The following is a 121,896-nucleotide window of genomic DNA, read 5'->3' on the forward strand; positions in this document are numbered from 1 at the left end:
CTACTTCTTGAGATATTGTGTGAACGCTTCTTTTCAGACATTGACCCATGCTGACCTCAAATGACCATTGACCAATACCAACAACAATTCCAAGCCAGTTCTACCTAAGGGGAACCTACATATATATATATATATGAAATGTACCCCGTTTTCCTTGAGGTTTGAGCGTTTACGAGCAAGTGTCACACACACACGATAGACCATCGCATAGTTTCCTTCTGCCTTTGGCAAGGAATCAAAAGGAATACATGAGATAAGTACAAAGACACAAACATTTCGTCAAATTTGTTTCACTTTCTTTTTCTGGAGAATACGTCTGCTTACTTGAATAAACATGAAATGGTATAAAATTCTTCTTGTTTGTAATAATACTTGTAAATATCAAAGAAACTGTAACTAAATTTAACAATATAAATGTAAAGGCATCTTATATGTTTACTAGGCAAGTTACATGTATGCCCTGACAGCTCTTACCATGCGGAAGGGGAAGGGTTAGGGGAGTAAAGAGGTGGAAGTAAAATATACATATTGTACATACTGGCATCGAGAGCCCTTTTCTTCCATTTTCCCTTTAGTTCATGAAAATGAAACTACCCCTATTCTTTATCCCATATTGCCCAGCCCCCCCCCCCCAGGTCCTATGGTTGTATTTTCTGACGCCCTCCTTTCAGGCCCAGGCTTCAACTAATTGGGGGTCCTGACATTTGAAAAATTAATCAGGGGAGTCAGAAGGGGGAGTTGATCATACAGGTTCCTCTTTACTCCTCAAGTACAATATAGTCATACACAACAGCTCAACATACAGACGTTACAACCCATTTCATTGGTTCATGAAAGGGTCAAAGGTTATATTTCATACCTGGATGTTTTTTTCAGATAACTTAAATGCGAGGAGAGTTTAAATAACAACATCTAAAGTCTAACTGCATGTAACATTTCTAAATGCTTCGTCATGTGTTAACATTAAACTCCTACCAAAATCAAACTCCAGAATAAATGAGCATTGCTCTTGTAAATGCAATCAAATTAACCCAACTATATGTTTCTCACAGCCTGCAAATATGCACCTGACATCGAAAACAGCATGTGGATTACCGTTCTGGCGACTTGCAAACTTTCTAAATTCTGTTTGGTCCAACAAACATTCTTTGGTGGATCCTGAGACTACACAACGTTACCTGTTTCTTGTTTGTTAATATGAGAGTAATCAGCAACGAATACATACTTGTAATAACTTATGAAACTGTAATTCAACAGCAATGGTCGTTTACATAAATCCTTACTTGATAACTTTTTGCAAAAGTTTCAAGAAACTCAGTAGAATATGTAACTTTATAACCCCATTTTCACTAAACTTCAGTCTTAAAATAAAACAAAGTGAAAGAGATCATGACCTTTTCAAGTGCAACAACCCCATGTTCATTCTTGCCCATATATAGTGCTTTATTTAAGATATTCGTTTTTGGTTTCCTCAAAAGAAACTGGAAATATAAAGGGTACCACGTAACATGATCAAAATAAAGTATACAGGTTACAGAGTACAGAGCATGCAAAACCAAATGTGCCTGCTGACTATTTCTACCTTGTAAATTACAACTTGAGTTGGATCTCTTTACAAGAATCTTGCTAACTAGAACACAAAAGCAGTAAAGACAAAATAAAAGCGTTGGTAGTTCATTTTTCTCTCTTTTTTTTGACACAAGTCCAAGCCTTGATCGCTGACTCTCATAGAATCCTCTGGCCGTCAAGGTTCTTGATTCATTTTTTTCTCTTATATCACTTCACAGTTTCTTATCGGTTGCTTAAAGAGAAGAAAATACAGACAATTAGAGTAAGACAACAGTACACCATATATCTATACAGAATAAAAGTAAATCTTTGGGAGGAGAGTGGGTGGTGGAGGAGAGTGGGTGGGAAAGGAGTGGTAGGGAGAGGTGAGTGGGTGGGAGTGGACATTAGGTGGTGGAGGAGATTGGGTGGGAGAGGAGATTGGGTGGGAGAGGAGAGTGGGTGGGAGAGTAGGTGGGGGAGGAGAATGGGTGAGAGGAGAGTGGAGGGGGGATGTGAGTGGTAGGGAGAGGTGAGTGGGTGGGAGTGGACATTGGGTTGGGGAGATTGGGTGGGAGAGGAGAGGGAGAGTGGGTGGGAGAGTAGGTAGGGTAGGAGAATGGTGAGAGGAGAATGGGAGAGAGGAGGGAGAGGGAATGGGAGAGGAGAGTGGATGGGAGAGGAGAATGGGAGAGGAAATTGAGTGGGAGAGTGTGTGGAGGAGAGTGGAGTTGGTGGGGGAGAAGAGAGGGTGGTAGAGGAGAGGAGGTGAGAGTGGGGAGTGAGTGGTAGAGTAGTTTGGAGACTAAAGTGGCTGAAAGAGGAGAATGGGGAGGGGGAGTGGGTGGGAGAGCAGGTGGGAGTGGAGAGCGGGAGGGAGTGGAGAGCGGATGAGTGAGGAGAGCAGTTAGGAGAGGAGAGTGGCGGGAGAGGAGAGCAGGTGGGAGGGAGTGGATAGTGGGTGGATGAGAGAGGAAAGTGGGTGGGTGTAAAGAGCTACAGACTAATAAATCAGCAACATCAATATTTCTTAGGATAATTTTGTCTCCTTTGTAGCTATCATTTCAAGTGATAGTAACAAATCAATCTTGGGTAAACTGGTACAAATTTAATGAAAGTGGAAATACAAAATTATCAAAAATTTTACTTGATCAAGAAGTGAAATATTATTATATCTCTTTGAAAATTACAAAGTTAGACACTTCAAAAGAGTAACAAATGTTCATGCCAAAACTGCCAAAAAATAATGTAATAACCGAAAGTAACGATCCAGATAACAATATGCCGAGGTGTCAATATGACAAATTTTGTGAGATTTTCCACTGAAGTACAGTACAGACATGATATCTGACCTTGAAAAGAAACTCCTCCAATGATTCCAATCTAATGATATAACAAATCGATAACGGATCATAAATGAACTTCATATATGCTTGGCTGAAAATTACCTCCCTCAGGGGTAGACTTCAGATCATGTTTGCACTATGCTGAATGCAGCTACTTGATATAAGTGACAATTTGATAGCGACCTGACAGTTTTGGGCAAAGATTTGACAAAGTGTGAGGCCCTCCCTCGGGGCAAGAGTAATAAAACAGACATTTTCTAGTTGACAACAGGGAATCAAAAGGGAAAGAATAATGTGGGTTGGGGGGAGGCAAATATTTTGTTTAACCACAAAATACACTTTAATATACTTTAAAGAAAAGTGCAAAGCCTCAGATTTATTCAGGTAACATATATATCTAACCTACTTTGGTTTCCATTTTTGAAGAGTCTATAGAACATAAATATTCGTCAACTGAGCTACAAAATGAACAAGACAAACTTATCAAGTCAGGGCCTCAGAAAGAAATTAAATATGCAAATTTGCAATAAACTGTAAGGAACGCATCAAAATATGATTTTATCAAGAGCAACTATCACTAGACAACAACAAATTGTATCCATTTACTAATTTTTACACAGACTAGAGGTTGCAAACAAGAAGTTAACACATATATGCAAATGAGGCCTGAATGCAGGAGCCAACACCATTTTTATGGTTTAGGAGTTTTCTGACATTATTTGGAAAAAAAAAAGTTTAAATAATAAATCCCAATAAGGATGACGGAATACTGGAAGGTTTGAAATGTATGGAATGGCTCGTAACCATAGGAGTGTTAACCTAATAAACATACATGTTAATTTCCTGTGAGAGTTTGCAAACAAGAAATTAACATATACATTCATATCAGGCCTGAATGTAGGAGAGAGCATCATTTTTTATGGTTTAGGAGTTTTCCAATGTTATTTTGGAAGAAAATTAAATTTCAAATAATTCCCTATAAAGATGACAAACTGCCGAATGGTTTGAAATATGGAAAGGCCGACCATTGCTATGTAAGCAGAGAAACAAGAATGTAAATAAAGCTTAAATCCACTTTTTTAACAATAAATAGTTTCATTATTAAAAGTTTAATAAAGGCAGGATAAAAAATACCAATTTATGATGTTATTGATGTACTAAACTTGTAACTATAGGCAACAACAATAATAACAATAATATTAATAACTAGTCTTATATACTCCAACAAAAGTTGTTCGATGCGCTTTACGGGTGCTGAATGTGCAAACACTAATAAAGTTGAGAGAAAAGAAAAGTTTTAAGACAGCGCTTGAATTGAATAATAGAATCTAAAGACCTAATTTCAACCGGGAGGGAGATCCATAAATGCGGTGCAGCATTCAGAAAACTACGGTCACCAAAAGATCTTGTACGTGACATTGGAACCTGAAGTTGAAATTGATAATGCCAACGTACTGGTCTACATTTAGCTTGCTGATAAAAGAGAACATTAAGGTAGGTTGGGGTACATTAAGGTAGGTTTTAATGCCACGAATAGCTAGAATAAGGATTTTGTAGTCAATGCAGTCTTATTGGTAACCAGTGTAGTTCTTCCAGTATAGGAGTGATGGGAGTTAAACCTGTTTTCCCTATGGAAGATTCAAGCAGCCGTGTTTTGGGTCCTTTGCAATCTCGATAGTTGGGATATAGCTACACCAAATAGAAGAGAATTGCCATAATCAAGCCTACTCGAGATTACAGCATGAATAAGTTTCTCAGTCGCAGGCTTATCGAGATGTATAAAAGTTTGAATAGCAAGTTTGACATGAAACAGTGCAGGTTTAAGTTTCAAAATTTGACACTTGATTACCTGGAGTAGTCTGAGAAACCGACGCCGACATCAGCGAGCCCTGTCTCTATGAGGCTGAGGAACATGGGAACCCCTCTCTGAATTCCACCGTTAACGAACTGACATGAATAGAGGCTGATTATGGGGACCAGTCCATCCTCCTGGAAATGGAACATGAAGCTATGTATGTATGTATATTAGATCCTCCTGCAAGCAGATTCTCCCCCTGCAAGCAGGCCTCTCGCGAAGAAGCCTCATTGGCTTATCAAAGCCGCAAGCTGACCGATGTCAGTCTCTTACATTCATATCTAATGTCCATGACTATTAATTGTCAACAACTCTGTAACTGGACAACATACATTAATCTGGGAGTGACTCGAACCGGGGACCTTATGATTAAAAGGCACCATAGTTAACCACTGAGCTAACACTCCTACTTTAGTTTCAATAGGTATCAATAAGGGTCAGCATGACAAATGGGGAGGGGGAAGGGGAGGTAAGATTGTTGGCCAAACTATTCTCAATCCCTTTCGTCTTTAACATCAATAAAATTCATGACATTTTTTAAGATTGCTTTTTTTGTGTGTGTTAGCTGGATTTTTTCTTGTACTGTATATATTTCAATGATCATAGGTTGGGTCCCCTGTCCCTACCCTCTCCATCAAACCCAGTATTTCATATATCATACATATATACATATATGCAGTACGAACTTCATAGCATCACTATGATGAAATTATTAGCTTAAAAAAAATTGTATGCGGGACTACTAGCACAACATCGTTACAACGATACAAGAATTCTTATCATTGCTATTTATCTCACTGGGTATTATGTCAATATATATATGGGGATTATTAACAACAACATAATGACAAAACAAGATGCTACAGTCTACGACATGCATCCACTACATAGACCTAACTGGAGTTATGATCCCTGTCTTACTGTTGATGTTTAAGCCCATAGAGGGGGTGCTTCCACTATCTAAAAGTAGCAAGATACAGACTGCAAGGCAATAATGGTTTCCTTATTATGTATGCTTCTCTGTATAACTTCATCGCTAAAATCACCGCTAAGAAGCAGTTAAGATAAGATTGGTTTGGAAGAACACATTACGAGTAATATAAATGAGGCAGGACAAGTTTGACAAAGGTTGTTGAGAAGTGATACAGCCTCATCAAATATTTGATGTACTTTATGTGAACTCCCAAATACTCTAAAATTGAAATGTTTTTATGTCATCACACAATGACAGGAGTGACTTGTAAATACACAGTTTTCATTTTATGCAATAGCAGAATACATTTTGGGTCTCCAAGCAACCAGTTGGGCTTTTAGAGTTTTTCATTATGTTTAAAGTTAGGTTAAATCTAGGACTGTTACTATGAGGTGTTTTTTAAGTGTAAAATGGAAATTGAATTGGTGGAAGGAAGAGAAAAGTGACAAGGGAGGTAAAAATATACAGAGAGTATCACAAGATAGAATCAAAGAATGAATGGACTACAATATTAAACAAATCATTTAAAACTCACCAGAATAGTAGCCAGGAATATTTTATTTTTGATCAGCTGAACCATGGCATTTGACGAGGCTACGGGCCAATTGGAATTCTCAGAGATGGGAAAATTGGGAGGTATCTGAGAGGGCGCTTTCAATCCTTCGATCTTACAGAGTCTGCACTGTGTCGGTAACTCTAGATACTTCTCGGGGAGTTGACATAATCTGAACAGGAAATACAAACGTACAGGTAACTGTGTTGTCTGAGATGTAACATTCCAAAATTGTTTTGAGTACAAACTATGATTGTTATTTGCTTGTAAACACCTTTCAAGAAGAAACTATGAAACTGACCTTGAAAATGGTGGCAAAAATAAGAATCAAACTCACTTATTTAACGGCACATTCTCAACTGTACCGTAGTCCACAAAACGAACTGTACAGAGAATATTGGTGCTCTCTTGAACCGAAAGAATCTCTCCGCGGTACCACTGTTTGTCCGTGTTGTAGTAAGTGAGGCAAGGCATACCTGTTGGAACAAAATTGGATATTTCGTAATCCAAGGCGACGGACGTCATCAAGTGTGCATTGTTTTCAAACAGCTCCAGTATCAGCTTACAGACTGAATACCAAACAACATTTATGAAAATCATTTCCAATTTAACAAATCCTCTGCATGGTGTTTCTACGTTTGATTCGTGCTTTCAAATGATAAAGTGAAACCAGACACATGTTATAGCATAAGGATGTGTAAAATTAAAGTTACTGCTTTAAAGGCAACTGGACTTATAGATTAACTGTGGTCTTCAGGCACCTGGTGTGAAATGTTCAAAACTTACCTGGGCTCTAGGGTGAGGGAGATATGCATACACCTGATAAGAGGTGCACTTATGGAAGATTGACTTACTACTGCTGTCAAGCTAACAGGGGTATTGGACCGAGTGGGGTCTTCATGCTCCTGGTGTGAGGTGCAATAGGGGTGTCTATAGGGGTGATAATAGGGGTGATAGAGCCATTAGATTGAGACATACCTGGTTTTGGATGTGAAACCTCTGGTAGAGATAAAGCTAATTTATTCAATTCTGCATGGAGCTTCACAAACTGATCGTAGAGAAGCATCAAGTCATGGTCTTGGTAAGGTCCATCTCTGAAGGTGGTTGAATACTGGAGATAGACCTATAAACAGACGGACAGACTGACATCAACACAGAAGCACACATGAGGCTTTTAGGTATATACTAGGTCTCACAGACACACACAAGTATGAAATATTGGCTATTGAACAAATCAACAATTCCAGACCTTATGCCAAAGACCAAAATACATTGTATGGTTTACTATATATGAAGCCTACACACTAATCAGGATCAATGCTGTAGCTGTTAGGCTAGCTATAGTAAGCCTATGCAGTTGTAACACTTGCAAAATGTATGATTACCTCTTTTGCTAATTTTGTGGTGAGGCCATGAACTCAAATGTGGCATGCTGATACATGATTTCACAGTAGTATCACAGCATGACGTTCTACCTTGCCATCACTGTTACACACAAACTTAAACGTACTGATAAGACAACCGTCCCAAACGTACCAAATATGACGTGCTGTAACATGATTTGACAGCTAAGTATCACAGCATGACGTTCTACCTTGCCATCACTGTTACACACAAACTTAAACGTACTGATAAGCCAATCGTCCCAAACGTACCAAATATGACGTGCTGTAACATGATTTGACAGTAGTACCACAGCATGACGTTCTACCTTGCCATCACTGTTACACACAAACTTAAACGTACTGATAAGACAATCGTCCCAAACGTACCAAATATGACGTGCTGTAACATGATTTGACAGCTAAGTATCACAGCATGACATTCTACCTTGCCATCACTGTTTCAGACAAAACCACACATACTGATAACCCATTGTCTCAACGTACCAAATAGGACATACTGTTACAGGATTTAATAGTAGTATCACAGCATGACATTCTACCTTGCCATCACTGTTACAGACAAAACTAAACGTACTGATAAGCCAATCGTCTCAAACATATCAAATAGGACATACTGTTACATGATTTTACAGTAGTATCACAGCATGATGTTCAACCTGGCCATCACTGTTACAGATAAAACCAAACGTACCAAATCTGGTGTCTCAATACAGGGAACCTCAGCAAGGAACTCCTTCCAGTTGAGGGGAAACTGTAACTGCTGGAACTTTGACGGTAAGGACACTCCATCTTCTGGTGGAGATGTTTTCAAACCAGGAGGGCACTGCGGGCTCAAAGAAATCCTATTACACTCGGCTGCATCCATGAAATCCAAATCATCCTCGTCGAAGATTTCTGCCTCTGGAAGGGTATTCTCTTTCTTTTGCTGTGGTTGAGGATGGGTGGACGAAACGAGGCCTTCCAGGACGAGCAACTGTGGGACATTCTCACCGGTAGGGAGGCACATGTCAACATCCATGGGCTCACCCACAGCTGGTGAATTCTAGAAAATGAAGGAAAATTTGCAAAATACTGACGGACGCTGATATTACAAATTTGTTACTACACTGGTAACTTCTTGTTGGACCCTATAGAACAAATTATTAATATAAATCACAACAAATAGACCCCTGAAATAAGATGAAAATACAGGGAAAAAACTCCATATCATTGAAAAATTGGGAAATCCGGCCCTTAAAATTCTCCAAATCCTGAAATAAAATAATATTGTCAGTGAGCATCTTGACCAAAGAAGAGGCTCGTTGATATCACTCTTCATGCAATATGAAAAAGCATTCAATTGCAAAAATGTGTATTTTATGAAATTTTCAATTTTAATGAATGAATTTAGAAAGGAAAACCTTTAAAATCTTTCTTTGTCCCCGATTGATTCTTTTTACCCCTTCTGCTTCTTTTATAACTGAAATTGTGACAAATATGATAAGTTAATCTAGTTATACCACTGAGAAGGTAACCATGACAACCTAGGTGTGGAATGTAAGGTACTTTCAACGATGCTATGATTACCAAACTATTATATTATACGTTCCAATTTGACTATGACTTTCGTGTCCCTAACATCTACCTTTTGGTCTTATGCTTATCATCACTAACTATAGTTGGTTGTTGTTCTCTACTTTTCTCCACCCATTCTCTCACCATTACCCCCCTCCCCCTCCCCCCTCCCACTTTCAGAGCAATGTGAATGGCCCACTAGGCATCGTTCTATGTGCTGGATAATAGCTTGGAGAATAGCAATTTTATATTGTTGAAATGTGGTTTGGATTCCATTCCAGCAGAAAAGAAGTTCTCTTTCAATATTCTGCTTTTACACGTGTAAATAGTTAATACAGCTGCTGCCACTCAATGCCAAAAGCAAGACTAAATACTTCCATGGCTTATATTTTTCAGGCCACTGACACGAATCTTCCAGAATTTTTAAAAATCAACATTCTTGCAAGAAAACATAATCATTAAATTTAGGGACGAGGGTGATTAACGCGACTTAAAACAATGTAATTAAATATTCGATGCGTTTATACCTTGATAATGATTGAACAGGTTTGCTCTGTCACCATTTGAGCCAAGATGAACATCTTCTCCGAGGATAACTGCAGAAAAATAAGATTTGGTTGCATGAAGAACATTAATGATGAACATTAACATTAAAGATGTATTCAGAGGCACAAGTCATCAGGCTCGCTCAAGGCTATTGATCTCTAGTCTCTGGAGTCTCATAGTTATATTCTTCGTATTGGTGTGGAAAGCTGTGATTTTAAAACCAGTTATTAGCCAAATGGAAAAAAGCTGTGGATTTGTGATGGTTGCAACAACCGTCTTACTTTGGACGGACAAGTCACACCGATGTTTCTTCAGTGTTTCTGATGTTACAGTGTTTCTGATGCCACCTCCATTATCCATTATTTGACTAGAGCAATGGTTTGAACTATATTTATGTTACTTGCCTGGGTACTTGGCATGAATATGTCACTCACCCCAAAGATACATTTATTTTTAGTAAGGGTATCAACATATGCTAAGCACATTCTATTGGGGTTATTTTCCGAAGGGAGCAAATTTTTATATGGGACATGATATGACATCAAATACATCTATTTTTGAAATAAGTAGAATATTCATAGCTATTTCATTTTGTGGGCAAACAATTTATTACTCCTTTAAGCTAACTGTTTAACAGGAAACAGCATACTGACACAGAAAACTCTTTAATTCAAACCACTGAAATTGATTTTCTTTCTGCTGGGGTACCCCAGGGCTTCTTTGAGTACCCCTGTGTTATGTCACTATGGGGAATACTCCAATTCTAGTGAAATACTTTTCCTTTTAAACATAAATATTGGTTTTAATCTAAGAACTGCATTCATATAGGATAAACTAGAAAGAAAGAAGGTATTTTTCACTCACTGTGGTTATGCCATGTAATTTGCAACACAGACTCTGCTGTGGTAAGTTCACTCTAAACGGACGGAAATCAATATCTTTTAAAGGAACTACCTCGCTATTCCCAAAGTCAATGTAGACAACCTGAATAAGAGGAACAGATAAATATAAACAAAAATATATAAACTTTATGACTTGAGAAAGAGGAATCATACGAGAGTAACAATAAAAAGGTAACAAAATTAAATTAAATTGACTTAACTAAGAACAAAATGAAATTAAGTTGACTTAACCAAGAACAAAATAAAATAAAATTGATTTAGCCAAGAACAAAATGAAGTTACATTGACCTAACCACAAACCAATGAGGTAATGCACTGATATGAAATTAAACATGCATGCAATCATACAAAGTTCCTGGTAAAAATTTTAATAAAGTAACTTCTGCTTTTCTGTAGCGGAAAGCTAGAGAAATAATTCACAAAAGAGGCAATACTTTTATGAAAGACTGCTTAGGTCCCAAAATATGCAAACAAAATTACATTCCATGAACTTTTTAGGAGGTATTGAAGTTTCTGGGGATATGGGTTTACTGATTCAGACACCTCTGGGATTCACCCTGTCCCTCTCCCCTCCCCTCCCATTCTCTCCATCTCACCTTCAAGATATTCAGTGATGCAGGGAATCTAAGGTTACCTACCTCTGCGCTCTCTCCATAGACTTGACTCACACTCGCACGATACCATTTGTTGTCTAGGTTGAATTTGGCACAAACCGCTTGATTTAACCTGAGAGGTGAAGGATGGTGCGATCCAGATCCCTTCTGACAAAACACCTGAAGTTCATCCATCATTTCCTGCAAAATATTCACTGATATGTGAGAGAGAGAAAACAAAGGACAGGTTAACTGAGATCATGGTTATCAATACAGGTTTCTGTTTTTTTGTTTTTTTTGTGGCCAGTTTATGAGAAATCTATAAGTACTGTTTCATGATAAAGATCAAATTTAATTTCAGGTTACATTAATAACACAGATAAAGCAAATGCCAACAAATCTTGTTTCTTTCAATACTGAAAGTTGGTCATGAGCAACCATGTTTTCTTCTTTCCCCTAAATTTTGGCTTTTCTGTCTCAAAACGTGAAAATTTATACACAAAAGGAATATAATGAAGAAACAGGTATTGGAATTTGAATATTATCCTCAGGATCATTGTCATGATCTTAACCTTTGTGACTTTAAAACATGGATTAATTGTGGCGGAGGCATCCTTCACACAAAAGTGCAACCGTCATTTCAACCAATTGCAGCAAGTCCACACAGTTGAGCAGGTAGTTTGGACGTTTGCCCTTCTAGAGTTTTTTTAATTTTTTTTATGCAGCACTTTTCTGTTTTTTAAGTCCCAAAAATAATCTATTTAAATGTTTATTTTAATGACCAATCTTTGTCCTTTATGCTTTATCCCTTGATTAACATTGTTCTGGTTTATTTCTCGTTTATTGTTTGGTATTTTTTTATTTATAAACCTTTTCATTTTTACCCTGTAAAGTGCTTTAACATGTATCGACGGTGTTGATATTTGTCAGATAAAAGGTCTCAATGAGAATGAAGCTATGTTTCTTTATACAACTGTATACCTCAGAAGAGACTGTGTAGGTCAGAGTGGGCATTAATGCTCCTGACTGCATGCTACTGACCATATATGCCAAAATCAATATTTACAAATAAATCAAATTGAAATTGAATATTAGGTCAAAGATTCCTCTGCAGTTTCCTCTTCTGATACTCACATTTCTCAACTTCAAGACCATAAATGAGTCCTTCCTGGCTGACAAAAGACACAGCGATGATGGACTCTTTCTGGTCCGGTAAGATGGGAGGGAGGTATTCCACAAGCTTAGTCTCAGTAATCCCAGATGGTCCTTCTTTTTGATCCATGAACTGAGCACCACCAGACTTGTCTACTGAGTTATTTATAGGTGTTCCATGCACCTTGTGTTCACTGTCTGTGTTCACTCCATCTTCAGACTTCTGTGAAGTCAAAGTTTCAAACTGCTTCTGGCTTTCAGCGGAGACTTCTTCCTGATTATCTTCTTCGAGATTATCTCCTGTTATTATTGCATTGTACGGCGACTCTCTCGTACCACCTGTCAAGTCACGACTGTGTAGTCCCTGATCATCACTGGCTGTTTTATTCACCTCAGAGTCCTTTACCATCATCGGCAGCCTATCCACGCTACTACCCTGCACCCTATCCACGCTTCTACCTAGCACCCTATCCAAGCTACTACCTGGCACCCTGTCCACACTACTACCCTGCTCAGGGGATGACTCGGGACCGTGGTCTGGGTTGACTATACCGCTATCTCCACTGTCATTGATGACAGAATGATGGTTCTGGCTTAACGGACTACCTTGAATGCTATTGTCCTTCTTTGGGGAGGGGGTCTTCTTCTGATCTCTATGGGTGCTTTTATCTCCCTGAGGGGAGGTCTTTTTCAAATCTGTTTGAATGCTGTTATCTCCCTTAGGGGAGGTCTTCTTCAAATCTGTATAGATGCTTTTATCTCCCTTTGAGGCAGACTTGTTCTGATCTGTGTAGATATTATCCTCCCTCATCGGTGACGAGACCTTCCTCTGGTGGGTTAGAGATACTTCATCTCTTGAAGGACTAATCGTGCTAACCTTCTCCAACGAATGGTCAATAGTCTTTAAACCTGATGGAGTCACAAATGGAGTCACACCGTCATTCTTGGAACTGCTCTTTTTTGACATGGATGTGTTTTTCCTCCTGCAGAAATCAAGAATATTACACAATTTCAAAACTGTCATTTCTATATCCATATCAAACTGTTATCTCTATATCCATATCATTGATCAAGTACGTGTGTCTTGCAAAAAGGAAAAGAAAAAGAGAGTCAGGCTTGGAAGTGGTAGCCTACGTAACAAATTCATGTTTGATCGGATGCTTCGCATTTTTACCCCAATTGTTCTTCGCGCTATTCCCATCGTGCGAAACTACGGAGTGGCCTCTTATCATAGTTTAATCAGTGTGAGAGTATTTAAATCAGTGTGAGAGTGTAACTACTTTCTGCAATAAAATATTAAAAGAACCATTGTTATATTTTCTTTTCTTTTCCCTTTGTCAATTTTTCCTTCCTTTCATATGGTGAACTATTTCTTTCTTATTTATTCCTCTGGTTGTATAAATTGCTGTTCTTTATCTTTGTCTACCGATTCCGTGGAATAAAGAGGGAGCTGCCTGTACAAGCATCTGGCTTCTTCCACTCTCCTCACGTTCTTTCTTCCATCCTTGTTGCTACACAAGTGAAAGTAAACTGAACCGTACTTAAATTCAGCATTCCTCAATAAACCTTGGCAAAGTACAGTCTCGATATGACCATGAATTGTTACTGTAACAGGAAACTGAGGCATTCTAATCATTGTGAGGGACTAAAATACCACACAGTTTATAATAATGATGAGGAAATCTTAATTATCTCTCTGTCTGCAGGTTTTCATTTATATAGCCTCTCTTAAACTCAGGGGATGGACTGGTAAAAAACCACATAGTTTTCATATCATACAAACATCTCCACCTGGTCAATCACACCGCCAAGATAAAATGTTGGCTTTTGCTTATCTAGTTTGGATCATGAAAAAAAAAAAAAGTTTCATTAACGAAGGTGCTATCACCAGTGTCAAATGTCATATCACACATCGTTAGGTACAACAGTGTAATTATGAAAGAGCCATCCTCTGAAGATTTGAGTCTTCAATTTCCCATCTCTTGTTTCTCTTTTTCAACATGCTCCCACTACCCCTCCTACCCCCCCTTCCCCTCCCTCCACCCCCACAATACAACTTCCTGCCGAGCTGCTTCCATGTTCATGTCTACACAAAACGATTCATTCGTATATCTATTGTATCAGAAACAGCAAAACCAAACAAACCAAAAAAAACCAAAAAAAAGGAAAACAAATTCACACCCACAACTAAACTTCCCATAAAAATTTGACGGCACAGTTCCTCCGAGACGCTTGCGGCCAAAGAGTTAACATTTAAGAATTCATTGCCAGGCAATTTCTGCTTTAATTACTTTGATGGAACTTTATTCTCAACTTATTGTGGTTCAAAAAAAATGTGGATAAATGTTTCTGGAGGCCTACCTGTCTCTCAGGGCAAGGCCCTCTTTGATGAGAAGCTCTGAGATGCTGTCTAGTTCATCAGGCGTGTTTCTGTCGATCATCTCTTGGCCTGTTAATTCATAGAGGAGGTCCACGGGTAAGGAACCATCCAGTTTATCTCCCTGAGGATGGATGCCACAGATTAACAGATAATGTCACTTAATGAATGACATAATCGGCTTTTATTTGTTTTAAACTTGATCAAGTGGGTGTTTTCCGCCTCATTTTATTGGGATACTGAAGGTTAACAGCATGCTGATACAAATTAAGGTAAAATTTCCTCAAAAGGGATGAAATAGGTATACTTCAAATTTTTGTTAAAAGCTTTTAATCTCGTTTTGTCCACCTCAAGTTGGCAATACACCACAGGGAGTAATCATTTATAATTACCAACCCACACTGTGGTCTAAACCAAACAGGACAGTTTTTGTTGTTGAAACAGCATTTCAGCATAGAATTGACAGCTCATATGTACGTCCTACTACTCGCAAGAAAATCTCTCCCAAAATTCCAATCTACGGAGTCAGAAAATAAGGAATGACCTTTTCACCCAACCTTATTTCACTGCCGCCATTTTGTTTGCCTTCTCAGACATTTATCACTTCATATACTAACCAAATGGTGAGCTGTGGAATTAGCATATTCACAGAATATTCATAATCTGTGCATATTCATGTTAGTTTGTCATCCTTACTGTCATGTAATAGAATGAAATATACTTAATCTACTCTGTAAGCTTCTTAAATTCCCTCATAACTACCCTAGAGAAATTCCCCAGTACTGTAAGGCATTACTGGACAGTGCCAACTCCACATTTTCTCACCCTCCATTATAAAGAAAAATTCACAAAATTTTATTCAACATGATCTAAACCCTTCCAAAGTTCCTAATCAATAGATTTCAGACAACAGATGTTCAATTTCTTCAAGGCAAGCATATATACCTTCTTGGCAACTTTTTCTGTTCACTTTGGAGTGATGTCCTAATTGTAACATTTTTAAAAGGTGTGTTTTACTTCTACAAATCATCAGTTGGTAAACAACATCCCAAATTAGTTTTTCTAGCTCAACTTTCTGGGGCAACTTTTCGTCATCGTCCTGAAACTGTACTCTAATCAGAAGTTACTTGGTATGATTTATCATGAATAATGGTCAAATACAATTTAACTGATTAATGCGATTGAATTTTTCGACCTTTGGCCAGTGTTTCACTTTAATTTGAGTGAAGAAGATGAGAATCAATCAACGACAAATCATCTTGAACTTTGTAATCGTTTCCTTTTGGTGATATTTCCATCCGTGATGTTTATACTTTATAGCCAAACATTCTACTCTCACGGCAAGATTCATATTCCGTACCCTCTACCCAACACTACCGGGAGTCTCATGCCATCAAAATTTCATTACGAACCTTTTGGCATATGTAACAGTCCAAGTCATTTAGTTTGTCCTTCAGAAACTGTACAGATGTCTGTGTCCACTCTTGACCTCCGGCAGGGAGCACTCCGGTCAGATGACAACAGATAGCAAACGGCTGCTCCTCTCCGAACTTCTCCTCCAGCACACGAATATTCTTCAAGGTGAGGATCTCGCTGTTGCCATAATCTGTGAAGAGCACCTGTGAGGGGAATGTAGAACCATTGCGTGATGCGCCCTGTTAACAGATCTCCAAAGATTTTGTAAAGCGCCGTAAACATATCTCAATCTATGTGCTAGTTGTGAAAAGAGGTTTCGAAAGATCTCATCTTCAATAATTATGAGAAGAATCCCAGGTATATGTCCAGTATATTCCATTTGGGAGACTTTTTGCTGACACTTACAGCTTACACTCAGTTTAGTGGACGTGATGGAAAATACCTCAAAATATTTACACTGTGTGAATTAGGAGTTTACAGGCAGTTTGCCCAGAAGTATCCATTTGAGATTCCTCAAAGGAAATCTCAGTGATTTCTGAGAGTGTATATGGGTCCAGATCTAGACATTACAGTTAAACATGGACTATCTGTGAAAATCAGGATTGGGGATGGTCCAGATGTTGGATAATCCAGTTTTAATCTACTTTATTTTCAAATTGAGAAGGAGATGTGTCTGCATAAGAGTGGCAGATAACAAATAAATATTGATTCACAAAAAAATTACGTAGAACTGAGGGAGCAATGCTAATGGTCAGTACACACACAGTACAATTGTCTACCTACCACCAGATTGTTCTCGGGTAAGAAGGAAACTATCTGTCCACGACACCATACTCCCTCTCGGACCAGCAGGGCTGCACAGGGGTCCTCCGGACTCCATTCATGGTCCATGACAGCCTCTGTGTCCTTGTAATGTAATGTCATGGCTTCCAGGAGACTGACAAAATGAAATAAAAAAAATAATAATAAAAAAAAAGACAATCAAAATCAAAAATCAAAATCAAATCAAACTCAAATAAAAAACAAACAAAATCAAAATGACAATCAAACACTATAACACTGTAAGTATGACAGGTTATTAGATTCAACCTCAAAGAAAAGATATGGATAAATCAATCCACATGGAAAGATGCTGAAAAGTAACTGACCTCATTAGTATTTTAAACAAATTGTAGAATGACAAATTTCCTTCATCTTTTATTAACCAGAAGGCTCTAATGGTTTAGTGATTCTTTTACCACATTTAAATATGAGAGTATGTTATGTAACACTGTAGACAAGATTTCACGTTCTGACCATTTCTGAATTCATATGGTCAGCAAACTTCAGCCACTGATGTGGACCTGTTTAAATTATGTCTTTCATACTTGCCCTTGACCTCAAATGAACTTTGACCTCCACATAATACCATAGGGATCTTGCACTTACTAACATCAATATACACACCAAGTGTGGGTGGGATTGATTGAAGCCTTTACGTTTCGAGTGATTGCTTTAAAAATGTCTACAGACTTTGACCTCTACACACCATTGACCTCTGCAGACCTTTGACCTCCATGACCTTTTTGAGACTGTTCTTGTACTCACCAAGCTGGATGTACACTCTTAATGTATCGTTTAGCAAAGCTGAATCTTTTATAGTTGTCATATGCTTACAAGTGGTATCACATGACTATGACATCATGTCCTCAAAGATTCCTTCTGCCTTTGGTGAGGAAACAAACAGGATAAAGACCCAATTAGTTAATCTACCTACTGACAGTGACTATTAAATCTGAGATTATTATATTGATACCTGTCCAAACCGTCTTTACTAGCCGTAGCTAGCTGCAGGTAGATACAAGATGGTGATTCCACATTGCTGACGTGGACAGCAGTGTACATTGTTTTCTTTCTGGTGCTGGTTGGCACACTTTGTCTGGACGGAGACAGAGATGACTGGACTATTGATGAAGGTGAAGCAGAGATGGACGGACGTAGCATGTCAGGAGCAAATGACCTGCAGCGAAGCAAGAAAGGGAAACATCACAGTTCAATAGAGTACTTTCTTATCTTCACATGAACAAAAATAGACCTATAATACACATTCACAGCAGTAGAATTACATGTGGAGAGCAGAGTGGTACAAACTGAGTCACGTAGGTCCAGGGTTTGATTCCTACCTTTGCCTGATGAGTCCCATACAGGACAAAACTTTGCTGGTGTGTTAACCTTAAATAATTATACATGTACATAAATAGACCTAAAATACGCATTCACAGCAGTAGAATTACATGTGGTGAGCAGAGTGATATGGACTGAGACACCAAGGTCCAGGGTTTGATTCTTACCGTTGCTTGATGAGTCCCATACAGGACAAAACTTTGCTGGTGTGTTAACCTTCAATAATTATACATGTACATAAATAGACCTAAAATACGCATTCACAGCAGTAGAATTACATATGGTGAGCAGAGTGGTACGGACTGAGACACGAAGGTCCAGAGTTTGATTTCTACCTTTGCTTGATGAGTCCCATACAGGACAAAACTTTGCTGGTGTGTTAACCTTAAATAATTATACATGTACATTTAGGTTTATATATTCAAATGCATCCAAATTGTAAACAAGTTTTTCTTGTGTGGTAAATATATGATTCACAAATGAAGAAAAAGATAAAATATCCTTAATATAAGTTAAATATAATAAATCAACATATATACATATGCATATACTCATGGAACAAATATCTGCTAATACATATGCATACACATATCAGCTAATACATGTGCATACACAAATCAGCTAATAGATATGTACACACATATCAGTAAATACACATGCATACACATGTCAGCTAATAGATACGGATACAAATATCAGTTAATACACATGCATACCAACATCAGCTAATACATATGCATACACATTTCAGCTAATACATATGCATACACATTTCAGATGTTACATATGCATACCAATATCAGCTAATACATATGCATGGCATATCAGCTAATAAATATGCATACACATTTCAGAGATTACATATGCATAAACATTTCAGCTAATACATATGCATACACATTTCAGATGTTACATATGCATACCAATATCAGCTAATCCATATGCATACACATTTCAGAGATTACATATGCATACCAATATCAGCTAATACATATGCATATACAAATCAGCTAATACACATATCAGCTAATACATATGCATCCACATACATATATCAATTAATACATACGCAGGTCCAGAGCTTTTAACATGGCCAGATTGTACCAGTAGAGCATTGAGGTTGATTCTCTCCTCATTCTTGATTTCAAATGCAACCACTGATATAAAGTCATCTTGGTCATCTAGGAGAGAGACAAAAAAAAACATTAAAATACATGGGTTACTTCATACAATTGTAACCAGAATTAGAACAGTATGAGAACGAGTACATGTAGGATTCCATAATACTCAGAGTAGCAGTACAAGGCTCTAAGAATGAGTACCAGTACTTCATGTTATACTAGTACCTAAGCTAGATTTCCAAAATGCTCAGAGTATCAGTACAAGGCTCTCAGAATGAGTACCAGTGCTTCATGTTATACTAGTACCTAAGCTAGATTTCAACAATACTCAGAGTATCAGTACCAGGCTCTAAGAATGAGTACCAGTACTTCATGTTATACTAGTACCTAAGCTAGATTTAAAAAATACTCAGAGTATCAGTACCAGGCTCTAAGAATGAGTACCAGTACTTCATGTTATACTAGTACCTAAGCTAGATTTAAAAAATACTCAGAGTATCAGTACCAGGCTCTAAGAATGAGTACCAGTACTTCATGTTATACTAGTACCTAAGTTAGATTTAGAAAACACTCAGAGTATCAGTACAAGGCTCTCAGAATGAGTACCAGTACTTCAAGTTATACTAGTTCCTAAGCTAGATTTCAAAAATACCCAGAGTATCAGTACAAGGCTCTCAGAATGAGTACCAGTACTTCAAGTTATACTAGTACCTCAACTAGATATAAAAAATACTCAGAATATCAGTACAAGGCTCTCAGAATGAGTACCAGTACTTCAAGTTATACTAGTACCTAAGCTAGATTTCTAAAATACTCAGAGTATTAGTACAAGGCTCTAAGAATGAGTACCAGTACTTCATGTTATACTAGTACCTAAGCAAGATTTCTAAAATACTCAGAGTATCAGTACAAGGCTCTCAGAATGAGTACCAGTGCTTCACAGACTTCCACAAGTCTGACTGTATTAAACAAATAAGTCTGTAAAGAGTTTAACTTCCTGATCATACTTTTAGAACGTCAATGATGAATATAAAATTTACAATGCTTGGCAAACACAATATATTGAAAATTAATAATCATGCAGTAATTTTACACAAATTCACTCAATTTTCAGATGTAAAACTATTTAGTTTTAATACTTACTGTAGACATGAAGTTCCACAGGTTTGAAGCTTATGATTTCTGAGAAGCAGGTGGCAGCCTCAGCTGACCAGCCTTCCTCCGGAACTTTAGGAGCAACGTCCGTCAACTTGCAAGGTATGGCCTGAACCACGTTAAGAGAAGAATGAAAGGTCAATACAGAAAATTGTGATACACCTTATCTATGTGGACACCAACATATCTCCCAACTTTATTTTACATTGAACGGGAACTCAGCTGACCTCAGCTGACCGGCCTTCCTCCGGGACTTTAGGAGCAATGTCCGTCAACTTACAAGGTATGGCCTGAACCACGTTAAGAGAAGAGTGAAAGGTCAATACAGAATATTGTGATACACCTTATCCATGTGGACACGAACGTGTCTCCCAACTTTATTTTACATTGAACGGGAACTTTGCATCTGTTCTAGCGAGTCATGGAATTTTCTCCCCTGTTATATACCTCATTCTAACCAGCAGATCAACATAGCTTCAACAATTTGACTACACAAATATGTGCTAGTTTTAAGCTTTTAGGTAGTCCAGGGGTAAAGAAATAATTACAGGCTGATAAAATTTGAACATATTCTCATTATTCTGGGTAAAATCTGCATCCAATTCTAATGTATCGTTTTTGAGTTAACGACATCTGAAGTTGACATGTTTTGTATCAAAAGTGAACTTGAAGCAAACAGGTGTGATGTCATAGATACTTACACCAACAAATGTGTTTTATGATGTTCTTTCTACATAATTGAGAGTAATTTACTTGAATACACTCAGTTATTGGGCTATTGATGACTTTACACATCGGTGAAAGCAAAGGTTGACCATAACAAGGTCCAAACATTAATGTGAACCAAGAGGAAAAACAAAACATTCTGCAGTCACACGTGCAAGTATGACATCATGCCTGTTTGCTTCAAGTTCACTTAATATTGTACAATCTCTGGTATATACAACTATAAAAACCACAAAAACGGGAATGGCGGAATCGATTGCAATATTTCACCAGGATGTTTAGTATTGTGTTCTTTATTTGTTGGTCATAACTATATATTTCCTCTGGACTACCCTCTTTAGTTTCATAAAAAATAGGAATATCAATGATGCAAAAGACAACATCAAGTGTCCCATAAAGCTAATGTCATGAACTCTGTTGAGTTGCATTCCTCCCCAAAATGCAGATTACACCTTCTTCTGTGGGGAGGGGGGGGCGGTGAGGTGAAGGGGAGGTGATGAAATGGGTGTAATATGCTACATGTCACTCACCATTACAGGCAGTTTCAGGAATTTTTCTGTTATCTTTCGAATCTGACTGTATGGAACAGTTGCTGTATTGCCGTAATCTATGTACAACACTTCAATCTGCTGTTTCCCTGGCAACCCTGCAAAAACAAACAAAAATATTATTCTTCATAAATACAGACAAAAATAGAAAAAAAGAAAAAATAGTTTATAAGATGGACAATCTGATTTTGAACTATCCCACTAAACAGGTACAACAAATTATGTTAAGTGGCTATTTTTAAATAAAAACAACTTGTTTGATAGTAGTGTTAATTTGCAAAACGAACATCTAGGCCTTGAAATACAAAACTTACTAACTTTCACCGTATACAACTACGATAGTCTACTTTGCATGTAAGACAAACGGCAGAAGATGTAAACGTTATTAACTTAGTTTAATTACCAGTTATCTGTACCTGTAAATGGTGCAAAAACTACTTGAAGCATTTATACAAAACACTGTAGTAGCTTTGCTGTTGTGAAATGAAATATTGCCAGACACTGGGGAAGGGGGGGGGCTACATGAGACTCTGCAGTTTCCCCCAATAGGCACTGTTGGGGGAGGGGGGCAGAGGTATACTCTATTGTTTGATATTCATTCAGCCTTGCTGCAGCAAGATTTTGCTGTCTCTGTTGCTGTGCAGCTTTCTTCTTTGACAAAGACTCATATAACTTAAGTAATGAAGTATAACCAACTGCTTCAGCTAGTTAAAACAGAAGACTTGTATCTCTTCTCATTTGCATAAAAGGAAGTCACATCGCAACGCCAAAGTTCTTACCGATGACTTGAGCCCTGTACCACTTTTTATCGCTGGCGTACTTTGCGACGCAGATCATATCCAGCTGTGGACACATGATGGTCCATTCGATAGTCGTCCTCTTACGGTACGCTTGTTGTAGTTCCTCCATTAGCCTATATAGGGACACTTCCATAACACCCGTCTATGTTACAACAACGAGAGAGAACAAGGAAAACAAACAAGATTTAGTCATTCAATCGGCAAGGAAGGGACTTTCTGACAGCATTGTGTAATATTGTAAAAGTTTCACTGTTTGTAGTTTAGCATATCCAAGCATTTGGTAGGACACACAGTGGCATATTTGACATCCTATCTGTGCGACAATCCCCAGACAAACACTGGCTTATATTAAGTCTTCCCTTTACCGAAAGCCTTCTGAAAATAAATTTAAATTCTATCAATGCTTCTGGTATTCTAGGAGACAGTGTCATTCTAGAGGCATGTGAGAGTAGTAACTAACAAGTTTACTATTCCCTGATAAAACAGAAACAACAGACAAGTATGCATACTACATCCGCAGGGCCTAATTAGGCCCTGCGGTAACATAGCAAAATGTCATGCAAAAACTTGGCTAATTGCTACACAAATTCAGCTATATAAAGCAGTTCTTGTGCACAGGATCATATCAGGATCATATTCAATATTTTCATGTCAATAGAAATTCTTAAACCTCAAAACTCCTATACAAAGGCATTAAATTATTCCCCCCTGTATGCATTTGTTAGGAAAGTATGCCAGTGATATAACAGCACAAATATTCAATCAAGTAGATACAGATGAAGTGTACATTGATATAGGAGATGGGCCTAAATATTAAATCTTCACCAAAGGTTAGTACTTGTTGTTAGAAACAGATGGCATAATTTCATAAGACCTTTTTTATTGTTACTGTATGATACTTTATTTCAAAATACATTACATTATGTTATAAAACGTTAACAAATTTTGATGATACATCTACATGATATTGATCAGCAATACCATGTCCACTTGTTCCATCCACTAATTATTTCCTTTGTTTTAAGCTTTAATGAATTGTTTAATAACACCGTGGAGGCCCTACCTCTTGCACCCAGAAGTGATGAGGATCATAGATATTACAGATGGTTGCAACGATGGATTCACCCTCACAGGGAAGCTCTGGAGGCAGGTACTTTCTTGGAGGAACAGGACTCTTAGCTGTTGTTATAAATAATATCACCAAAATATTTTAATAACAATACATCTCATTTATGTTTGTAATAAGTGATCAGAAATCAAATTAACACACATTACCAATGTTAAATATTAATTGAGCCTTATTGTTTTCCAACCCGTCCCTTCAAAATGTAACAATATTTTAAGAAAAATTAAGAAAAAAACTTTTGTCACCTTTTGAAAAAGGAAACTGAGCTAAAGGCCTTGCAAATCAGTTTTTGTTTTGCACCTTTACCACTTTGTTCCACATCATATCAGACCTTTACTATAACACCATTAACACTTATTATGAGCAACAAAACCAACAAATCAAGTTCATACTGTGACTTATACAGGTTTAAAGAAAGAGCAGCTACTATACGAACATGTAGGAAAAAGTTGAACTCTTCACTCCATATGATACGAACAGAACTAACTGCTTCCATACAGTTTCAATTCTCTTTGTCATAGTTTCTGACAGTATGATTGCTTTTGATTCCATCTAAAACAAAATGATTAACTACCAGTCTCTTGATCCTTTCATTAGTTCAATCTTACATTTGAAAGTTTGAGCAAAAAGAGTTCTTATGACATTTTTCAAGGCGCATGAACTTAAAGACGTATAACTACTGGCGTACTTACGAGTCAAAGGACTGGGTGTGTCGTTGATGAAGCTGGCTAACTCTAGGAAGATCAAGGCATCTCTTATGGAGACTGGTGCATCATCTACCGCTGACGAGTTGGGAGAATTGTGGAGATCAACTTGTAGGATGTCGTCGACTTCTCCGTGGTACTAAACAGGATTGAAGGTAAAGCAACCGTCAAGGTTAAATCCTGTATCACGCAATCCAAGTTAGAGGCAAAAGAAAACATTAATTTCTGAAGCTGCCAAAAGTTGTTTCTAAAAACATTTAGGTTATTTAGGACTGTACTTAACAGGTGAAACAATGTAACAAGGTGCAGTAAAGGGAGTGGTCCACTTTGTCTATAAAATTATAACATTATGAATATTTATAGGATTGACAGACATACTCTACATGTACAAGAAGTAACACACCTTAGTAAGTTAAAGGCTATAACAGACAAAAACACTATGAATATTCATAGCATTGACAAACATACTCTACATTTACAAGAAGTAACACACCTTAGGAAGTTAAAAGCTATAACAGACAAAAACATTATAAATATTCATAGCATTGACAAACATACTCTACATTTACAAGAAGTAACAAACCTGAGGAAGATAAAGGCTATATAAGATTAAAACATTATGACTATTCATAGCATTGACAACATCCACCTTATCAGAAGGAACACACCCTGGGAAATAAGACTTTAACAGAAAAAATCTATGAATATTCATAGCACTGACAAACTTCAAGTTACACATATAAGAAGGAACATACTTTGGGAAGTGAGACTTGAACAGAAAAAAAATCTATGAATATTCATAGCAGTGATAGAGTTAACACCATATTTTTAGATTAAGGCATACATAATAGGGTATATCTGAAAGGAAATGCATTTCCATGAACAAAAGAATGCATTTCTTTGGAATAACACCTTTCCAAAAAAGGACATTTTCTTTGGATATTTGCATGTAATGATATTGGTAATTGGGAGGACTTACACTCATCTTGAGTGTAACATCTTGGGCAGCAACCATCGTAGCAAAGGCTTCCGCTGATTCCCTTGGCCACTTTGGCTTCTGAGGAAAGATAAATGAATTCCTGTAACATACTTTGACCAACAAAACAAAACATCAAATTCACATTTCACCAGCTTGCTGATTGGGGAGGGAGGGTCATCCTCATTAACCAATATTGAAATAATGTTCCAAATTTCATCCTGGATTTTGCTAAAGATTTGTGTTTTAACTTGTTTCTTTGTTTGTATTCCTAGCTTTTTGAGAGAAATAAAGAATTTTGGAAACTTTGGTGTTCAATTTTATGCCAGGGAAGTGGAAGGGGGTCGGGGCTGGAGAATGCAATTTAATTTAAGAGGATTAAAATGAAGCAAGCTGCACCACTGATTCAATTATTTTCCAGGTCTGAGAGCTGATGTCTATGAAAAAGAGCAGTTTGAGTTTCTGTCATGACTTACTTTATTGGGAGGAATTATATCATACAAGGCACATGTAATGGCAAAAGGAGGCTCCTTCTCGAACTTGGGCTTCAATCTAACCAACCTGTAGAGGAAAGAAGGAACACAAGGAATAAAAAAAATGTATTAGACCTTTCTTGTATGACCATAGCATATTGATACTTGTTATTCTTAGTTATCTAAAAACCAGTGGTTGCAATAAGATTTGAATCAAGTTACTAAATATAAAAAATAGAAGTAAAGTGACTTGAATAAGTTTGTGAACTTTTCTGCGATAGAAACAATACAGTGACTTGAGTCAATGACCGACTTGACTCGAGTCATGAAAAGTAATGATAATAACTTGACTTGACCATAATGTGGAGTGGCTCATCACAACTCTAGAACTAAAAAAAAAAAAAAAAAATTGGACAGACTCTTAAGAGACTCTGCCTGACTTTTAATTAAACTCTGTGGAAGAATGTCACCAACCTTGCCCCACCCCTCAAAAAAAAGATAAAGACAAAAAAAGAGACCAAAATTCACAAGACAAATGATATGAGCAAAGGAGTCACTTTTTGTTCCTCACTGTTATGTATGGTCCTCTGTTTGGTCATGTGACACAAACATAACAACTGATCTCATTTATGCATGTTGTATGAAAAAATGACTAAACTGGATGATTTTGCTTAAGTATTACCCTTTCTCATGGTCTTAAGTGTGACCTACTCTGACCTCATATCCTGTTAAAAATCGAGAAGGACACAAACGACTTTTATTTTGATTTTCTCAGGCCCTAGTATGAACTATAAGAGGGCTATTTTTTTGCTAGTTTATTTGTTAGTCTTGCCTACCATTACACTTAGTTAACTTTATAACACTTAAAGTGTAGGCGAGTCTCACCTACATCTAACATTTCATTTAGTCAATTCATATATACTACACAGACGAGCTTCTAGTTAGTCCAACGTACAATTTCACTCCACAAACACACAAGCAGGGATCAGGAAAATTCTTCTCAGAAAAAAAGAAAAAACAAATGATTTGAACTGACTTGTCGACCGGCACCCATTGTGTATTGCCATAATCGATATAGACCACTTCGACTTTCATCTCGTCTTTGTCATCTGCCTGGAGTAGGTCCTGCGGGGAGGCCATGGAGAGGACCCCTGCCACCTCATCCGGTACGGTCTTCACCATGGCTCTATACCACTGGTCGTCATCAAACTTACAACAGCATTTAGTACCTATGTGGTGGACCATATATAGAGAATACAACAGCATTTGGTACCTATGTGGTAGACCATATATAGAGAATACAACAGCATTTAGTACCAATGTGGTTGACCATATATAGAGAATACAACAGCATTTAGTACCTATGTGGTAGACCATATATAGAGAATACAAAATGAAAAGTATTTGATCACTAGATACCATTCAAATAACACCTCTAAATTATCATTTCCAGTGACGGTTAAGTCACCGTTAATATAAGAGCATCTGTTGGGTGTTATTAGCACACTTACGTTCAGGCAGATTTTCAGGAAAGTCATTCTTAGTCGATATATCAGTTTTTAACTAGCTATCCTTTTGTGTGGCAGCAGTAATCACAGAATGGCCTAGATTTTTTGCTCATAGCGTATTGAGGAGAGAGGTTTTGCGTTATAGATCTTAATGACAATAAACTGGTATTTCCACGTTTTCAAGGTATTTTCTACACTGTTCTATTCCATTGCTAGGTATGGCTTCTCGTTCAAAAGATAGAGAATTGAGGTGAAGTTAGCTAGTTGACACTTCCTGAGCACTCTAAATGAACAAGATTATGCTTATACCAAATTTCAACTGGCCACCTTGATCAATGTGTTACACTTAATTTTGACATACTATCAATTCTGAGATATCAAATTAAGTAAACAAACAAATGGACAAAATGGGGAGACTGGAAAAAGATAGATGCTGACAAAAAAAGGAAGATCACTAGCCAATTAACAGCTTTGTGGGCTGGTAATTCAAACATTGTTAACATGGCAATGATAGCAGCCAAGACCTTCACAACATAACGTTCAGGGGTGCAAATTGTCACACCACCAGCAAACACATACCACTTTCGACCCTAGCAATACGATTAGGGGTACAAATTGTCACACCTCCAGCAAACACATACCAGCTTCGACCCTAGCAATACGTTCAGGGGTGCAAATTGTCATACTACCAGTAAATACATACCACTTTTGACCCTAGCAATACGTTCAGGGGTGCAAATTGTCACACTTCCAGTAAATACATACCAGCTTCAACCCTAGCATAATGTTCAGGGGTGCAAACTGTCACACTACCAGTAAATACATACCAGCTTCAATTGTATCAGGTATACACTTTGAGAAGTCAGTAATGCTTTCACAAATGCTTGACAGACTTTTCATAGTTTTCTCTAGCCGAGGCAGATCGCCCTGACGATGGACGTAGAAGCATCCTGGACTTCTGATGTGGACGACTCTCACATTCTGCTTCTTACCTGGAAAAGAGAAATAAGCTTAAAGTGAAGTCGATTGATTATAATATACATCCAATCGATCAAGTGAAATCTTTATCTTTTGAACTCTGCAACTAGTTCTCCTAACATGGATGGCAATGGTAGGCACTTGGATGCAAAAACTCATGTAACACACAACTTAGGGGAAGGATATAAAAACTTCACTAATAATAATAATAAGTTAAAGAAATTTAAATCTGATTAAAATGAATGTTATATTTTTATGAAATAATCTATTTTTTTGTACATCAAAACACCACACCGTAAAAGATAAAAAAAAATTGTTTGCCTTCATCTGAAGCTTACCATAAATGGTTTGAATTGACCAATAGCAAATCATTTAAAATCATTAAGCATATATCAGATAAATCTAACTCACTGATTTTTTTGAGATCCAGAGCAGGTCTTGGTTTGACTTTATCTTTTATTTCAGCGAGGTCTGCTGGTAAGATTCCTTCTTTCTGAAGTATGCGGATATGATCAGGTCCTAAGTCAATGAGATATAAGTGAAACCGATAGTAACAATTTAAAAACATTCAAAGTTCTATCAACATCAATTCTAAAGATTCCCTTACCAAGAAAATATTTCAGAAACTGCATAGGAAAGGACATCAATGTCTTTAAAGGATGTGATAAAATAACCAAGATCAGATTTGTGAAGTATCAAGTATCCATTTAGATCCATTTCTGGAGTGTCCTTGCAGATTCATTTTTTAGAGTCTGAATATGGGTATTGGGTAGTACTCTAATAACCAGAAACAGGCATTCTGTAGAGAGTGATGATGTGGTGCAAGCACACTCAGATCAATTAGGGGAGTTTCATAGCATCTCCATTTGCTTAGAGGTTTGTAGAATCAATCAATGGGTATCAGATACTGAAGCCAGCAACATCAATTCAATTGACATTGAAGACACAAATGAACAAGTACTTGTGAAGTATGCTTACTGATATTCTATAGAAACTGAGGACACAAATGAACAAGTAAGTACTTGTGAAGTATGCTTACTGATATTCTATAGAGTCTGAGGACACATATGAACAAGTACTTGTGAAGTATGCTTACTACTATTCTATAGAAACTGAGGACACAAATGAACAAGTAAGTAATCTGATCCCATTAACATCATTCATTGCTGGTGTCATGAGAATACATACCAGATCATATTTTTGAAATGTCCTTACACTTCCATGTGTAGAGTTTTATGGTAACCTTTGAAGTAGACAACAAATAGACTGACTCACTATTGACAATGTTCTCATAAGAATAGACATACATATCAACAAAAAATTGATGAAACCTGGTTAGAACAAGAAAAAACTTGTCTGCCTCAACCAATATAGTTTAAAACCTCAAAATTGCTCAAAATGGTAACTTTGAAGTAAAAAAGTAGGCTCAGTTTCCTGTTTCACATTACCTATTGGTTTTTTCTTTTTCTGTTCTTTCTTGCCAAATAGAGGGCAGTGTTTGAGAATGTCATCATCAATGGTGGGTTCCTTGAAGTCCTCAGGAAGCTCAGCTGATGTCTTCAAAGAATGACTGCTCAAAATGAACGTGAAAAACTAACATAAGAATTTCTCAGGTGACAGAGAAAAATAAACAGTTATAGAAAGGATTTTTTATAAATCAAGACAAAATCTGATTATATTTAACAAAACAGGATGATATATAAGGAGAGCGGCAGGTTGTTACATTTCAAGAAAAAATGGTACCCTTAAAGCTCTTCCTAGCATGCATACACAAGATCACAACAAGGATTACTGAATTGGTATTTGGACGTCACTACAAGGGATTATCTACCCCTCCTCGCCACATCTTATCCCTTCCTGGCCTTTCACTTTCATTCCTCCCCCATACCCCCACCCCTAAAGCAAAAAAAAAATCAGCTTTGGGGAAAGTGACAAACACATGTTAAATAATTCTGCCAGCCATTAGGAAATGAAGTTGTGATCCACTAATTTGACTTACAAGCTGGATGGGTTAACTTCAACTTTTGATGACAGTTGCATCTCTCCAGGAATGAACTTCGACATAGTTTCACCTTCCTTCTCTCGAACTAGATGCCATGGCAACGAAGACGCTTCTCTCAATATTGAGATGATCTCTGTGAGGTTGGACGGCACCTTAGTCTTGTCTTCCAAGCCTGGAAGAACATCTGTTAATGACAAATAAAAACCCAGCAAACAATGTCAAGGGAAAATGCTTTATATCCATTCCCAAGTACAGAAAACAACAATGACAGCTCATCGTCATTTCAAAATGAGAAATAAATTTGAGTTTATTTGAAATTTGAAAAGTCAAGATGGTATAATGAATTTGACCGAGAGGTTTATCTCACCGCTGACTTCTGAGGGTTGTTCAATTGAAATAACTACAAAAAGTTTTTGTCAGTAAACTAAAACAATCCTCAAAGCTGTCCATCTGATGGACTTATTCTTCTGTGAACTGTAATTACACTAACAATCATATCTCCCCACACAAATGAAATCTTCTTTGCAAGCAAGACTTGTTCCTCTCTTTCTCTGCCAAATGGGAGGGGATGTTAACCGCATCTTCTGATGTTAACTTGTTAAGACAGACAAAGTGACAACCAGATCGAAACATACCTTCTATAACTGTGGTTAGTCTACAAATATTTCTGGCAAGATTATTCTTGATACAGGACAAATTCTCAAGTTGCGAGTCGTTAGCGGTCCTGACAGCCTCTTTCATTGCGAGATGCCTAGTAGTGAACAAAACAGAGTCACAATGGATGTTAAGTAGCTTATTAAAAGTCTGTTATTTTCAAAAAAAACAAATCTGGGCCTAGCGCTGCAATAGTTTAAAAGCAGATCTGCCTAAGCCTAGCCTACCTCAGCTGTAAAATCAGCAGTTACCATGGCTACAAATTGGCAAAGCTAATTTATAATTAATCAACTCTCTTTGGCATGCTGAAATACTACATAACCTGCATAGGTTAACATTTATAAAAGAATCCCAAACCAATGTTATGCATATGTACATGAAGAAACTTGCCAGAATAAAATCTGCAAAAATGCTAGAGTTGACATTATATTTTGTCATATTTACAAATCAAGAGAAGAAAACTTATAGCAAAATTAATTATTGCCTGGAATGTGATCTAGTGACCTCAGCAGATTCTGCATTCTTACTGAATGAACCTGCCAGCTTTGCAAGTTGTTGTCGAGCCGTATTAAATCAGAAGCTAAAGTACCTCGCAGATTGTGTAACTGAGGATCACACACCACAGTTTCGATTGATACATCAGGAAAACCATTTGATTTTAAGAGGAAGGTTTGTCTTGTAAATTATGTATAGGAGAAAATCTTTAACAACAGAACAAGATGTTTGCAAACATCGGTCCAATCATAACCTACACCTGAAGATATCTGTACTTTTCTTTTTATGCGTAAAAAGATATTAAACAATGAGCTTACTGAAGTTGTAAATCAGCATAAAATTGAGCAAAACTTTCATCTACTTCCTCCACTGCCTTCTCTTTTACTTTCGAAAGTTGCTTTTCCTCTACATCGACAGCCTAAAGTAAATACAAAAGAAACAAACAGGAGAAAATGTTGTCATTTGCTTTGATTTAGGAAAGCCTCACAGACAAAACTGTTCTTTCATTGACTGATGCTAGGTAAGCATTATTAACATTTTCAAATATAAATATGGAATAAAGAAATTAAATTAACAAACCACTCTCACTTATGAAATCAACTATTCTAACTTCCTTTGATTCTATTGAAAGGAGCAAGCAAATTTGCCAACAGATTTTTCCTAAGATATTTCTCATAAAGTCCTTATATTCTGCATAAAAATATACAATACTTTAAATAATATCATTGGGGGAAGCAGTAGGGATGCATACTATGAACATTAATGAGATGTGTCCAGTCTATGCTGTCAGGTCCGTAAGGCTATATGGTTAGATGATTAGAGACAAAATGACCCTTTGGGAGGGGTGGGGCCGTGGGGGAGATGGTACCTTTGAGGGGGTAGGGCACATAAGTACTCTATACTAAAAAATAATAACTTCCTCACCTCTTTAGTATAATACAGTCTTTTCAGAGTTGTTTTGGCTGAAGCAACAGCAGGTTCTAAATCCTTGTGTATTTCGGAGTTCTGGAAAATTCACGGAAAATGTAAAACGCAGAAAAAAATGAATTTGAAATACCCAGTGAAAAGAAGGGACTGAATGATAATTATATATCTAATAACATTATATAGTATGACATGATGAACAGGTCATTTTACAACTGAAGGCTTAGTGATTCCTCCATACATTTTATATGAGAACTTTTAAGGTATTGTAAACTGAATGAAAGACTTTCAAGGTTTGACCTGAAAGACCTTTGACTTTTACAGGAAACAAGGTTCTACGTATTACTCACTAAAGTGAATCTACATATGAAACCACATATGAAGTTCATCCCACTTTTCTTTCGACACTACTATGTTTACAAGACTCTAAGATATTTGGTTCTCTTTGCCATCCTCACCTTCTCTTGAATATGCAAGATGTTGTGACCTTTGTGCTCCCCGGTAAGACCACATTTAGCACAGATCGGTGTCCCATCATCTTCACAAAAGAATTCTCTTGGCATGTTTTCATGAGTAGGACAGCCATAAACTCTGTATTGTTAAGAGAACAATATATCAAAATATTGAGACAATTAACTGTGGGAAGACTGCTGAATAGCTTCTGTGATGCAGAGGGGCGACAGATTACAGGGTACTGAATACCAAGGAACATCAAAGATTTGGAGAAATCTGCCATGAAGTACAACTTTGGAATGGGGTACAGTATAATGAAGGAGATGTTTAGATGACAACAAGTAAACTGTTTCTCTAGTATATAGCCTGTAACTTACTGACTATTTAACTTGTTCAATAAGGGGGTTTAAAACCAAACCACCTTTTGTACTTGCTTCTAGGGTAGGGTTACCATACATCTGGATTTACCCTGGGAATGTCCTCTCTTTTATATCTTATGTGAGCATCCGGATGCACATAAAAAAAATCATAGAAAGTACCTGAATTTGTTTCAAAAGTTGTTCTGACAAAGTTGTAAAGAATAAAGTGGAATGTACCTTCTCGACAGTCATTTAACCAATTACCTACAATACATCTACTAACTCTACTTCTACATCTACCTACTCTACATCTACTAACTTTACTTCTACATCTACGTACTCTACATCTACATCTACTAACTCTACTTCTACGTACTCTACATCTACTAACTCTACTTCTACTAACTCTACATCTACATACTCTACATCTACTAACTCTACTTCTACATCTACTAACTCTACTTCTACGTACTCTACATCTACTAACTCTACTTCTACTAACTCTACATCTACATACTCTACATCTACTAACTCTACTTCTACATCTACTAACTCTACTTCTACGTACTCTACATCTACTAACTCTACTTCTACTAACTCTACATCTACATACTCTACATCTACGTACTCTACATCTACTAACTCTACTTCTACATCTACTAACTCTACTTCTACATCTACTAACTCTACTTCTACATCTACGTACTCTACATCTACTAACTCTACTTCTACATCTACGTACTCTACATCTACTAACTACTTCTACATCTATGTACTCTACATCTACTAACTCTACTTCTACAACTACGTACTCTACATCTACTAACTCTACTTCTACATCTACGTACTCTACATCTACTCACTCTACTTCTACATCTACCTACTCTACTTTTGAGTACAAGAAGGCTAACAGTCTTCAACCATTCCAATTTTACAAGGCATAACAATTGTCATTTAGAGACCATTCAAACTCAATTTTTTCCCCCCTAAGGGCAGAACTGAGACCTTAACTAAGACCCCTCCAACAAGCTATAAAATTTGGCAAAATTAAACTCAACAAATTTGGTGACTGTTTGAGAATTTTAGGGAAACCATGTCTACTGTCCCCTTACAAACTCTCATTTCTGTTTATCCTGTCTTTGAACATGGCATAGTTTCTATCCATAGAAGTGAAATAGACTTACTTGTCTGTAAGCAGGGGTATCTTGGAATGAGTATTGCCACTTTGGGTTTTGTGAATTGTAATGAAGCACAAATTACAAAGGTGAATGTCACAATGCTGACAGAGACAGTCTGCTGGACCCTGTTGGCAGGAGGTACACGGTGGCCGTCCACCTGCAAAACCAGAGGAAATTTCACAATTATTAATTCATATCAAAATTATAAACTATAGCTTTGTTATTTGTAATTGTGGTAAAAAGAATTATTAATATGAAGTGATATATGACACATAAATAATGCTTGTTTTTGATAGTTTGCAATTACCCATCATTGCTTGAGGATTTTTTTTCAATAAACACAGACTAAAGTCTAGGAGAAGAGAATTATTATATGATTATTTATGTATCCTACATGTTAAGCAACAGCACTCTGTTTTCATACATAAAAAACCTGTTTTTTTAATATATATATATATATATTAACCTATAAATTTATATATGCATTACAGTATGAACACCACATTATGAATGCTCAAGTAAAGATATTTTCAATGACATTGTGTGAATATCAGTTGCTTAAGTAAGTTTGGCCAAACTATATACCAGATGTTTGAGCTGGTGGAAATAACATTTTTTTTCCAGTCATGCAGGGTTTACAACAGATAGATTTTGGAATCGCCAATGTAAAATGGAAACATCATTAATGTAGTGTCAGTCTGTAATGCCACAAACTGACACAAAGGCATCAGATAAAAAGTGACTCGTTACTACTGGTTGTGTTTGGATATATTTACTGTATTTACAGAGGGAAATTTGGAATGAGGAACATTTTTCAAGTACTGTTCTTGCACACACAAACACACACATATGAGCCATCACCATCGCATAGATTTCTTTTGTCTACCGCAAGGAATAAAAAAACGACTTCATGACCGCTCGAAAATGGGTAATTACCTTTCAGCTCCGTCGGTTGATAATTTGCACCGCCTGGTTTTGATTTGGCTTTAAATTCTAGTTGGTGATCGCTGCAAATATAGAGAGGAAGAAAGCATATTATCAGGTGAAAATAGCTGAAACTGAATGGGAAAAAACTTAGGAATGTCTACACAGATATCCGAGGGCATTCTATGAATGTACACTAGGTGTACAAGAAATTTAGAAGAATATTCTAATCTTACCTTTAATTTTACGGCTGAGAACGTGACTTAGATATTTTAAAGAGATATTTTAGAGAGTCATCGAGAGAATCCAATGTTACATATTGAAACACAAACCAATCGTCCTTGGTCTTACTTTTGCTTCATCCAAAATTAGTTAACCCTCACCTCATGTTATGTCCATTCATTGATGCTGAAACAATTCTTTGCCACAATTAAAGAATAAAGAACCCTCCAGTTCTTTGATCTCCATGACTAACAGAAGTGCATTTACCGAATGCAATACAGAACATTTCAATTGCTGATGAAAGGAGACACAAAGCCTGTCATTTTGTCTTTAGCTTACTGTATATGAGAGAGATCTTCCTCATGAACCGATAAACAAACATCTATGCCAAATGGAACACAATTTTTGTTAACTGTTGGAGGAACATGAGGAAACTTGTTAATGACAGTTATCTGTAACACATAAACCACTTTTGATGGTTGGGTTTGTTTCTCCATTTTATGTTCTAAACCTGCAATACAGTGTGTACCTAGTATGCCTTCTTTTTGTTCATTGTGCATCACATTAATCAATATCACATATGTATGAATTCTGTTCTCAAAGCACAGCATTGTTCTTTGAGTCCATAAATGAGACCAAAAACTTATGAAGACGTAAGTTATATAAGACCTAAAAGAAAGATCTATTAGAGATAAGGTAGTGAAATTCCTGAGGGGAAATAACTTACAATGGATTGATTTGCTGTTTGACTGTTGTACAAGATAGTCCTACCAAAAACAAATTCACAGGAAGAGATTGCAAATTCTTATCTCCTTTGATTACAGCAGTGAAAACCTGGAAAGGAAAGAAAAACCAGCATTATATGTACGTATTGGAAGTGTGAACAAGAGCAAATTTTGATATTGCTGTTGTGCCGGTACTGATGAATGCAATATAGCACATTGGCAATGTTATTAAAGCGATCATACAAGGGTACACATATTTTTGATGGATGAAAGAGTAATATATTTTAAACATCCTGGTGAAATTTTCTTTCAAATTCCTATGTTCTCTTTTTTGACATTTTGTTAGTGGCAGTGTCAATCTGTACTATCAGTAAACTTGAAGCGATCAGGTGTGGTCTAGAAGATGCACAATGAATAGCTCTTCATAATGGGAATGTATAGACCGTTGCCATGGCAACATGAGGAACTCTGGTCGGTGAATATGATGATATAACGCAACCAGCTGATTTTCTTGCAATCCAGAGCTAATCTTGCTGGATCAGACTTACTTCATGTTGAAAAAGATGGCTCAAATCATATAGGGCCTAAGCTATAACATTTTCAATATGAAATAAACTCCTCTCCCTACCTGACACTGTGGACAGCTTAAGCCATCGTTTTTGTTCCTCAACGATTTTATCACACATTGCTTACAAAGAGAATGTTTACATGAAAGGATTCTTGGCTGGAGTCCGGCTGTAACAAACAAAAAGGAAAGTTCAGTGACAAAATTTTGTTTACCTGTGAAGCAATCAGTATCGCAAAAGTTGAACTTAGTAATGCTGCCAACGTATGCAGCCCCTGAGGCAGATTGGCAGAATATACCATTTAAATTTATAGTGACATCTTTTTAAATTTTACATTGGAGTTTTTTTTGGGAGTCAACTTCTTCTTTATCAAAGTGCAAAAGAGATGAAATACCACACTGTGACCATCTGTTAGCAGCTTTTTAAACCCTCTAAAATGCCCAATCAAAATATTATTACCTTGATTTGAAGGTCTAGACTATTTGTTATCATTTGGCTGCACTTTATTTTCAGGCACTTTTATCATCATCAGCTTCTTTTTTTTAGTCCAGGAAATATATATGTCTCTTCCTGACGAACTGAGATTTTGACTATCAAAGCAAGTGATATGTTGTACAATTAGGACTGTGGAATCCATGACGCTAATTGGTAAGCGTCACTTTGAAATGAATCCCCAGACTAACACTGTTTAATACTTATTACCTTTAAAGTTTCAAGCTTTTGCCTAGGCCTACTGAGTATCAGTATCAGTTCAGTGTGAACTAGCATATACTACTATAAAGTATAATGCTGCGGTACAATTATAGAATACAGGGCCATTCATTAACTCTTCCCAGCATCCGGATGCGCGGATGCGCGGTGTGTCTGTACATGTCCGTACACGTATGACGCCCTCTAAAATTCCATCACGTATTTCATTTTGACTCCGCATCCGCGCATCCGCGGATCCGCGCATCCACCCCGGGAGTACTAGGAAAGGACTTAGATAATTTTCGAAAGTTTCCCCATATACGATATACCATCACGTATTTCATTTTGACTCCGCATCCGCGCATCCGCGCATCCGCGCATCCACCCAGGGAGTACTAGGATTGGACTTACAATTTTCGAAAAGTTTCGACATATACCATCACGTATTTCCAGTACTGAAAGTCCTGTATCATCCGGATGCGCGGATGCGCGGTGTGTCTGTACATGTCCGTACACGTATGACGCCCTCTAAAATTCCATCACGTATTTCATTTTGACTCCGCATCCGCGCATCCACGCATCCGCGCATCCACCCCGGGAGTACTAGGAAAGGACTTAGATAATTTTCGAAAGTTTCCCCATATACGATATACCATCACGTATTTCATTTTGACTCCGCATCCGCGCATCCGCGCATCCACCCCGGGAGTACTAGGAAAGGACTTAGATAATTTCGAAAGTTTCCCCGTATACGATATACCATCACGTATTTTAATTTTGACTCCGCATCCGCGCATCCACCCCGGGAGTACTAGGAATGGACTTACAATTTTCGCAAAGTTTCGACATATACCATCACGTATTTCCAATACTGAAAGTCCCGTATGTACGAAGATATTCCACATCAATAGTGTGTCGTTCTTAAAAGGCTTCCGTACATGTGTGACGCCCTCTAAAATTCCACCACAGAAGTACTAGGAAAGGACACTCCGATCCACGCATCCACTCAAAAAGAAAGAACTGGGACTTTGACATTTTATACTCACATACGTACTGGGGTGAGACTGAGCATCCGCGCATCCGGATGCTCAGATAGTATCATCGAGTGGCCCTGTATTCTATAATTACTCCAATGCTGCATTGGTCTAACATTAGCAGTCTCATCATATAAACAACACAGCTGCAGCTTCATTTGGGACTTAAAATAAAATAAAACTAGATTAGGCCTAGGTCATGCCCAGCTTAGCTTAGAACCATTGCAAGATAACAATTAAGGCTATGCCCGACATATTTCACTCTGAAGTGTTCTGTTACTTGTTAGAGTTACATTTACAATGTTTGTGCTAGTTAGAAACTATAGACTAAGTTAGTGGCTGTGAAGTGACACTACAGCCTAGACCTACTAACAACCTGTAAGTACTTGAGAGCTCACCATGAGAGAAGCTGTAGTTTCTCAAACATTTTGGACACTTTGGTGGGGAGTGTACTGTTGACATTCTCACACAGTTACAGTAAAATACTTTATCAAAGAATTACGTTTATCAGTCAAAGTATAAGAAAGAGTTGAACAGTCGAACATTCAAGGACGGTACGTGCAGTGCTAGACCTCTAACTTGCGGCTTTGCCTGATGCAGCAACCTGACCGCTGACAACCAGGTGCGTATTCAAGTTTTACATGCGTTTGTATGTTTTGTTGCCAGACTTAACATATTTGTAAACGAAGTAATACCTCTTTGATTTATTTTATATTCAATATTACTTCTCGAAAGCTATATATGCTTTGAATTATGTTATTTCTTTATTTTCCGTTGCAAAAGTATAACCAAATATTTAAATTAAGCGTGACTGAAATAAAATAGTATATTGAAACTCAATAGTGAAGAATCTTTATATTCCAACGCAAGACAGACGCAGAATATGAAATGTTGTTGATGCGTATGACAGAAATTCTGTGGTACTGTGTGTAATGAAACGTTGTTATCGAACGCCGTTTCTTCCAACGTTAGCACAAAACGATAACAAGCGATAAGCTGATTATATTTATTGCCCTAGGGTTACTTTTTGTCGCAGGTTAATATATACGTATTGGTTCAGAAACACTGCTGTAATTTCAAGTTCAATAACATATTGCAGGGCCTGTGCCTTAGGAATTCACAAATAGGGAGGGTGAAGGCGGGATGGATATTCATATTTTCCTATTTATCGGGCAATTAAGCATTTGCTTCGAAGTTTTTGAACTACACCATTACTTGCACTCATGATTACAAAGTTACTACATACACTAGAACTGTATATTTATCGATGAACTGTACGATACTTCGGTACCCACGCACAGTACCGGAGCAGTACCATTAAAAGAGACATCTAATTACGTCATACTCTCCCGGAAATATGATCGGCCGATTCTGATCGGGTAAATAAGCGGTGTCAGGGTATTATGTGCTTATTTTCCCGACGATCGGGTAAATAGCCACAACGATTCATAACATGAACCTTGACCCGAGTGATAACATCAGCAACATATAAGAGTGTACTTTTATGAACGGGGAGGGGTGCATTGCAACGGTTACATAGCCAGAGTACTGCTATTTTGGGATGCGAATATCAGTGGCCGAGTACAGCACTTTAGAATCAAAGTACCGAGTACAAGCAGCTGTACTCTTTTGTACGAGTATTTTCGAGTATTTGTCAAACACGTTGAATTTATTCAATTCATGTATTCAATTCATGTAAGATTAACAAGAACATTTTATTTATAACTATACCCTGAAAGTCTTGCAAATGATGGACAATTGATAATGTGAAGAGATTACTCGAACCATTTCATTGCTTGACAAATTCAGAATGTCTCATTTTTCTAAGAAAAAGAAAATCTGGTATATGTCGATTTAAACTGGTATATGTCGATTTAAATTGGTATATGTCGATTTAAATCGGTAGAAGTCAATTTAAGCTGCTGGAACTGGTATAAGTCGAAGGAAATTGGTATATGTCGATTTAAATCGGCATATGTCGATTCCCCACGATTTGAGACTGATCGATGGCCCGCCATACGCTGTACCGATGAGAATCGCGTTGACGGCAGAATCTAACTTAGACTTACTACAAGTGGTTTGTTATGATTGTCGAAGGTTCGATATCTTTCATAAGAAAAACATGTGATTGCATGATACGGAGAGAAAAACATGTTGAACTACAATGGCGGGTAACTTCGTACATAGTACCCAGGCACCGAGACAATGATCAAATACCTCGGTTCGTCTCTTGTACTGTCACCATTGAAGAAATACATTTTCAGCAATTATGCTGAAAACAACGTGGATCGCTCTGGTCCTCGGTTTTTGGTCGTCAATTTATCTCATAGACGTTTTCTTGAAGGTACAATACACACAAAAACAAATAAGCACTTGAGACTTGGTAGTTAGCCTAACACTTACGTTAGGCCTACCGTAGGCTAAACTAGGCCTAGCCTAGACCTATTCCCCAAGAAGCCTAGGCGTAAACAAACTGTCAGAATATGTTAGCTAAATGACTACCAGAGGCGGCTAATACGCTGACCTATTAGTATTACGACATAGGCTATACTATTATCAATTTAGCGAAGAGGTACCTGTACCTCTGACTGGCTTAACCTACGTTTTACAATTAAAATCCAATGTGTTTACCTGATTGGTTCAATTATTATTCCTCATGAAATATAATGGGTAGGCTAAGACAAGTCCTAATCTCTTTGCAAATATCTTTTGTTTAAAGTGATTTTTAGGTGCACATGTAAGATTTCCAGAAATGGTGACTTCACCTCTGAAATCTTTGCTATAAAACTTTCTTAGCCCCTTGCAAAAGGCTATGACCATATTGCTTAGACATTTCTAGAAAGAACTCTCATTGACTGCACATAAATAAGTGAGTTATGTAATGTTGAGGCCAATGAAATTGCCGTAAGGGTTGCAATGGAACTGGCGAAGGAACTTAACGGAAAGCTATGCGAGCAACACTTTCATAAACTTTTCAAGTTGTTGAATGGGAGCATTTATACTGGAAGTAACAAATTGGTAGTGTTGGATTTGTTTGTTTGTGTCCTATGTTCTTGATTGTGTAGCTGAGTATGTATTTTTATTTTACATATATCACGTTGTCCCCTTGATCCATTGATTTAAAAAAAAAAATACCCAGGCTAAAGAGTCTAACAGTGAAGGAAACTGATCAAGGACATTTTAATTATCTGGCAAGATAAGTACAATGAGACAAAAACCTCTTCCTTCATATTGCAGACCAACAGGAAGCTACTGTAACATAGTTTTTAATTTTTTTCAGACAAGATCTCAGTTCAGTGAGAGCTATCAGAATTTTCAGCAGAAATGGGGTGTGCAACTTTTGACGGCTCAGATACGCTGCTACACCACATATTTCAACCGTTGGATCTTCCGAGTGGGCCAGTGGTTTCCCTGGTTTTCTTACTACTGGTTTGAACTAGGGATGTGGTTTGGCATAGTCTGCATCTTTGCCTCTGTCGCGCTGCTCGTGATGACTTTGGTGAAGGCATTCACGGAGGAGAAACCAGAGCAGGTCTTGACTCCAGTGGTGAGAAATTCTAGATAGAATCAAATAAGAGGCCAAAGTTAAACTAAAGGTCATTATGGGACAAAAAGTACAAAAAATAACTTGCCTTTGATCTGGGAGTAATGGATCTTTACCAAAGCTGCTCATAATTATTGTTGGCATCAGGTCATTTGGGTGTGTTCAGCAACTTAGGAAGAAGGTCATCTTCCTGGGATTTCTTTGGAAGTTGATGTTGTTTGAAAACACATAAACACATAACCACAATACTTTCTATTTTGAATTCAGGGCCAAAAAACCTGTGCCATTCTTCATGTTCATTTGAATGCAGTAAGCAAACATGAAACTGCTCCATTGGTGCTCTTTGTATATTTTTTTTTGCAAAAATATGCCCTTTTATGTGACCCACATTTGCCCCCATTGCAAGCCTACCAGTAACGCCATACCCCTTTTCAAGAATGCTCCAGCCCTGACCGAGAATTTCACTTTTTTTTATATATGTTGTGGTCACAGTATGACAGAAGTCAACCAGGGTAATTTGTGAAGTATTGCAATAACAGGCAAACTTTAAAGCCTCAAAATAGATTGTTGCATTTCTGTTTTTGTAGATGCCTGGTGTCAATGTTCCAGTCCAACATCTCTCATATTTCTTCGCCGTCCTTCTTGTCAGCGGGATTCTTCACGAGCTTGGTCATGCCATTGCTGCAGTTCGGTAAGTGCATTACAGCTGTGTAATGGTGAATTTGCAAAGGCTTTCCCCATTCATATTCATGCCTTGATAGGATTGATGGATAATTCACTGCTCAGAGTAAACCATCCTCCTCACTCCAGTCATCTTTTGGAAAGAGCCAAAAGCAGTAATCTGATAAGTTTGCCTTTGTAAACAGATCAAAATGGGAGCCCCTTTCGTCCGTGTACCTCCTAGGCTTTCTGAATAGAAAAGTTTGTTAACAGCTCTCTGTTATGAAAAAGAAACATTCTCTTTTGGAGGTATCAAACATCTCTTGCATATCTAATGAAGCCAGACAAAAACTATCTTCTTTGTACCTCATTTGTCTTGCAGCTCACTTTTATGTCGATAAACAAACACATCTTGGTGATTATCTTTCCACAGAGAACAAGTTATGATTAACGGCTTTGGTGTATTTGTGATGGTAGTGTATCCCGGTGCATTTGTGGACCTACACACTGAACATCTCCTGGCCATTCCTCCAAAGAGACAGCTTAAGATATACTGCGCTGGAATATGGCATAACTTCGTCTTGGTGCTAATTGGTATTGTTATGCTGGTTACCATGCCGACCACCATGAGTATGCTGTATGCCACAGGCGAGGGTGTGGTTGTGACCGAATTAGCAAAGGTATGCCATGTAGAAGGTAACCATGACGATAGAGTCAAGTGTCATGTCTTTTCTGTTCAAAGTTTCTCTCCTTATGTAATATAACACTCATAGGCATACATGATGCTTCACTTAAGGTTTCATGTAAGTGGCAGTAACATACATCATTAAAATTCCTGCAAGTAGAGTTTACAACTAAAGATTTTCACTTGACTATATAAAGTGCTAACTACAACATGGAGTACGTCCATCTTCTTTTCACAGAATTCTCCTGTTGCAGGACCGAGGGGATTTGCTGTCGGCAGTAAATTAAAAAGTATTAATGGATGCCCTTTGCTGACAGGGGACGATTGGGGGCGCTGTCTCAGCGATGTCGTCTTTTACCCGCAGAGCGGATACTGTCAACAGATCGGGAAAATCAAAGAGAAGGATTATACTGTGCAATGTAAGTACAGGATTCCCTTTGAATAGTTTTGTTAACCATTTAAAGTTCATGTTGTCTGGTATTTTTCATTTACCAAAGAGGTTGGAATAACCAGAATATTGCAAAATTCAGAAAATTCAGAGAATGCATCTGTGAATGTCATGTTTCCTTCAAATGTGTTAATGAAAAAAAAATACTTTTGAATTCAGTTGGGAGAGGATAGATGTTACTCAGAAACCTAGCATCTAGTCCACTGATGAATGTCGTAGAAAGATAGCATCTAGTCCACTGATGAATGGCGTAGAAAGATAGCTTTGTAGTAACGTCTGTTAATTATAATTAAACTGAGAAAATCAAACGTTGTTTCCAAAGACGGGAGAAATCGCTGGAGATGGTTGACCGTATGTCTTCAATGAGTGCTCTCTGCAATTTGTGTTTACTTGGAATCCAATAGTCGGAGCTCAGAAGAAAGAGATGAAAATGATTGAGAAAAGAAGGGGCAGGGTGGGGGGGGGAATGAAAATAATGATAAAAATACAAAAATAAAATTAAAGTACAAAATTAAAGTACAAAAAAAAAATTAAAATTAAAAATTAAAATGTTTTCTTCGTTGTCTTTTTCTGGCAGTGTATAAAGGCCAAGGAGGTCAAGTAGAATGCTGCCGTAATGACAGTGCCTCAGATCTTTGTTTTTACTATAAAATTGGATCGAGTGCCGAAAATTTAGAAAAAGTAAGTTCAGTTCCTTATTGTTTCAAATTTCAAGTCTTCTAAATGCTGTTCTTTGTAAAAAAAAAGAAAAGTTTGTAGATTATCATTGCTACTTATCACTCTTAACCTAAGTAACTGTAAACTGTGTTCTTAGGGGGACTTGTTATTTTGGGGAAATTTTTATGTTAATCTGAGCAAAAACCAACCAAGGTCAACTTAAGATAAGATAGAGGATATTGCTTATATGGTATTAATAATTTTGCTTTAGCGCCACCTAACTTTGGCCAGTGATAGCCACAATGTGTGTACATTGTTGGTTGTTATGCCTTATAGTCCTTTGCCTTGAAAGCTTGAGTATTTTTATGTAGGTCGGATGACTCCTTAATGACCTAGATCATGGGTTGTGGTATGATCTGTTGTTTCAAGAGAGCTATGATACTGCGATAGACACACAATCTATATGATCAGATGGTCACAGTTCTGATTTTTAGGACACTAGAGCTGAGGGTTTAGCAGTTTGATATAAATATTATACCTCATCAGGTGAACTGTTAATACTGATCCCAGCATAAGAGCTGTGATGCTGTTTACCTTTTTGGTCCTCTCGCCTCCTGCAGATATACCAATGTTTAACAGCTCGTAAAACTACAGAGGCTCCCAGGTGCCAGCGAAACAGTGACTGCCTGCAAGTGCGAAAGACGGTCTGCCTTTACCCGTCTCTGGATAATTCCAGTAGATTGATAAGAGTCTTACACGATAAGGGTCCCCCGGTTATCTACGTCGGTGATCCTTACCTCTTTGGGTTCACAGGTGAGTTATATATTAAATATTCATCAGAGTATTGTTTTTAATGCCAATTTGCATAAACCCAAGTGACTTTTCATTCAAAAACCAGTATATGTAAATAGCATTGTTCTCCAAATAAAGCATTAAATATAAGTGTAGTTTAACACTAATTTTCAAAATAATCTTGCAGTCATTTCTTTAAGGAAAAGTGACTCAAGATGGAGCCAATAAATTGAGAATGTTACCATGTGATCATGACCGTATTACGTCAAGTTAAAGTATCGTGAGTCTTTTGTAAAGAATCATCAACTTGCTGGTCATTTAAATACCCATTTTGTTAAATACACCTCTACAAAACATATTGAAGATTGACATATAATTCCTATCAATCTTTCTCAGTTTAAGTTGAAAAGTAAAAGAAGACCTGTTAGTGAAAAATAAGAAAATTTTATATCTCTTTCCATTGTCCAGACAAATTAAAATGACAGGTTTTCATTCAATTAGATAATAATAGAATTAGCTTAGAGATGTCACGTTAATGGCAAAAATCACCATTACCGTGAGAGTCTTTTAAGGGTTGCAGCGGCCTAGAACTAAAACCCCTCAAATTTTTTCATCAAGGTTCACCAAACCACCAGTGTATTCAACTTTTACTTGAGAGTGTAACAAACTGATTTGACCACCTTTGACCTTACGGTTGTGTAATTGAGTATCCAGGTGTTGGATTCAAACAGACACCACAAAACTGGAAGCTGGAAAATAACTAGTAGTATTACAGACACAGACATGCAAGACAAGAAAAAATCATAAACAACAGTGACTAGTCTGTCTGGTATGGCATTACCAAATGTTACACAAATTATGCAAATATGTGCTGCAGTTTGTGAAAGAAAATTATAAACAATTCAATATCTAATGATAAACTTTAACCATGTTTTAACTATTTAGAATGACTTCAGAAGATATTTAGTTCTAGATACTTTAATAGGTTTAACATCTTTCTGAGTTGATCCTTCATTATTGTTTAGCATAAATTTGTGAGCTGTTCTAGATATTATTCTGTGACTGTTCAATAAAAACAGAACTTAGTCTTTGATTCTTGAGTTGAAATAAACTTCTACAATAAATAACGTTTGCTCTGTCCAAATTTCAGAGCTAAATTATTCTCGTTAAAATGTATCATTTTAGTATCTGAGCCAATTCCTTTGCACTGTGACAGGGAGTTGGGTAATCAAGTTTCAAAACTAAGAAGAAATTCTACAATTCTTAACCAAGATTTTTATAACAACTTTAAGCTATCTGAAAGTACATTGCACATTCCATTCTATGTCACATCCGTCAATGGTTACCTTTGATATTAGTACATTATCTATGTGGTTTGCTGCCCTCTGGGACAACCTTTGCCTCCCCAATCTACCATTGGAAGTGACACAGTTGTCTATACAAATGCAATTCTATGTTAATGTGTTAGCCTCTGAAGAAGATCCTGCTAGGATCGAAACGTCAGGCCAACTTACTTTTACACATTCTATTACACAGGCTCTCTAGTGGATAAGCAGTTTGCTAACAGTTTTATTCTCTTTTAATGTGTTACAGTTATATTAAGTTATCCATATGGGTTGGACAACCTGGTTTCAGCATATTATTCATCTGCTGACATTAATGTTGTTATTTTTTTGAAAATTTGAAAATGACAACATTGCCGGACTTACTAATGTCTCCATATATGTCTTTTGTTCTGTTTCTCTTATCTTTCAGTATCTGTGAGCGGTTACATACCAAAGTACAACTTCTTGCCATTTTACTTACCTCAGATTGTAGATACCTTCTGCAAGTATCCTTTTTCAATTCAATATGTAAATAAAAAGCAAGGAAAGGGTCATAGGTAACATAGGTAAAACAATTTACAATATATAACACCAGCTGTGGCCTAGGGTTGTGACAGGATGGTACTATGTGATTGAAAAAACTGTACAGAAAATACAGATAAAAAAAGCACAAAAAAAACCCCTCGTTACTCGTAAAGTCTGCCAAAATAGCATAAATCATTTGTGCCTGTGTAAAGTGTTGACCTAGAAGCACACAGCATATTCATCCCCCCAAAAATTGAAATGCCTTTTAGGAAATGAGTAAAATGCATTTGTGAATTGCTGATACTTTAGGCAAGAAATGACCGTCTAGAAGAGGCATCCTGCCTGTTGACAGAATGTTGAATTTTGTATATGTCATAATTGATAATTTTGCATTAGATATTTTTACCAGGTGATAGAATCACACTTTTCAGACAATGTGAGAAAACATTCATTGTTTTGCAGTTGGTGGGCAAATTGATTTATTTTGATAGGTTGAAGAGATTATTGTGACATCCTCACACCCTGATTGTTTTTACTGACGTCGTTGGTGGTTCTCACCACTTCCTCCATACTCCAATGATTGATTGTACAAGAGCATTATCAAAGGTTCTTAGTGTACAACAGTCTTATGGAGTGTACACTCAGCTAGATGGGACAGTTTTCTAATGCTAATACCTCTCTAATCTGTCCTCCAATATCATGCTTCAAAGCACTCGTATTGACAGTATGCACAGTTCCTAACCTTGATCTGATAGTAACATGATATTCATACTGCTCATACTGACAACACTGACAAAGTGCTTTGAAGTAGGACATGAGTACAGTGTAGAAAAACTTGTCCCAACTGGGTGATGTATTGTAGTTATTGAGTGTCTTGATGTCTGTAGTGAGTTAGTGTGTGTGTCTGAGATAACTTGGGGACTTGATCCAGGTTTTCAAAATTGTGTATGGTTTCGACAATTTATCCTTTACTGACTTTTTCTTGTTTGCTAACAGTAGTTGTATTAGAGGTCATTGTCTTAAACTCCAAAAGTCGCATAGTAGGATTAATATTCGGCATAACTTTTTTTCTAATAGGGTTGTGAATGAGTGGAATGGTTTGCCTGAGAAAGTTGTACTTGCAAGTAGTGTGAATGGGTTTAAGAATGCTTTGGACAAGCACTTTAAGCATTGTAATCGGGTCTGAGTGTCTGTCTTTTCAGTTTTTTTTTTCTCTCTCTGTAGGGTCCTTGATGGGGACTTAAGTGTCCCTCCTGATCTTTTTTTCTACTAAACTAAACTAACTATAGTGTTATAAAGTAATATACCCATATATACTGTAGTTGGGTAGAATTTTTCTCAGTGTACTCTAGGGTGTTATATAGTTACTTCCATATATTTTAATGCTCAGTGGTGTCACCAGACATTTGGAAGTTGGTGAGGGCACAGCAACAGGAGAGCTTCATTGGGGGGGGGGGGGGGGTGGGGCACAGTTTGAGTGTACTGTAGTGATATGGAGGGTTTACCTGACTACAACGTTCCAAGACTAGCCATTATTAGTAGTTATTTGAACCCCAACATCTTTGTTTTCACAAGGATGTACTTGTCCTTTTTCAGCAGTTTACTTGAGGTCGGTAGACGCACCTTGCAGGTCTATAACTTCCTCTGATTTATCTTAGTTTTACCTTTATTGGTCGGTAACTGATGTAGTGAATGACCTGGTTCCCTCAGTAGGACTGCGGTACACACAGCACATCTGGCAGCAGCTGTACAGTATCTAGACTTGACTTTTAATAGATTCTTTAGTAAGCTGTTGGAAAACTTGTAGTAGCTATTTAGTAGCTATGTAGTAGCTAATGTGTACATTAGTCAAAGTAGATTGAGAAAGAGCACTTTCAAGTTATTTACATCATTCGGATTAAAATACTGGAACAAGTTATTCTTTGTTATAAGATTACAGATGTTCAAGTCTAACAAAAGCAAATTTTTCTAGATTACAACCTTCCAAAAGAATAGAAGACCATTTTCATGATATTTGTCTAAACTCTGAAGTACGAACACAAAATACAGACTAGACCAGTACCAACCGGTAGAATAATAGATTGTAGTAATTATGGTGGGAACAGTGCGGCACTAAGTGGAATAGGAATAGTGGTGGTGGTCCTTAATTCCTCGCTTTGCTTGTTCCTTTCCAGTCAACCTCCCTTCCCTTCACCATTTTGTTTTTCTCACTTGTGATTGTTTTGACACTAAAGCTTTGCTTTACACCGTTCAGTATTATCACTGCTAGTATCATTTGTAACTTAAAATATTCTCTAATATGCGTGACAAAATTAATTCTAGCTCTCAATATTTATGAATTCTGTTTCGTGGCTTGCTGTTGACATTCTTGTTTCTCTATTCGGTAAGAGCTCTTATGATAAAGAGTTGAAGATACAATGTGCAGTAATGTGCTATGAGATTTATTCTGTGACAGTACCCTGGGAAAGCTGTCACTCTATGTGTGCATATCTCCCAGATATCAATGTCAATTTAATGATGTAAAATTTATATTTAATTATACATTAATATTAGTGGCTGATGAGTTGAACGGCCTCAGGATGCCAGAAGCTTAGTAACGTGAAATAAAATATTTTCAATTTAAATTTTCATGGGATATGTGGGGGGGAGGGGGAAAAGATTTGATTTTTTCCATAGACCAATCCCCAAGAGCACGGGTTTACCCGATCATTCTGACCTGGGGACTTCATCAATAATTTTATAAATTGTTAAGACATTACCATCAGCAATATGATATAAAAATACATGCATGAAGTTACAGTATAACCAGAGCTTTGTCTATGAGTGATACAAGGTTGAACATAATAATAATAATAATAATCAGGCAGTTATTTTTATGACAATGGTATAATTAGACGGACTTTAGCAGCCTGTTGTGTTGGCTTACAGATTGTCGGTTTAGTTTATTCAATATTCATAAAATAAGACTTGGTTATGTAATATGGAAGATCACTTTGTGAATCTTAATCCCCTTTCCCCTACCTCCCCCCTCCCCCCCCAAAAAAAAAAATTGGAGTACCATATAAAAAATATTTTAATCACTTCATCCAATAATAGATGTAAAAAAAAAAAAAATTAGGAAAAACTTAGGAAATTTAGGATAAATTTAGAAAACAAAATTTAGGAAAAACACTATGTTATCTTACTTGCCCTTCAAGATTTTTCGAATAGATTTTCTTCAAAAATCATCATTCCATAGGATTATGCAAATCTTTCACGACACAAGAAAATGTACCCTTAAAATTCACTATCTCACTCGACACTTTGCCGATGGGGAGATTGCAAACTCAAATGTTAATTTGAATCAGTTAGATTGTAAATTTATGCCAGGCCTTGTCACCGTAGGTGTTTTTCAAACCTGTGTTTGTTAGAATATTTACAGGGTTGCTACAACTATTACTGTTTGTTAGTTTGACAAGTAGTCTTGCTTGCCTGTAACTAGCGTTTTATTGGATATAATATTATCGTCTTCTTTTGAAATTTCTGTTTCCGAGAATGCGAGCGGTTTGAGAACAGATATTTTTGTAGCGTCTCATTCCATGCATAGCAATGTCACCGAAGCTATGCCACTCAATGTAAGACATCCGTCCTAGATTTTGCTGCCAATTAAATTATAAATCAAGTGAATAACTAATGAATTTGATTTGATCCTGAACATGTAGTGGCCAGTACACTTTGTCATCTAATCGTATTTATAAAGCAAGTTGGAAAATTGTCAAGAAAAATTTGAATTTTTACTTTCTTGTCAGAAATGAAACAAGGGAATCAGCCACATTGTTATGACCTTTTTAGCAATGAATAGCATAAAAAAAAATTTGAAGAAAAATTCCAAGTCACTTTATGAAGTAGTTGGTGATCACTTCCCAAGGGTGAAAACCGATCTTATTCATTGTGTGTTCCCTTTGGGCAAGTTTTTATTTTGATGTTTGGCGTAGTTTTTCTTGGTCAGCAGAGTTAAAAATTGTCCGTTTCGTAAGTGATATTCATTACAACTTTACTGAGTTATGTTGGATTTCAGGATCTTGAATATTTCAAATTACTGTATCAAATTTGTAGGCTTGTCTTACAGATAAGATGAACTCTGACGTAAGAAGCTAGTAACTGATAGTTTCAATGCCTGGATGATATCAGTGCCAAATCTGTGTATCATGTTCCTGTCTGTCAGTCAGTCTATCTGTCTGTCTATATGGTTCGTGTTGTGATGTGAGGTAGACTATTTTCAAATTGGCCGTTTTGTTGCAAACATCTTGTGAATCTAAAGAGATATATATTTATTGATCATTTGTTCTGGTTTCTGGTATTTTTTAAATATTTTTTTTACTAAATAACGTAATCTTAACATTTTGCACATGTCTGCTGCAGTAGTAACTAAAATTTGGTTTATTTCTGAATCAAGTTACTTATATATAGTAATGTTTCAAATAGCCTCAAGAAATTTGTTTACTGAATTTGGGGAATAAATTGAGAATTTGGTGGAAATATTTGTAAACTAGTTACAAAAAACTAGTACAAATGTATGTTTAATAATTTATTCTGTATAACGTCAACAGCACTTATTTAAGCCTTAATGGAGCTTTTCCTTCAGGTACTTAATATCTTTATCTGGCGCCCTCGCCATCCTCAATGCTGTACCATGCTATGCCCTCGATGGTCAATGGATCTTCCAGGCATTCATCGAATCATATCTCACCTCACTTATTCCAAACCCACTCGATAGACAATCTCTGGTTAGCCTTGGACTGCTCTTCGGAACCCTGATTCTGATGGCAAATGTCGCCCTCGCTTTGTTTTCTCTACTCTTCGCATAGTGACCGTTGTGCTATGCTGCTAGAGGAGTCATCCACCAAGATGTAGAATCTATGGAGGTTTGTCAGTCACCAGAGAAAACTCCAAACTCAGAAGAACTTCAAGTGGAGCCGAATCCGACCAATTCCAGAGGATGGTGTTATTCGGCGTATTACTGGTCGGCAAGTTGATGTGTGGTGTTCCTGCAGTGCTTATTGATACTATCGCAATATTACAGCATGGGAATGAAAAGTACCTTTATGCAGGTAGTACATCCAAATCTGATACCTGATTGTGTTTGTGTATGTCACTTTGACCTTTGACATTGAAGCAGACTTATAGTGAGTCTGTACTCATAGCCATAATGTAGCATAGTTGCCTGTACTAAGACTGGCTGTCATGGATGTGTGCTTGTACTGCTAGTACTCAGGGCAGTTAGAATATCAAGTACAGATACTAGTAGAATATGAAGTATTCATAGTAGTGCTGAGAGCCGTGTACTCTAAATTGTACTCATTCAAGGGAATTAACTTGTAATCATACTCATCATATTGTACATGTAATCTTTTACTACACAACTCCCTATGTGTAGAACAGAAACATGCATATATATATGAACAGTTAGAATCACAAAAATATGGTACAGTTGCTATCAATAGTGATAAATAATTTATATTCTGATATCTCCTTGAGTAAACTGTGGGCTTGACGATGCACACTAAAGTTTCATTTAACTTTGCATATGGACCTTTGGCTGGCAGCTGGTTTCTCTGTGATAGAGGAGTAAACATTTGCCCATTCTATGCATGAGATGTCCAAATCTTTTCAACTACCCTCCATCACTCTCAAGTTTTTTTCCGATCTCTATATTTTGCTGCTCTGTATTTTAACACCTTGAAAACTGGGTTTGTTTGAAAGTCGCTTCTTTCATTGCTTACTTGCTATATTTTAATACTTTGAATTGGATGAAGTCTCCCCAAAGCAATTTACCTTCAATTATGTTGTTCTATATCATTCTGAAAATGTAGAGAATATATATATGTTTTTCTCTTCCTCAAAGTGCTGGTTAGCCAGCACTTTGAGGAGACTTGTTTAAGATATAATTGGAAGATCTTTATATTTATGAGGTGAGGTGTTTCAGTAAGAAGTGAATTAATCCCTGCTTTCTAAACATAAAATATCTCTTTCCATAGCAGCATAGATTGGCTTTACATGGGACACAGTGTGTTTTACCCACATTTTTAGTTGTATATAAAAAAAAACATTACAGCCTGTTTTGCTCTGGGTAGACAAGTGCGGCCCCTGAAGTATCATGGAAGAGTGATATGTGTATAGATCATATCATTGGGATTGCCATGGTAACGAACACAATTTACATCTCCCATCTGAATATCACGAAGGGAAGAGACCGTAGACACATAAAGTATTAATTTGATTTCGTACTCAATGGACCCGTTAAGAGCTGTTTGTAATAAATTGAGAATCATGTTTCTGTCTGAAATAATTAGTGGCCTTCATAAATTATGCCTTTATGAGAGGGAGAGGTTTGCTCGTAGGTTCAAGATCCCTGATTTACAAATGTAACTGCAGTGTATACTGTTCTCTAAGAAACAAATCTTGAAGATAACAACATTCAAGTTTAGTTGGGCACATTTTTATCACCGGTTTCTGAATCAAATGTTGCTGTCGATAGTCAAACATGTTATCTAGGTTTAATAGATGCTTCACAGAAGAAGCATGAAATACTTGTTAATGTAAACAGGGTATATCTGGTAGTCCGAATATGATCCACAGTTTCTAAAACAGCTGAATAGATAGGCAAATCATTCCTCTCCTTTGAAAGGATAATAGAGGAATGGAGTAGCTTGTTCAAGCTCATCAACGATAGGGGTGGGCTTGTGGAGGCTCATTAGAGGGATACTTGGGTGTCTTAAACATAACAAGACAATGTTTTTTGTTTTTATTAAGGATGGGGGGGGGGATGGTGGAGAGGAGTGGGTGGAAGATTATATTACAGCATATGACAGTGCCAAATATCATCTGGTTCCATGTGTGTGCTTTGAATTTCCTAAGATTGCTTTGGGTCTACTTCATGTATGCTTACTATTGTGGTACAAATGCTTACACATTGTATTACGAGGAACAACATGTTTTTATCCCGATATCATGCGTTGCATGTTGCTCTTCTGGATCTATCTATTCCTGAGGATGCCGAGACTCACATTGTAATAACACTGTATGTTTGTAGCTTTTCTTGATAAGAAATTGAATTCTAAAGTCTTAAAAGCTCTTATATGTCCAACTTCTCTATCATTGCCTATTTTCAAAGCCATTATATCTTCTTAGGTTGTTACATTTATGACTAATTATGTTTCATTATCTTGCTGAGTGAGTCCTAAATTGCCAAATTTATTTTGAAAAAGTGTTTTTCCCCTTCTATCTTCAAAGACTGTTTTCATTCTGTTGATATGTTATGAATCATTATGACAAGGTGGGTGTATGTTTATTTGTAGGAATGTACAGGGAGGGGGGGGGGGGGAGGGTATGTGAGGATCTATTCCTCATATATGCGGGACAAAGTTCATCTTGGAATTGTCTTGCCCACTCTCTGAAGTTAAGTCATGTGCCTATGCTACCTGGATATATTAATAAAAGTTACATCAGATATACACAATCTGGAATATTAATATTGACTTGAGAGGTGAGTTGATGCCACTTAGTCAAAACATTTTATCAGTGACTTTTGTCAAATTTTGAAAGTGTCATCACTTCTACAAGCATAGCAGTCACCCTTTTGCAGTTTCTACAACCTTCTCCATGGTTTCCATGACAACCTTCTATTCCTGCTAAAATTTCTTCCTTGCATATCGCTATAGCACCAAAATATGATGGAAAAAAATCCTAACCATTTGTCAGCAATAATTGTGATTTCAACATTTAGGACAAATCATGGATATTTCAGTTTATGCCAATAGAAACTGAATGGGGGAAGAGGCGTAATACAAACTATAATGTAGAGAATGAAATATTATGTATCATGCCCACTGTGATTGAACAAATGTAACCATTTATTTCATGTTTCATACATTTTGTAACTGCGGAGCATCGCGGAAGTTTAGCCCCGGCTCACTGAGTTACCGTATTCTTTGCGAAAGTTCAAATAAAATATCAATAAAAGTAATTACTCAAGTGAAAAACGGGTGAAACTAATGAAATCAATAAGTTTTGTGTAAAATTTAAGTTTTAACTACAATCATCATATTTGTTACTCAGATATTTAATACTTAAAAAATAACCAAACTTTAACATGTGTTTTGATTGAACAGTTTAATTTGTTAAAAGGATGTTTTATACCATGTAGAAACTATCAAATAATGGAAAATAATTGGAAGAGAGATATTAACAGGATACATGATGTAAGTACATAATAGCTTGGTCTCCTATGTGACAAACATATTTAATTTTATTCATTAAAATAGGGGGTATCGCTATTTCCCAGTTTATCTTATCTGAAATTTTGATCAAAGATCTTGCAAGTTAATATATTCATTTGTTGCATGAGAGCACCTCCTGGGTAATTTGTGTTTTATATCACAACATAAATTGATAACATATGTCTGTTATCATCATAGTATGGTTAATGAACCAAACACTCAAGGTTTGTTGTTTTTCTGTCATCGTCCTGCCGGGAGTTTCAAGTGGTTTCATTAACATCCCAGTACGCTCAAGAGAAAGCATCTCGTCGTCTCCGTGGCTGTCCGTTTGCAGGGTTAGTGCTAATGACATTTGAATCTCTCATGGAAACGTTGATCATTATTCATGCAATTGCTGATGTCTGCGTTTTTCCTGAGAAAAGGACTAAGTTGCCTAGCAACCAGAGTGTGTCGCTTTTCATGACTTTTGTAAGGTCATTTTCCTCACTGTGTGTTTCAATGTTGACACATTATTTTATAGATGAGCCTAACATTTCCACATTCCGGGAAAGCTCTTGACACTGTAACATGATTTATCAGGAGTATTTGGGAAATGTTTGTTATTCTTAAGAAAGTGTCTGACAGTTTTTAACGGAAGGAGCATGATTGTGTAGGCATGATTTCTTTCACTGAACACTACCCATTTATGTCCACCACCCCCCCCCCATAATCCCAGATCAAGGAAAATTTTAAAAACAAGTGAGTCTGACAAACATGCTGATGTAACTTTATAGCATCTGTCATCAGAAATGTGCAAGGAGTAACATTCTAGCATGTAATGTTTACATTGTGTAGGATAGTACTATGCTAGGAGGGGATTAAGGCTTGCTGGGTAGGGATGTTGAGGTGGGGGGGGGATTGGGAAGTGCTTATAGAGTAATATTAATTTTCTGTCAATTTGCACATTTCTCTCGTGGATTTCTGGTAATAATTGTGGTAATCTTATTTGGTAACGACTCTAATAATATTCATAATTTAAAAAGAATAATGATAAATGATGATTAGAAAGAAGTAAATTCTATAAATGATTCCATTCCTTTTGTTTCTTTCGATCTTGAGGTTTTGTATATTTTTCTATTGCTGCCAATTTTTTTGTAGATACTTTTTACATTTTGTATGAATATAGAAGATAAATTTATATCATTTGTTCTTGATTATTTTTTCCTTTGTATTAAAATTAATCTAATTAAGATGAATTTATTAATGATAACCCCCCCCCCCATGTCTTTTATTCCAGGTGGCTGACCAGGCTAGGGAGTTAACTTGTGTGCATACAAATAGTTCTCAACACTTGTACTGTAAGTAAGGCATAAACCGCAAAGTAGAAGCAGCAAGGGAGATGGGAGTTGGAATCCATAATTATGTTTAAAGAAATGGAATAACTTTATTCAATTGTTGAGTAAAATTAGAAATCTTGTTGAGTTAGTTTGGAGATCAATAACATTACAATTGGTGTAAAATTATGTAAACCTGCTGGAGTCGAACTGTGTATCTAATTTATCATTCTTCCATGCCCCTTTCCCCTCCCACTCTTCTGTGCCCCTTTCACATCCCAGTCTTCCATGCCCCTTTCCCCTCCGATCTTCCATGCCCCTTTTCCCTCCCCCTCTTCCATGTACCTTGTCTCTCCCCCTCTTCCATGCCCCTTTTCCCTCCCACTCTTGTGTCCCTTTCCCTCCCATTCTGCCATGCCCCTTTGCCCTCCCACTCTTCCATGCCCCTTTTCCCTCCCACTCTTCTGTGTCCCTTTTCCCTCCCATTCTGCCATGCCCCTTTGCCCTCCCACTCTTCCATGCCCCTTTCTTCTCTCGTCCTTTCCCCTCAAATCTTCCGTGCTCTTTTCCCCTCCCCCTCTTCCATGTACCTATTCCCTCCCCCGCTTCCATGCCCCTTTTCCCTCCCACTCTTCTGTGTCCCTTTTCCCTCCCATTCTGCCATGCCCCTTTGCCCTCCCACTCTCCGTTTCCCCTCCCACTCTTCAATGCCCCTTTCCTGTAATTTCTCCACTATTAACCTTATCATCTACCCCACCCTCCATAATCCTCCATATGATTGTGTTGTCCTTTATGTATATTTTAAATCCCTCAAAGCATAATACAGTGATATATTCAGCTAATCATTTCTCCTCTCCCAGTACCGATGGGACTTTCCCGCCGGTTAAAGAGACAGTCACATTCGGTTAAAGAATTTAATTGACGTTCATCAAATTCGTTCCCGTTGGAGGTGAGAGATGAAATGAACCAGTCACCACGGTGACATGGTACAATTTGATACTTCCCAAAAGCTGAGCTAAGCAGGAAGGGGTACCTCGGGGGTTTGGCAAGTGAATTAGCTGAAATAAATGTTAACTTCCTCCCATAAGAGAGTATTAGCTGTGGGAGGAGAGAAGAGGAAACGTTACTTTAGCGTAGAAGTATAACTGCCAATATCTGTGGAGAAGATGCTTGATATTACTGAGAAAGGCGATCTGCCGACATTCGGAAGTTCTCTGTAATTTTACACTTAAAAAAAATTAACATAAAATGTGTTAAGCACAGGATATAGGTGATGGATTGTCTGTAACAGGTCAATTTCCTGTGACCCGATGATAACCTTACAGCTGTTCAAAAAAGTGAAAAATAATATTGACTAATAATGGAGACATTTGTTTTACACACAGACAACTATCAATGAGATCAGCAGCTTTAAGGACATTTTAATAAAATAAAACTAGTAAAAAATTAAAAAACAAATTGAAAGAAACATGTTGTTTCTATAGCATCAACTCCCTCTTAAAATAAACAATGCAACAATTTCATTAGATTCTTGACTGTCCTGAAACCATATTCTTGCCTCTGGGTGAATTTATGGTCTCACGTCCCCCTCCGAAGCACTAAAAGGGTGTGAAGACTCGCGCAAAAAGAAACGTCTAATGCCGGTAATCTGACCTAGTTTCGAATGAGGTGTAAAAGAAGTGTTAGACATCACCATCGATCCCAGAAAATACACACACAGCTTGCTACAGTGGGTAATTAGACATTAGTGTACAGTCATTTCTTACAGCTGCGGTCAATACCCACAGCACAGTGTACATAAGCAGCGATGGACATCTCAGGTCCAGCTAAAGATAACAAGGTATCTCGTTTCATTACTGTCTGCATTTTGTAGGGACACGAACAAAACATCACTTGCAAGCAACAGAAAGTTAAACTTTTTCCGATGGCCACGTGCGGTTTGGGGCGAGTCTTCAATGCCTTTAACTTCTACTGCAACACATTGTAGCTATTTATACACATTATTTATATATATGTCATTATCATAGACCGTATGTCCAGTTATTCAATGAAAGTGGTGCGGCTTTGCTTGACTTTCTCATCAATTTTTGTTTTATCGCATTTCAAATTGTAGTAGCTAAATGGCCAAATCCACAGTATTTAAAGGTAGTCATTATAGGCCCCAAATTATAGCAAGCTATAACATTGATAGAAGTTTGCAAAAAGTACTTTCCTGGAGGTCTTTACTCTCCAAGTTGTTCTCAGACATTTTTATGGAACACACAAAATGACTGGATGTCCCAGTGAGGAAAATTTCCTCGAAGTTAATAAAAACAGTTTCAGAATTTTGAGGTGACCATATATGAATATCTAGCATATTTAAATGCCAATACAGCAATACCACTGTTCGTTAGTTGGAACTACCTAATTATCCACACATATTTTCCAAATTTATAAACCCAACCGGACACTTATGTAAGACAGAAACAAATGGACATGTCCATGGACATGTCAAATGGACATGTCCAGTGAAATCTAGAGGTATGATATCCTATAACCTTACTTATGTCTATCAATTTTAGCATTTCTTTTGGTCAATAAAGGTACATTTTCAGAATTTCTGCCTCAGGAGCTTTCTGATAATCATAAAAAAAAAAAAATGTTTTGCCACTGTATAATATATTATACACCAGAAATGCAACAAATCTAAAATTTGATCACCCACACTCTAAATCCTGTACAAGTACAGATCCCAATTCTTGAAAAGCCTAAAACAAGTGAGGGCCTAAGGCTGTATTTACCTTAGTAACCCTATGGGATAATCTGGGTAATCAGGCCAATGTTTGGATACTTAATAAATACAAAGAGGAAAACAACAACAAACAAAACAAAATCCTGTACAGGTGATGTTTATTTAATTTTTTGGTCAACATTATATTCTTTTCTCCCTCTGAACAGGCAACAAACTTCAAAAAACTACACACATTCTGGTCTAAAAAGTTTTTGAGATCTTAGAAAATAGAATACAAGTGGCATTTACATAACAATAAATTATTATTACTGGCAAGCCTATCTAACCAAAAAATATATAATATATATTCAAGAGCTAGATACAGAACAATCAAGAAAAAGAGAAAATTATGTACAAGACTAACAACGACATTTTTTTAAGACAAAAAAAAAATGGAACAAAAAGGAGCTTTATTTACATATGAATAGTTTGACACCAACCCTTTAGAAGCGATATCATTAAAAAGTTATGGCCCAAAGTATTATGGAGCAGACTATATGAATCAAAGCTACAAATCCTCTCCGATCAATCAATCAATCGATTTCTAAGCATTTCTTGAGTACAGGTAGCAGCTAATAATTTATTGCTATAAACCACAGTGTACAGAACTAATGCACAGAATTAATACTGACTGAAAACAATAGCAGATAAACTAAAGTGTGCAACGTCTACAGAGAGAAGCAATTATTGGACAAGAAACTTGTCTTTTACCCGCTGAATTGAGAAGCCACATTTCGGGACGATCCTCTGCGGTGAAAAGTTGCAAATTGAGCATAGCTTATTAAAATAATTTGTTTTTATATCTTTAGGCTGACGGCTGTTTTAATGTATTGTTTTATTTGAAAGCAAGTGTTTTTTTCTTTTTCTATTTATGAAGAACAGTATATACCTATATGTCATTAAACACGTCACTGTGGACTGTGTGCAGATTATATATGAACAGAGAAGGCTTTTTTTGTCCATAGAAATTTGTTTACGGCGCAATTGTACAAGTTTCTTGTAATGTGAGTTGTACGACATATTATAACCGTATACAAAACAGGACTTTTATCTGCTAATCAAGCACAGTATACATTATGATGATATTACTAGGGACTGGCCCTCATATTCCAAGTAATTTATTAAGATCATGAAGGCACAAAAATTAGTGTCCCATGTCCATATTTCTTAGCATTCAATACAAGTAGTAATAAAACTTAGGCTTTATTCTGTCCTGCTAAAGAAATCGTTTAACTGTCGATCGCTTAAACTTTGTAGCTTCTATTTCTTAAATCCTTGTCAAAACACGAAATCACAGTTTAAACTAAATCTGTCTTACCAAAAAAAAATCAATACCAGACCCACAAAACTTTGAGAAAAAAAAATATGTAAATATGTATATATCTGTATAAATCTATATATTAGCTAGTAATCCTTTCTGTAACCATGGAAACAATCTCTTTAGTTCTAATATCACCAATTCAGTATCTTTACTAGCAAAATGAATTTCTATATTTTGAAACTAATACTCCACAGAACTCTCTCAGGCTTGTTTATTTACTTATATTTTGACTCTTGTTTTAAAGAACACTTAAAAATACACCAAAACAGAGAAAAGATGAACCAAGAAAATACAAACCTGTAAATTATGAATTTTATTTTTTGCCTGGTGGGGGGTGGGGGGAAGGGTAGAGGAGATGGAAGGGATCTTGGAGTAATAACCACATGCTACTTTCTAAAAACCTCTACATAATTCATCAATCTATGCCTTGCTACAATGTTGTCACATATTTCGGGGGTATATTTAAAAACAAAGAAAAATTGAAAGAAATGTGAATTATAATTTTTTTTTGATTGTTTTAAGTTAATTCCCACTTTACTTGATTGCATACTTTTGACTTTATATACCCTATTTATTGCTTTAATTAATTAACCCTGCAATCAATAATTGTTTAAAGACACAAGCTATAATTAAGACATGAATGATTTACCAAAGGCTAATGAAGCCAAATTACATGAAACTTTCATTCTATTATAAACATTATTATTCACCTTTCTTTGTTTCGTTATTATTATTTTTGTCTCTTTCTCAAACTAAACTCTTTTCGTATCATGTAGTGATTATATTTAGTCAATCACATATAATTTGTCTGACTACTAAAACAAGTAAAATCATCTTAAAGCCATATAAGTGGTGTACAACAACAAACAACAACAAAAATTTGCAGAAATTATATCAAACTTAAGTGGCATATTGGTTGCCATGGTAACCAATATTAAGATTGCCAGCATTCAACTTTTGAGCGTGCAAAAATGGCTGAGAGTCGACGTAATAGTTTGGAAGAGATTCCAGCCCCACAAAAGTTCAGGCATGGACCGCTTTTAATTACCCAGTGGATAATATCAACAAGCGAAATTTGACAAAGTGGGAGAAAGTGCCATAGACCCCAGCTTCTAATTATATGTTGATAATAGGTTAGTAATGAAGCATCATTGCTATGTGAAAAATAATTACAAACACTGCTGCATCTTAAGTACAAGCACTTCTCCACCAAACACCCCACAGTGCCCTATTAATCCTCCACCCCCCTTTCCTCTCTTTTCTTCCCTTCTGAAGAACTAGTTAAGTCCTTTTAAGACCCCCACACGCCACTCCATTCTGCTCAAGTGGATCCATAAGCCTGTGGATGACATTTTGTTCTATATGCATAAAACTTTCAGATTATAGGAGAAGATTAAATTTTTACCCCCGAAAATAAGTTTGATATTTTTTTGTAAGTCAAATGCTTATCCTGGGATTTTTTTTTCCTTCCACAGAATAAAGCAAACACTCATTCTGCTTTACTTCCAAATTACTTGTTTAGTTGTTCAATTTTTTTCTTCAACAAGGAGAGTACGAAAACAGTATTTTGTAAATATATTCGCAGCTGTCTAACAGAAAGCTTCAGCAGATAAAATATTTCTACAAATATTTCTCCTCACTGAATCAAATTGGAATCCTTTTTTAAAATCATCACTCATGAATAGTCATCACCTGTCCCATTTAAATATCATCTGAAAGTCTGAAGACATTTAAAAAAGTGTTAAAATTCAAACAAGTTGCAAAACAGCAGAAACAGAAGAAAAAAATGTGGGTGAAATGTTGTTACGTCTGTTATTTGTCGTCGCAAGGTTTCTTGAAATTCATGAGTTTGTAAGAGTAACAGCCTAGACATAAACTAACATATTATTCTTTGCTGTTTCCAGGGAGCCCCCCAGCAGTCCTCCTGTTTACGGCCTCAAGAGTTTGACGCAACCATGGATAATTATTTTCTAGAATCATGAGTTTAGCCACCACCTCGAATCTTTAGTTACGATCTGCCTCCTGCAGTGATGTCAATCCCCTTCGGTTCCCTACGATTGACTTCATTTTCAAGTCCATGTAAATGCGCCACAGGTCTTTAATTTTCCTTCTGATGGCGTCTGAAGCCAAGATCTTAAAATGTCAACAGGACAAAGGCAACCGTATTTGCTTCTTCTTTTTTTCAGTGGTTTCATTTTTAGTACAAAACATCAAACAAATTCAAAGAAGCCAGTCTACTCGATGTTTCTTCCATTTTTGCGATATTTAGTTTGGACCAAACCTACATTTTCTCCTCACAAAGTTGTTGAGATTGGTGAATGTTAGGGTACCTTTCTTCACCTAGAAAACGGTTAAAAATTTGTCCCCACCATTCATGGTCACTAAGCTTAATCACATTAAAGCCAGTGCTATCAGTGGTAGCTTTCCTTCAGGTATAGAACATGTAAATCAAAACCTCCCAATACCAAAATGGATAAGTTTAATTAAGGACTGAAGTGATGTACCTAGCTTAAACAGCAAATCCCTGGTTCATCAGAGATTTACATTCTTTTCAGCATAGATACTCTCCAAATCAAAAGATGGCAAATATCTGTCTTACAACACAGTTATACAAAAAGCAGAGAATTACTTATTTAACTTATCTTGAAAGAGGTGAACATTTGCATAGAATGGATTCTTGAAAATATTGAGCAACTAACCTTATTTATTACGACAAGTACACTTTATGACTTTTGATTTCATATGCAGATTCTGCACTTTATAAAATGGAAAGATCTGAAAAGTGGCAAATTTTTAAAATAAAGCAAATTTCAAAGTCAAACAGTCATGATATACAGAGCCTAACTTGAGCCAAAATGTATGAACTCATGTATTGCAATGCAAAACCACGTAGCAAGCATGTTCGTACTACTGTAATTAGACAAGTCCTTTCTATATTTGCATAAGTGGTAAAGCAAGATCACAACAGTCGTGAATTTTACTCAAAATTTCCTTTCGTGTCCCTTTTGTAGCTTTTCAGTTTGCCCAAACGGTCGCATCAACTGCCGAGCCACTCGACAATTTCACTCGCATAAAAATTGCCCATAAACCTGCCGTCGTGTTAATATATTTATACTATCCTCTATGTTGGAAAATATTCATCTTTTACATCCTAAACAGCAGATATCAATGGTTTGTTAAAACATTCTGGGAGGCACTTTTTTTGTAAACCAGGATTTACGAGACTTGTTACACCAAATATAACTTGCGTCTTGGACATTGTAACAAAGTCGCCAAAGGTTAAGTTTGATTTTCGATTTCCTATCACGTGGCTTTTTTTTCTTTATTTGTAAAAAACAATTAGTGCTAAAAAACAATATTTAATATTCTTCATATGACTTGCCTTTATTATCTGATAAAATCAAAACAAAGCAGGTTTTGGCCTACATCAGGGTTGGAACAAATTTTGGTATTTGCTTCTATTTGTTTTTGTGAGAAATATTTAGAAAGCAACCCACATTTTGAATGGTAACAGGAAGGTAACATTCTTACTGAACTATTTTCATCAGTTGTTCATCTTCTCCAGCAAGTGTTTGTGTTATGGCAATACACACTATTTGATTGATGTGTATTCTTCATCAGCTGTTCATCTTCTCCAGCAAGTGTTTGTGTTATGGCAATACACACTATTTGATTGATGTGTATTTTTCATCAGCTGTTCATATTCTCCAGCAAGTGTTTGTGTTATGGCAATACACACTATTTGATTGATGTGTATTTTTCATCAGCTTTTCATCTTCTCCAGCAAGTGTTTTTTAAGGCAATACACACTACTTAATTGCAATGTACATTTGTCACTATGACTCTTGAAGCTAAATCATTTCTGATTCTTGCTATAATTATAACAGCAGAATAAAGTGACTTCTAATGTTCCCTTCCTCTGAGAGGCTTCAAGACACTGATTTAATAAAGACAATACAGGTTCATTGCTGGGAATACCCCTGGGGTGATTCATTAAATTAGGCAGATGCCTTTTAGCTTGAGAAATGTCAAGTCATGTTACCGGTAAGACTTTCCTCTCTCTCACGGGATTAATTTAGATGATGAAGGCAAGTCATTTAGAAAAGTATCAAGAATTACTTTATTCTGGCAATTAATAGGTCAAATCAATTCTGATCTAAAAGGAAACCAAAGTTCAAATATAGTAAAAGACCACAGACACTATGATGTTAGGAAGTCAAAACGATGATATCAAAGTACGTTTTTATAATCAAATTGAATTGCCTTTTATTCATTACACTATTTAACAGGTAATTAAAATGAAATCATTAAAAGTACAAGTTGTATCTAATTAACATCTGCTTCCTCCATTTGTCTTTAGTATTAAAAAGTTTGAAGGATGATTCTGCTGCATCAATTGATAAAGGTAAAGTCCAAACAAAACACAAAAGTAAAAGCCATTGTGGAACGACGACTGATTTTAAATTTTGTCATTCCCAAAACGGAATTCTTGAAGCATCGAGATGGGAGTTGTTTTTAACCATTAGTGTAATATGGACAATGTAAAGAGCCTCTTTAATGTGCGTATAAAGCAATCATCAGCAATAGAAGTTTAGCCATCAGAGCTTTACCCAGACAGACATGCTCATTTTCCTTTTTATTATTATTATTTTTTTACAATTTCTTTAGTTATTGATGTCTCTTCCTTAAAATATAGACAGAGGTGTGTTCACATCCTGGGTTTAACAAACTTACATCAACGTTCTACTGTTCTGCTGGGCAGTGAAACGGTCTTACTAATACTAAGTCGATCTAATAATCATAGCACTTAGAGTATTATCGAGTACAGAAATTAAAGGGAAAGAAGAAGAAGAAAAATGGAAAAATATTGGCAGTATAATTAGAAGGGCAGTTCTAAAGTTCTCTGGCAGTTTCAAACTCTGTCTGACACAGGTGTCAGATTCAAAGTTAAATACAATATGCGAAAAACCTATAAATGATGGTTGGACTTTCTGATGTTTGCGGCAGCTTTTGAAGCACAAGTTGAATGGAAGCCGAATAATTTTGCATGGCAGCAATGTATGGAATTTGTTTTTCTCTCTTTTGTAAAGCAATCATTTTTCTCTATTTACTGATATTAAATATGAAGCTTTCAGAGTTCAGTACAAAATTACTATGATCAGTTCTAATATTTATAAAGAAATCATTTTTCGTTAAAAAATAATTAACGGTTCCGCCGCAGATTCCAATTTTTTGTTCAGTTTTACAAAAATAGAAATAACTGAAGAACTATAAGAATTTAAAATAACTCTTCGAGTAAGCAGGGAGAGAAACATGTCGTTGGTCAGCTTGTGTAATAACAACCCCATATTTTATCAAGGATGAACGAGTGAAGCAGCTTTAGTGATGGAATCCATATCTCTCCCTCCTATAGCTAATTACCAATAGACTGACAGCCTTCCCTCTTCCCCATCCCTCATGAACCCCAAACAATGGCAGCAAGAACCCAGGGACATGGACAGGTTTATTCGTTTTCACCGGGAAGCACAGCTCTTGATGTTGTCTCGGAAGAGGGGATAAACTTATATATTGCAATTTGAAAATTTGGTAGTGATTTTTATGAATACACTCATGAATGTACAAGGAATGAATATTTATAAATATACTAACACCCCTCCACCCCCCCCCACCCACCCACAACCCCCACAGATCCCCTAAAAGAGCTGAAGATTAATCATCCTTCAACTCACTTTCATTATTATTCAGTTTTAATGATTGGAAGAGAGCTTCCAGTTCCTCGTCAGAATGCTTCGAGCTGCCTGCGTTATTGCCCGCGGCCGTTTTGTCCTCGAGTGAGGGCGCCTTATCATACTGCTCAAAGTTTCTCTCGTCTTTGGTTTCTTTTGGAGTGACCTCGTCTATCTGCGTCTCCACGACTGCGGAGGTCTCTCCCTCCTCTCCCCACAGTTCATCATTCTCCTTCGAGAATTGCACCAACTCTGCTAGGAGAGCGTCCAGTTCATCTGGCTTATCCGATTTTACCTTGACGGGTTTGCCTGTTTTCTGTTCAGAGCTCTCTCCGGCATTGTCTCTTTGGCTTTCTTTCCTTTCGTTGCTATCTGACGGAGGGATGGAGATCATCTGAACGGTGCTCCTTGGGACCTCCGCCACCTCCCTCACTGCTGTTACCCTGACAACCTGAAATTGTTTCTCTTCTTGCACTGCTTGTAATTCACCGCATTCTACTTCCTCTTCTTCAACGTCATCCTCCGCAGATGCGATGGGAGCCGATTTGTCGTTTAAAACTGACCCCCTGTACAGAAGTTCTGCGCTGCTGGGTCTCTTGACGTTCCTGTTGTTGTCCGGTGTATGCTGAGGCGCAGGGTTTGAACCCAACTCGCACTCCAGGGCAACAAAGCCGTCCCTCCTTGTTACGGGTCGACCAGAGGTGTTACACATTTTGACGGGCCTGTTATCCACGTGAACGTACTTGGAGAAAGAAATCCGTCTTTTGGGAGCAGTGGGGGGTTGGAGCTCATCCTTTGAAGGATTCAAGACCTCCTCGAAGGGGTCAATATCCAGTTTTTTCTTCGACGCTGCGATCTTTTCTTTCAGTATTTGCGTGTCATCCTTCTTCTTTGCTGGTGTCTTCTTCAAAATGGAGGATTTTGGTTTCAAGCTCGGGTCGTAAATATAATCAATGTAAGGGTATATTTCGATCGGTGTCTTGTTCGGGGAGCTGTCGTCACTTTCGCTGGATGAAGACTCCTCCTCCAGCGGTAAGGAGGATGGCCTCAGCAACCTCTCATTTTCAGCTGCCTCCTTCTCTCTCCTAATCTCCTCGATCTGTTTGGCTGCTTGGATGATAGCCTTATCAGGATCCAGCTTTCCATCTTGTACGTTCTCCTTGTAAGTCTCTCTGAATGAAACCTGTCCTTTATCTACCTGCAACATTAACATATTCTGGCTATTGCCAGAAGGTGACATAGGTCCGCTTTTAACAGAACTACCAGAGTTTCTAGAGTTCCTCAACATCTGTAATATTTCTGCTCTCTCCTCGTGCGACATTGCGTTAACTTTGACGTCCCCCTGTTGCTGAGGTGGAGTGCCATCGTTAACGCTCGCGTTCTTTCCATTGAACTGACTTCGTCTCGAGTCTGAGACGCTTGGCGCCGCCGGGGGGACCCTTACGATATCGTGGTGCAACATGGCATCGGCTTTAAATCCCACTACTGGTTTATTCTTTCTCTTCATGGTGTTATAGTTATCGGGGTAGAGACCCAGGGGTGATTTTGGGGTACCGCCTGGAGACAACGGCTCATTGTCATCTTCTTCCGTGAACGAAACTCTCTGCGGAAGGTTCATGCTGTTAGCAGATGGAAACATTCCAAAGAAAATATTTTGCTGCTGGTTTTGCACGACACCGCCTCCTTTCTTGTTCTGGGAATCAAAGGTGGTCACCTGTGGACCGGCTTTCCCCCCTCGAGCGCCTTCGTTGAAGAACAAGGTGTACATCTTAGATTGCGTGGGACTCTGCATGGGTTCAGGTAGGGTGTAGCTGCTCTCGCTGATGTCCGAGGCGTTATCTGTCAGAGAGGCTGTGCTGCTGAGGTTGTCATCGGAGAAGTTGGTCGGTGTCAAACTAGAACTTGACGATGTGGAGATCACACTCTCCGCTTTAGGAAAGAAGAAAACCAAAGAAAGGTGACAATTACATGAAATAATGTACAAGCGGTCAAAAACAAGATATGTTTAAATGTAACAAGAATGTGATCAGCATATTAAACATAGTCGTACAATTGAAGCGGTTGCAAATATGTGAAACTGACAGAGGGAAGTTCAAAAGTTTCAACAAAGACATATCCCTCCACTCATCAAAAACACTTTTGGCCTATCAGATGTGTCCTTTCCGGAGTATTCTTTTGATGAATAACAACACAGATAAAACTAAATCTTAAACAGAGCTAAAATGGAGATTTACGGACTAATTACTTCTTGTGATACCTTGACGTCAACTCCAAGTGATGCTTTAATCAGAATTAAGAGTTGAAACTTCAACTCGATATATAATTCTCAGTATATAATTCAAGAATGGATCCTGAGCGCTTTCTTGTAAAATCTCAATATCCACATTTTCATTTAGTGGTATGATACATTTTCACTGGTTTGTTATCCATATCTTGGGGTATTAAGGGCGTATCCTTTGGTGGATTTAAAGACATCTTTATTCGGACCAAAGGTGTTTTTTTTCTTATTCAACACATGGTTTCTTCATCAATACACAGTTTTACCCTTGATATTGTTTGACAAACTAGCAGTAGGGGAATCACACATTTCAAAGTAAAAGATATTAAACATAACCGGACTAAAACTTCACTATTTCACAATATATTTCCAGAAAATTTGGGTATATGGATACAGAAAATCTCATATTTGCAACGACAGTTGAAATCCTGAGGTTAGCCAATTAGATCGCCTTGTTTATAGCACCTGACACACTCTGACATATCCTTTTATTATTTATTGATCTTTTACAAGTAACCAAAATGCTCATCAAAACCATTTCAAGTTTGTTATGATACACCTATTACCAATTGACCTCTGTAAAGGTCACACACTATTTGATTAAATTAAGGAGTTTTTTAATTCTCACTGCTGACATTATTATGACCCAACAGAAAAGCCTTTCAAACTCTTGACTTCTTTTTGTTTAAATTGGATCGTCTAACCTGTTAAATATCAACCGTCTCCTGATAGGAAATCTAATTAAGTCAATTGCCCATTCTACGAGATCTTCCATTTGAATGATATTATTAGAGTCAACAGTGACAAGACGCCATTATACGAACAAACAACAAACATGGCCCACTAAAACCAGACGAGGGAAAAATGGAATCATTATTAACACCCAATTTGGTTCTGATATTTCTAAAAGGAGAGATGTGGTGAATCCATTTTCGCAACACAGTTAACACTCGGAGTAAATAATGACATCAGACTAGAGCAAGAGCAAGTAAGAAGTGCTCTTCAGTTTTTAAACAAAACAGTTTTTGATTATTAATAGCAAGTTATGATCTTGAAATTAATATGACTATTTCTTATATTTCAATTTTTTTTTCTTCTATTCCTCAGTTGATTATGACTCTAAAAATTATTATTATTTCTAAGAAATAGTTTGTTTGCGGAGATCTACGTTGAACAGGCTACTAGCATGAGGATATCAACAGCTACTAGTATTTACTGTTTGATGTTCAATTTTTAAAATGCTCCTTTTGAAACAAAATACAAAAGTCATGGCATTATTTTTATGTTTTCTTTAAACTTAATTCCGTTGTGTGATAAGTCATATTTTGAGTCAGTGCATTTCTACTTAAACTTATTTGAAAAGACGATCCCACCTCACCCCTCCCCTGCACCCCACCCCCATGATTACATTCAATAAAGACATAATACTGTTCTTGTAAATCAGTAAGGTAGTAGCTACATACCAAGTATGAAGATACATTTTGTGAATTATTATGCTTGTGTCACATATGTAGGCCAACTGGACTACATCAATTGGTTACTTGCCTACCAAAGACAAGTAACCAAAAATTCAAATATATAAACAACAATGGCTTACACAAATTTTTCCAAAAACAAATGAGAAATCCTAACTTTCCAATGACATTTATCACCATGAGTTTATTTCCAATTGTCAAGTTAGATTAAGTGATATTACAACAAGGTAAAATTTACCCTTTTCTGCACCTCCGTGTGGCAGAGAGACGTCTGTAGTGGCAGTTATCGAGTCCACCCTCTTTGGTGGCGGAGGAGCGACATCCAGCCCAGGAGTGGTTTCTTCTTCAGTCGTTTGTGGATTTTTATCCGCCAAACCCTTCTCCAACCTCGAGAGAGAAGGCTTCCGGTATGGGAAACCGCAGTCAAAGTGCATAGATGTCCAATAACCATCTTGGTCCATGGAGTGGGATGTGGACACGCTGTCCGTATCGGTAAACTCCTCAACCGCTTCTGCAAGGCACAGGTCCAAGTCGATGCTTGAATGATCTGATAAGGCACTCAAACTCGGCTGCTCCGATGATTCTGAGGAGGAATCTGAAAAAGTCGGTTGGTAGTGAGCAGGGTTAGGTGTCTTAGAAGCAGGAGCCATGTTTCCTGCCTCAGAACGGGGGGTAATTACTGTGGGTGGAGAAACACTCTGTAGCCATTTGTCGGCAGTTAACTGAGACATGGCTTCCTCGTTGGTAGGGGTAGGGGTTCCGCTGTCAGAGCCACCCCTTCCATTGTCGTCCAACGAGAGTTCACTCGGTCTCGGGGCAATGCCCCGATATTGACCAAAGTCTTTAGACAGAAAATAGGCGTTGGGAACTTGTCCCGTTGGAGTCACCTGGTCTGCTTCATTTGAAAGGGACACAGCAGAGTCGGACGGGGACCCGTCCTGCGCCCCGTTAGCGGTCTTTGATAAAATCTGAACAATTTCAGGGTCAGAGTTCAAGGAAGTCCTATTGCTATCGGTGCCACTCCAGTTACCCGAGCTAGACCTCCGTTCCTCTTTAGGCTGCTGGAATGGTTTACGATTTCGTAACGTTACCACGGAGGGCTTGCCCGTTACTATGCGATTCTCCGGGGGGTTAATTGAGTCCAGGTGTGTAATGGAAAGAGTATGGGGCTTTGAGCTGATGATGCCGTCCGGGACTGTCGACTGTTGGAGACGAAGACCCCTGTTTCTGGACCCGCGACCCAGAGATCCAACGCCATTGTGGTGAATACTGCCATTGGGTAAAGTGTGATCCAAGGAACTGTTTGATGAGCCTAGGGTGAAAACAATAAAATTATAGTTGGTCACGTTTGGAAAAAAATAAACCATGAAGATAGCAAAATACGAAAAGGAGCTACAACAGCTTGGAGAATTTGAAATGTATTTAGAGCTTAATCGGTATTTTGAAAATATAACATGAAGCAAATCTGGGCCCTGGTCCAATCTGCAGGAAATAAACCCAAAGATAGCTAACACCTAGAGGGCCACAACAGCTTAATTGGTAGTTCTGAAGTCTTAACTGGTCAAAGAACTGAAACTTTTTGCCCCCATCTCTAAATATTTGGTGCATACCATCTGAGGTAGAATAGTCCCCGGACCACCGGTTCATGATACGACCCCTCTGCGCGGAACCGTTCCTGGTTCTGTCCGCGTTCAGTTTCACGTTTCGAGGTAGAGAACCGGTCCAGCTAGAGACCGGTAACTGGTCTAGCTGCTTCAGGCTACTTTGGTCCAACACTTCTTCTTCGCTGGGAGGGAGTGTGAGTTTGGAGTTCTTTCTCAGGCGAAGAGAACTCAGTATAGAGATGCCTCTTCTCGTAAAGTATGACCTCTTCTTGTTCTTCAACATTCTTCGGTCCAGACTTTGAGTTCTTAATTCCTCAGTGAGGGCGTTAGTGGAGATGGAGGATCCCTGGGAAGATCGCTCAAATTCCATGTCGATCGCGTTTGGTATACCCGCTATGGTACTCCGCCATTCCATGTGACCGTGCCTGTGCCGCCTTCTCTGGGAGAGTTCCAGATTTTGGAGCGTCAAGGAACGACGCACGAGGGACAACCTCTTGAAGTTTTCACCCGATGTGTCGATGGATATATAGGATGAAGTAGGCGCTGAGAGGCGGAGCAACTGCTCTGGGGTGGGCAGGTGCGTCCGCCGATGTCTGCTTCCGTCCAGGAAGGCATCTCTCTCTGACTGACTTCTTCTGACTTTTCTCGGCTGAGCAATTCTCTCTGGTTTCTGCTCATGCGGCGATGGGAGTTGTTCATATTCCTGTTGGCAGATGGGAAAGAAACATAAATAAATACGAACCAGAGATTATATAATGCAATTCATTAATTTATCCATTCTGATCATCTCACGGCCCCCTCCCACCCCCATGCCTTATCTTTGCAGATAACTATCCTCAAAAATATAACAGGATTTTTTTAGAAAACAACATTCTGACAGTCGATTTGATTTCCCTTCCAAAAAAGATAAATACTTTTGCAACACTGGGTGTTAGAAGTTGGCAGTCCCCTTTATCTACTATTTCTACCATATATACCTAGGAGTTGAAATGCCTCATAATAAAGTTTCTCTACCTCTCAGAATACTATAATTGTATTGAACAGTATTTGGAGTAACTGAAAAAGAGTTCTCTTTGACCAGGTGGAGATATTTGAGTTTAAAGTTATGTTTTAAGTATAAAGTTCTAAATCCATTCTAATATAGATAAACCAAAATTTTCCAATCTGTATGCTTTATAATGTCATGTTTGTCAATGGTCATAAACATATTCACAGAATGTTTGTATTAATGGACCATTGTTATCAGACAAAACAAAACAATCCCAGATACAGTTTAGTTCAGACTTCCCAAACATCTGAAGTCTAAATATATGTGGACCAAAGTCCAACTCTGAGTCATAGTCAAATCGGAAAACAAAATGTTTACATAAAGGAAGACGAAAAGAGTCAACAAAAGTTACACAAATCCAGGTTGCTTGAAGTAACACTATACAATAAGGCTAATAGGCTATCTACTTACTCACTACCAATGATATATCTATGGGCTTGAGTATCACTATACAATAAGGCTATCTACTGACTCACTACCAATGATATATATATCTATGGGCTACAGAAAAACACACATATCAAAGAGGCATCATACAGCAAGAGTGAAGACAAAAGTCCAGAAACGTATTCTCAAATTAAACTTATTTGCAGATAATACAACCTTCCTTCACCAAAATGAAACTTTCTGCTGATTAACAAACAGTCAGTCATCAGTAAAGGCCCCAGATAATAGTAGAGGAAATGATAAAATTACTAAAAGGTTTTACAAAAGGTTCTATCCACTTCAGATTTATATCATGTGACTTTAAGATCAGTGGTATTTTACAGAACTTGAAGAAGAGGCAAACCCAGCCATCATCATTTATAGATGTGACAGAGATAATTGTGAAAAACAACTTCTCCAAACAAGCTCACTGAGCTAAAGGAAATCTTATTCCATTTGGGAAGAGTAACATTTGATTCGACAAGACAAACGGCTGATTGAGCAAGTCTAAATCTGCCCTCGTCAGTCGTGGAGCCATATACGGTACATTTGGAATTGTTTTCGTGATTTATTACCATGTTTATATATTCTGTAATGGAGATGCTGATTCACACAAGTCTGACTGTAAAATGTTAAAGTCTCTTAACATGACCTAAATGATCACATTGGTTTCAATACTGTCAACATTCACCTTGAAAACATTAAAAGGAAAACACAAGAGAAAGTAAAAAAGGTTCACTTCCCTCTCCACGACAACACAAATTCACAAAATGTATGGTAGCTCCAGACATGCCTTCTAGGTTCTTAATCTACCTAGGATAACATCCAAATGTAGCAAGAATTATTTTGTTTGTCTCTAGTTATGCGAGCTGTTTGTTACATAGATCCCTATTATAAACACCATAGTTTAGTTGGGTTACGCTTCTCCCATTGACAATTCTAGACCTCTGGCATATGATAATATAATACTATACAGACGTGATTGTGCCACTCTTAAAGATCGCACATCAATAGTGGACTGAAAGATCGAGATCCATCACAAGTACAAATACAGAAACATAAAAAATCCAGTCCACGAGAACAGGGTTGTTGACATCACAAAAACATTTGGCCATCTCAAAACTGTCGGGCTTGTCCCTATTAGCAAATATAAACTAGTTGTTGTCAGACCAAAAAAATAGGCTTCAATTTAATTTTGGAAGCTATGTCGGTGTTTTCTTGAGGGTGTATCACTGCATACCTAAGCAACTGCACAATCTTTTTGAATTCCTCTGAGAATAGATTAAAGAGGGTTCAACTAAAAAAGAACATCGGTGAAAAATATGAGTGACATCCATTTGCCACAGTTTCTGGGCTATTTAATTCACACGGTAACCACAGAAATAATACGATCTGTAGTAACATTCCATTTATTGCTTTCTTTATCACCTTATCTTTGTCATGGGGCTTTTGTACTTCTTTTTACGTCATTAGTCAATCCTGTACAGAAAGTTCAGGTTCTCCAAAGGGGGAACTGAAGGCGTGCATATTACAGAGGGAGGTTGGAGATGGGGATCTTCCTTAGAACCTCATGACCCAAGCTAGCTGGTCTACCCTATGCCATACATTTAACACCCCCTCCAACATCCTCCCCCCTCTCCCATGCTCCTCCCCCCCCCCCCAGTCTCCTGCAGGTTGTGTGACCTAAAATCTGACCGTGGACCAATTTATTGCCCTTGTTTGCCTTCCTGATGATTCTTTCCAATAGAAAATATAAATATTTCAATATTGTGTATATCTCAAAAAATAGAATGAGCAAGCTATGAAGCTATCTTGAATATGTATGTATGTGTGTATGTATGTATGTATGTATTTGAGATCCTCCTGCAAGCACGAACTTGCGAAGAAGCCTCATTGGCTTATCAAAGCCGCAAGCTGACCGAAGTCAGTCTCTTACATTTATATTTAACGTCCATGACTATGAATTGTCAATTGTCAACAACTCTGTAACTGGACGATATACATTAATCTTGGAGTGACTCGAACCGGGAACCTTATGTTTTTTAGTTGTTTTACAAGTTCTGAATTACTTCAAATTCTTAAAATCACTACCGTACCATATTTATAGACAAACTGGAAAAAATGACAAAACTGATTTGACTTCTTCCACTGAAGGCAGCTCAGTTCAAATTTATCCAGAGGAGCAGATCAGAGCTATAGTTTTCAATACTATTCCTGGTCTTTAAGCAGCTGGGACGATTAAGTCATCCTGCTGAGAGTGAAATCACTAACGATCCACATGAGGAGAGAGGTGGCAGATAGCAAGTCAATCATGCTTAATGCGATCAGACATCTACCTGGCCTCAGGCAGCATTTTCATATTTAACTAACATCTGTGAACAAGAGGACATTCTGAAAAGAATGCTATGATTATATACATAAATATAGATATATATGTTTTTAGGTATATATATATATCTATATATATATATATCTATACATATATATATTTATAAAAAAATATATGTAGATATGCAATCAGTGTTCACAGCCCAGTTGGTCACTGCAACCGCAGTTACAGCGGGAGGCTCAGGTTCAACTCATGTTGGAGGCTGGAAGTTTTTTCATTGTTCTGGATTTTCCAACTCTCTCTATCTCTATATAAGCATTAATTTGGGTTTGTCTAAAGTTTCAAGTAACACCCTATTCATAGCAAACTCAATGATGTGAATATCAAAGTAATATATTTTGTATTCCAAAGAAACGTAATTTTTTTGTATCCTTAGTATAAATTGAAAAACAAAATTAAATGAAGTCAATTGACATTACACCATTGTTTCTATATCGTTAACTGTTCCTGTTAAGCCGTTAAAAATTACAAAGTTAGGTTGTTTCCATCATCCTTCTCACAAGAACGGATGTCTCCAGTCAACTGAAAGATAACCATGTTTGTTGTAATTTCAGATCCAATGCTGAGCAACTGTTTTTAATCCCATAATCCTTTTCTAACTAGTTTACTTCTGTAAGCTGGATGAAGGCTATGATATATGTTAATTGCATCTGAAATGCACATAGTTAGGCTGTATAGTGCAATACCATGCAAATATTTACATATTTATATTTAGACATGAATAACTACTGGTTATTTATATTCTTTCAAAAATGCTAGTATGTCAAATAATGGATTTATACTGGTTTAGTCATTGTTCAAATCTGAAGAAATACATTCACTGCTACATTTACAAGCAGCTCATACACTTAAACAATTTAGTGGCGTAGAGTTAACCCCCTTCCCCATTTATGCGTAGGAATGTATATGATGGTAAGAATCTCCAAAAAGGCACTTAAAAAAAAAAGTCTCGTAATTTTTCCTCTTTTTTTTGGCATGTAACAATTTTGTGGCAAACATATATACTGTACAGTATATAGCTATTTCAACAATCCTTCAAATGCAACAAAGGAAATTAAGTCTGTACCTGACAAAGAAACAAGTAAACAAACAAAACTGATGATAAACACCAGAACAAACAGACACACAGACAGACATGTTTATTGACAGAGTTCAACCAATGCCCATGACTCAGTCTGGTTGGTTTTTATCAGGTACTCTCTGGTTTGATCAAACTCTGCATACCAAATACTTTCACTCCTGTTCAAAATTATTGCAGCCCCTACTTCCCCTATATTTTTCTACTTTCGGTTAAAATTGTACAACTGAGTATTAAAGTCATATCCAACCGAGATTAGAATATCTTATAGGCCCTGTTTTGTTATCAATTCCCAGTCACAAATACATATGTCTCTGCACAAAACCAACAATGGTGGTTCCCGCTGTGAACGACCAACATTGCATGCTTTCCCCCAATATTAAGACTCGGAAGAAAATGTTGGTTATTTACTTAAATAAACCAATCCTGACATCCTCGTTAGGACGACGTGTTAGACGCTCGAGTGCTCCCGCGCAAGATCTGATTAACTCGCCGTCTCCAGAATTTATCTTTTGTGTATTATTCCATTTATTGGAAGTGACAACCATTGACAGGAGAGAGGAAATTAAATATTTCAGGTTGCTATGGAAAGATGCACCTCATGTAGATATGTCTCCCCAACCCGCCAAAAAAAAAGAGATAAAAAATTGGAAACCCTTACATGGCATATCAACATAGGACAGTTTAAGGTACAGTACATGCTAGTTGGTTTTCACTCGACTGCCAACTTTTGGCAACTTCATGTAGCTAACTCAGTACCTAGTGTTACTCAAAATATGGTTGGAAGTGATCACAATCGATTGATAGACTGCAACTAATTAATTGATGGAATGACTGATTAATTGATTGATTGATAGATTGTAACTGATTAACTCATGGAATGACTGACTGATTAATTGATTGATTGATAGATTGTAACTGATTAACTCATGGAATGACTGACTGATTGATTGACTGATAGATTACAATTTGATTGATTGTAATTGATCAAAATTTATGAGACAATCATCACCAAAGGAATCTTTTCACTTGTTCTTTTGTAAATTAATTTGCTTTCTTTGTAAAGCGCCTTGAGCAGTGACATTTGTCTACTGATTTGGCGCTATATACTGTAAGTCTCATTTATTATTATTATTAATATTGAGAGACATTTTGTCGCCCAGACACCTCTTTATGTTTAGTATATTACATGAAAAAATGCATTTTGGCAACACTACAATATAAATTCACTCCAACTGAAAAAGTTTTAAACTCACTTTTTAGCTTCTAAATGCTACACACTTGATTATTCCTTAATAATTCATTTATGCCTTTTGCTATTCAACAACATACAATTAGACCCACACTTAGCTAAGAGATCTAACACACTTCCCTATCAGATGAGCCTAGCCTACTTTTGCAAGTAAGAATCAGGGTTGGACCATACATCTATTTCCTGGCTTTTATTGTGATTTTCTGACTATACGGTGGAAAAAAACAAGAAATATCAGTGTATAAGTAACCTTAGTGAAATATGTGTTGAAGAATAGAACATAATACATGTAACCAGCTACTTTTCGTAATATCTAACAGGTTGAGAATGCTAGCTTTTATTGAGTTCTACTATGCAACCCAGTACATGGCCATTCTCCACATTGTTGTTGGAGTTCTATGCGATGTATCTTTTTATTTGTACAGTAATGTCCCAGTATCAGGCATGGCCTTGATACAAGCCTCTAAATTAAACAACTATATGAAACTGTAGAGAATACTTTAACAATATTTAGTCTCTCAACAATTCCCTTGGCCATTTTATATGTGCTTAAGCTTATGTATATATACCTTTGCTAAGGTAATGACCCAGTCAGAAATTTGCTACCATGCAACTACAATAGGGTTACAGGAGAACCCAACCCCATGAACTTTATCTGAACCTTCCCATTATCTAATCTGTTATCACCTATAATCTCATTTTATATCTCCCATTGGTGGCAATTCTGAACAAGACCAGAGGATATATGCCACACACACTGGATATAGAAAACCCCCTAGACATCTCAGGCCAGAGTTCACAAACAATGCTGATGTTTTTGACAACAGCTGCCTATGTAACCAAGAAAAAGTTGGAGAAAAGAAAATGACCCAAGTTTAGCTAAGTTTGGATGTTGATATTATAGCACTGCTAGAAATGAGAACAATGTTTATAGTATGAGATGGGCTGTACCAATATTCAGAGCACTGTTAATGGTACTGTACATTAATTCAATGTGCATATTTATATGTTAAACATTCAATGAATTGTATGTACTATGCATAAATGGCCGAGATAGATTGTACAATCTGAGAGCTAGAGAAAGAATCCCCATTAGTCATTTCATCTTGATATGAACTGAGGTCATAACAAAACCATATATGAATGCTCTCTATAGTGTGTAATGCTCTATACACTGAACAGCTGTCGCCACTGCTACTGTCCCTGAATACACAAACAAAACGTGAATCAGTGATACTAGGTCAACTGATCGTTGCACCCTCATCCTTTCCTATTATCACTAATAAACACCAGACGATTGCAGCAATACTGTCAATCCATATTTCCTTGAACGGCTTGAAAGGTTCCAAAGAAAAGATAAAGGGATACTTCCAGTCCTCTAATTGGTCTCATGTCAAAATGACTTTTCCAAAACTTCCTCTTAACATTTGGACATCTGATTGCGGTTAAAGAGATAGCAAGTACTTACAGAGTAGAATGACAACGCAGACAGGATATATATCACTTGGTCAGTTATTATAGGCGTTAGTCATATTATGACATAAACTTGTACTGTTAGAATCAATATCAAATATGTCAGCACGGTATACTACCCATCAAAACGATTTCAATTATCAACTCTGAATCATTCAACGTTGGTTCACACAGCTCATTGAGTTGAGTTTCAGAAGACATTGGCTTTAATATTGTTGAATATTCATGAGATCTTCATTTCCAGAATGCTTGTTTATGACTGTGCTTTACATGGACCATGATTGGACAATCTGTTCAGTTGTATACCATCTATAGAGCCCCCTACTTACAACAATAGTGTCTTTAGGGAAACTTAGGCGAACAATGGACTTTTATCTGGTGAAGACCACATCACAAGTAGGGGATTTCATCTTATATGAAAGGAGGACATGTTGTCCCAGTCTGGGGATAAGACTAATTTGAGAGGTACTCCCTCCCCTTTAGGAGTAGAAAATGATTTGGAATGTATGGTCTCTGAATAGATAATCTTCCCCGCAGTGTAACCCATCTTCAAAATCCAGACTTACTTACTAACTTAGGGAGGGTGGAGATGGGTGATCTTCCTTAGAACCACATGAGTTGACCCAAGCTAGCTGGTCTACCCTATGCCCTACATTACACACCCCTCCCACATCCTCCCCCTTTCCCATGCTCCTCCCCCCCCCAACTAAACTTAAATTGTATGGACTTAATTTCCTATCTAATAATGTAGGGAAGTGTATATAGAAGGAGGATATGGGCATTATATCAGGCATCAAAATCAGTTATATCACATACGGGTGGGTGTATCACCCTTGGGTCTACAGGACATTCCCGTACAAAGGCTTCAACTCACGTACTACATGCCAAGAATTTGAATAATCAGAAAGTTGGAGCCTCTGAGAATCAAACATCCAGAGATTTCAAGTCACTAGAAACTAATGTGTTCATTATGGTTACATAAGCGCCTGAAAAGTTCGGGAACTTTGGATTACAGAATCGTCCCAGAGAGACTACAAAATGTCGTGAGAACTGAACACTAACATCCTAGAGCTTATCAACAGGAAGTTACTTTTGACAATTACTCAACATGTTCTGACCTGTTAAATGATATTCTTATCACACATTTCAAAATGATACATTTCTAGCTAAAAATAGATAACTATTGATTTAGCTGGTCACATTATCAAGTATTTTCGAGGTGGTACACATGCAGCTGAACGTTTATCCGATAATTGTGTAAGAAAACAATATTTCCAATATGCATTGCTGCTAGTAGCATATTGGTATATATAGATAAATATTTGGCCATACGGCTTTACAGTAGGTCTCGCCAAAACACAATTCAAGTTATTCTGAAAGATCTATCCAAAATGGTTGAATTTTTGGAAATTAAAAAATATATTTATATATTGGTGCTCACACATATACCAAGATATTTTGAGTGTTGTTTTAGTACGCTGTGCTCAGTACGTGAAACATTCATCCAATATTTGTGTACGAAAACAGAAAGTCCATACTGAACAATAGAGTAACTTGGTACACAGACAGGGTTGTAATATTTGCCCAGTTTTAGGTCTCACCAAACACAACAAGAACCCAAGGGCACTGTGGTTCCTTGCTTAGGGTATATGACAATACACATAATATTATCAAGCAAGATTGGGCTCAAATAGTCCAAGTTATGGTGGTCCTACATGTTCCCATAAAGTAACCAACACTGTAGCCAACACTTTTGTGATCACAAAATGTGATCGGATTTTTGATCAAAAGGCACTTTTGAGATCTAAATATGGCGTCGAAAATGTAAGAAATATAAGAGACCTACAAGCGTGTCAACAGATATGATAACATTGGTGACCTCAGATGGCATGACCTTTAAGTTTCAAAATGTTCCACCACCCCATTCACAACTTGTCCCAAAATATCAACCATGTCACACCTTGACATTGAGATTTAATTGCATTAAATGTCTAAATATTAACTTTGAACTTGTATACATAACTTCACACACAAAGGTCACCCAGAGGTCAACCAATTGACATTTTTGATCGGTGAGACCTAAATAGAGCATGACTGTCAAAATTCAAACATTTTTTCTTTGCCCAATTTCTCCCCCCAAAATACTACTTTTTTTATCATTAGCTGACCTTTGGTGACGTTGGATCACATGACCGCTAAGTTTGAAAATATTCTCCGATACCATTTGCAACTTTTCCAAAAAAATGAACCTTGTCGCACCTTGGAACTGGGAGTTATTGCATTAAATGTCTGAAAATTAACTTTGACCTCATATAACTTCGCACACGAAGGTGACACAGGGGTCAACCCATTGACATTTTTGATCAGAAGGTACCTTTGACATCTGAAAATAGCATCGAAACTGTAAAAATCCACAAAACACGAAAAGGTCACCAGAGGTCAAATTGAGGTCAAGGGTCACCCAGATGTGGGTCAACAATTGGATTACATTGAAGCAACCCCCAACCCTAACAGACAATTTGTTCTCAAGTTATCGCAAAAATATTAGTTTTTTATCATTAATTGACCTTTGGTGACCTTGGATCACATGACCGTTAAGTTTGAAAATATTCCCCTATACCATTTGCAACTTTTCCAAAAAAATCAGCCTTGTCGCACCTTGGAACTGGGAGTTATTGCATTAAATGTCTGAAAATTAACTTTGACCTCATATAACTTCGCACACGAAGGTCACACGGGGGTCAACCCATTGACATTTATGATCAGAAGGTACCTTTGACATCTGAAAATAGCATCGAAACTGTAAAAATCCACAAAACACGAAAAGGTCACCAAAGGTCAAATTGAGGTCAAGGGTCACCCAGATGCGGGTCGACAATTGGATTACATTGAAGCAACTCCCAACCCTAACAGACAATTTGTTCTCAAGTTATCGCAAAAATATTAGTTTTTTATCATTAATTGACCTTTGGTGACCTCGGATCACATGACCGTTAAGTTTGAAAATATTCCCCTATACCATTTGCAACTTGTCTCAAAATATCAACTGTGCAACACATTGGCACTGGGAGTTATTACACTAAATGTCTGAAAATTAACTTTGACCTCATATAACTTAACACACAAAGGTCACCTTGGGTCAACTTATTGACATTTTTGATTGATGAGACCTAAATAGAGAATCAAACTATACAAATTCAAACATTTTTTTCTTTGCCCATTTTCTACCCCCAAAATACTAGTTTTTTAACATTAATTGACCTTTGGTGACCTCGGATCACATGACCGTTAAGTTTGAAAATATTCCCCTATACCAATTGCAACTTGTCCAAAAATATCAAGCATGTCACACCTTGGAACTGGGAGTTGTTGCATTAAATGTCTGAAAATTAACTTTGACCTCGTATAACTTTGCACACGAAGGTCACACGAAGGTCAACCAATTGACATTTTTGATTGGAAGGTACCTTTGATATCCAAATCTAGCATCAAAACCTAACATTTTCTTTTTTGCTCGTTTCCTCCCAAAATAAGCACATTTTTTCTAATTTGACCTTTGACATTTTGACCTTGGTTTCAGATGTAGTTTAATCTCCTGATTCCAAAAAACAAAACGACAAGTCTGTACAGCCATCCTAACTCCGACCGAAAAACTTTGACCCCATATATCTTCGCACATAAAGGTCACACGGGGTCAACCTATTGACATTTATGATCAGAAGGTACCTTTGACATCTGAAAATAGCATCAAAACTGTAAAAATCCCCAAAAACACGTAAAGGTCACCAGAGGTCAAATTGAGGTCAAGGGTCACCCAGATGCGGGTTGACAATTGGATAACACTGAAGCAACTCCCAACTCTAACGGACATTTCGTTCTCAAGTTATCGCAAAAATACTAGTTTTTTATCATTATTTGACCTTTGTTGACCTTGGATCACATTACCGTTATGTTTGAAAACGATCCCTTACCCCATTCACAACTACTCCCAAAATATCAATCATGTGGGACCCTGTCAATGGGAGTTATTGCTATTTTTAATATATTGGTTTTTGGCATCTAACTGACCTTTGGTGACCTTTGCGGGCACCAAAAAAAATAGGGATCTTCCTCTTACTATGGGCTATCCACCCAACAAGTTTGATCATGATACATCATTTCCTTATTGAGATATCGTGTACACAAGCCAAGCGTCACATACACACACACACACACACACACACACACACACACACACACACACACACACACACACACGCCAAGTTGAACGCATAGGTTCCTTGCTTTGCAAAAAGCAAGGAACCAAAAATCAACCTACATACGCTCAAATAATAATCCAAACATTCTTGGTATCCATTTCAGCAAATTTTACAATCTGAACTGATGTCAAATCAAGGATTTGTTTAACCCAAAGAATGCTATCATATGAGCTTTAATTTCCATATTTTGTTGGTGAGTAATAACTTCTTAGTGGAAAAATTGGGATTTTCCCTTTCCAGCATAATGTTTTTACAATGACTGGTATAAAGCAGGAGGGAAAGGAATCCTAATAAAATACATTGTTGCTATGGGAACTGATCAATTACTAAAATTAGCTTTTAATATCTTCATTTATCAAAACAGGCAAGATTTCCTAGTCTATGAAACCAATAAATGGCTACAAATATGTTAATCTATATTCAAACCACAAATATGCTTCTTATAGCCATCTTTGTTTGTTTCTGTTTCATATCCTGCAAGAATTCTTGACATTTATCTGATGATGAATTAAGCTACATCATGAGATTTTTTACCTCTCCCATTACAATGAATTGTAAGCTTTCCAACAAATTTTGTCTGAAACTACTTGCTACCATTGTCTATAAATATACCAAACAGAGCAATAACAAGTCAACAGATGATTGCTTGAGATCTTAGATTTCTTTTCAGAAAATTTTCAAAGACAGTCATGGAAAGCTAGCAAAACTTTGATCTCTTCAGAAAATAGTATGTCAGATGCTTCGGTTCCTATGGTAACAAACCGATTCAAAAATAGATCTTTGCAGGTAGGGGAGCTAAAAATCTGGAAACTTAAATGGACCCTATTAAAATGTGACCTTTGAAAGTGCATTTACAGCAACCTACTATGTGAAGTAATTGAGACAGCAACTGGTATTTTATATTTTGACCTTCTGTCTTCTAAAGAACAATTAGTGTCACATTTTTAAGTCATAGCTCAGTTTAAAATGGGTAGAATTGAGGAAAATTAAGGTTAGACAGATGTAAGAGGGGCTTGCTCTGAATATCCTGGTGAAATTTAATATAATTCCTATAAACCATTTTCTGGTAATCAACGCTCGCAGTTGATACGGTTTGCAGCCAAAGTGAACTTGAAGCAAACAGAAATAATTCCTTTTTTTTTTAAATCCCTTTAATACTTGCAGACAAATCACCCTTTCTAAGAAACCACTGCTAGAGCACAGAACGTTTGCTAATAGTGAATGAGGGCAGTAAACTTCCAAGAATTTGTTAAAATACAGAGCACACTTCAAAGTGAATTAAGTTCTCCAGTAAAGGACTTAACATGAAATACACATTACGAATAGCGTTAAGGATCGCTGATAAAGATACATGTCCTTGATGTCTATGCCATATGTAAACCAGTCGGACGCAGAGTAAAATAAGGGTCAATCAAGAACAGGGACATTTATTGTTTGGACAGTTGCAGTATGTCTGGACCCCTCCAAGGTTGTTGGGTGGGACCTCATGAATGGGCAGAGGTCAGGATTCGGGCGACAAACCCCAATTATTAAACTTCAGCATGCATGTACCCTGACATCATTTAAACTGCATGATGGCGAGTAAAATACAATTTGATCTCCAAAGTCACAGAATAATCATAAAAATATCAAAACCATGTTTCGCACTCCATTTTCCCCTAGAAGTGAACATACGTAAACAGAAGCACCACGATCATAACAATAATACTGTGCATTGGTTAAAAGCTTGCAGGTTTGCAGGAGGAGAAAGAGCAAAAATAAATAAACAAAAACCAAACCAAAAGGAATAAATAATGATGTAGAGCTTACAACCGAGGTACCTACCACAGAATTCATGTACCCATGCAGATATATGATATGTCGTCCACCAGACAGAGTAGGAACGAAGCATGCAAAGAAGCATGGACCCAAAACATAATATAACAGCAGATGAGAAAAGAGAGGGAAGGAAGAGAAACAATTAGTGATGATGCAGCAAACTACAATAGCAGTGATCTGCATATATATGCAAATGATTAATGAATATGTATCAAATATGCAAACATGCCTAGACAACAATGTCTATACTGCACCCAGTTGGGACAATTTTTTATATACTGTAGTGTTATGCCCTGCTTCAGAGCATTCGTATTGTCAGTACGAGCACTATGAATACCATGTTTCTATCAGATCTTCAAGGTTAGGAACTGTTTGTACTGACAATACCAGTGCTTTGAGAGCATGATATTGGAGTACAGTATACAGAGGTATTAGCATTAGGAAATTGTCCCAACTGGCTGATCTATAAAACACAATACACTTATATACGTGAATATTCATCTAATGTCGTGATAACTCTCTGTCCTGGAGGTTGCGCGACGTAAAGTTATATTGAGACATCATGCAACATGTGCCACATTATATAATACAAACACAGAGCACTGGGGTACATTGTAACAAGTATAGTAACTACCATGTAAAATCCTGAAGAGGAAAAAACGTAAGTTTTTTGGGGGGGGGGGGGGAAACGATAACAAAAACAAAATTAAGGAAAGAGAGGACACCAATATCAATATTGAAGGAAACAAATATCTTGCCTTAAATTCAGTTATTCCTGCTACACCCACTAAGAGGATAGTAATGTACTTCAAACACTATTCCAATCGAAATGGTTGCAAATTGAGATACAATGGAGAAAAGTTGGATGTTAATCTAGCTTTTTTTTTTTTAATTCTCGTTACGAAAGTGTTGACAACTTTTTGATCCGATTCGTCACAAGGATAAACAACATTTTAAGCACTTATTTCGTGATTGTAATTTCTAGTAGAATGTACAGTAGATAGGAGAGGGACACTTCCATTTGTCACACTCAGTACATCTGTCAAATTAATATCAGAAACTGGAAATTAATTGAACCATCATTTTATTTCATGAAATTTGTTGCAAATTTGGGGGTTCAATGTGAAATATTCAGTGGTAAGAATAATTATGCAGCAAGGTTTAGAGGCAGCCTGCAGCATGGATACACACAAAATAGCAGTGAGGATTATTTTAGCAAAGAATTGAGTCAATTAACAACTAAATATTCTTTTTTAAAAGAAGCTCTGTTTATGAGCATGTCACTGTTTATTCTGGCCAGTTGATACGCATCATCTACATACCGTACCATATTTAAAATATAAAATAACACTTAGGATATTACTCCTAATTTTATTGCATTTGGTGAGCGATTCATGAACCTCATATCCAACACTCGAAACACAATATCCTCAAGGGTATCAGCGATTTTCCACCTTCATTAATTAACTTAATGAATTCATTAATTTGGAACGACTTTAGTCACACCCATAAACACTAAAGGCATATAGCTCAAATGACGTATTGGTTCAACCCACAGTTTCATATTTAAATGTAGTCTGTTGGTAATATGAAACAGACTTTTGAGATTCCAAACTTACTATGAAATTGAATCTACCCTACATTTGTGGATCACATCAAACCTTGCACAATCATATTTTGAAAATTCTATTATCTTCATGCATTCTCATTTCTCTCCCAGGAGAGAGACTTTCTTTCTGAAATGTTTTTATCTTTTTCTTTTCATTTTCTATTCCCCCCTCCACCCCCCCCCCCCGCCCCATTCGTTGAGTTCACATCCTCTGCCCCATAATTGAAACAGACCAAGTGAATTATCAAAATTCATGAGAAACTGAATCAAAGTTTTTTTTTTCAGTCTTCACTGTAATTATATATTATTCTCCTACTCACTGCTTGGATGAGAAAACAAACTCAGACCCTGGCCAAGAGCAAATTTGTTGGATATCTTGGGAAGCAGAAACTTAAGGAAAATAATGTGTTTTAGGGATGAAAATTAGCAGGATCAAGAGCTGGGTGAGGGAAAGGCAGAAACATTTGTAAAGAGGGGATGGCGCTGATATTTTTGGTTGCAAGGTTAAACAGAAAACAGTGCATTTCAGCAGGAGGGATCGATTGGGAGATTGGGCATTTCAGCCAAGGGCTAAAATATTGTTCTCAACAATTTGAAACAAATATTATAAATATACTAGATTTGAAATCAATTTTTTTGAACATCTACACAAAACCACATGCATGTAACGTCTTCCTCACTGCTCCGAGTTCAATTGAATGAGTAAGTATATATAGCTCTCTGTATCCTATAAATTATCAAAATCACTACTTTGGGGAAGGGGTGGAGTGGGGTGGAGGGAAAAATCCTAACTGTACAGTTAATAGCAATGTACTATAATGAGTGGCCAAGTATATATGGTGTTGATCTAGCTGATATATGGTGTTATGGGTATGTAAGTTAACATAGAGTGCGCAGAAAGAAACCATTATCATATTTAGTAGATGTATATAAACCGCAGCCAAGAACCATGGACCATATATTATATGTGAGTTAAGAAGTGCTGTTAGCCTGTTAGTAATGACATGTTCATGTATGTAAGTAAGACATAAATATGCAATGGGAATGTTAATCATATTCATGTACATGTGCATATATAATCCACCTGCAATTTCATATTTGATAATGAAACATACTATATATATATCGTACATATATATTATGATATTATGCATGCAATGCGTAGTACACATTATGGTGCCAAGAAGATTGTAAAACAAGGAAAGATAGACATCTTAACATGATATTAAAACTATTAGCATCAGACATAAACTTCTTATGGTTCTATAGTGTAAATTTATTAAAAACCATAAAACCTAATGCAAATCCCAGTTAGACCACACGGTAACAAATCTGAACCATGCAGACTCCATACATATCTGCTTTTCAACATCTAGAAACTGATGTGAGAGAGACTTTCTGGAACAGTTTAATTAAAATTAAAATTTTGCATAATTTTGCATAATTCTGCATTTTGGTCTCTTCCTTTATTTTACAAACTGATTTATCGTCATATTTTCTTATCATAGATGAGAATTGTACGTTATCCCCTGTATTTAAATTCTGCTGATTAAATTCAATTAAACTCAACTGACAGTCAGCATAAATTATGTTATTCTCATGAATCAAAACTACATTACAGTACAGTTAAATTTGCAATTCATAACAGCTAGTGCAGACTCATGTATTAGAAATCTGTCATGAATATTGTCACGCGATTATTAATTTGGTAGCGACAGTTGTTTGTCTCCTGTATGCGTGTCTTGTATGTAAGTTGCATTTTTACATCAATTGGGTTGATGAAGTCATGTGACATGTTTACATCATCAGTCTTAGAGAAATTTATCCACTATTTCCATGCAAGAAATGACTATACAATTAAGTGCAAATTTTTGTTTGCATTGTTTTTAATTCAGATTTGCTCCCTCATTAATTATAATACATTTTACCCTATACTGACGGGTCAATTACCAGAGTACAAAAAAAAAGAAAAAAAAGTGGTGGAATCTACGGACTTCAAATCTCTGCATTTCTGGAAAAGATTAATTATATTAATATAATCATCTAGGCCTATACAACAATAACTTACAGTTGATCACCACATGGATGGATGTTTTTGGAATTTATTCAACCAACAGCTGCGTAAACATGACTGTTTCAATATATAACATGTACGCATGATATATCATTCTGCACACTATTGTACTGTACATTGTATATACAATTAGGCTTCCACTATAATTTACATATTCACACAGAAAGCAGTCATGTCCAACACAAAATTGTTAACAGACGGAAAAAACATGCATGTAGTTGTTGTTTTGCCTTTTCTGTTTTTAGGAAATAACCTTTAAATCACTACAGCTGTTAAAGTAATTCAGGAAAGGTCAAATGTTAGACCATTATGTAGAGTAACGCCATGTACAGTTTTGTTCAGATCGAAGCACATTTCAAGCACAATTAGCAATATAACAAACGCATACATATACAGTATGTACAGGTTTCATGAACGGCCTGTACTTTGCCGGTATGACCATCAATACTGTGTACAAAATTTTTTGATATTTATTCATCTACAAAATTCTTCTATCAACAATTTTCCATTTCTATACCGTACTGTATATGTACACTAAATATGTAAACTGCTTTCACATTCTCTGCAAATTGTCTCCACTTATTATTGTACTTGGTAATTAACAAGGTATCTCTTCAAAGTGGTTTAATGTTCAAACTGTAAAAACATTGTATGGCTATAATGGTTGTTTCAAGGACATATTGCATTTCTGAATCCATTAAATGTCTGAAAACTCAAGTACACGAGAAGCGGGCGTCGACCTACAGTACTGTGCAAGTGGGTCGAATAATGGCGCTTTGCTTTAGACGATACATGTGTGTGTGGGTGGGTGTGTGTGCGTGTGTGTATCAGTGTATAAACGAGATAAGACAAAATGTTATTCAGATTTGGGTGGGTTTACGGAGATCACAGTGCATGTAATGGGAATCAGATAGAGCATTTATTATGTAAGTAAGTATTCAACTTTTAAAGCTGCCTGCTGCCTACAATAAAATTTAAGCCATGTAACAGCATTTTCATTGTCAAAATGAGCAATGCCAATCAAGTAATACTTTATGTTCAAAATTTGTCGGTTGTCATCTATGAAATTTCTGAGTTTGACTTAACTTCTTTGACACTTTGAGCAAGTTTAGTCAGCCTAACATCTGCTCTATTCACAAGATTAAGGCATGGACGCCAGTCAGCTATATGTACCATAACTCATGGAAGGTACAAAGACTTAACGCTCAAGTCTCAATTTTCTATCTAGATTCATGAAGACTCCTTCCCATTTCAACACTTAAATGAAGATCACCTAACCAGACTATCACTCTACATCCCACATTGATCAAGAAACCAGTCACTGAGCTACAAGACTGAATACATATCCTGCACAGAGGATAACCAAAATTGTTTGTGATCATCTTACTAAAACAGAAAACTTGAGCAGAATGAGACCTACTTCTGTTCATTTGCAATCTCTCTCCCCCCCCCCCCCCGCCTTTTTTCCCATCCCCCTTCATTTTGAACAATTTCTCCTTGTTAATTCCAGAAGAATAACTCTTTTGAGTAGCTGAAATGTTCGTAAGCCTCAAAAAGAGAAGGCGGTCATATTAAAACCAGTATCGGCGGTTATGAATTTTGATGGACCGATCAGAAATGCAAATTCTGATAAATTATTCACGTCGAGCTTCGTGACACGACTGATTTATTTTTCATCAATAACCAACTACCATGGGAAAAGTTTATACGTCAATTTCCTTTCAACGACGCGAGATCAATTTTTTGTCATGGAGACTTCTCAAGTCTTGGGAAAGACATTTTTTTTACACGGTCGTTGGCTGTCGTATGGTTATAATCCTCCAAAGAAGCCATTCATTGGTCAACGTTCATGATGTATGCATTTTGTGGGTGAAGTGTTAAGCTTTCGTTCTTGAATTTCCAGCAATTTTTCCAAAACAAATTATACCAATTATATTGATTCAAACGTGATTGCTCTTGTATATTTTTTTTTCATTTCAGTTATATTTATTTAAATAACATCTGGTTCAGTTCAGCTGCAGTTTCTCTTTCCTTCTGCTTCCCCCGTGATTGTGTCTAAAATAATAGATAAACTCGTCCCCTGAAAAACTTGCAACTATCGTCTACGCGAATAAAAATCATAACGTGTGAAATAATAAAACTGCTGAAAATTCCTTCAAACTTTAATAATTTAGAATTAGTTAATCCAACTTCACCAAAGTGTGTCAACAGTTTACGTCTACATTACAGTGACATGTAAATTATTTCTTGGAATATTTATATGAGTGTGCAGTTACTCTTTACATACATATATTCGCTGAGTGATTAAAAAGACATCAAACGTGATATTATTTAATGTTTACAGATAGAGGAGGTATGATGTCACATCACAGAGAATAATTTTATCTCTGAAACCACAGTAAAATATGGAGAAAACTTGCTAAATTCCTATATAAATATACACAAGTTTGCTCTGATGCAGAGTACTTCTTGTACCAGATAGTCCAGAGGAAGATTTTAGTTTTGATTAATGAAAGAACATAGTAAGCATCCTTGTGAAATATGCATCCGTTACCTACTGTACAATCTCCGTTTTAAGATATTGATAAACTGAAAGTGTCACAGTTTAAACCAAAAGTGAACTTGAAGCAAACAGGTGTGATGTCATAGTTGTATCATGTACACTGAGAGCAAAATGTATTGTTTTTCATTGTTTTGCCCTCTATTGTTTTAGAGACCTCAGTTTGCCATAAGGTTCCAACTTGCGAGGATGAGAATATATCAATACACCTAAGACTGTAGTGTGTTTATAAGTGAATGCATGTACCAATTTTGAAGAAGAAAAAACATTTGGATGCACATTTTAGAGCAATACATAAAACAAATTTGTCAGTGTACATATCTATGACACCTCATGTCATTTGCTTCACGTTTATACTTTTGGTTTAAAGCATGTCAACTTCGAATGTAACGTCATCTCGAAATTGCTATATAGTCGGAAAAAAATGCATATTTTCACCACGATGCCCAGTACGTTTTTCTTTCATCAGCCAAAATTTGTTTTCCCCCTCTGGACATTCCTCTTAAAGTATAATTTGCACTTATCTAATGATACTTCATGAATCTCAAAATAACAAGTAAAACAATGTAAACACTAAATGACATTAACCCTGCTCATATCTCTCATACATAGAAAAAACAAATCGTACATTTCATTTTAACCAGAAGGAGATTCTAACACAGCTGATCAATACAGACAGTTTTAGAGTAGGAAAAAAAAAACGTTTCTGTAGCCGAGGGAATGCAAACTCACCTGAGGGAAGTATATTTCATAATCATATTGGGCCTTCCCTTGATTTTCCAACAGACTGGAAGCTTTGACGCTGTAAAGAGTGACCTCATCTTCGTGATACTCTTTCAGCTTATCTCGTATTGACTTGAGGTTGGTGCAGGCCCTATGGTAAACCGTGTAGACACATTGGGGGCGAGACGCTGGGTTAAATAGTTCCCTCTGGCATTCTGATTGGGTCTTGAAATGATCGGAGAAGACTTTGAAAGAATCAAGGTTGGACACAGCTGAAACAATTGAAAAAGAAAAAAAGTGTTGTTAAGAATGTATTGGGTTTTTTTATACTCTCAAAAGTACATCTTTACACCAAACCATTTAGAGATCTCACGTTTGTTTTTGAAATTAAGATTGTAATTAAGAATGAATTAATATTCTTTTTAACTGAATATATATATGATAAGAAACTCTAATTGACTAGTAATGTAAGGGCACCAATGGCACAAACAAAAGGGCATTTATTGGGTGGGGGGATTTTAATTGGGCCATCACCAATCAGTATAGAAATATTTTGTAAGGGACAGCAGATTTTTTCCAATAAGTGAAGGGCGCTGCATCAAAAGCTGTGGGTTGAAACTATGCTGCCTATACTGTATCTATATCTCTATGTATAGATACTGCAGAATTTAACACACACACACACCAGCGTTGTATGTATGGGACTTGTTTATCTCTGTTACACATGTGAAGGTGATAGGATTGGTAACTGAGCCACCACTAGGGGGGGGGGGAGGGCACAGACCTGTAATCAAATCACCTCCACCATTTGACTTCTTTGGAAATGAAGAGCTGACAAACAATACCTGAGCAGTTAACCTTGAAAGGAGTCCAAGTTTTTTTTTTCACTTTACAAGGTCTATTGTTATCCACTTGGGTTCCATGTGAGTATTCTTATCAGGGAACTTCTGATATGAAACTTGTCAATTACGTTCAGCTTGAAGCTATTAGAGATGATGAAATTACCAAACCAGCACTCACTCTCACCAGGGAGCTGCTACTCTTACGTTAGAGTAGCAGCTCCCTGCTCTCACAGTAACTCACACCATGCAGTTAGAAGTTCTAACTCCATGCTCACACTATTATTGACTCACTGCTTTGCATGTAGTGCATGTTATTGTCACAGTAACTAAGGCATTTAAATTTACTATGTGTCCGGAAGGCAGATATATAATTCCCCGCACAAGAAGAAATGCACATTTTTATTTTCTGGCATTTCCTTTATGAATATTTTGCAACAAAAACAAATCAAAACAAAAAAATGTAGGTAATTTGGTGGCATAAAACTCAACTACATGAGAATACTGTACACTTGCAGGCCAGCATTGTATACTGTACAGATATCATGAATATTAAAACTAAGTTTCTGGAGCAATTTTCCTAGCTTTCCATCACCCTTAGATATAACAAGAGGGAGTAATTTGTTAGACCCCAGCTATTGCAAGGTGATGCATATATTCACATCAGTCATGTGATCATAGTGGACATGTTTGAAAGCATACATGAGCATTCATCTACTGTAGAAGGTTTACTATGAAGCCTACACACTAAATAATGAGGACCTAATGTTAGGCTACACCTAGATAATAGGCCTAACACATTGCAACTCCTGCAGATGTATGGTAAACACCTATCGTTAAATTGCAACTCTAGTAGAAAACTTCCAAATAACGTGAGAGTACACATCCAAAACTGATCACTCTGGACTAAATTGTTTGTTTCTCTGAAAAAGAGACTTATTATGAAGTATAGTCATGACGATAAGAAACTTTGCTCAAATAAGGAATTTCCTCACCTTCTTCCAGACTTAAATTTAAAGTTTAAAGACTTAATTTTGAGACTCAGAAAAGTAGGTATTTTATTTTCAATACTTTCCCCCTATTTATCCCCTATTTTTCAAAACCACTTGTGATGCAGGCATTCATGTCTCTCTCAAAAAAGTCACCAGGTCAGTCTAGACATAGTCGAGAAAATGCAGTAGTAAGGATGAGACAGGTAGGTGAGGAGGCGAACTAGATTGTCTTGTACACCGATACCACCTCTACAGCCATCCCTAGTTGCTCAGATCCACCAGCACACGATTTAAAAAAGTCCTAACTGCTTGATGAATGGGTTACAAGCGAGGAGCGAAGTAAATGAAGTACGTTATTAAATATAACCCCCGAGTGCATTGCCTCTTAGTGATTAGATTGGTTCTTTACGGTGAGTGCCAAAATACTTAAACAATCTTCCTCCCAAAGTCAAGTGACCATTGGTCACCCAGGGGTTTGCTTCCCTGCAGCACTGCCAGCTAATTGCAATTGATTAAAATTGCCGCAAAATTCATTTCACCCACAGAAGGGCAGTTTGGCAAGTTTTTTATGTCCAAACAAACTCCTCATGGATGGCCATTTCTTTTTGGACAATTGAGACAGTGGCGCTACAACCAGCTGGCTACAACACATTAGTACAACAGTACGTGGAGATCGAGAGAAAGGAACTTTGATTGCTAAGTAGCAGATCAAATAAAATAGGATGGCCATTTAAAACCCTTTCAAGATGTTGACTCATAGTCATTTATTTACTCTTGTCATTTGATGGCGTGGATAATTTCAGAAGAACGAAGAGCAAACTGTAGGATGACAAGACTTGACTTAAATACATATAAATGTATATCATATAGTAAACACTAGGCCTAGTGCCTGTATATATACAGGTCATGTGTAGTGATGAAGGACAAAGACGTGACTTAAATACATGTATGTATACATCAAGGAGCTAACACCTCAGGCCTAGTATCTGTATATACAGGTCAGGGGTAGTGATTAAGGGACAAAGACGTGACTTAAATACATGTATAGTTAACACTAGGCCTAGTGCCTGTACATATACAGGTAATGTGTAGTGATTAATGAACAACAAATGCTCATCAGGTAAGACCATGATGTTTCTGATAGAAAGGCTCATATAAGCTAAATGATATGACCAAGTTTTATTTTATAAAGCATTTTGGGACTCCATAAATGCCATATCCTATCAAACCATATCCTATCAAACCATAGCCTATCAAACCCTTCTTATAATTATTGCTCATTAAATACTTGCAAAGACAAGTAAGAGCTGTTTTTTGCATTAAAATCCTCAGTTTGTGACAGTTTTACCAATCTACTGATTGTTGCTCAAAATATGAGTACAACTGATGAAACTGAGATGATATCTTTTGAGACTTTTCTCACCAAATCAAAAAAATACTTCAAAATTAAATTATTAAAGATTCCATTTTGATTCTGAATATTTTGTTTGACAAGACAATTTCATATACATAATAGTCAAACAAAATGCCACCCCAGTTTATTCCCTACCAAATAAATAAAAATTGGGGGGGGGGGGGAAGTAATTGATACAAACATCTCCATAATCTGTACCAGTACTCTATTGTAAGTGCAAGGAAGAAAAAATGGCCATCTCATTTTATCTAGGCCCAAAACATTCGCTATTGCATTTTACATGTAACACAAACCATCATGTATGTGATTATACCTGTCCAACAGTTCTTAAACTGTGCACACACTAAATCATGTCCCTACAATAACAGCTTACTTTCATTATGAAAAGATAACCCTTCACCTATGAAATGACTGTGACTTAATTGCATCCACCTCTCTACATAACATTTCCCCCGTTGCATCCAAAAATAACTTATATTGAGCATCACTGTTTCATTTTCAAAAGATCGACCAAAGTCTATTTGTCTATGAAAAACCTGTCGGGCTCAACGTTCATTTAACAAACACTCTGTCATCTTTAGGACCACATATAATGTTGAATCACAGGTAACGTTATAACTCTCCCAGCCAGCATGCCCTAGCTTACTATACATAGTACTACCAAATAGTTAATTATTTTGCTCATACTGTCTCCAGAGACTGAGTGTGTGTTAAACTTCTACGATGATTCAGTGTGAATTATCGAGCAAGCTATGTTTATAACGCCGGCCAGCCTTCATCTTGAATCACGCTGCCAGGAGTCATCAGCCTATATGCATTACCAGCAACCTTAGCATGAAATTAGACCTGAGCAAATGGCTCGTCACTTAAACAAGGATCTACCAGGCTACCTGTGCATGGTGTAAAGGTCTATGTCTGTGTTTGTGTGTGCCTTAAAGAACTTTCTGTGTTTTCCAATACCAATGACAGCTGGTAAAAGCATCATATCCCCACTGCGTGTGAATTGGGCCTGTCCACTCCGGGAGTTAGCCTGGAGTTGTACAGCCGGTATCTGTCAAGTAATACTGTCAGGAATAGTCACAAAGTATTTTGCAGTGATTTGATCAGCATGAAACTGAACGATGAAAACAGCTCAGGTATAGAATACAGCCCAATGCTGTAGATTCAATTCACATCGTGCATTGTGGCTGTAGTGAAGAAGCTGCCTCCAAACTTCCAAAAGTTTACCATTTACAAGAGCTGTGAGGTAATATTGTACCACTAGATATATCGGAAAACCACATCGAGGGTTAGAGATCTAAGCGAGGGAGACTGAAGGAATCTGCATCAAGGGTTCAAGAAATAACAGAGGAAGATGAAGAGCTATAGAACAGAAGTGATCATGCATGCAGCTTCGTTTCAAGAAAAAGTCCACATTTAAAAATTTGAAATGTCAAAGGTCCCCATGCACAGTTAGCCTACCATGTAAATGTTGAGCCCGTAGCAATAGTTGTTGAAAAACAGTTGGACAAATGTGTGTATTTTTTTTTACTCCATCCTTCAAGCTTCATAAATCATAATATTACTTAGTGTCCTATTCAACAGCTGAGAGATAGGATCTGCATAGCTAGGTTACGTATGACATTGAAGTAAAACCTTGTATGATCATTCATAGATTTTACAATTCTTGAAGTTGATAATTGGCAGAGACAGACCTGTAAATATCCACACTTCATTTGTCAACCACTGATCAGTTCACAGGCCAAGTACTGCAGACAAATTGTGACTTGTCAGACTTTCTTCACTCTTTTAACAGCTCTCTTAAATGAAAAGGTGTGTATTTCACAGTCTCACCCATCAAAACAAAACTCACTCACAACATAATTTGGTCTTTGAAGAGATGTTCTGTTATGACAACCAGGGTAGAAATATGACTATTGGGTGCAGTGACAGTAAATATAGATTCTTATAGGTATAGTTGGAATAAGTTCACGAGGCTCAACTCAATACACAATAACACATCATCAAAATTGTCATCGCTAAGAGAAATTCAACCAGGAGATGAAAAAGTTACACTGCTAAATATCTGAATTTAACAAGATCGACTTATGTTTCTTTGCTGTAATTTTAATACCCACTTGTTAACTACAGGTTGTGTCATATGAACAGCCATGTTCCTAACATGGAGTTCATAGAGGTCATTGTGAAGTCATTAGCAGTATACCCTTTGTCTGGGGACCTGTACACATTGCTTCACTGTCCCTAGGTGTTCATGGGATGCAAACAGGTTAAGAATGGAGGACCTACAGTAAACTACCAACAGCCTGATGAACCTCAAAGGCCTATCAACTTTTGTAGTATGATAGATTCAGAGTGCATGCATTGATTGGAGACAGGTAAGGGAACAAGGAGTAAACTCAATATGCATCTATGGTTTTGGTATCAAGCAATATATCTGCACTTTACCTAATTCAACTGCACAGTGTTGAGAACTATACACAAAATGGACCCTCTTAAATCTAGTAACCAGCAGGAAACCAGGGCTTTGAGAATTTGATTTAACAATTTCTAACAGACCTGTATTTTTTTTCGAAATAAAATAAAACTGTAAGCAAGGTACTGTTAGCAGGTATTTTTTTGGTCGTATTTTATAATTACCACCCAGGATTCCTAGCTGCCAAGCCTGAAGATGAATGTGTGATGAATGCAACTAATCTACAGTGTCTCTCTAGGAGCTTCTTTCTCTCTCATGTTCATTTACATAGTTCATTCCAATTTTTTTTTTAAATTATAAATGCAATTTCTCCAATCATTCTCACTGCATTCAAAGTACATACAGTATACGGAATCACTGATTCAGCAGAATTTACATCACATGGTATCGAAAATCATCACTTTTGACCATCTTAATTCAACAAATTCGTGTCGATCTAGCTAATCCGGTTTGGAACCAGACATTCGTTCATTCATGTCTTTTCAGAATATGGAGTCTCACTTTTCAATTAATGACAAGTTAGATGACTCACACCAGATCATCACATCTCTAATTATTTTTATTGCTGTTAATAAGGTCTGCTCTTACCAGCCTTACATATGTTCTTTGGTTACACTGCCTGAATCTATGGAAAGGCCGAAGGCTGTTTGAGAGTGTCTATATAAAGGTTGATATTTTACAGTGACTAATATGTGACCATGAGTACTAGATCGTACAGTACATGATGTATGGCATTCAGGCGATACGACTGCAACGTAACAAGCGAACAGTCTGACGATCACGTAGCTGTGCAGTTCACACAGAGGAGACATGTACTTTTGAATACACGGTAGTAAGTAAATGTAAATTATGTAAAGACAATGGAACGAGCCAAATTTGCTACAAAAAATGCACACAGTTTGGGAACAAACTCTTGGGAGTTAACTAATAATGGCCTAATGTAATAAATATTGAAGAGCGCAACACTCCACATCATAGTTTGCACATATTTAAGGAGTTCCCAGATTTATCAAAACTTCAATTACAGTGTATATCTTGGAAACGAAAAGAGCTTTTCGAAAAAGTTCAACAGAATTTGATCGAGATTATCACACATAACAAATTGGCTAGGTGTCCATAGACCTTTTACGGAAATTGCCAAAACTTAGCATTGAAAGAATAAAACATCAATTTCAAGTTTGGAGTCAATTAGTTTTCTACTTTAATCCACCCTCATACCTTAGTAATAATTTCTGAGGTTCAGAAAAACTTTTGATTTTGAAACTTGTTGCGGCCTGTTTATCCAGGGTTAGAATAACCTTGCTGAGTTTCCCGCAACTTTTATGTAAACTTGGAGAATCATGCAAGTGAAACTTCTGAAAGCAGAGGAGAGGACAACCAAGCAATTTGATTCATGAGGGTATCTTATGAGTAAAGAAAAATCAAACACAGGGTTGATGCTTTCTATTTTCCTTTTTTTTTTAAACTACTAATCAGATTTTTGTTACTTTTCTATTTCTTTATTTCAATTGTTCCTTTATATTTTGTTTTACTCTCTGCTCAGCGAATTCCCGAAAGTACCTTGGATTTCCCACAAACCTGGTTCAGATATTTTCCAACCTGCTTTAAGCTTGAAAAATTTAGAGGACAACACCGATGACCTTTAAGTTAATAATACACATCAAAAAATCTCAAATAACGTCAGTAAGTGAAGCGCAAAACAGGACAAATAAATTAAAAGAAAGAAAAAAAGTATTTCCCCAAGGCTGGACATCAAACTAATAAATATCGGCCCACAAGAATAAGTCATTTTAATTTTCTGGCGGGTATTCGTCCCCTTTCGAGTGCTATGTAAGACTCAATCCTCGAGAAAGCCTCTTCTTTCACAGATGGCTGTCTGCCTTTGTGACCGTGAAGATCCCAGATTCTCCTCACAATGTGTAACTTGTCCCCCCTGGCTCTCAGATCTCAAATTGTCCATCGATTGGAAAACCAAACAGACGGAAAAGGAAACTTTACCAAATCACTCCAATAACTTTGCTGTCTCTTGTAATTGTGAGGACTACCCCCGTTGGGGTTCTTTGTCCAAATGAAAACAGGATGGAATCTTGACTGACATTTCCTCTTTGGACGCTTGAAAAGGGACCAAATAGGACTTTTGGGTCCCCTAGGGACACAGATGGGTCTCCCACATTTGTAAGCATGTGTAGTAGTAGCTGTTGGTGCCATGTAACAACTTCAGTGTGTGTTTAGAAAGGCCAGTCGATGAAGGACATCCTTTCAATCTGTTTCTTTAGAACTATAGCAAATTATTCAAGCAAAGTGTTGCAAACTATTAATGCCAAACTAAAGACTAAACCAACCAATGGCCTCCCACCCAGCTCCCTCTGCCTAAAGCAACAAAGTTAGTTAACGTGAGGCATTTTAAGGTTCACAGCCATAAGTGACACATAATAATAAATAGTGCAATAATTGTTAAGAAAATACTGTAGGTCTGTAGAATGTCAGTATAAGGTGCCCAGCCTTACTCATCAACTGTGACTATACAATTCCAAGAGATATTCTTCCCAGGCTTTAATTTCCATGTGACCTGGGTTTCTATGCACTCTATTTCTGCATGTTACGTAAAATCTCTTTATTCAATATCTAAGAACAAAGCTGTTAATGATATGTCGATAAATGTCAAATCATGGTGACATGGTTTTATACTTCCTCCTTACTCTGGCCAATGACATTATGCAATTACTATGTAGCCAATCACTTATATGTATTGAGTGGCTAGTTGTGAGCCCATTCTTGCCTACAATCAATATTCCCTCCCCCTACCTCCCGCCACCCCCCTCCCCCCTCCATTTGGTTAAAACCATAAGAATGAAAACAAAGATAATTAAGCTGAGCAACTAACGACACATGAACATGACAAAATAAATTTTGGTACCATCCAGGCCTGCTTCTGTTTGTTAAACACGACGCTACACACCTCTGAATAATCAAACATGCTATATTTTGTATGACGATGCTGTTTTCTATTCGTGCAGCCATGATAGCTAGCTATACATAATGCATGTACAGTACTATTACAAACCCAGATCTATGTCAATGGACACTGTCTACAACAGTACTGCAAGTTCAGCTTGACAATCTGTCCATTCGCACTGGCTGAGTCCTGTAGAGTTATCATTTGCAGTTACATGATGTGTGTGTGAGTAGTATAATCAGGTTACAAAACCAAAGGGCTGGTGGTACACATCTCTAGTACCACACAAGTAGGTTAATTATGAAAGCTAGTAGCTATGGAGAAGAATGAAAGCAAACCCTTCGACTGATTGGTGACCATGTACTCAGCATTAATACGATGATTACGCCAGGATACTTTATCTCCTGGTCCAGTTTCGGTCTGATTAAGCGAGGGAATTGTTGACCGTTCTAACATGTCATGGAAAGTTCACGGTGCAGAGATGCTCATTTGAGAGATATAGGATCCAGTAGCACGTATTGGGTAACCATAGCTACAGCTGTACAATTGTATATACAGGTGATTTTTGTTTCAAATGTTAATTAAAATTGATTTTGCAAAAAACCTGTGACATATAAAATGAAATAAAAGACTTTCAAAAATATTGCAAAAATTTTAATAATAATATAACACCCAAAATAAGCAAACGAAAATAACACAAAAGCAATAAAAATTGATGTGAAGTATCTAACGGTTTAGTTCAAGTTCAAATTTGAATTAAAACTGTAGCTATGGTTACCGTTTATAGATCCATGCACTACTACATTTGTGCACAATGATATAAGCTAGTACCAATATCAGTGTGAGCATCCATTCTGTATTATAATACACACATCTCAATATTTCAGATCCTGTTTATATTGGATCAGTGGATGTCATACAGATCTTTGACACCGCAGCAGATATATATAATGCCATATTTAACTCATTGGCGTCAAGTGTGTGACGTTTACAACTGCAAATTATAGATCTATTGTCAGTTTTAGGGAAAAATGTGGGTATAACTTTGCCTCTTTTTCCACTTCATTTCAACGTTGGTAGTACTTTGTGTGCAGGTACTGTATACGGCCCAGCTGATGTACCTGACATATGAGCCTATTGTAGCCTATAGAAAAGACAGCACACAAATGGAGATTTCTGTTATCAGTAGACTAGCTTCCATTTAAACTTCAACTCTTGCGCCTGTCATGGCAGTTGCTGATCGACTGGATACTGTAATAATGGTGAACTGTCTCCACTGGGTGCAACTTTAAAGGGTGTGAAGACTCGTGCAAAAAGAAAAGTCTAATGCCGGTAATCTGACCTAGCTTTCGAATGAGGTGTAACAGAAGTGTTAGACACCACCATCGATCCCAGAACTGAATACACACAGCTTGGCACCGTCGGTAATTAGACAGTAGTGTACAGTCAGTACATAAAGCTGCGGTCAATACCCACAGCACAGTGTATAAATGATACAGCAATGGACATCTCAGGTCCAGCTAAAGATAACAAGGTATCACGTTTCATTACTGTTTGCATTTTGTAGCGACACAAACAAAACGTCACTTGCAAGCAACAGAAAGTTAACTTTTCAGATGGCCGCACATGGTTTTTTTTGGGGGCGAGTCTTCAATGCCTTTACCAGGACATTTACGTTCAACCTTTTCAAAAGCTCAACCATATCGTCCCTTGTTTCGCGTACTGACGAATGTTAGAAAGTTATCTATCACGATCCAAATCAATTCACTGCTTTGCAACTGAATGTTTGATCACAAATAATACCTTTCAAGCAGTATCCTAATTTTATGTTACAGACAACAAATTATATTTTATAGCCATTTCAAATTTAAAGGATGTGGAACAATTTTTAAGGGCATATAAATGTTTTAAAAACATTCGTCACTACGTAAAACAAAATAAAATAATATGTATATTCGTCAGTGCGTGAAACAAGGGACGATATATGCAGTGACCCTATTTGTTTAAACTTTTTCTTCGAAATCCCAAACTTTAAACTGGTTTTAGAAAGTGGGTGGCTTCCCAGAAGTGGGAAATAGAGGGCGTTGTAATTAAACGTCTCCAGTCATGTAGTTAATATGTACAGTAGATAAGAAAGTGCATACATGCAGATTGGATGGAGACAGGTAAGAGAGGAACGAACTAAATCAACATACGATCAGTCTGAAAATATTGGCAGTTAATGAAAACTGAAAACGTTGGCAATAACTGTGTGATACCGACATAATGCAAACCAATACTCAGTGTAATACTAATATATATCAAACCAGATGTCTAGTTAAGTTTGATGTCATTATAAATAAATATGGAAAAAAAAGTGGGGTCATTAGCTAATTAATCACAGTCAAGTTCGGTTTGCTAGCTGTAATGAAAATTCACCGTCAAGCCATTCACTCACTCAGAAAAAAAAGAAAAGACAACTATAAATCTAATGCAGACTAGCAAGATTTTTAATTCAAACAGCTGTGCAAATTTCTCAGAACTTGACATGAAAATAGTCACATCTGGATTTAATTTCTCAAATTATCTCAACCACCTAATAGTAGAGAAAGGGCATAACAAATCATTGCATGGTAAAAAAGACAAAAATGGAGGATAATTGAAGTGCGGTAACCTGTTCACTAGAGTTCCAATTATTTCCTTGCAGCGAGGCTAAATTTGGCCCAATCACTAGTATAACGGTTGATGGATCTTAATGTTTCATCACAAACCAGTCATGTTAAACATGTCCATCTGGTCAGTTCATATCGTTCATCTTTCTTGGAATATTCACAAAAATGAATGAGACAACGAAAAAAAAAACAACAATATTTTTTGGAAGGAGGGCAAATAACAGAAGAACCTGCACTATCTATCATTACCCCAAAACTAAACCTGACATGGATAATCTATACTGCTAGAGTGCTGTTGTTGTGATGAGACAGGTAACTCTTCTTTTCCTTCTATTGAATTCTACACTTTCTGTTTTTCCCTTTATCCATTTTCATTGCTCTTTTTTTTTTTCTAAATTCCTTTCTTGTTTTGCTTACTGTTATTTATGTGGGAGGGTTACAAATTATCAGATCTGACCAACATACTTCTTAACGTTTAAATAAAATTTATAATTTTCAATCCATAATTTTCCCAAAACTTATTCTTACAGTCTAAGTCCAACACTTTCAGGGTTACTAAAAAAAAAATTGCTACACTTCAAACTGTAAAGTTTAATAGCGAAAATGGGGGCACAGTTCACTGGCAACTGAATGCAATGAAAATAATCACCCTTAGCAAACTTTATCAGCATAAACAAACGCTACTTTAAATATGAGGCCAACAGCTTTACAAATGCTTTGACCTGAACCTTTAAACATGTAAAAGTAAATAAAACATTTATTTTTATAACCAGCTGCCGGGGCAGACTGATTTAGTAAGTATCCCTTTGCAGCACTTTATTTCCCAGCCACTTCATCTTACTGGTGATTGGACGATAAAATCAACAACACGATTGGTCGATTAACTCAAAGGATTCCGTGTAAGTTGTAATGACTGGCCTACGATTGGTCCCAGGAAGTAATTGACTCATGGTAGTACTATGCACTGCTCTCAAGGCCACAGCTAACCATTCACAGTGAACATACCCATCGTCCCTGAAAGCAGATTAAAAGCTCCCTGAATTAAAATGACAGACATGGATGGGATTCCAAAGCGAAGTAAAGATGTCTTGGCTAAAAATTTATCGTCTCGGTGTTATCAAAGCATGCACCATCGAGAGGGTCGGGGGAGGGGGGGATCTACAAGACCGAGAAGGTATACAAGACTTAAGAGGCAGGAAGTTCTCAGAGGAAGATGTAGATGAGCGAAAGATATGATGTGGAAAGATTCTCGTCTTGTAACTGGAAGCTATGGAATGATGTAAGCCACTTTAGCTGTAAGAAGCTTACCGTAAAGAATATACTGTACAAGGTACCTAAGCAAGCCAGATTGGATTAAAATCAAAACCCTCCTTTTTTAGGCCTCTTCAGTCATCTGATAAAAGCTCTAAAGGCTAGTCAAGAGCCACTTCTTGAAAGTGCAATGTTCTTTTTAAGATGTTCTCTGTAACTATTTAAGATCTGCAGTTTGCAAGTACTTAGAATAATGTCTAGTCATACTGGGTACACACACACTCTCACTCAACAGTATCTATCTATCACCACCATTGTAAACATTATTTGCTTTCTTTCATACATATTTGACTGGTTAAATTCCCTCTCAGAATCAGGCAGTTCAACTAAATGCCAGCGCTACATTACCTACAGTAATCATAATTTTGTCGTCTGCTGTATTTAAATACACAATACCCAGGGGATACACACAATACCCAGGGGTACACACAATACCCAGGGGTGCACACAATACCCATGGGGGTACACACTATACCCTTATAAACTTAAGCTGCATTTTTTTATTAAGTTGATGAAATGAAGAACAACCCACTCATATAAATCTGCCTGCAAGTACGCCCCAAAATCATCTGTATCTTACGGATTTCACTCTTCTTTCGAATTTCAATTGTTGCAAGCGATTGTATTGAATACCGCAGATGGGACATGAAAACCAATTTACATTAGTGTATATTAAAATTCGACATGGTTGCCTAGAGGCTCAAAGATATATGAGTATATACTTTAAGATGCCATGAAATATAAAATATGAAAAAAAATGTAAAATTTCACAAAACTTATGGCCATGGCTTTGAACCACAGAAGTGCAGCTGCTTACCCCTGGAAGGAAAAAAATACAAAAGAAAAGGACAAAACAACAGATGGTGTGAAAAGGAAAAGAAGGGTACTGTGCATCAGCATTGTAGACTGCGGTTACATCACACATGGTCTTTGAATTAGAAAGGTGTCATACAGTATTTGGATTTTGGAACATAACATGGGGAAAGTTGTATGAAAATAGCTTTAACATTTGAACTCTAACATTAATATAAATTGTATGAAAATAACTCTGTAACATTGAAGTCTATATAATCAGTAAAGTTTAATCCTGATAAGAATCATGTCTTTTCTTGTCACTTCATGAAGTTACACATTGCATTGTCTTAGCAATTGGTGAAGTTTGTATTAATCTATTACCGTGGTTACATGGTTTCCAATGGCAACCACAAGGATTTGGTACTCACTTTATCATTTGTTAAATTTTTAATACTGTAGATTTAATCTCAGAGCAAAATGTATGAGGAATACAAAAAGACAGATGAAAATTATCAGGGAAATGTTAAAAAGCCTTAAACCTTGTAAATTTACAAATAAAATTGAAACAAATCTTCTCTAGATAGCACTATATCAGTTTTGAAACTTGAAGAAACGTCAATTGTTCAAAGTGCACACGATCTTCCATCCAGGATGATACTGGGTCTCTCTCTACTTTCCGATATATATAGTCATTAGTCTCGTAAGGTAGAGACTAACGTTGAGTGTAGATAAAGTTGTTTGGTTTTCTTGCAGCCCAGGTTCTAGCACGGGCTACCTTTCTTAAAAAGAATTTTCAAAGACTGTGTCAATAAGTTTTCAAATGTCAAGTTAATTTCTTTTAATGTACAGGTCTGGTAGTCTGTATCTGAGCAGTTCATCTCTTAATTGTTTCCTATACTGCTTCTCTCATTTTCATATTCAACTTGAATATTATTATTATTAATATTATTCTTAATATTATTATTATTATAATTATTAATATTATTAATATCATTATTATGATAATTATTATTTTATCTGAATTTATCTTTCCCATTCCCATTTCTAGTTGACACTCACAAATATCAGTTAACTACTGATGTATTATACCACCCCTATTAGTACCGTACCTTATTTTTTTCAGGACTGCTGCAGTTTATACCAAGTTTCATCTTTACATCTGACATGACTACATGTTTTAAGCCCTACAAACGTCATCCCTACAGCCTGTAGACCCTATTCAAAGTTTACAACAACACAAAACATCCAAGTATGCATTCAGTTTTCCGTTCCAGTTGCTTCTCCGAAATGTCAGAGGTTGTTTGTGAAATATCCACTCTCTACAACCACCAAAACAACCTACAGAACTAGCTTTTTTTTCTCCAACAAAAACAAAGATACAGCAGCTGAATTACCTCATTTCAATCATCTCCTGGAAACCCAACAATGCCCTGACAATTGCTTCAGTTACAATCTATGGGAAGAAAACATGTGGCCAGCTTGTTGTTATTTTGTCTGAAAACAGAACAGCCATTATATATTACTCTGCAACCTACAGGCTGATGTGTGCAACTGAGCGTTAATTCATTCTGACAGCCCAGTATTGCATGTTTGAGCTACCACTGACTATTCAATATAATACAGTATACCGGTGTGACTGGAGGCGTAACCTTGGGCATACAGTAGCAGCATTTGCATGCGGTTAATTTCCCACAAACCACTGTGAATGACACGCAACAATTGCAAAGTACATTCTAGGCATTCAACCGTTTCCAAATGACACTCGATTTGATAAAGATTATACAGTTGTAGGTATACAGACAGTACTGGCCATTACAATAAAACCATCAATTGTTGTTCTTAAAGTTCTCAAAGTTGGGTTATGGAATAATGTTATTAGTTTTCCCTGCAACATTAACATCCAGATAAGGTTGCTTTGTGATTTATGGTGAGGTGTACAGAACAGTATGTATTATCATTGAATTTATTAAGTGGGTAGGGTAAATACTGTACACATGGATGCTTAATGGTTTATAATACAGTGAGAGTGTCACAGATCATGCTTGAAGACATAAGTTCCAAGTGAGTAATAGTTAAACCTACTGTACTGTATAGGAAATTTGCAGTTGGAGGTAATATTCTTGAAGTCCTCCATGATGTCTATCACACTTAATACTATATCCCATAATACAGGTCCACATTAATATGTGAAGGCATTATCATCCTACCAACATCCTCCCCTAAATATGTAGTGATAATTTAAGACCGTGAATACTATCATGCAAGCCCCATCCTGTTAAGATGAAACTCCCATGGATACGACTGGATATGACTAGTTATGGACGGATTCCATCTGACTTACATGGCAGAGCCCTTTTACTGTATTCCTATACCTTTAATCTCTTTTAAACAAATGAAAGAAAAAAAACATGCCAGCAATCTCTTTTTCATTTCTCTGTGCATCAACGGAAGTAAAACTCTTCCTACCTTGTTACTAATTTGAATTTGACAGCTTATCATCACCAATCGATTCTTTTCCCTATCATCATCATCACCAACATTGTAAGTAAATAATTGAACTTATTTCATTCATAACACAATATTCAATATCTTTGCCTCATGTGTACAGTCGTAACTGCACGGCACTAATAAGAACTCGCATCTCAAAGATAGTAGTGAGGACATACAGAACTCCTGTAGTACAGTGTGTATGTATGTACAGAGATGTATTGATTGTCTCTAGTGAGGGTAATCAATACTTACATTACACAGCTTCTGAGGCCATTCCTACTCTCTTTTGATATACACACTGAAGATCAATACTATAGGGTCAGCAAACAAAGATACATGTGAAAGTATATATATATGGGAAGCCATGGCATTTACTGCGATGTAACTACCGGAATGCGTGTAAAGTTAGAACTGAAAGAGCTTAGAAGACAGGTCTATGTTTTCTCCTCAATACTAATAAATACTGAAACATCTCAAGAAGGGCAATGCCAAGAGTTTGAAATCTTGCATTGTACATAATTTATTGAGGTTCAGTATATGACATTTAGCTTTAATAAAATACTGAAAACATGTGGTTCTGTCTATGACTACTCAAATTATTAAAATCTTTGCCTTGAGCAACAATTTCATGGTAGATTAACTCAACTAGTAAGAGGGGAAGGGAAGGGGCCAAGAGAGGTCTGGTTCATGGGACAGTTATTTATTTATCCCAATTAATCCTACCCCTTGCCTCTTCCTCTCTCTCTACTTCAAATTTCTGTTTCGTGTTCCAAAGAGGGAGAAAGAAACAAACTTGGGACTGAATGGTAATTTTGATAGTTGGACAGAGATGACCAGTAAACATATCCAAATAATAACAGCACTTGACATAGTAGGTCTGTCAATTTAAACCACCACTTAATACTAACCTGGATCCTTTAATCAGTCTAAAAAAGAACCAGACTTATCCAAGTCACCTCCTTCGGCAAGTACTGTACACGGTCCACAAATCTATCCCTTTAATGCCACCGATCAAAAAGGTAACACAACTTTTCAGAACTCATAAATATATCAAGATAGGTGGAAGATGGAATTTACTCTGAGAGTACTTTTCAATATCAAGTTAAGGCTAAGAACCTTTCGATAGCTATTCCAAATTGAAAATTTCATTCTGATCGACAGATTATATGTCACATTTCAGTGGAGATGAAAGTGCGTTTTCTGGTTGCTGAATAGTATTTGGTTCAGGGTCCACAGGAATGTTGACAACCTGGTAATAATTGTGTGGAGATTACAACATGATTGAACAATAAACTGGCTTGACACTTGACTTAGTACTATAATAGGCCTTCACTGATGTAATTGACAAGGCTCTGTATGATGTGCAAAGTGACATATGAGACTTCACATGTTTTGTCATCCTCAGTGCCCACACCACACTCTCCCCACAACACACTCTCCCCCACCCCTACCTTCCACCCCCGCCCTCTCGCCCAGTCCGTCTTTGCACAAACTAATTGAGTCAATTAACGACTGGGTTCTTCTGTCATTTTGAGAACTTTATATTTACCAGTTATTCTACAGCCCTATTAACAAATGTGTGACCATTTTGCAACCATTTAGCAATGAGACCTGTACTGTAAGTTTACATTTATAGGCTTCCTATGTAAAATACAGTACTACAAAGGCTTCCTATGTAAAATACAGTACTACAAAGGCTTCCTATGTAAAATACAGTACTACAGTCAGCGATCTAAATCATAATGTATCACCATCTACTGTATGTTCAGCTTTTCACAGTTGTCAATTCTATCTGCAGAAGAACACTTTATACTGCAGTATTTGCCATGTACTTGGATATTAGCACAATACACAATTGGCATCCCTATACAGTACCATGTGGTGATGTTCTGTTTTCTCTTTGTTAACACTTGCCCTTGACTATATTTAGAGGGTCTTTACCCAGGGCCATTTTTCTGATAGACCCAGGGCCTTCCCCTTTTGTCATATTCCTGTCACATACAAGGATTTTTACCAGAACTTCATGAACAAAGAACCTCTGGACACTAATATCCTTGGAATATATTGACACTGTACATTAAACTGTATGCCATATCATCCAATGATCTTTGTACGATAGGAAGTGAACCCATTGTCACTATTGGTTCAATAGAGATAAAAATAAAGTACTAGGCCAGTTACAGTACGGTTGTCTGTTGACGAGTGAATAATGGAAATAAAAACAAAAATCATGCAAGAAATAAGTCTAAAATTCTATATATTATGCAGAAACTAAAATGTATTTTTACCTATTTATGGCAACACACTATTGTTCAGGTAGTAGAGTCCTAGTTAATAAGACAACTTTGCAGTTTATACTGTACCTACTGAGGTCAATGGTCTCAAGCCCATTCTAGACAAACTTGCTTTGTATCTTCATGTCAAATTTAATCAAATACTTACATTTTGAGGTGTATCCTAGTACCCCCTCCCTGTACCTTTAAATACTCTGTCTCTACATGGCTATGTACAGTATGCCACTTTAATTTACCTGCATTTGGGGTAGTTCAGCTTATAAGATGTACACAATAGACCAGTTTGTATTTTACACCACATTTTACCCAACCTGGAATAATTTCATTTCCCCCTTCTGCAGCCAAACTGACTAACCTATTCTTTCCAACCTGGGTGTCAACTAAAATAAACCCCATAAAATCCCTTCTAAGATTAATAATTTTGTTGTTGATTGGCATGAAATTGAACTGCCTGGCCTCCCATTCAAAATCCCTCTACTTCCTTCATATGGATTTAATATTAAGTGTGTCACAACTACCCTCTTTCTCTATTTAATCTCCTTAGTAACGTTAGGTAGATCATATAACCTAAGGTCTGACTTCTGTTTCCTCTGACACTTCTTAGTCTCTTGGTCGTAGTCGTCGACGGCGTCTCATTGAAACCAGTTCTCCTTGATTGATAACGTTATCAATCCTGAAGGTGCCTTGGCAGCGAGTCTATATTGCGGTACAAATATTGCGGAATATGTCTTGCCCTCTGATTAACGCAGACTGGAAGGATGAGTCATACACTTTGTCATCAATAGTCGTTAATTTGTAATATTTGAGGAAGTCACATTCGTAGACCAAACAAAACTTACTGGCGATAAGAATCTTCTTCAAACTTCAGTAACTTTTATGTCAACAATGCGCCATAGTTCCAACTCCTGTTCACGAACACTCTGAATACAATCAAGGTGAGAGGTATGCATTGCAAATAATATAGTCATTTTAGCCGCGAACGGTTTGCCAAGTTTCCATTTTGGATTTAGAGATAAACAGAAAAGAGCTGCTCTTGACGTGATCAGAGTTAGTTCGCCGTGATCGGTGGTAGTTCGGGGTTTCGATCTCCAACTGAATCTTGAGCAAGCTTAGCTTGCGATTTAGCGGTGTGTACTAACATTTTGTGGCAATGAAGGATTGAGTTAGATGTTGCCAGGTTTCAAAGTACACAACTATGACCAGTAAGAGTTGAAACAATTTTTGTACAGAAACTGAAAAAATACGTGTAAGCTCCATACCTGGCCACAACTGTTGGTAACCAAATTTGTGTGTTTGAAATAAAATGATCCAGCTAGTTTGAGTGGGCATAAAATTTAAACACCACCACCCCCCCCCTCCAAATTACCCATCCCATGAATAGAAACTGGTAACGTTGCATCCACCTTTCCTTCAATATCGTGAAAACAGCCTAACTGTAAGTCAAACCCGTACATGTTCAATATTTTCTAGTACCTCTCTATACAACCTCCTTTACAGTTTGCCTAGATATAAGGAAGTTAGAATACAGGACCAAAGCATGATGGGAAAAGACACCATTTACTTCCTCATGACCATGTATAAAAGTCCTGGGAATTTGACAAAAAGTCAATATGGAATTACTTAACCCATGGAAGATTTCCCACAAACCCAGAACAAATGAGCAGTTTGTTGTTGCTTCAAGCATGATAATTTCATTTAAATCCAAATCCAAGATTGTTTTGTGACCTTTGGAACCTCTGTAAATCTCTCAGCATCCCCACTGGAACAAACAGTACAGATATAATTTAAAAACATGACAAGGCAGACAGAATTGAGCAATTCTGTATTCTAAAGGAAACCAGCAAATAATGGATGCTCACAGAATTGGTACAGAAAAAGAGTGTCAGAGACTACAGAGCTAAATACCAGCAAGAATGGAAGTATAATAAACAAAACAAAAAGAGCGGGAATTACTGTCACATGATATATTACAACATGTTTACTAATCTAGCTTGATAGACCTGTTTCACAAACTAGTATTACATCAGCAGGTTAATTATAATATACTGCATGCTGCCATATGCCAGGGAAAACAGTTCTACGCCAAACCAGAGAAGAAAAACAGGGTGTAGAGTCTTAACTAGGAAATGGAAGACAGGATTGAAAGACTGTACTGATGATATCAAAGAAGCTAATCAATATAATGATTGAGATGCCATAATCAATACATGTATATTATACCAGGCAGTCTGCCTCCCAATCATGATCTCAGTAACACACACTCCACTTCAAACCCCCCCCCCAACACCATCCAACCAACCCCCCATTTAATTATAGCCTACTTAACATTATAAACCTACTAACTCAATAAAAATGAACAACTTCAAAAATTGGGAGAATTTCATGATAACATGACGTCCATCGAAATTGAATAAGGTGAACTATAGCCTAAGTGTGGGTCCAACACAACAATTCTGAGTTGACCATACTGTACATACATGTGCATGTAACAACCCTTAAAACCTTCTGGTTGATTATTTATAAGGAAACGGCGCACAGTGTTTAAAGGTTACGTACCAGTTCAATCTAGACACGGTAGAGTGAGAGTGCTGAAGTTGCGTGGAGACAGGTAAGTAAGGAGCGAAGTAAATTCATACATAACCATACACTACACCAACTACTATACTGTACATAATTTGGCACAGCCCAAAACTTACTTCTCATCTTTCTGAACTAAACATTCTTAGTATATATACTTGCAATGTAGTCCTTTTCGTGTCGATTTTCGTGTGTGAGATTTCATCCACGAAAATATTAGTTGCTTCTCATTTCCTCTATTAGATACAAGGAGTGCCATGTGATGGGACATGTAAGGTAAGAGCTGAGCGAAACACGTAATCCTATATCTACGACCAGTGAAAATATCTTCAGAAGACTATTTCAAAATTACAAAAGTGTTCTGTGTAACAACAACAAAGAAAAAAGAAATTCCTGGGTCTTAGCATTTTCACAACCTAGACACATGTGCATTCATAGAAACTATCACAATTTGTCAACATGAATCTACATTGATGATCATCCTCCTCCTCCTCCTCCTCCCCTCCTCCTCCTCCTCCTCCTCCTCCTCCTCTTCACAATGAATCTATTCTTCCTATTTTCTTCTTCCTATTAAACTATTCCTGTTTTTAATGGCTTCTCTATTGAGACACCTGTCCAACAGCATTATGTCACATGATCTGGGCATTTGAATGTCGTTTTGAGTTTCAACTTTCATCGGATCGTGCGAGATTTATTTTCTCACTGTGAATGCTTCCTGAATTGATTGTTGGAGATATTATGAGTTTCCTTTCCTCACAGATTAGTTAGGGAGAACCGCACTGAGGCTTAATATGACAAAAAGAAAGTTTGCCAATTGGAAACAAATTTGATTACTGTAGTTTCCATAGGTAAGGTACTGTAGATGGGGAATTTTTCACACGTAACTGTTCACAGGTACAGTAATTGAAGAGCAAAGTCAATTAAATGTTTTTACAGTACTGTACTTATGAAGGGTTCTGTATCATTTTTCCTTATTAATTTAGATAAGACTTTATATCGTAAAAGTCACAATTGATTCCTAAGTCCAAGCCAGTACTGTGAAAAAAAAGGGAAGAATTGTAGAGCGACATGCACTACATTTTAAATTACCAACAATCCGCATCTTCTAGGGTGGGAAAGCTCTGCCTATAATAACATTCACCACGTAAAATAACAGTCAACCTATTTGTAAAGTACTACATCTTAAATCAACCATGAATGAGCTATTCAACGAAAGTAAATAATGACATCTATGTCCTATCAAGTTCCATACGTGTACAGTCTGCAGTGTATTAACAGCTTTTCCAGGACTGTCATCTGAACTTACCCAAAAGTACAAATCAAAGAACGTTCAGAACCAAGTAGATATCTTACCGTTTTCCTATTTCAAAAGTACCGACTCTAAACTACTCCTTCATACTTTGAAGGCATTGGCATTAATTTCTAATTACTTTAAAAGTCTACTTATCTTTTGGAGAAATTTCAACCCAAGTGAGTTGAGGGGATCACTAATAAATTGACAAGCAGTAGCATTAGTATATTACCATAAGTTAACCATTGCTGGCAGGGTAGAGAAGAATCACAGAAACATACAATTAACAAAATACTGTACATAGCTGCTTTTAAGAGGCCAGGTTAACTTGTTCCACACAGAAATGTTGGCAGTGCTGTATGATCTCTACAGTGTACAGTAGGAACAGTGTGGGTCAATAACTTTACAGGACCCCACATTTCCCATGCTGGCAGAATCTTCTTCAGAGGCACCTCATTACTGACTAAACTGAGGCAAAGAATCTGTCTGTAACAAATTCAAACAGGATTGTCACTAGCATTAAAATCTGCAACTCACTTTCTAGATTTCTGAGTCTGTCCAAGATGCCATGAACCAAAGTCCATGTTATTCTTTCCAATTCATCCTACCCTATTCACCCACTGATATTTACAAAACTGGTCATCTGACTGTCAATTTCTAAGAAGCATTTTTGACTTGTGACTGTGTGGTATCTAGAGTACAATATTTGCAGTCAGTTTGTGGTACAGTATAAATTGCAGACTTTTACTAGGCTTTTACTGTATTGATGAGATACTGTCTGGCTGACAAGCCGTCTAAACAACACATAATAAATTATGTAATACTTGAGTAGCCTTACATACCAGCTCTTTCCTTCATCTATTTTTCCCCTGCACACTGCAATAGCACTGTACAATCTTATGTACATACAGTACAGTACATCTGTTATACCACAGACTGAACACAATATTAGCACAGTACTGCTCAAGTCCACAGTCACATATGCATGTTTTGTATTATATTACTGCCAAACACAAAAATTATATGTGGCTTGTTCGTGACTATATTGCCAAACACACAAATTATTCATATGGCTTGTTCTGTACGATACTGCGAACACACAAATTATAATAAATGGCAGGCAGTTACCATCCATTTATAATGTATTAACACTTGAAGGAAACTTCACACAGTGAGGCGAGAAACAAAAATTCTATGTACATGAAGCTTGAAAAGGTGGCAGACCGGAATACTGTATATCTAACTAGTGGTAAATTGCAGGCATTGAAATCAACCAAAGCATATATACTATAACACAAAGCATTGCCAACAGGTCCATCGATGGTCGGTAAAAGCCCCTCAGACAAACAAACTGTATAGACTTAAAGCATACAATCAGCTTAAGCTCCCTGATGTGTTGTCTGCAGTCAGAGCTCAAAGAGAGACAGTGTATAAAGTTGTATTAATCTACTGTATTTTACTCTGAATAATATTAACTGCAATAGTCATGTGACCTGAACAACGCAGCTAGCTGCATGCAGTATTATTCACCATTTAACAAGTAACTGAACTAAATGATAATTATTGAGTAGCACACTAGTATCATATGTATTCATGTATACATTAAATGTGTGTACTACTCAATAACTTGCAATACCAATCATCTATCTTGACTGTCAGCAACCTATGTGACTTGGGTCCCAAAGGTTTTCTAATGTGTTCTGTTGGCCCTGTCTGCTAACGTCAGGATTATATTGTAGCCGCTTCCAGTCAAGATCGACAAACTTGCGGCGAAGGAAGCTGATCCAACCATCACATAATTAGCAACCACATTCCAGTGGCATTGTTATGATAAATTTAAGGACGGAGGGTGGGGGGGGGGGGAGATGATCAATGGGTTGCTGCCAAATGCCAAAATTTTGACTGTGTTGTGGCATAAAATGGTTGTTAACCACTGGGGATGTGTTACAAATACTACCTAAATACAGGGTAGATGTTTTATCGTTTAAATTTAAATTTTATGTTAAATGTTATTTAATTATGTATTTTAATTGATTTATTTTGTTTACATTAATTATTTTATATGTCCTTTTCTTTATCGCTTCTTTCTTATGAAATGCATAAACTGCTTATTAAAGTGAGGCCCAAGCCAGATGAATATATTTTATTACATCTTAAAAATAAACATTTCCACTTCAAACTAAAGATCAACTCATTTTTTTGTGATGGAATTATGGCATCGTATTGACAATTTTTGTTTTGTTTTCAACACAGAATGGATTCCTCCTTTACATAAATTCATTATTGTACATTCATTTAATTTTATGACATATTTAAGCCACTAAGATCATGCTCCACCAGTACATGTTCCCTTGAGGTGCATGACAACAACAGCATGCAGCTATTTGAATTAGTTTGCAGGCATCATCGTTGTCCTTGTTTACGGAGTACATTGACACAGGTCTAAAGATGGAGGTGGGTAGACAGTCAAGTTTATACAGGGTGACCTAAAGCTGCTGTGATAACCTTTCTAATATCAAGGCTATTCAAACTTAGCCAGACAGGAACACATCCAGCAGGACTGTATACATACAAGTACACATGTACATCAAATATTAGTTGGATTTAAAATCAATTAATCTACCGATGAGGTCAAGATAACCATGGCTTTGTTGGCTCAAAGAAAACAAGATATTCAAGCTGAATGGAGGGCTAGTGTTTGTGGTAAATAAACTTGAAAACAAATTGTTTTCATACTAAGATGACAAAGAGCCTAGATAAGTACCTCCCAACCTCCCAGGAAATCTATGACAATGGTGTTTTAACCATAAATTTACACTAACAAGTAACAAGCACATAACATTTCCATTTACAACACATATCTCCATTTTCTAATAGTTGTTTGGGGGCAGGGGGGGGGGGGTAAGGAAAAACACATGAATTAGAAATGTAGCTATTGTTTAATTTGTATTATTTCCCCTTATAAATTATATTCTTTAGTTGAAAACCAAGAGCTGTCTTCTGTTTTAAAAAGGACAAAGTTCAACCATGAAAGTATCAAATTCCTCAAACCTTACTGGTCTGAGGGGCTTTTACAGACCATCGATGGACCTGTTGGTTGGTAATGCTTTGTGTTACTGGTTAGAGGAGCTTAAATATGATTGTTGGTCTGTAATACTTGCAAAGATTGATGGCTTGGCTCATCTGTGTAAATATGTCTCTGCAAATCTCATGCATATAAACAATTTAGAACTAAATTGATTGAGTAAGGTCTGTTCAGTATGAAATAGAATTATAGATCTATGAAAATATGTAAAGCATCTTGATAATTGTAATGTTTGTTTGTCTAATGAATAATTACTTTAAAACTTTGCAATAGAAATAAACAACATCCTAAAGGAAAGAAAAACAGCCTTCAAATTTAGCCTGATGAAGCGAGCAGACCAGTGATTATTTTCAGTTTCTTTCAAATTCATATAAATGTTACCATTTCAATTTTAAAGAGAAGCTTGATCTCAGTCATAAAAATATCTTTAATATAAGACTGTCTTTCATTCCCCTACCCCTTCCCCCCCCCCTTCCCACCCCATTTTATGAAAGAAGTAAAAGAATTTTTAGCAATAGGTGAGTCTTTACCTTCAACCAGGGCTTTAAAGCCATATTACAGTACGTCTCCCACTATTTATAAACAGACACAAACTGATCCCTTAATCGTAATGGCCCGAATCATCATCTGTCACTTTTCAGAGGTTCCCTTTTATTATGATAAGGTACAGTAAGTTCTAATCTTCCAAAGGTCCAATAAGCTCTTTTACAACAAATGTACACGTACAGTATCTGCCTAATATGCAAGTATTATATAGTAATGCCAAGAAATGCATCTCAGACAGCCATCTTTTTTCGTTAATAGTTTCTCACACTACTGCAACACTGTACACCTGAGCTACTGTATAAGATAATACAGTAGTGTATATATATCCTATTCATTGCACATTGTTAACTAAACAATTACTCAGAATGCCCATTGTTCCCTTCCCAATTGTGTGAAACATACACACCAATACAGGACAAGTGCGTGACAAGGTCAGCAATTGTTTCAATATGAACTTTCTCAATGATGATCGATCGAACTTCAGTACCAGGACCCAATACCTTGTGTAATAGTACTACTAACTTCCAGTCATTGTGTGAGTTGCTTTATTATTATCCATGGCAAGCAGCATCACTATCAGGGGTTTTGTGTTTTGATAATTCCTTGGGCAGTGTGCTTGGCAGGTCTGCACTACCCACCCACCCTCTCTCCTAATTTTGTTTCTTTTTCTTTCTTTTTTTTCCAATTTGTTGCTTGTTCCCATCTTGCATTCTTTTTTCCTTCTTCAAATATTTATGAGAAATGGATAAAACAAAATATTCTGTTGTGCATGTAATCAATCCAGTTTATACTACTTCACCACTAACTTAAGAGCCCTTTGTGAGACCTGGGGAGGGGGGGGGGATGCATCAAGAAAACAAAATGATCTCAATCTCTTACAGTCATTCTTAAATTATTTCACTCTCACAATAAAATTAGTCAGCAAACTGGCTAAAATTAATTTATTTCAGTAGCATATATTTATCTTGTACATCACATATAACATGTAGATATAGTACAACCTTAGCTTAATAAAGTTAATATTACTTATTACTGGTTGACCAGGTGATGGAGCAAAACAGAAGGCAATGGTCAAGCAAGTCCAACAATGAATATTATTGGCACAGAAATGTGAATAAACTGAAGAATATATTTGTACTTCACTTTGATTTCTTAGTAAGCCAATCTGCCAAGAGCGATCCACTAAGAGTAAAACCTAGGCCTAACTTAGGCCTTAACATGTGGGCCCATGCTACCATTTCATTAAGCTACTTCCAACTTTCAATAGTTTCTGTATGTTTCCTAATGATATGGCATAGTGTTGGAGGGTAGCAAAATGCAACATCAAGCTAGGGCAGATACTAGCATAACTGAAGCTATGACGGCCAAATTTTATCTGCTTGTTGCACAATTTGCAGTATCAACAAATGACGGGCACAGCCCTCTCAGTGTCACTTAACAAGTAGTGTAACTTACAAATTACAGTGTAAGGAACCCACTAACAGTATGTATGTACACGAACTTGTTATTATCCTCCAGGTGGGCAATCAATTTATCTGTGCGATCGTTTACTGTATTATGTATACCATAGTAACAATTAGGCCTATTTTGAAACTTACGAACTCTGACTGCTCTGGCATCCAACTTGGAAACGGTTTCTTCAAGTTTAACAACCCTGACGCTCAAATGAGCTGCTTTCTCGGCTATCTTGTTACCTTCCTGGAGAACTTCGTCAAAGATGGAGTTTGCTTGATATGCCAAGTTTGCGAGCTGCATCACTAATCCACACAGAGTATTGTTACTCACTCTGACAGTAACGGTTTCTATTTCCGATAATCCATCGTTCGGAAGTGGTCTGTTACTCAAATCCACCGGTTCTACCGATCTTTTAACGAACGGCATTATGAACGGCAGATTTGAGGACCTAAAAGAATCCCAAAAGTTGTGAAGGCCGAGAAATGTGATCACAAGTATCCATGCACCTGTGCAGCATTTCGTTAAGGCCTACTACCACTGTCGTCAACTGTTTGAAATACGTACGTACGACAGACCTGTGGTGTACCCAGGCATACAGCACAGTGTGTATGTAATACGTGCCAGCTTTGCATTTAGCGGTCAGCATCTCCAAGCTCCATTCATCCTACGTGTTTACAGCTGTTACACGTACGAACTTACTCCCTATGCCACTATGACTAAAATAGTTATTCAACGTAATTGGTGGCGCAAAGTTCTTTTCAACAAAACAAAAAAGAAATTATAAAATCAAAACGCTTCCATAGACTGGACTCTCAGTAACGTTCGTAATTGACAGGGAATTCTTAGTTTGATGAGCATCAACACCAGCGGGGTATGATACTATAGTTTGTATAACTTGTGAAAGGTTTTGTACATTGTTAGACTACACACTATATTGGCACATATGGGGAACAAGGGAGGGGGGGGGCAGTCCTCCCCTGTTCCCTTGCCTGGCTAAGGGCCTGAGTATCGGTGCACTTCTTAGTCAATCACATGATCCTTCGCAAATTTCCATAGGAAGTTTTGCAAGAGAAATATTTTCTTTATTCATGGAATGCGTTTATTGGAAATATACTCTTAAATTTATGCTTAACTGAGATCTGAGAAAATGAGTTGATTACTGCATAGACGGTAATTCAAAAGTACCGTGAAGTAACATATTGATAAAGAGAGAGAGAGAGATGAACATTTCAAAACACATTTATCCTCTACCTATCGTTCGGAGGCGATAATAAGAGTAAAATATGGTAATATATGCAAAATTGCTGTTATCTCCCTGGCTATGTAGACAACAAAATATAGTTTCAAATTCAGAAATAGTTACGGTCCAAATGTTTGAAAGTATATATGCCCATAGCCTAGGCTAGACTTCATTGTCTATAATGGTTATAGAAGCAATAGGCTGCAAATATAATATCACTTCGATGCTACACCATTTGGAAGCCAGGTGTAAAATAATCATTTATGTTGTTCCCATCAATATTATTCATTAACACATTTCTCATTATATTTAGTACTATATGTCATAACGGTTAATCACCGGGGTAGCGTAGAACGTTAATTAAATTCAAATTGAAAGTTAACAACATATCAAAGTTTTTTTTCGGTCACGTTTATATTCGTAGGCCATGCTTAGTTTAGTAGGAAAAAAGGGATCAATAGGGACACTCAAGTCTATATGAGAAAAACTATGAAGACACAAAAACTAAAACCAGTTTACAATGCTTAAAGTGCTTGTCCAAAAGCATTCTTAAACCCATTCACAATATACTTGGAAGTACAACTTTATCAGGCAAACCGTTCCACTCATTCACAATCCTATTAGAAAAAACATTATGCCGAATATTAATCCCACTTTGTGACTTTTAGAGTT

General features: G+C 37.0%; 3 protein-coding genes across 6 annotated transcripts; 1 reads left to right on the forward strand and 2 right to left on the reverse strand.

Moving 5' to 3' along the window:
* Positions 1-1,291: 1,291 nt before the first annotated feature.
* Positions 1,292-39,354, reverse strand: LOC139962690 (RING finger protein 17-like). Of its 2 annotated transcripts, none has more exons than XM_071962877.1 (36): positions 39,124-39,354; positions 37,064-37,170; positions 36,438-36,544; positions 35,501-35,571; positions 34,571-34,721; positions 33,033-33,165; positions 32,575-32,655; positions 31,968-32,068; positions 31,137-31,252; positions 30,499-30,685; positions 29,948-30,069; positions 28,911-29,018; positions 28,349-28,513; positions 27,050-27,242; positions 26,017-26,101; positions 25,544-25,621; positions 24,553-24,703; positions 23,798-23,913; positions 22,714-22,876; positions 21,917-22,032; positions 20,649-20,769; positions 19,454-19,565; positions 18,017-18,220; positions 17,005-17,158; positions 16,218-16,424; positions 14,790-14,929; positions 12,411-13,411; positions 11,322-11,491; positions 10,646-10,765; positions 9,763-9,831; positions 8,373-8,723; positions 7,254-7,398; positions 6,613-6,751; positions 6,258-6,447; positions 4,744-4,883; positions 1,292-1,801 (listed from the first exon to the last, which is right to left on the reverse strand). In XM_071962877.1, the coding sequence occupies exons 1-36, from the start codon at positions 39,185-39,187 to the stop codon at positions 1,792-1,794; spliced, it is 5,688 nt and encodes a 1,895-aa protein (XP_071818978.1). In that variant the 5' UTR covers positions 39,188-39,354; the 3' UTR covers positions 1,292-1,791. The 2 variants fall into 2 exon arrangements, with proteins under 2 accessions (XP_071818978.1, XP_071818979.1); XM_071962878.1 differs by having other exon boundaries at positions 39,228-39,285.
* Positions 39,355-40,833: 1,479 nt separating this feature from the next.
* On the forward strand, positions 40,834-56,796 carry LOC139962689 (membrane-bound transcription factor site-2 protease-like). Its single transcript, XM_071962876.1, has 9 exons — positions 40,834-41,069; positions 42,006-42,272; positions 42,857-42,960; positions 43,363-43,609; positions 43,853-44,033; positions 44,640-44,743; positions 45,340-45,532; positions 47,267-47,342; positions 51,986-56,796. Exons 1-9 carry the CDS (start codon positions 40,995-40,997, stop codon positions 52,206-52,208), a joined length of 1,470 nt encoding a protein of 489 aa, XP_071818977.1. The 5' UTR covers positions 40,834-40,994; the 3' UTR covers positions 52,209-56,796.
* Positions 56,797-59,820: 3,024 nt separating this feature from the next.
* LOC139962496 (uncharacterized) lies at positions 59,821-120,606 on the reverse strand. Of its 3 annotated transcripts, none has more exons than XM_071962509.1 (5): positions 120,128-120,606; positions 92,825-93,087; positions 72,113-72,776; positions 70,741-71,814; positions 59,821-68,678 (listed from the first exon to the last, which is right to left on the reverse strand). In XM_071962509.1, exons 1-5 carry the CDS (start codon positions 120,408-120,410, stop codon positions 66,733-66,735), a joined length of 4,230 nt encoding a protein of 1,409 aa, XP_071818610.1. In that variant the 5' UTR covers positions 120,411-120,606; the 3' UTR covers positions 59,821-66,732. The 3 variants fall into 3 exon arrangements, with proteins under 3 accessions (XP_071818610.1, XP_071818609.1, XP_071818611.1); XM_071962508.1 differs by having other exon boundaries at positions 72,113-72,809; XM_071962510.1 differs by lacking the exons at positions 92,825-93,087; positions 120,128-120,606 and adding an exon at positions 85,856-86,141 and having other exon boundaries at positions 72,113-72,809.
* Positions 120,607-121,896: the final 1,290 nt, after the last annotated feature.

The sequence above is a fragment of the Apostichopus japonicus genome, chromosome 21 (assembly GCF_037975245.1).
Source record: "Apostichopus japonicus isolate 1M-3 chromosome 21, ASM3797524v1, whole genome shotgun sequence".
NCBI classification, from domain to species: domain Eukaryota; kingdom Metazoa; phylum Echinodermata; class Holothuroidea; order Aspidochirotida; family Stichopodidae; genus Apostichopus; species Apostichopus japonicus.

Excerpts from the sequence above, each read along its gene's own strand:
- LOC139962690 (XM_071962877.1), bottom strand. The coding sequence starts at position 39,187 with ATGTCAACAGTACACTCCCCACCAAAGTGTCCAAAATGTTTGAGAAAC. Across the intron at positions 32,069-32,574 it reads GACTGTATTATACTAAAGAG|GCTGTCGATGTAGAGGAAAA; the intron begins GTGAGGAAGTTA and ends TATTTACTTTAG. Across the intron at positions 30,070-30,498 it reads GAAGTTAACCCATCCAGCTT|TCATTCTTTGAAGACATCAG; the intron begins GTAAGTCAAATT and ends CATTTTGAGCAG.
- LOC139962689 (XM_071962876.1), top strand. The coding sequence starts at position 40,995 with ATGCTGAAAACAACGTGGATCGCTCTGGTCCTCGGTTTTTGGTCGTCA. Across the intron at positions 42,273-42,856 it reads AGCAGGTCTTGACTCCAGTG|ATGCCTGGTGTCAATGTTCC; the intron begins GTGAGAAATTCT and ends CTGTTTTTGTAG. Across the intron at positions 43,610-43,852 it reads TTGTGACCGAATTAGCAAAG|AATTCTCCTGTTGCAGGACC; the intron begins GTATGCCATGTA and ends TTCTTTTCACAG.
- LOC139962496 (XM_071962508.1), bottom strand. The coding sequence starts at position 120,410 with ATGCCGTTCGTTAAAAGATCGGTAGAACCGGTGGATTTGAGTAACAGA. Across the intron at positions 93,088-120,127 it reads TGCCAGAGCAGTCAGAGTTC|CTGTGTCCAACCTTGATTCT; the intron begins GTAAGTTTCAAA and ends CAATTGTTTCAG. Across the intron at positions 72,810-92,824 it reads ATGAAATATACTTCCCTCAG|GAATATGAACAACTCCCATC; the intron begins GTGAGTTTGCAT and ends ATCTGCCAACAG.